At 38.4% G+C, this 134,956-nt stretch overlaps 2 protein-coding genes across 4 annotated transcripts in view; one reads left to right on the top strand and one right to left on the bottom strand.

Annotated features, from left to right (window-relative positions):
• The window catches only part of LOC311083169 (neuronal migration protein doublecortin-like), a 33,870-nt gene extending 21,152 nt beyond the window's left edge, over nt 1-12,718 (top strand). Inside the window, exons 4-7 of the mRNA XM_084114506.1 lie at nt 4,826-4,928; nt 5,992-6,081; nt 9,968-10,065; nt 12,072-12,718. Of these exons, the coding sequence (XP_083970632.1) occupies nt 4,826-4,928; nt 5,992-6,081; nt 9,968-10,065; nt 12,072-12,128 (348 nt within the window). The 3' untranslated portion in view covers nt 12,129-12,718. The remainder of the gene's footprint in view (nt 1-4,825; nt 4,929-5,991; nt 6,082-9,967; nt 10,066-12,071) is intronic.
• A 13,807-nt stretch (nt 12,719-26,525) lies between these two features.
• On the bottom strand, nt 26,526-78,029 carry LOC311082502 (serine/threonine-protein kinase PAK 3). 3 transcript variants are annotated; one of them, XM_084113364.1, is made up of 17 exons: nt 73,115-73,139; nt 72,409-72,474; nt 50,330-50,520; nt 49,284-49,384; nt 48,836-48,989; nt 47,194-47,231; nt 41,653-41,715; nt 38,933-39,085; nt 37,565-37,739; nt 36,349-36,412; nt 31,568-31,616; nt 31,369-31,481; nt 30,534-30,651; nt 30,337-30,436; nt 29,453-29,649; nt 28,449-28,586; nt 26,527-27,018 (listed from the first exon to the last, which is right to left on the bottom strand). In XM_084113364.1, the coding sequence occupies exons 3-17, from the start codon at nt 50,496-50,498 to the stop codon at nt 26,929-26,931; spliced, it is 1,722 nt and encodes a 573-aa protein (XP_083969490.1). In that variant the 5' UTR covers nt 50,499-50,520; nt 72,409-72,474; nt 73,115-73,139; the 3' UTR covers nt 26,527-26,928. The 3 variants fall into 3 exon arrangements, with proteins under 3 accessions (XP_083969489.1, XP_083969490.1, XP_083969491.1); XM_084113363.1 differs by lacking the exons at nt 72,409-72,474; nt 73,115-73,139 and adding an exon at nt 77,811-78,029 and having other exon boundaries at nt 26,526-27,018; XM_084113365.1 differs by lacking the exons at nt 41,653-41,715; nt 72,409-72,474; nt 73,115-73,139 and adding an exon at nt 77,811-78,027.
• Between the last annotated feature and the right edge of the window lie 56,927 nt (nt 78,030-134,956).

Below are 134,956 nucleotides of genomic sequence, written 5' to 3'. Positions count from 1 at the left end.
AAGGGGGTGCCATTCTATGTCTTTTATTTGTGTGCGAGAGCCATAAGATGTAGTGATTATCCTAGCTGTGAATATAATCAAACAGTCACATGTAAATCTGCATTTCAAGATGACTTTTTGAATAGCATTGTCACATGTCGCAGAGCCTGGCTTTCAACTAACCGCATGAAGTCTGGTCTGCTTTGAAGATTATTCTGGCCAAGTACAACCCATTTAGATAGGAAGAGGCCATCTGAATGACATGCAAAATGACCAACTACAGCTTGTTTTTATGTGAAATTTAGGCAGAAAACGAATATAACCCTAAGAAGCTACAGGTTTTTCTGTTTACTTGATGCTAAATATATCAAACAAAAAAGAAAAAAAAATCTGGCAAGAGAACAGAAACAAACAAAATATATTATGGTAAATGGACTGCATTTATATAGCGCTTTCACAGACCTATGGCCACCAAAGCGCTTTACATTGCCTCACATTCACCCATTCACTCACTCATTCATACACCGACGGCGGTGTCAGCCATGCAAGGCGCCATCCAGCTCGTCGGGAGCAGCTGGGGTTAGGTGTCTTGCTCATGGACACCTCGACACTTGGTCAAGTGGAACCGGGGATTGAACCACCAACCTTTCGGTTTGTAGACAACCTACATGAACCACTGAGCCACTGCCGCCCCGAATTACGAATATTACATTTCATAAACTCACTTTGGCAGGAATGAGTGTCTTACACACACACACACACACACACACACACACACACACACACACACACACACACACACACACACACACACACACACACACACACATATGCCGACATGCACAACCTTTCAAAAGGCAGCAACAAAGCAGAGCTAATTGATTCATTAATATTAATAAACATTAAGCATTGTTTTTTTTATCAGATCACATGCATGATTTATTATGCATGACATTTATCTAAAACTTAAGTCTAAAAATCACTGTATATCTCTGTTTGAGTGACAGACTCATAATCAGCAGTCAGTCCCCGTTGACTCAGGGGTCCGCTGGGAGTCTGGCATTTACGACTTTGCTCTGTCTAATATTTGTTCCTGGATAGAGTATCATCTTCATGAAAATGTAATGTTGATGCCTCTAGAACACACAGGGACACATCAAGTGGGCGAATGTTCAAAAGGACAGTGTTCAACGGTCGCATGATCAAAGGGATGTGAACACAATGTACCTTTATCTTCATCAACCAGATATTCTTCTTAATTCATTTAATAAGGATAGTACAATAGAATGCCTTATTTGAATTAGTCTTTTATATTGTACCTTTTAAACCTTGTAAATAAATCAGTTTTAATGTGATGTATTGACATTAACATTTTTGTTTTGTACATGCCAAAGCATTTCTTGGTTGTTCTAATATTATGTTGTTCCCACATATAAATGATTAGTAAATTGAGTAAATGTATTAAAAGAAACTGTATTTTATATACAGTGGTCCCGGACAGACAGACAGACAGACAGACAGACAGACAGACAGATAGACAGATAGATAGATAGATAGATAGATAGATAGATAGATAGATAGATAGATAGATAGATAGATAGATAGATAGATAGATAGATAGATAGATAGATAGATAGATAGACAGACAGACAGACAAGGGCAAAATATACTGAAGTTAAGTTAGAATTAAAAGTAAATAAGAAAATATTACAAATAAAAATAATATTCACATCATTTCACTGTTAGTATGAAGGTCGCCTCTGTTTGTTTGAGGCACTCTGCCTTCACTTCTTATCATGTCACATGACAAAGCAACACCACACATCACCCGTCCCTTACACACACACATAAGTGATCATGATCACAGCTGCCTGTGAGCTATAAGCAAATAATTTTGTAATGTAGGTCCTTCATAGATGCTGACCTCAGGAAACCCGTCATTGTCATTTAAGGAGAACACTATGAATTCCAGCTTAATAATTGCGAAGCTAGATGGTTAGGGACTGAAAACGGGTCATTTGATTGGTTCATTGATCCAGGGAGGGCCACGCCCACCAGACCTACTTATTCTTCATAATTAATTCCCCTCACTTCTGGCAATGCAGGCACACACACACACACACACATTCAAATGTTTCATGTTTCTCTTGCTCACTGTGATCTGAACTCTGTTTGTTCAGTCTGTCACATTGGCTGGCTGGAACAAACTCTGTTAGTAGTGTCTGGATGAGAGGTGACGTGAGGTGACAGATGAGGGTCAGACACACACATACACACCCTGAATCTTAGCTTCCAGTTACAGTGCTGATACACTACACTTACACACTGAAATCACACACATGCATAAACAAAAAGCCCAGAAATCACGGCTCAGAGTATCTTGACTGAAGACCTCTTCCCTTCAGGACATTCTAACTCTGATCCATATTCAGTATTAGAACGACTACCAGACCAATCAGACCCACCTCTTTTTTAATATATAATAATTGATTGATGTGAATATTTTGAAAAGCTACAATATTCCTTTAGCAGTCTCACACTGAAAATGTTCTTAAAATATAATATTTTTTTTAATTAAATGTATTATTTATTATTTATTTTTTTATGTAGAGGTTATAACATTAATGGGTTACTTCAAGTAAATAATTTAGAAGAAAAAAAGGAGAGAAAAATGGGATCCCTAATTATGGAACTCCCTAAACATCTGGAGTGTAAAAGTGGACAGTTGATTAAAAAAATAATACTTGCAAATTTGCTTGTAATACAAAGGCAGTTTTATTCTGTTTATTTATATGTGCATGGATAATATGCCTAGAGAATGAAGGAGAAATTATACCCCAGCATTGTCCTTTGGGGACATCACTGTTGCCATGGTTTCATCACGCACCTCTTGACCTTTGGCCTCTTTGATCCTGAGGTCATTCTGTGCCATAGGGAAAAAAAATATTACTGAGATTAAGCGTAAAGTTTATCATACATTTGAATTTATATTTTGTGCTGGACTGGGTGTGTCTGGGAACAATTTGCAGATTATGTGTCCCATGAGGCCTTCTTTAATGTCCCGTTTTTATGAGCGGTTCTGACACACACACACACACACACACACACACACATAGGAAGGGGAGTGGGCAGCAGGTGCTGGGGGCTGGACTGACACATGATTGACAGGCGGATTGATTGCTTTTGAATGTCAGCTTGGATAATTATCAGAATCTGTCAGTAAGTGCCATAACGGCACTTACTGACAGCAAAGTGGTTTAACAAGGTATTGTAGTGTTTTTTTTTCTGCTTTCTTTGACACACAGACTCCAGACTCTTGACAGACACAGACTTGGATATTAGCCTGAATTTCATCAATAAGTCATTTATAACAAGATCATCATAGAGCTCACGGCTGATCATTACCGTAATCCTCAGACCTGGAATTGTGCGTTTCACGATTAACACCAAAATGAATCTGTAATTTCAGTGATCAATAGACAAAACCACAATACATCAAACAGCAGTCGTTATGCAAATTCCTTATTAACTTCCTTATTAAGCAGTGCTTTTGGAAAAAGTTGCCAGCCACCGCCAGCATTTTTTTTTTACACAAGTTTCATGGCCCCCAGAACATTTATGAATATCTGAACATATTTATCAAAAGATAGAACAGACCCTCTAGAAGCTAGAATAAAACCTGTTTAATTCTAGCTTCTTTTTTATCAACACTTGAATGTGGGTTTCATAATTAAAAAAAAACATTTTGAGCACAAAACTGATAAAATCGTATTTTTGTCAAAGACTATGTTTGCATTGGATTCAGAAAGATGATCAAAACACAGATGGAGTAGATCGAGTCCATCAACACCCCCAAAGCTTCACAGTCCTATAGCTTGTCCTGGGTCCACATTTCATTCAGTAACATCAGGCAGCTTTGATTTATTCGCACAGCAACATATTAAAAACACTCTAAACATGGTAACATTGCCCTAGAAACCATCCAGAACAAACCACATAGCAACACCCTTAGTAGAAACCCAGAACACCTTAACATTCTGCCAAGAAAACATTATTTTTTTATATATATATATATATTTCATTATTTCGTTTATTTAATACTGATTTGCAAATTAGGACATCCTCAAAAAGAGATTTTGGGAGGTTTTGTCAGATTTAGCTCACTTCTGGGTATAAATTTGTATGTAGGTGGGGTATGTATATTATACACATACACACACACACACACACACACACACACACGCTCACTCGCACACATCCATCCAAGTATGCAGGCACACACCCTGCTGGCCAGCTGTTCACGGCAAGGGCGGCATAGATTAGCTTTGTCATATATCACTGTCTCTCTCTCTCTCTCTCTTTGTGTGTGTGTGTGTGTGTGTGTGTGTGTGTGTTAAGTGATAGACTGGGGTGGGACTCTTTACTTGGCTGGTGGTGACCCAATTTTAGCACAGAATGTCAAATAGCTGTCTTCAACAACGTCCAAAACATTTAGTTCCCAGCTTATGAACAACTGGAGGAAACTGTGTACGAATGTATCTGTGGCAGAGACATTGCAGAGATACATGTCTAAAAATGCTGGGTTAAAAACAACCCAATTTGAGTAATTTTGGCAACCCAGGACTGGGTTAAACAAGCTCAGCGCTGGGACCCAGCTGGGTTGGGTTAAATGCTTGAAAGTCTGGAATAAACTGCATGACGTGCATGCCTTCTTTCACATTCATATTTCCAACCCAGCACCATTGGGTTACTGATTATGAACAATTATCAACTCAAACTGGATCACATCAACCCAGCTTCCTTATATATCTTTGTTTCAATATTTTGTTGCTTATCTTCTTTTTAGGTGACTTGCTTGCAGGATTTCTTTGGTGATGACGACGTTTTCATTGCATGTGGACCAGAAAAATTCCGCTATGCACAAGATGACTTCTCTCTGGATGAAAACGGTAGGTCACACCTTTTAATAAATAGGCCTAATATTGGTGATAAAATAAATTGGTTTTGTGTCTATTTTTACAGCTCAAAGTAAATCTGCCCATTTTTAATCTCTACATTTATAATTGTAACTGTTGTGTTCCTCTTGCATGTTCTTACAGCTAAGTCTGTTTTTTTTCTCAAAGATAAATGTTCAACTATGTAGAATGAGCTGTTAGGTATCCACCATGTAACATAATTGCCAACCCTAAACAAAACTAACTTCTTTAAATAAAAAATCTATTAGTAAGAACATAAAATTCCCATTTCAGACCAAACAGAGAAAGTTATATAATTCAAACAAATATCTACAGTAGTAAAATTAATCATTCTATTTTTAGCCCCCCTTGTTATCAGTAAAGCCTTCGATTCAGCTGATCACAATATTTTCAGCCAGACTGGCTTGTTAACTTTTTCAAGAGCGGTTTGTTTTTTTTACTTGAAGAATAGACTGGCATATTTAACCGAATAACATTTTGTACACCAATACCTTTACCATTTTTTACTATTGCCGCATAAGCAACTCAGTTTAGTCAAGTCAGTGTGACATCTGTATAATCTCAGTAACACTTTCAGTCTGTGTGTGTCTTAGAGACGGTAGTGAGAGCAGGAGGAAGCTTCATGCTATTGGATGTCATTCATTTAGCCTCTCAGAATCAGGCTTTCAAATGGCTTAATGCATTATTCAGATTCACATTTACATATGTAAATAGCCAATGTGCGACTCACATGGGTGTAATAAGGTTCAGAGACATAGATAAGGTGTCAGACAGAGAGAGAGAGAGAGAGAGAGAGAGAGAGACAGAAATAATATATTGATTTGTGTCTGCAGTAGGAACATCACCAAGAACGTTTACAAGCTACAAGATACACAGACATTTTAAGTAGCTATACAAAGTTTTTCAGGGTGTTTTACTTGCATTTCATGGAATTTGTGACAGTAAAGTCTCTGTTGGTGGCTTCTCTAATTTGTTCTATTCTTAAAGGCTGCTTTTACTTCATACTTATGCTTTGTCTCTGTTTCTCTTGCCGTAGAGTGTCGGGTAATGAAGGCCCCTAAAGGACAGAGGGGCTCCACCAAGAGTCCCGGCCCAATGCGACGCTGCAAGTCTCCGGCTGATTCCAGTGAGCCTATAATTATGTGATTCATGTCAGCTCAACACACCTTTAACTCCATACTGAAGCTTTACTAACTATAGTCAATTCCACATCGAGCTAAAGCACCACAATTTCTTGCATGGATGATTGGCAAGCTTTCTCCAATAATACACTTTTCTTCTAAACTGCTTTGTCCATTATATTATATTAACATGTTTATTTTTGCTTACACCGTTAAATTATGCATGATTATGAATCATCTGTTGTTTTGTTTTGATGAGATTTTTAACACCTTGTCACTTTAATTTGTTTTTTGTTAATCTATCATAATCTCGCAGTTGCTCATGTTTGTGTGTGTTCTTGCAATGGCCTGTGCAATTAACCTTCTGTGTGCATAAATGGTTAATACTGTCAGAATGATTTTAATATTAATGTCATACATGCATAGCTACTAAAGTAAATAAACAGATTATTGATGGTTAAACCTCAAAGACCCACTGCAACAAAACTGAAACAGCTGTTTAAATTAATGAATACCTTTTTTAATTAAATGTACAGTATGTTACAACTACTTACAAAAGCAAATCACACAGCAGTTTTGAATCAAATTCGATTTCTTTTCACAACATGTTCAGTTCAAAAATTCACATGTATATATATTTTAAATATTTGTCATCATAGTCTAATGAAACTTTAAAGAGTGCTCTGAAATGAACTTACTGAAGTTCTAGCTCACTGGGAAGGTCTTTATAAAAGTCAAAGCAACTCCTCTAAATGCTTTTTCAGCCATTATATCAGGGATCTGTATGCTATAGGAATATTCCAGCATCATAACACTTTAGAGAATATCTGAGGACTGCTCTGAGCATATCCGAATTTCAGACTGCATGCTGGGAAAGTTTCTCACAAAGACAAAAATTCACCCGCACAAACATCATGTTTCTTATTACCTTATTACCAAGGAAGGAAGGAAGGAAGGAAGGAAGGAAGGAAGGAAGGAAGGAAGGAAGGAAGGAAGGGTTTGTGTCTCGGAGGATTAAAGGATGAAGAGAGTTTGAGTTTGATGTAAGCAGATAGATTTGCACTGTTACATGTTTAATATTTTAGAGAGGAAGGATCACTCAATCTTCCAAGGGAGACTGAAGCCTGGGGACACACTTTGTAATCTGATGATGAGGGCAAAAAGGCCATGCTTGCTTACTAGAGGATCAAGACTAATAAACAAAAGAGTTTAAGTTAAGCAGATGTGTCATCTACAGAAAAAAACACAGGCAAACAAAGTGTCCCATCAACAGTACTGTCATATGAGGTCAAATGTAAGCGTTATTACTTTGGCAGGGTTACATGCAGAGGTGGTGGCTGGGAAAGAGATGAGATTTTAGTGATAGGGAAAAAAGGAACCATTAATATGTCCTTAGTTGACCTTTCCACAGTCAGCAGAATCATGATATGACTGCCATCTTGTGGTGGCAGAACCTCACAGAGCTCTAAATCATTTAGTTAAAGGGATAGTTCACACAAAAATTCTGTCATCATTTACTCTCCCTCAAGTTGTTCCAACCCCGTATGAATTTCTTTCTTCTGCTGAACACAAAAGAAGAATGTCGGTTGATAGGCCCCATTGATTTTTTTTTTCTTCTCCATACTATGGAAGTCAAGGGTGTCCATCAACTGTTTGGTTACCGACATTCTTCAAAATATATTCGTTTGTGTTCAGCAGAAGAAAGAAGTTTAGGACAAAAAAAAATGTGATTGCCCCTGCAGACAAAATGTGTCATTAAAATGTTGGTTCTGTTTTCTGGAAGAAGAAAAATGTATAGGTCTATTTGCTAACATTTTATTTTTATTTTATTTTTTATTTTTTGTGGTGTACACTATTATATGCTGAAGATAACCTCAGACCTAAAAGCCAGACATGGACTAAAAGCCATAAAACAATTTTTGATGTTCATGAGGTCTTTAATATGAAAAATATTTGTTTCACAAAAAAAGACTAGCTCATTTGTGCATGCTAACTTTTCTTGCATGGCCTGTGTGCTTTAAATTAGTGTATCTGTATGACTGTGCACACTCACTGGTGGCTGGACTAATGTTTATTTTTTTTTTTTATTATTATTATTTCTTTTCATGTTTCTTTATATCTCTCCCCCTTGTTTTAAAGCCCATATTGTAAGTTTTGTATTGAACTGCTCTCCTTTTGAAATAAATGAACAAGGACATTTCGAGCATTTTATATTTGTTTTTTTGTTTTTTTGTTTACCATCAGTTCTTGTTTTATACATCCATTTAGTTCCTCTATTTTTCAGATTCTCTTTCATTCCATATTTTACACTATTATTTGGGTTCAGAGTTTTTAGTTCAGCTTATTAATTACAGCAAGGAAACCCTCTCTTCTGATTTTAGCAGTATACTTTAAGCCCAAAAAAGTTGGCAAAACTGAAAAAAAAAAAAAAATGAGGCAATCAGTTACATAAAAATTTTAAGTTAAGAAATTCAAAGTTAAAGTAAGCAGAACTGGCAGATTTTTATTTTGTACAGTCCATTTTAATTTCTCTTAACTTGAAATATTTGAAATATTCTCTTAACTTGAATATGTAAGCTAACTCATACATTTCATTTAAAATTAACATGTAATCTTAACGTAAATATTTTTTAGAAATGGAAACTTGCTAATTCAGTAAATGCTAACCTGCTAATTGGTAACACAATGCGAGTAAGACACGAGTAAGACAATATAGAACATTTAACATACAGTATATCTGTTCTCAAACCAAGCTCATGCACTCATCATCCCCAAAAAACGTACATAGCAGAAACTATTCTAAATTAGCATGGCAAAACATTAAACACTACTAATCTTCCACTTAACATTAATCTTGCACACACACACACACACACAACAACAAAAAAAAAAATTAAATAACACTTAATTTTAGCATTTACTCTCACATTCGAGTGTCATGGCAAAGCATGCTGGGAAATAGAAATTCCCAGCCCAGCCCAAATTCGGTTAAATTTAAGTTTGTTTAAATTAACAGAAACAAGTCAATAAAACTCAAAACAATGAAGCGATTCAGATTACTTAAAATGTGTAAGTTTTGTGAACTCAAAAGATATAGAAAGTTCTACATACTCTTAAAAGTTAATTTGACTGAACTAATTTGTTAAATTTAAGTCTATCCTATACTCAAACCAATCAATTATTTTGAGCAGAAGGGTGAATTATATTGTAGGCTCTTCATATTCTTTAATCTTTAGCACCAGATATTTAAGTGATAATGAAACGAAAGCCTAGGGGCAAGCTATTGTACCGACATAGCGTAAAGTGTGACCAAAAATTTTTATGGACCTATTTGCTTTTTTAGGAGTGTAACCGATCATGAACACACAGCAAGACTAACTTAGAGAAAATCTGCATTTAATTAGCACATGAAAGGCTAAGATCAGCACTTTTAGAGAAGTTTTACATATCTCCTTATCCAGGTCTTCCAACAGCGCCTGGCTTTTCATCTGAGATTCTGTTCTCTTTGTTTTATTTATTCATTAGCTGGAGCGGTTTTAAGGCCTGGCATCTGGTCCTTAGGTTTTTGTACTGCTTAAAAGAAAGCTCTGTTTTTGAAACAGCCTTTAGTACATTAGTACACACACGATCACACCACTCTCTCATATAAACACAGCTCTGGTGTCTCATAGCAACCTGCTCTATTCGTAGAGAGATGTGTAAATGAGTTCCAGCAAACAGATACACACACTAGCAGCTGGCTAGACAACAGTTGACATCATGATTACACAGAAAGGAGGGAAGACACTGCCTAACCCCACAATTTGTCTTTTCTTTTCCCTTAATCTTTCTGTCTGTGGCTCTCCTTCTATCCCTCTCTTTCACATTTGCACTTTTTATTTCGCTCTCTAGCTAACGGGACAGGCTCCAGTAGTCAGCTCTCTACGCCCATCTCTAAGCAGTCGCCCATCTCGACCCCGACTAGCCCTGGCAGTACTCGCAAACAGAAGGTAATCAATTCCTGTATCTATAGGTTAACCACCTAAACTAACCATTCGTATCATTTTTCTGAATATGTTTAGAATGGCATGTTACCATACTATTGTTAATTTTCTTTCAGTATGCAGTATGTTAACTTTGAACAAAAATGAGCACACTGCATGTAATACTGTATTCCACAATGCAATGCATTCCACTTAACTTCCAATTCAGTATCATAAAGAAAAGGTTTGTGGTGCTTTTATAATACTTTTTGAGCTATTTTGAACCTTAACAATCATAATGCACAGCATCTGATTTGGATCGGTCCCATCTGACCAATATCCAATCTGACAAAAATGGTCAGTATTGGACAGTGTACAGTAGGCAGAAGTATGCTAGTATTCCAGTCACAGTGACTTTGCCAAGTAAGACATGTTCCTGGGTCAACATATTTTGTTGATCCTGGAACTACATTCCTGTCCAAAACTTTAGTCCTAACCATATTCCTATCCCTAAACCTAACCCTACCCATAAGTTATCCCTAAAATCAGAGGGATATGATACGAGATTAGGTGAATAACACTGATGTAGAAGCACCTAACCCTGGTTGTAAGCCTAAACTTGACATAAACTAAACTTGAATCTAATCTCAAATCTGATTGGTTGATTGAAAAGTTGTTCCAGGATCAACAAAGATGTTGATCCAGGAAAATGTTGTACTTCGTGAAATTACGTTCACCTTGCAACTACTGTACATGCCAACTAACTCTCATTAAAGTATTAGTAAGGCAAGGCAAGGCAAGGCAAGTTTATTTATATAGCACATTTCATACACAATGGTAATTCAAAGTGCTTTACATACTATTAAAAATAATCAGAAGAAATAAGAATATACAAAACAGTTTAAAATAAAGAAACAAGAAAGAACTAAAAATAATTAAAACAGTTTAGAATAAAGAACAGTTTAAAATAAAGAAACGAGAAAGAACTAAAAATAATTAAAACAGTTTAGAATAAAGACTAAAATAAGACACAGTATAAACAGTCGGACAAACAGTGACACAGTGCTCATTCATTAAATGCAAAGTTAAACAGATGTGTTTTGAGTCTGGATTTGAATGTGACTAATGTAGGAGCACATCTGATCTCCTCTGGAAGCTGGTTCCAGCTGCGGCTGGCATAATAGCTAAAAGCAGACTCTCCTTGCTTAGAGTAAACTCTTGGAACTTCTAGCTGATGTGATCCTAATGATCTGAGTAATCTGTTGGGTTTGTATTCCGTGAGCATATCTGCAATGTATTGAGCAGAGCAAATTAGCGTGAGACCACAATCTCATGAAAGCGCAAATTGGAGTCATTAGAGTCTTAGTAGACTGTTAGGTTAGGGTCACCTGTAGTAGAATAAGTTGACATGTAGTTGCAAAGTTACTTGTAGTCAGTAGAATGTCTGTAGGTGGAGCATCAAAATAACGTGTTAGCAGATATTATGCAGACAGTCTACTAAGACTCTAATGACTGGTAGACATGTTGTTGCAAAGTTACTTATAGTTAGTAGAATGTCTAAAGTGGACTATTGAAATAAAGCGTAACACAGTATTTAAATAAATACTGAAACGTGAGGATTTATTTACTGGTAATTGCATCATTATTTAACGTACAAAAAAGAATGAACCCATTTTGCGATCGACGGGAACTGCAGAGGACAGAGAGAGCGTGATGGAAGGGAGAGAATTTTCTCCACTCGTGTTCATTTATCTGGAATGCCAGAGGAAAATTTTATGCAAATGTAACTTTGCCAACTTTTGCCTGCGCCCGTGATATTAGATTACCCGTACCTGATTCTCATCGGCTCTGCTGGTTTGCGACCCTACGCTTGTGTTCTTTAATTTGTGCATTATCTGGGCAATTCCCACTCCAATTTGCGCTTTCATGAGATTGTGGTCTCACGCTAATTTGCTCTGTTTAGTAAATCTGGCTCTTAATTATGATGTAAACATAGTTCACCATGACTTACCCAACCCTCTTTTCACCTCTAGGATCTATACTTGCCTCTGTCTCTGGAAGATGATGATTCACAGGGGGAGTCCATGTAGACTCTTTCCGCTCCGTACGCCGATCAACATGCCAGTAACAGAGGCATCTCCGGTGCTATCTGTCTTGGAAACATCAACATCACCGCCCTAGTTGCCAGGGTGAATGCACGCATCACCTTTGCTGCCCCTTGGCCGTCAGGCTTTAGACCTCGATGCTTTGCAGCGATGGTCAGTGCACTATTTGCTGCTTGAGAATTTGTTGCATCCATTTTCTGTGTTTTGATAATAGATTTGTAGTGAGTGATGAAAATGTTAAGTATATGCGGGGCATATGCTGCATTTTTCACTTGTATTATAACAACAAACACCCAAATTTGTACATGTGGTCTGCTGTGGGAATTCATTTTATATATATGAGAAATTTGAGAAACTTAAGTGTTAACACACAGCAGGTCGGTTTAGCTCTTTAAACATCCAACCATCATTTTTTAAACCAATAGTTTTGACTTTTTCATACTGACTTTTTTAAAAGCTTGGTCTTATGAATTTCAAGCAGCAAATAGTCATTTTTACAAGGGTGTAATAGTCTGACTTGTACAAGACAAAAAAGAAAGAAAAAAAAGTAAAAGTAAAAAAAAAAAAAAACTGGATGCACCATTGATAATTTTTATTAATCTCTTTTTGTAACCCTCTCTCTCTCTCTCTCTCTGTGCAATGGTTTTGTGTGTTTTAAAGCCCATGAAGTTGAAATAGAGCCCACAGAAAAGACTCTATTCATATCACTGTAAATAATGTGTACAGCCTACTCTAAGACACCAACATCAATGTTTTTACATTGTTGCGATGACTTTAAAACATAGATATAATGTTAAATGTCAATAGCTCTGAAGGTACTCATTAAAAATTGAGAGGGGGGCCAAAAGCCATATAACAAGGTGTATTTGCTTTCAAAAACAATCACATTAAGTTTTAAAAAGGTAAAAGTTTAGGTAATAACAGCAGCAGATTTCTGTTCAAATGGATTGGATTAAAGGAATAGAAAATTAAAACCAGTAGGACTTAAGAAAAGATTGTCCATTCAAGTTTTCTAAAGCACTATGATTGCTCTATGTGAGGAACAAATTTAAGTCCTTATTCACTGAAACCTTGCTCTTTACTGCAGCTCTTAAATGTCATTCACAAGAAAATGCTGATGCAAGATTGCATGCCATTGTTTGTCATTTGTGTTATATCCAATTGTGGCACATCAAGTTTGAAAACGATGAATATGCGGGGAAGGTTTTCAGTGAATAATGATTTTTTTCTCACACAAAGCTATTGTAAGTCATATGAACCATTTTATAGAGCTTATTTGAAGCTCCAGATAGCCTTGTGGTATGAAAAAGAGAAGCATGAACATTCTTCCAAATTAATACTTTGTTCAAGATAAAATGTCATACAGGTTTAGAGCGACACGATGAGCATTTCCATTTTTGGATGACTATTCCTTTTGAAATTGAGTTTGAACGTGTCTTTTAAGGTACAGTGTCCTTTTTTAGAAAGCCAAAGTTATGTTGAAAAGAGGGAAGCTGAAAAATAATATTTTCTCTGAAGATGAACAGAATATCACACCTGAACATTTACATATTAGAAAACCAAATACATACGATATGATGATGGAATTAAGTGTATGATAGCAAACTGCATTCATTTCTCAAACACAACATCAAAGCGATCTCTGCAAGTGATATCTGTTGATTTACTCTTTGACAAAAAAAAAAAAAAAAAACTAGCACAACAAAACTGCACAAATCAGGCAAACCCTTTGATTATCCTTTTTAAAATATATCATTTCCATTCAAGTGTCTCAAGATGATTTTTCACCTTCCATGGTGCCTTTCATACACCATCCTCTATGGAAAAAAAAGCAAAACAAACACAAAAAACACTCATCTGTCAGTTGTTTACTGTAACTTTATGAAATGTTTGATATGAAGTGGGGCTCAAACACTAACTATAACTACATCCTCTGTAATCTGTTACTGTAGTAGTTTACCAGGGTAATTCTTCAGACATGGTGCAGATGCTCTCTTTTCTCCTATAGTGCTGTAAACACAGTTGCTTGTGTACTGATATTTTTGGGCTTGGGGACATTAAAAAAAACTCAGACTTCCTCTCTGATTATCATGTACTTCCTGCTGTATCATCGTGACTTGTTTTGGTGATGTCATTCTGTGTATTAAACTTCTCTCTTTACTATTAAAATGAGACGCTCTTCTGCTCCTGTTTTGACTGCAGTAATGCTCATGAATGTCTTCTTTGTTATTTTGTTATTGTGTGTTAGTATTTTTTTGTTCAGTGAATTCTAAGCACATGACCTACATTCATGGCCTCAATTTTACGCTTGTCCTTGCCTTATTAAAGGGGTCATGAACTGAGAAAACCGATTTTCCCTGATCATTTGACATTGGACTATAAAGTTTCAGAACTGAAAATTTCCTTGTCAGTCCATAAACTGCTCTTATTGAAACCAAGCTGCCAAAAGAGATAAATACAATGGCACAAGACAGCCTGCACAGTCAGACACGGATATAACACCTACTTCTTCAACATTGCCTCTTAGTAAAGTGATATGGACAGACTGAGAGACACTAGAATCACTTGACTAAAAATAAAATTACCTTGGCTTTTTATTTTCAAGTAGCCTATGTGAATATCTCAGTAGAGCATTCGACACAGGCTGTGCAAAAAGACTTTTATGTAAAGACTAAAGGCTCTAACAAGACAGTTCACTTGTATCAGCCACTATGAATAGAAAAAACAATAGAACAATATGGCAGAAACCGTCCTGCCTTCTAAATAAAGGAGCCATTTGCCAATTGGTGGCGTCATCGCGTCACTGCAGCCGTTAGAAGCTCCGGTTACCATAGAAACAGTCAGGTCATGTCCACAGTGGCTGGACCAACTTACCCATATTTCCTGCTTTTCAATGCATGAAATTCAAGAACTGACTCTTCACTTGTTGCCTAATATGTATATTACTTGTGTGATAATTTTAAGGCAACATGAACTGAACACTTTTTACAGTGCAACAATGGGTACATTTCAAACCAGAATTCACACAGAGAAATTGTAGGCATATTTGATATGTCTCAAGAGGAAGCCCACAAAACACTTTTTGTCAATTTGAGTTCATAAAACTGCATTTAAAATAAAAATAAGTGTGTCAGAATGAGTTGGTGTTCAACAGGGAATCCGTGTTTATATTTCAGAACTATATTAGCACTATTTCCTATGCTACTTTTCTGTATACTTTTGTATTACATTTTCTTAACATTTCCCATTAAGTTATGAAAATGTTATTTCTGAATGTTCTCTGGATCTTCATTACATTTTCTCTTGGTTATGTGACCGTTAAAGGTAGGGTCGGCAATTGTGAACAATATAAAGAGACTAGCAATAGCAAGCTAGCTTTGAAAACTTAAGATCCCACCTCCCTTCAGAAAGTCTCAAAAGCTACGCCTCCTTACCTAATGTCTCAAAGCACATAACATTGCAATAATAATGAACATAAACAACTTACAGAGCTCTGACTTGTACCACCTGCTGACTGCTGCAGATTCGTTTCGGAGTTGATTGTTGTTGACATAGAAACACATAAATCCAAGTCTGAGGTTGTGAACAGCTCCGGGTAGAACGTCACGGGTTGCCATCTCGTGATTACGGTTACAACATGGTGTGAACACAGAAGGAACAGTAAAAGGCGGCTGCTGTTTGTTTGTGGCGCTCGGTGACTGTCTGTCTACAACTCTGCATAGCCTCAAGGAACGCACTGATGACGTGTGAGGTCTGCGCGAGCAGGGTGCGTGCATGGAAATACATATGCTGACAGGCAGGTAGGACCATAGATATCATATAATAAAGGCTAGATGTCTCGTGCGCGCTGCTGGACAATGGAGGTCGACATCCGCACACGGCGGCCATCTTACCACAGGGTGCTCGCTCACTCATAACATGGTGCATGTACTTTTAAATAACCATAACTTGCTCAATTTTCTACCGATTTTCAAACGGTTTGGTTTGTTATAAACGTCAGAGATGTAGTTATGATACTGCAAACATATGAATAATTATAACAATGGACTTCCATATGAAAGAATTATAGCCACTTTAATAACGTTTGTAAGAAACCAAACCGTTTGTAAATCCGTTAAGATTTCAGCGAGATAAAAGGATTTGTGTGCGTGCTGATCACTCACCTTAATTCACAGCTTCCCTGTGGTAAGATGGCCACCGGTGATGCCGGAAGTGACTCCGCCGTAAAACATCTAGCCTTTATATGGATATCTATGGGTAGGACATCCTATGCATTCCACAGAAGATAGGTATATGTACATGTTTTAATATTTCGACCACTTCTATTGATTGCTATCAGGATGTGAAGAGAGTTTTAACCAGTATTATAAAAAGTGTTACCTATACCCTACCTTTAAGGGAACGTTCCATTTTACAAACATTATGGGAAAGTTACTTTTGAATGTTCTCTGAACATTCTGAAACTAACATTTAAAAATGTCATACGAACATCCAACTAAAATATAATCTTTTTTTTTAAAAGTTCTATAAACAATGTAGATAATGTTTCTGTAAAGTTTTGACATTATTAAAGACCAGGGCCCGTATTCATAAAGATTCTAAGAATCCTCTAAGAAAACTCTTAATTTAGCTCAAAAACTTTTACGTAGGAGTCTTAGCTTATAAGCGATTCGGGACCGATCTGAGAGCAACTCTGAGTAAGGAAAAGACAAAAACTTTCATCTTAGTGAGGAGGCGGGGTTGACCCCGTTGCTATGTATGACACAATCTTTTGAAGACTGTGATTGGTTGGTTGTCCAAGAAGGAAGAAAAAAGTGATTTTAACTATAGGGTCTATTCTAAGCCTTCACTTTGAAATTACATGCATAATTTTTCCTATTTGACCGTTCTCACACACACACACACACATTATATATGTGTATATAAATCCTTTTTTTTTTTTTTTTACCATGCTGTTAATTTCCTATAAGGTATTTGATTGGCTTAGAATGATAAAAAAAAATTCCACAATTACACTGATTGCTGGCGTGTCTATTTAAGTGGTGGTTTGAATGTTGGTTTTAATGCATCAAACATGGAATTTTCCCAGTTGCCAAATATCGTAATGTAGTGATTACTTTCATTTCTGGCGCTATGGCATTTCTGTGCTGTGTTGGAGATGTTAGCGTGTCTCTAATAAGATCAGTCTCAAACATGATCCCTGCACGATCTAATCTATAGCGTCTTATTAACTCACTGTCATCCATTGTCTGCAACACATTTCTTCTCCCTCTTCGTCTTTCTGACATTTTCTCCTCTGCTAAAGAAACTCTTAAGCCTCTTAAAAGTCCTCGTCCGTGCTCCTAACAATTTTGACCATAAGACCTCTTTTAAGGGTTAAGATGCTTTCTGAATTACTTTTTTCTTTACTAGGATTTTTTCTTTAATTTTAAGAGTAAACGCCCACATTTCTAAGAATTTTCTTCGAATTTTGTCACTAGGAGCTACTCTTTGCATTAAGATTCTTTATGAATACGGGCCCAGATAACTTTGAAAAAAACGTTCTATTAATGTTACTGGGAGAACGTTTGCTCATAACTTTAAGAGAACCTTGCCAAAACGTTTGGGAATATTCTGTGTTACGTAGCTGGATTCATAGGTAAAGAACTTTCAACAAGTCAGAAACAATAGGGTGGAAGGCATGGGCGCCTCTTGTTATGTGAGCTTCTGTGAAAAGGGCAGCATTACTTATTCAAATAGCTGTTCTAGCTGAATCTCCTCATGACATCTTTGTGTAGCTAATTTTGACAAAGCAATTAAGAAACCCACAGTGTCCAGTTGTAAATAACAAACGTAAACTGACTGTTCACTCATAGTAGAATTATTTATCACCTAACAACAAGAAACAAGAAAAAGAAAGAACATTTAAAGTACCTAGACTAACATAACTACAGCATTTACAGTAACAGTCTTGTGTTGTGCTGACATCTAGTGGCATAGATGCAACATGATGCAAATGTTACCATATAGGGCAAACACTATATAAGTACACCCCCTCTGAACATATTTATAATTTTAGTGATAACTATTACCATATTATTCATGGGAAAATGAATACAATTAAATGTATTAAACATATAGGCAACTTAATAAAACATACAATTATGTCATCGGTATCTGTAAAATATGTCAATTAGACCATTCAAATCAAATAAATCCTGGAGGATAACCTCCTTGAATGCTCTAATGTTTGATGAGGACTGTTGCTCAACATGTCTACAAAATCCCTCAATTTTGGTACATTTGGATGAAATACTTGTCTACCGCAGGAGTTTAACCTTGGGAGAGTATCATTGTCATGTTGAAAAATTGCCCAACAATGCAGATGTTTTGTTTACAAATTTTGTATTAAATGTGTGAATTCATGTCACCATTGATAAAGCACATCTCTCTATATCACATCTTTAGTACTCATATCCCCATGTAAGAACTTTACTACCACATCATTTTATTGTGGGGAACAGACACTTCTCACTGTACTTTGTGACACCATACATTTTGGATGCTTGTCCCAATTTGCATACTTATGCACTATTCTATGCTGTTTTGTAGTAAAAATACTGTGAGTGGTGTGTTCACACTGATAATTCCCCCAAAAATTTGCACTTTAAATACGCGGATGATGGACTTAAATAACCGAAAAAACAAAGTGTGGAATGTTGGACACTTCATGCAATAGCGGAGGGGAAGGGGCTTGCATAAATCTTTATTTTGATGGTATGGGCCTTGGAAAAGGAGTTTCTTGCACTTTGGCTACAGTTGGTACTTTCTGTGTGGAGAACAACCATGTACTTTACTGTGGCAGGTTGCATCTTACTGTATGAGATTAAACAGTCACTCTTTTCATAGCTTTTGGCAGCTCTGAGACATTTGTTTGCCATTTTCCTGGTCTTTTCTTAGGATAAATCACTCATCACAAAATAACTTTTTCCTTTCCAATTACAGATTATTGCCGGGATCTTGTCCACTGTAACATTACTTTTGCTACTATGTTCACCCTTAAAACATGGATTTGGTCATCCTCTTGTACCATTGTCCTATAGTGCAAAGAAATCTCCTTAACCAGTCTAGTCTAGTCTCCATGACCAGTGTTGGGGAATGCATCACAATATTGCGTTACTCCTTAAATAAAGTAACTATTTTTTATGGAAAGTAATGCGTTACATTACTTTTGAGTTACTTTTTCTCATCTGAGCTGGGCTAGCTTGTTTTATAATAACAAATGGCAAATGTAAAGGCCCTTTCACACCAGAATTGAAATGAATAAGCCTCAGTCTGAAGGAAATGCAAATTCACACCTGTACAGAAGAGGGCGCAGCTCAAACAAACCATTCTGGATTGCAGAAGAATAGGATGCAGGAGAACTGCATCTCCTGCATCATAACTTAAATATTTTGTTGTAAAGATATATGTAACGTGTTACTTTACTAGTTACTTGAAAAAAGTAATCTGATTAAAACTCGTGTTACACCCTAGCCAGCGACACTGATTACAATGGGCTCATTGTCTTTTGTCGCTCTTGTCCTGTGTAGACACGGTGTAATAAGGCATCTTTGTATATATGGTTACACTTTATTTTAAGGTGTTATTGTTGTAGTGTAATTATATATTTAAGTACTGAGTAATATTCATTAACATGTACTTACTATAGGGTTAAGGTTTGGTTGAGGGTTAGTTGCATGTAATTATGCATAATTTACTGTTATTACTATGGTAAGTACATGTAACATATGTATCAAGAACACTGTAAAATAAAGTGTTACCGTATATATCAATGGTTGTAATGTTAGCTATAGTAACAGGACTGTTTTGAGTGTCTGTTTGTCTGGAGCTGCTGGTAAATAACAACAGACTCTTGCTTGTATATACAGTACTCATGTACTGTAGGTCCATTTTTTGTTCTTCATTGTATTTGTTTGTCATCTTCGCTTTATATTGCTTCGCTTCAGCTATGATAATGAGACATCCACTCTTGCATTGTGTGTTTATGCATTTGAAGGCAGAGCAATGAAATGAGGGGTCTGTTTGTTTGGGTTGATTTCAATTATGAACAGTGTTTCTCAGAAATCGCTTACTGCACCTTTAATATTGTTTAAAAGCATCCCAGGTACATCTTGTGTTGTTGGTTAAGGAAGAGATTGTATAGAACTGTGATCTTGACAAAGGGAGACACATTTGAAGTTAAAATAAGACCATTTTGATTAAAGTTAAACTTTTTTTTCTTCTTTTTTTTCAATTCTTGAAGGCCTTTGTTTTCTCACACATTATGTTATTTTATAGTTGATGGCTTTAGGCTACTGTTCTTATAAAATGTAGAATATATAGAAGAATGAGTATATGTGTCCAGATTTTTAACTCTGTTTTTCTCAACTCCAGTCCTATGTTTTAGATGACACCACTATTGCCCACAAGGCTATGGTCATAACACATGGCTTTAACAGTGTAAGCCCATTTATCGGTCCAAATGGGGGTTTCCGCCAGAACGTGATGGTCTCTGCGTGTTACTGTCTTTCCGCATGGCAAAGTAATTTAATTCCATTTAAGCTATTATCTGACTCCATTTTATCACAACCTCATATTTAAGTTAGATTGCCAACTGGTTATTGGTCAATTAAATAATAGTTTAGCAATACATTTGATTGTTCTATTTAACTCTTTACTTAGCCTATATTTTACCCGTTCATATTAGGAAGCTATGTCGCTCAGAGGTCCTTACGCCTTGTTTAACGTGGGTCTCACGATCACAATCTCGCCAGCTTCAGTCACTAAACAGAGGTAATTGCTACATACTGTACCTGAGATCGGTCGCATTCACGCTTACACAATCAAAGATACTTTGGTATAGCCCTGTGATTGCATACACTTGATATTAAAATAACGTTTACTTCAGTAGAGGTAAGGACACTACTACAGATATAAGTCAACCAACTTTACTTGTCTTATAATAGCTTTGGATTGGCCATGCCGTGGTTTCCCACGTACACTTATCTAAAGTAACATTAAATTAAATCAGAGGTAAGACACACCCAGATTTCAAGCAGCACTTTTGCTGCCCTAAACGGAAATTCACTTCTTGTCTTTGCAAAACACATACACTTGAATTAGTGCCAAATATTAGTCGTCACTAATCTGATGCAAAACTTGCGGTAACATACGAATCCGTTTAATCTACTTGGGAAAACAATTTCAGAGTCAGTCGGAATAAAATCAAATGTAACAATTTATTATGTCAGGTAAATGTATCATGCCAATTTCATAATCAGTTCAAAGATAATAAATACAAAACACCAAATGCTCTGGAATAAAGAGAGAAGATGCGAACCTGACATTATAAAATACATGATGCAAAGTGTTTTGCATACACTCAGCATCATGGGCTAATTTGAGTTACAAATCGCCACAAGCCTTCCTCAGCATCACCCTAAATACTCAGACCAAGGCAGAAACCTCTTTTCAAATGTAAACATGAGTTCACAATGGGAATTTGAAGTAATCACGGTCCCAGACTTACTGGGGACAGAGGTTGATTTACATGGGGGCACACCCACAGCAGTTAACAAGATATCTCTAAACTCTCCACACCTTATTACCTTTTTGGTTCGTGGGAATGAGAACTTTGTACCAGTCGCACTGAGACATTTCAAATGATGCCAAACATGTCTGTATGATAATTGTTCATATCAAACCATATAGATTTTTAGGTGAATTCAGGTAGGGATGGGTGAAGGGTATGATGTGTAAATTGGGAGGTGATCAACTCAAGTGTGATCGTGTCTCGAATGGGGATGTTAATATAGCAAGAGAGTTCAAATGTTAATTTCCTTTGTTTTCTCAGAGAGTAGCCCTCTCTTCCAGTTCTTCCTGTTTCTCCAGTCTTACAACAGTATATTTAGTAATGTACAAAATCAATAAAATTCCTTGTAGTTCTAGTAGTTCACCTATGGAAAAAGACAAAAAAAAAAAAAAGACAAAAAAACAACAACAACTACTTATCTTTAATTGAATAAAACATTTAGGTAAAACAAGAAAAACTAGGGTAGCTCAGAAGGTTAGAATTTAAATTTGAAAAGTTGCATTGTAACTTTTGAACCATTAGTATTTGGCTAAAAAGTGCAAAAGAAAGGGGCTATTTTAGAGAACCACTGCAAGTTACAACTCTGTTTCAAGTTAAATGACTGGCAGACATTCATGAATGAAGTAACAGAGCAGCAGCCGAATGATAGGCTACACTGGAACTGTAGAAGGTATTGTGCTTTGGATTGGTGTATATTTGACTAAAAACCAGCATTCTGTTCAAGATTTTTCCTTTTTTTATTATTATATATATATTTTTTTTATATTTCAGTCCAGTTCCGAAACTGTAGCTTTTTTTGTTTTACACTCAAGACACAGCCATGCACAATTTAGAATTCAAAAAGTATATTGCTTCAACCACAATTTAAAATAGCTTATCCAAAACAATAGTTCCCCCCTCTCTCATACGCCTCACATCCAGCCTCGTTTCAAAGAGCAGGGGAGGGGCTTGCTGAGATGAGTCCAGCAGTTCTCAAATGTCATAATTAGAATAATAATTTAAAAAGAAAACATTTGTGTTTGTAAGCACGTACAGTCTCGTTTCTTTCTCATATTAGACACCAATAGAGGGATTTTGTCACAGCACGTGTACAGGGTTCACACATTCAGAAGAAAAGGGGAATTTACAAGAGACAAGAGGAATCCTGGAGTGAGTCGCTTTCCACATTCGTGGTGCTTTTCATCCTTTTACATTTTCATGTGCTCCTAGTTCACATCAGGTCCGAGCCCTGATTAAATATGAAGGGTCTTTTAATAGCGAAGTCCACAATCTAGAAATAAATTTGCATTGTGTTTGAGAGTGTTTCTCCTTGTACATCTGCCGCAGTACATAGGTGAAGGCTGCAGTATAGGTCGCTCGGTGAGTGTTTATGATGGTCGTATTAGCCTGGTTAATGGGGCTGTAGTCTCCGTGACAGGCACAAGATGCTGCTATCTGTGGGATTTGCACAACCATGTCCATCATCGATTTGATCTGTTGAATTTCTTGGAACCAGGGTGCACAATATTTACAAATACATATCAAAGAGCAGCCTATCGTAAGGTTTTCATTTTAAAAAAGAATAAAACACAACAATGTACATTAAATATCATCCTCAAAATACCTTTTGTAATGCTAACTTATTCAAAGGTTATCGGAGCTGAAGGAAAGTAATTCAGTAATGTCATGCATGAAACTGGTTCCTACGATAAAACGACACTCCCATTTACCTGCTTTGATACTCACTGTAGGTGGGGTTGTGACATCCATTGCGACATACACTGAAGCAGTAGCACTATAGATATTGCTACCCATGCCTTAAGATGTCTATGGTTGTCGCTAACTACTGTTCTATGTCTACTCTAGTACCCTTCTGCCTATGGTAGGGTAGCCTAGGTGTAGTATCCTGAATTTTCACAGTGATTTGAAAGACAGACTAAAAGCAGGCTGAGGTTATCCTATCTACGCACAAACATAGCACAACTCTCACACAAACACTCATTTGTAAAGAAAGATACCAAGTTGACATGATCTATCAGACACCTACATCCTCTACAAGGGCGTACACTTAAGACTTCTACTCATGTACTGTATTGAATCCATATTCTTAAACCAAGGGAGAATTAAGATAACCTCAGCAAAAATCAAACATTTTTGATTTGTGACCGTAGTTGAAAAAGGCATCAGAAATAGCACCCCTATTGATGTTTGTTGCAAACCAGAAAGTCTTAAAAACTAAAGAGCGCCAACAGTTGGGAAGGGGGTTGGATTTACAGACTGTTCTCTTATGCCCCGTTTAGGGCATTAAGATGCGTTTTGGTTGATCGGATCACAAGTAGAAGAGGGAAACATTCCTGTTTACATCTGGTGTTTTAATCCGTGTCTTTTGTCCACTTTCAACCACTTCTGTCCTGATTTCTTCGAGGGGGGGGGGGGGGGGGGGGGGTCTATGGGCTGGTAAATGTATGTTTTTTTTTCAGATCTTGCGATCTAATAGCCAAAATAAGTTAGCTCAATTTACATATGAAAGCACCGAAGTCGATGGAAAAACGTTTACGGTAGTTTCTGCTCTGATAGCTACAAGACCAGCCGAACGCTGTGAGTGTGTGTTAGAAATCAGGAATGTTGAGAGAACATTGTGCTTGGTACATTTTAGTCTTCAAACCAAACTTGGGTCTCCAGCCAACAAAGCTTAGATCCCATCTGTCTAGCGTGCTTCCCATAATGTTTACACATTAGATCAGTAGGCATCTTTTGTGGCTGTTGAAATGCATTCGACCACATGAGCGTTTACACTACGAAAGCAATTCGATCAAATGTGTTTTCGACTACCACTGGAAGTGGTCGAAAGTGGACAAGCTCAAAACGTTTTAGACCCTATTTACACCTGTACTTGCCGTCATCCACATGTGATCCGATCAACCAAAACGCATCTTATACCAGGTGTAAACAGGGCCTTAGGGACCATTCACACAAGATGTGATCTAGTGTTCACAATGGAATGGAGTAGAACTGTTTGCAACCCACTGTCTTGGGCAGAACATTCTCTACGCAAGTATGCAAACACTGATGCAAATGCTTGGCCAACACATTGTGAATGTACGCTCCCTGTGCATACATACCACGTGTATGCTGAATGTTGAATACATACAATACATCATTGTGTTACTGTTGCTTTTATAAACCTCAGTTTTCTAGGCAGTAAAGTTATCTTTAAATATCCTTCATCAAACTGAATGTTATTATTCTAAGTACCTGGCTACATAAGATGCAATTTGCCCAGCAAGATTCTCTTCAAATTGCACTCCTTGTGGCAATGAGAATGCAATGTGTACTCGCTTTATATTATGAATTGCATTCTGACACTGGAATTGGGCTTGCGTAGCTTGAAGTGTCCGCGTAATTGCGTAGAGCTTTGAGCCTTAAAAACGTGGAACTCATGTTGCAAGACAAAAGAGCAAAGCCAAAGACTGACGCCAATGTGTGCCGCATGGCCGACAATGAAAAAACAATAACGAGTCTTATGTGAATGGCCCTTCATCATGCAAATATTTTCAGCCAATCACTGCTCTCTGAAAGATTGTACAGAATGTTTTCGAATAATGTGTGATGAGCAGATGTCAAAACACCAGCATGGATTTCATACTCCATAATGCCCAAGTAGCAGCTCATTAGCCTGCTCTACATTTGGCTCCTCATGGCTTGGTTTTCAGCATTTTTAATTTTCTCTTAAAATGCATAGTATAGACCTATATGTTGTGGTATTCATGCCTAAATGCTGGGTTCTATGGCAGAAATATTGCACAAGAAAATGCAGTCTGTGAATCCATTCTGAGAGAGTGACAAAAAGAGAGAGAGAGAGAGAGAGAGAGAGAGAGAGAGAGAGAGAGAGAGAGAGAGAGAGGGAGAGGTGCTTTCTAGCAAAGTCAGGATGCACTTTGCCTTCAAATGATTTTTATCGGTGTTTAATCCAGTAGCAAAGTGGTTTACAAGAACATGTCCAGGTTACATTTAACCCCAAAATCACAAGAAATATGAAATTATATTTTGCTTAAAGAAAATGAAGCCTGTTTTATGAACCATTAAGATTCATGGAATTGTTAAATTATTTTCATAACAATCAATCAAAGATGAAGTGCACATTGAAGTGCAAGTGCACATCTCTTAGTATTCAGAATTCTTATTACTATAATGAAAAAATATCCTCATTAATTTGAAGAAAAAAAAGAATACATTTTTTAAGTAAATATCATGCTTTTAATTTATGATTTAAATGAATAAAAAAAAATAGAGTTTCTACTGTTATGCAGTAATAAAACATTTTATTACACTAATAAAAAAAAACATTAGGGAAAAAACAATTACTTTTTTTAGTTTGACTTTGTTCAAATGTCTTAATACAAAAATCTTAGTATTAATAGTCCTGAAAATAGGTATAATTTCATTTATGCAGAATAGATCTTCATTTTTCCCCCCTTTTTATTTTGGGATGAAATGTGTCCTGGACATGTTTTTTGTGAGATTAATCTTTGTTCTTATATATCTCTTGCTCTCAAGCTCTCTCTCTCTCTCTCTCTCTCTCTCTCTCTCTCGCATACTGTTGTATGCTCTCTTGTTTTGCGCACACACAGTGTAGAAAGGAAATGATTGCTGTGGAAAGCTGTGGTAGACAGTCATGCAGATGTCTTGAGGAGATCCCGAGATTTGGAGGTACACTTCTTCAGGCACAGGAAAAACTCTGTAAAACCCAAAGAAGGTTGCTTGTAATCCAAGACAGTACAGAATAGATTAAATAAGAGATTGGATGATTTTAAAGGTCTACTGTAATCCATATCATCTTTCATTTCAGAGAGAAGGAACACAGGAGTTGTTTTTCAGTTTGTCTCCTTTCCAGATGTGTAGAGGTGAACACACACTGATGGACTGGTGCAGCAGTTCCATACATCACAACGTGTGTGTGTGTGTGTGTGTGTGTGAGGGCAGGCAGCAGGGGACAATCCCATCCCAAAGGCCTTGAATTGCTGTCAATCACCCTTATAAGGGTAAGTGCATGTGCAAGCATGTGCTTGTGTTATTGTTTGTGTCCAGATTCAGATATTGTGTAATTGTGCTATGACACATAAACACACTGTACCTGCACTCTGTGCGTATGAATGTGTATGTATGTGTGTGTGTGTGGGTAGGGGGAAGATCCTAGCGGCTGCTATTCTTGATGGCTTCCTTGGCAGCTACAATCAGCGGACTCAAACTGGAGAGTGGTTTGGCAAGCTTCAGGAATGAGTGCTGTAAAGAGAAAGAATATATTTAGGAAACTTCACTTTTTATATCCATTTTGGTCTATATGTATTCCTTTAAAACCTTGGAATTACAGTAGTCAACATTTGAAGTGGATCAAAAAAGTTCATCAAAGTTGTCCTAAGACAAAAACAGTTATTGTTCAAAATTCATGTATAACTTTGATGAAAGGTTTTGAACCACTTCAAATGTTGACTATTGTAGTTACATTTCTAAGAGAGTATTGTATTAAGTACATTTGTAAGTGTCTACTGCCTAAGCAGCAGCATACTCTTCTGAGGTTTTAGCTTTAGCCCAAGACTCTGTAAATGGTTTAAAACCAAATTCCGATGCAATGACAAATTGCTAACTCCCATGACTACACCAAAATGAGCTAATCATTGAGGAAGTTCAAAACCCGCACACACTGGAGCCTCAACGGGGCCAGAGTGGCATCCATGCACTTCACGGAGCCAAGGCCAGTCCGAACGGAAGAACCAAAAATGGATAAGCTTTGCCCCCAAAGCAAACCCAAGGAACTGCCTGTGTCTCTGGATGATCTAAATATGAAAATATGCAACCTTCAGATTGATCGTAGCAAACAAATCTTGGGTTCAAACTTGAGACATCCCAATTGTTAGCTAGCAGCGCCAAGTCAGTAGCTCACCTGAGCTCTTTAACTACCTCATCAGGTAAACCAGAACCCTCATCTATCTCCTTCAAAATGTAAGCTTGATAAGCCACCATAGTATGCAAAGCCACACATGCCTGACTGGATGCCATACAGGATTTGCTGATCAGAGCAGATGTGACTCTACACGGCTTTTCTAGCAGCAAAGGCCAGGATATCCGAGTGGGAGCTGAGGTTTGCCAGAGATCAGTCACTTCTCTTCAAACACCAGCATCTCCACATGCCACTGTTTCGCCAGTCTAAAGCAGCTAGATTAGTAGCCAAAACACTGCAAACACTCATCCAGCTTAGATTGAGCCTGAGGCTGGGCTGATTCCTCCCAATCCAGCTATTTATCTATTGCATCTTTTAAGGATCTCTGAGAGTTGCATTAAAAAAAGACCACATCTGTATATGTGCTTTGTTATTGTATACTTATTATATGTGTTCCCAAATTATTCATTTAATAGTGACTTTTCATTTAATAGTGCATTTGTTGGAATCAGTGGTAAGCAACACTAAACAACCACTGCTAACAGTCAAACCTGCTAAAATTCACCAGTCTTGTATAAGGACTTTGGCTGACGATGTTGGTGTTTTCTGCATGTCAGTTGAAATTTTAGTGTAAACAATGGGGTTATAGGAACAACTATTTCTATATACCTATTAAGGTGCTAATATAGAGCAGTATGAGGTAATGTATAATGTGTACAAATGTAGTTAAAAAACTATATTACTTAATACAGATGTCTGAAGCATAGTTTGTTACCTGCAGCAATTCTTTTGCTGACCCTCTCCGGTCTACATCCATCTCCAGACAGCGGTTCAGGAAGTCTCGAAACACTGAGGATAGCCGTTCAGGATTTTGTAGCTCTGGAGTTCCATTGGTTGCAATTAAATACAGGGCCTACCACAAGGGAAAAACATTAATGTAGTGGAACAATAATAGAAAAGTCTGCATATCCAATCCAAGTTACAATACAGCAAAAGAGGAAATGTTCAGACATTAACGTTATTTCTTCCAATTTTCTATTATGCTTTTTCGAATATTACCATTCATACCGTGTGTAATAAATATACTGTACATAATGCCAGCCTATGGCCTTAATTGGCTGCCCGTGAACAACGTCTACTTATTACTTTGACCCACCTTAAAACACTGTAGTTTTAGCTAAGAAGAAACATTTTGTAGTAACATGTCATGTTGTGGACATGTTGAAAAGATGCTGTTTTCTGCAATGTAAATCCGCACTGGATATTGATACGGTGAAAGTGACACCATTGTTTCTGTTCTCATCACTGTGTATACAAGTGCTGAGGAAGCTAAAATTCAGATATGGTAATGGACATTTAGTTTCCGACACGTACACTAAGCGGTAGACCAATCATCTGACCAATCACAGCAGAGGAAGCTCTCAGAAAGGAGAGGTTTAGAGAGTCTGAATCCTTGATCGAAGCGTTTCAGACACTGTGAGAAAAGAGGTGATGTTGTAATGTATATTATGAGAAAATGTAAGTGTTTTTTGACATTGGATGCATGTAAACCTTTAAAACAAAATTAGGAACTTTTAAAATAGCATAATTGGGGCGCTTTAAATGTTTTACTCATTTGTGTTACCAGCTCAGATGCTTTACACTTAGACCAACCTCAACACAGTTAACTACTGTACTTCAGATTGTTTTAGGAAATTCCTGCGTTTAGGATTAGTTGCCTTTTTTTTTTTTAAAGAACATTTATAATGGTGTCTTTTATAAAGTTCTGTAAGGTCTTACCCTGAGTGGGTTCTCATTCAGGTATGGCGGTTCTCCCTCCACCATTTCAATAGCCATGATGCCCAGGGACCAGATGTCCACTTTAGGGCCATAGGCCTTCCGGGTTACGACCTCTGGGGCCATCCAGTAGGGTGTACCCACCATAGTGCTACGCTTGTTCTGCTCAGGTGTGATCTGAGCACAAAACCCGAAATCCGCTTTAGAAAGAAAGAGAGAGGGGGTTAAGATGTTGGTCTTGGTGCATAACAGGAAATTACATTAACATTTCTGAAGAATTTGTGTGTTCACACTTGGCATGTTTGGTTAGATTAAAACGAAACCCTAGTGCGATTGCTCTGTTAGTGCGGTTCATTTGAATAAGTATGAACATTGCCATCCGAACCCTGGTGTGCACCAAACAAGTGGACCAAGACCGCTGAAAGATAGGTCTTGGTTCGCTTCCAAATGAACTCTGGTGTGGTTTGAATGAAATATGAACGCAACACGAATTATAAAAAGGACAGAATGCTTAAGCATACCTGTTTTTTCTCGTCACAGTCGCGATGTTGCCCATTACCATCCAGAACCGCGTCTCCTCACAGCAGATCTTCATTTTAGTGTGTGACGGAGGGATTCCTGACGCTGTTTTGACTCCATAACACATTTTATAATCTCTTCACAAGTTCTCAGCTGGTCAAAATACCATCATATGTAGGCTATGCACATACAATGAGCGCATTTAGCACATATCGCTGTGTCTTTAGGTTCGGTGTTAAAACGCCAATGTGAATGCTAAGCGAACCGGGACTTAATGTTTTTTTTGGTCCGGACCAAGCGAACTGCACTATAAGTGTGAACACACCTAAAAAAAGTTATAAAATCTTTTTTTTTTTTGCGTAACTTACTGAGTTTCACAGAACCATCCATGCCCAGCAGAATGTTGTCACTCTTGATATCTCTATGAATCACCTGATTAGAATGGAGGAAGTCCAGAGCCTGTAGACACTGTAAAGATAAATACAGAGTAAGATCAGATCTTCATAGTAATTCAGAGACTGTAGGCGGTAAATAAGCAGTGTAATTTGAGTGTATTGAGTGTTACCTCTCTGCACACTGCAGCAATCTGTCCCTCATCCATGCAGGTCTCGGTTACCACATCAGTTAGAGAACCACCTGCCAAATACTCCATCACCACCCACAACTCATCTCCTACAAGATAACTGAGACAGAAAGATGAAAACTATTTATATTACAGGCACCAACCTGACCACTGAATGAGAAGTAAGATGATAGTAACACGGTACCTGCATTTAAGGTTTAGTACATCTTTATAGGTAGTTTTCAGTATTTCAGGTTGGACAAAAAGTTACAAGTTTTTAATGGCATTTACAATTATTCATATAGCTGATGCTTTTATCCGAAATTACAAAAATGTGAATACTATAAGCAGAAACATTAAATCCAAGGGAGAAAACTATTCATAACAAATATTTAGAAAAAAATTGTTAAAAATGACATTAACATTATGGCTATCGATAGAATTAAATATCCAATATTAATCAAGTTTTGGCCATTGTCATGATTCATTTCATATTTTGCCTCTAAATATATATTTTTGTCATTTGTAGTCCATTTTCTTATATTCATTCATTTTCTCTTTTCAGGAAAGAAAAGAAAACAATATGTAAATAATATGTAAAGAATTCACATAAATAATAGCAAATTGCTAATAATTTCATAGTAATAAACACAACTATTTTACCCAAACTGTCACAATGTATTTAAGAATGCTTCCATAAACATTTTACACAGACATGTTCTGTTAGTGAATAAAGGCAAAGTCTTTAAAATAGTTTTTGTAAATAATTGCATTAATTGAACTCCGTTAAATGTTAACACATTAATCAGTTAATATATACTACTGTTGAAGGTTGTACCTGTCCAGGTAGTTGACTATATTGGGGTTTTTGTTTTCCCTCATCACGAGAATCTCGTTAATAATGAGCTCTTTCTTTGGCTGCTGTTGTAGATTCATCTGTTTAATGGCCACCTGAACAAAGTAAAAGGGAGAGAGGTCAGCAAAGAGCAGAAGGCAATGTGGAGGCTTTCTTCAGATCGAAACGTAATCTGGTTTACCTCTTGTCCTGTGGCAATGTCAATAGCTGTGTATACTGTCCCAGAAGCCCTTAAAACACACAGTGGAGAAGCAGGTTAAAACTTTTCTATACTGTAGTGACTTAGCATGGACTCATCCATTACTCATTGCCCAATAGAGGGCCGCTCTGGATTTCTTAATGCCCTTAGAGATCACCTCTCAAGAAATATGTACATGGTTATGGGTTGGTAGTTGACATGTCCTGCTGTGTGATATGCTAAACAACATTTTTCTAATTTAGCTTTAATGACTTCACATGGCTTGGAAGACTACATTTGTGTTTTTACAAATGCATGTCACACTCACAACAGAGGACAATTTAAAATCAACTAATGAAGGCAATAAATAAAGAAAAATTGGTGATGATGTTTGAGCAGTCTTAACCTAAAATATACATTTTCCCTTATACATTCATATACATTTGACATTAATGGACATGTTATATGTAAATCATATCCATAAAAAAACTTAAACAGTTAAATAAAATTAATGAATATATATATATATATATATATATATATATATATATATATATATATATATATATATATATATATATGTGTGTGTGTATATATATATATATATATATGTGTGTGTGTATATATATATATATATATATGTGTGTGTATATATATATATATATATATATATATATATATATGTGTATATATATATATATATATATATACAGTGAGGAAAATAAGTATTTGAACACCCTGCTATTTTGCAAGTTCTCCCACTTGGAAATCATGGAGGGGTCTGAAATTGTCATCGTAGGTGCATGTCCACTGTGAGAGACATAATCTAAAAAAAAAAATCCAGAAATCACAATATATGATTTTTTAACTATTTATTTGTATGATACAGCTGCAAATAAGTATTTGAACACCTGTCTATCAGCTAGAATTCTGACCCTCAAAGACCTGTTAGTCTGGCTTTAAAATGTCCACCTCCACTCCATTTATTATCCTAAATTAGATGCACCTGTTTGAGGTCGTTAGCTGCATAAAGACACCTGTCCACCCCATACAATCAGTAAGAATCCAACTACTAACATGGCCAAGACCAAAGAGCTGTCCAAAGACACTAGAGACAAAATTGTACACCTCCACAAGGCTGGAAAGGGCTACGGGGAAATTGCCAAGCAGCTTGGTGAAAAAAGGTCCACTGTTGGAGCAATCATTAGAAAATGGAAGAAGCTAAACATGACTGTCAATCTCCCTCGGACTGGGGCTCCATGCAAGATCTCACCTCGTGGGGTCTCAATGATCCTAAGAAAGGTGAGAAATCAGCCCAGAACTACACGGGAGGAGCTGGTCAATGACCTGAAAAGAGCTGGGACCACCGTTTCCAAGGTTACTGTTGGTAATACACTAAGACGTCATGGTTTGAAATCATGCATGGCACGGAAGGTTCCCCTGCTTAAACCAGCACATGTCAAGGCCCGTCTTAAGTTTGCCAATGACCATTTGGATGATCCAGAGGAGTCATGGGAGAAAGTCATGTGGTCAGATGAGACCAAAATAGAACTTTTTGGTCATAATTCCACTAAACGTGTTTGGAGGAAGAAGAATGATGAGTACCATCCCAAGAACACCATCCCTACTGTGAAGCATGGGGTGGTAGCATCATGCTTTGGGGGTGTTTTTCTGCACATGGGACAGGGCGACTGCACTGTATTAAAGAGAGGATGACCGGGGCCATGTATTGCGAGATTTTGGGGAACAACCTCCTTCCCTCAGTTAGAGCATTGAAGATGGGTCGAGGCTGGGTCTTCCAACATGACAATAGCTTGTTTGCATATGACGTCACGTCACTGCGTTGCCATGGCGCGAAATGCAGATGGAGGGCAGGAAGTGTTGTGCTATATTTAGGAAGCACTATAACAAACTAAAAATGCCTATGTTTTGCGTCGTTTATGGTTGCTCAAATCGATCAAACTTTTCAATTTTGCTTATAGTTTCTATAATTAGCAAAGAGCATTTGTGTTAAATAGGAATACATTGTAATAATGTTAATCAAGCTGACTAAATCACACGACTGTGCAGCAGTTCACATGCACTCACAATAAAAATACAATATAATTTAAAACAAAGACAAGCTCATTATACAAAGGAAATAATATTACATATCTAGACAAATTGGGTTGCTTATAGTTAAAAGAATGTCATGAACGATTTAGGCTAGATGTATTGATTGCATTAGTGCGTGATATTGAAGAGTGCGCGCCTCGAGCGCACGGCTGACATGACAGGAAAGTTCGTGTTTCAGAGTTTTATATTCGGACATATACCGTGACAACATCTCATCTGACAGAGGACTGTGAGGCGCTGCTGACTGCGTTATTTATAAAACAAATTTAATTGCTGTGAGATTGTTTGCTGTTGCGCGCAAATCCTGGAGAAATCTAGGATAGGCTGAAATCGCTCACGTGGTGCGTCTCTGTGTGAGACAGATTTCATCACCAGTCAAAGACAGCAGCAAAGCCATAGCACAATGAAATAAGGCAACTTATGATTTCGGAGGTTTACAATAGGCTATTGTCCGGTTTCATATTTGTCGTCAAAATTTCAAAATACATTCGGGACTGAAGCCCCGGCAAAATCGGCTGGCCGCCTACTCTGCTTGCAAACCTACGTCTGCGGTCGGGAGGAGCCGAATCGGGAAATGCCCGTGTGTGTAGTGATCACCTCGTCAAAGGTGAATTAATACAACTTATGTGGCTAGTATGTTTGTGTAACGTACCAGTTTCCGAACTTTGTAAAGTCAGAGTAATTGTTTCTTCTTTTCTTTGGGTTTGTAAGTTACCCCTGTAACTGAAGACAAACGTAACGTTAAAGGCAAATCTTTCAATTCAGTTAGAAAATCGCTCCTCTTCATAACGTAAAGATCACGTCCAACATATGTTTCGATTTTTTTGTTATATCTTTCTTTTGTAATAGCGTCTAAAGTAGTACAGTACGGACTTTCGTCCATCTCGTCCATTCCGCTCTTCACTTCCTGCCCTCCATTTGAATTTCGCGCGTCATCACAATCACGTGACTGCAAACCACCTATGACCCGAAGCACACAGCCAGGATAACCAAGGAGTGGCTCTGTAAGAAGCATATCAAGGTTCTGGCGTGGCCTAGCCAGTCTCCAGACCTAAACCCAATAGAGAATCTTTGGAGGGAGCTCAAACTCCGTGTTTCTCAGCGACAGCCCAGAAACCTGACTGATCTCGAGAAGATCTGTGTGGAGGAGTGGGCCAAAATCCCTCCTGCAGTGTGTGCAAACCTGGTGAAAAACTACAGGAAACGTTTGACCTCTGTAATTGCAAACAATTACAGAGGTCTGTAAAGGCTACTGTACCAAATATTAACATTGATTTTCTCAGGTGTTCAAATACTTATTTGCAGCTGTATCATACAAATAAATAGTTAAATCATACATTGTGATTTCTGGATTTTTTTTTTTAGATTATGTCTCTCACAGTGGACATGCACCTACGATGACAATTTCAGACCCCTCCATGATTTCTAAGTGGGAGAACTTGCAAAATAGCAGGGTGTTCAAATACTTATTTTCCTCACTGTATATATATATATATATATATATATATATATATATTTTTTTTTTTTTTTTTTTTTTTATAATAGAATATAATATAATATTTGAGGCTTATTTGATTATTAACTCATTGGCAGTGAAATAAAACATAAGATACTGGTAATATTATTGTGAGTGATGGTTTTAGCAGTTGCTGTGTGGAGATTAAAACAAATCCAACACAAATTTACAGGGATAAAAAATATCTAACCTTTGACCTCTACACCCACAAGCATAGTAGTATACTGGGGTATTTACACAAGGCTGAAAAAAATGTGATGCATGAAGATTAACATAATCTTACCAGTGTCATCAGTGTGTAACTTCCCACTATCTAATACACACATATAAGAGTAATACATACATGTGTAAGCTTGAAGAAGCTGCTGCTCTACTTGATATATGAGGCTGTTTATCTCCTTTGTCAATCCATGAACACACATCTTTTCTCTCTTTCTAGGGCACCAGGCCACAGATTATTATCAGGGTGCATAAATAATAGAGCAAGGGTGCAACTGGATCAGGTGCATTCAGGGTAAAGCCACATTGAAACACCCTTGGACTGATCCTGGAGCAGTATTTGCTGCTCAGAATACAGGGACTGCCAGCAACTGACAAGAATATGTACAGGTCTGACATCATTTATGCACGAGCACAAGGTTAAAATAGAAATATTAACCAATGTATGTGTTTAATTGAATTAATGTACTATGCAATAACTTAGAAAATAGAAGAAAAAAAAAGTTTAAAAAGAGAAAATAAATGTTTAAAAAACATTTAAAAAACTGCCCACCCAAATTAACTCACCCTCATGCAAAGATGAATGATTTTAGAACATCTGGAAAACAGTATAAGAGTCATATGGGCTACTTTTTTGGTAATTTTATGGCACTTTTTTGAAAACATTTGAAAACAGCCTTGCTTTGAGAGGAGGTCAGCTGATAACCTCAAAACACACTCCCTCTCTTTGGCCTGTAGTCATGTCTGAATTAAATTTTCATTTGCTCACTTTATTCTTGACTTCTTAAACCTGATATCCAACCCCTCCTATCCTTTCTTCTCTGTTGAACCAGTCTTGCTCTCATATCCATGTCTTTGCAATATGAAATGAGAGGTGTGGTGTGTGACTTTGGGTGGGTATGTGTACATAGATGATGACTGTGTATAAACATACCCTTGGCCTATTTTCTCAAAACGTGTATATTTCTTCTTGGGATCACCAACACTAACAATGCTTCCTGGAAGAAAGAAGAGAACCTTGTAAGACTATATGCACACAGAAGCAAATGCATACAAACAAAGCTTTTGGACAGGAAACTGCTGAAGAGAGATGCATGATGAGTTTGGTTAACAATATAAGTAATTGTTAATGATGCTCAGTGACATAGGCATAGATCTGTTTGAGTGTGTCTGTTGGGAGTACTGTTGGCAGAGTAAGAACAGTAATCTCTGTCTGTTATAAAAACTATAATCTCTGTTTTAGTGCTTAGTGCTGTCAGTAATCTGGATCACATGTGTAGAGTCAAATGGGAAAAAGACAATGATTCACAAAGTGCACATAAAAGAGACCAGATCTGCATTCCTAATCAAAAATTCTAAAGAAATGTGCATAAGATACGTATAGGAATTTTTACCGAATTTGGAACCGACTCCAAAGGATCCTAATGGTTTCAAATAAGATTTATCTAAAAATCAAAAATGATCATCTTGGGAATACAGACATTCCTATTAGGATCCAGTAAGGTTTCAAATTATAAATGAAATTCCTAAAGGATCCTGTACACATTCCTTTATGATTCTCAATAGGGTGTTATTCAAAAATTTCTTATTTGCCATTGGAGAAGAAGCTTTAAAAATGGGAACCTTTAACGCAAATTGACAATGTATTAAGTATAGTGGCTGAACAATATTACAACACAGTTCTGTCATTCATGAATTATGTCTCCATTCCATATCATACCACATCAATGAACTGACAATGAAGATAATGTGACAATGTTCATAGAAATATTATTACTAATACTTCTTGGATTTCTGAGTAGATGTATAACTTTTTAAAGGCTAAAGTTACGGTTACACTTTATTTCGATGGTCCACTTTAGAGATTCTACTAACTATGAGTAACTTTGCAACTACATGTCAACTAACACTCATTCAAGTATAAGTAGACTATAGCAGACTGTTAGGGTTAGGTGTTAGGGTTCGGGTTAGAATAAGTTGACATGTAGTTGTAAAGTTACTTATAGCTAGTAAAATGCCTAAAGTGGACCATTGAAATAAAGTTACTGGTGCTCTTAAACCAAATATTGCAATAGTGTCTTATTACAGTAAAAATAAATAATATTCTACCACCACATGCACAGCTAAAATCAACAGTCTTGACCACATACTGAGTTTTTCCAGTATTTCCTCATCTGTCATCTTGGATTTCTTCCTTTGTCGGTCAGTGTGACGGTACAGCGTACTAGACGTGTTCTCCGGCTGGACTTGTGACTCTGGAGGGGTCGTGACCTCTTTGACAGAAGCAGGAGGTGCAACTGGCTCAATAACAGAGCGTGTGAAGATCTACAAAAAATACAGTGATAGAGTAAATGCATAGAAATACATAGGAGAGAGAAACAGACAGGGATGAAAGCAGATATAATACATTTCTTTATTGTTTCTCATAGACACAAAGATTAAATAGAGATCAAATAGAGACTTTAAGGGTGTGTTCACACTTGTAGTTAGTTTCTCTTGGTTCTTTTGGACCCAGACCAAAAAAAGAAAAATGACACAATTAGTTCTGGTTTGCTGAGTGTTCACACTGTTATTTTTAAAGTCACCGTGAACCGGAAGTTGCGACCGAATTTACTTCAGTATTGTGACGTATTTTCCAAGTGAAGCGTAATTGGATCTAGAAAAGAAAATTGATTGGATCTAGAAAAGTGTGCGTTCCATTCAGCTCGCTGTCAAAGCTCACAGTAGAAAGACTAGAGGGGATGTTCTACCCAAGCGTCAAACTGATGTCGTCAGAGAAGGAAGGCCATTCAAGAAAATATTAACTTGAATTAACTTGCATTAATTGTTCACCAAAAGGCTAATAATATGCACAAACAAAAAAATGTCGACGTATATTTTGCGACGGAACTTACCGAACATGCAAAATATTGCTGTGTGCTAAATGCACTCATTGTAATTGTGTCATACAGGGGTATTTTGACCAGCTGAAAACTCGTGATGACCTCATAAAATGTGTTAAGGATTCAAAATGGCACCAGGAATTCCTTAACACACTTAAGTGAAGATCAGCTGCAAGGAGACGCTGTTCTGACGGTTACACTGAACTGTAAAGGGCAAAGTAGCTCCTATAATGAGAAGAACCAGGTATCCTTGAGCATTCTGTCCTTTTAAGGGTCACATCTTGTGTCACATCATGTTATTGGTTGGTTTAGATGTCTTTAGTGCAGTTTAAATATGAATGTAACACAGACCAAAGTTTGTTTAGAAGCGGTGGGTCTCGGTCCGTTTGTTTGGCGCACACCAGGGTTCGGATGGCAGTGTTCACACTTATTCAATTGAACTGCACTAACAGAGCAATACCACCAGAGTTCGTCTTAATTGAACCAAACCTGCCAAATGTGAACACAGCCTAAGTCTCCCGCTTCTCAGGTTCTTCTCCTGAGAAAGTACCCTAGAAGTATGACATCTCACTCTAGAATGTTTTTGTTCATAATGTGTTATATATCTAATCTACAAAATAAACATCCTGTACTAACAGATTTGGTGTGCTCAGGCCGTGGAGCGATGATGGGTGGAACCTCATCCTCATCCTCCTCTTCTTCTTCTTCCTCTTCATCCTCCTCTTCCTCGTCTTCTTCTTCAGACACCGGAGGTGCAATAGGAGGTTCAGAAGTTGTCTTAGCCCCTTGCTGCGCTCCCACACAGACACACACATGAGCAGAGTGCAAACAGTGTTGAGCACTTGATCCACAGTCAATAAATATCACAAATTCATCCATGTACTGCTCATTTGTAGCCTTCATAACTAGCACATTTAAACAGGACCGCAATGTTCTACATATATAATTCAAGCTGTCATGGCTAGGCCTGTAATGCTTTGTTTCAGTCATTTCAACCTCTAGAGGGCGACATCATAAACACAGTAGACCTGAGTAAACTGAGGCTATTCCAGTTCATGGCTATGTCTGGAATGGGATACTAGTTTATACTAGTAAATACTGTCCATTTTAAAAATAGAAAATGAAACATTAGAGATTACTACACACTAACTGTTTCAAACAATAGTATTCTACATTGTTGCAACATTTCAATTTGTCCAGATATACAGTAGTTATATTTTTTAATACATTTTAGGTTCATTTGTTTGTCTGATCAAATAATGAGTCAAAACTGCTGCAACTACTTCTGGTTCATTCATCACACATTAAAACAAAGCAAAATACATTGTGCATACTCCACATTTTGCAAACGTAGCAGGCCATCTGTATTTTTAAAATGTGTATATTATGAACAGTATACATACGTTGCAGCACAAGAAAGAATGCATGCATGCTAAGCATACTAATCCTTATGCTAGTTTGCTAATTCTTTTTATGTCCATTCATGCGTGTTTTAATTTTCTTGACAAGACTTGGCTAAAGGACTATCATTATACTGTCATTGCTGTGCTGTGTCCGATTGGTATGTGTATCTGGATTAGGGTGCTACAGTTAAAGTAGTTCATAAATACGCCATAGACACTTTACAATGTCAGTTGAGACAAAGAGCACTGAAATTATTAAAGGCATTATCATAATGAAATGGATACTCGCAGGACCAGTGAAAACCCAAATATTTACTATTATTTACTATCAAACTTAGCAAAATCTAACCCATTTAGTACAAACATACATAGACAACACAAGTGAGGTTTGGGATCAATGTCTTTAAAAGCCAGCTGCAATGTTGTGATGATTAAATTATGAAAGGATTTTTAAAAGAAACTTTGGCTTGAGAAAATAACTACACTCTTAAAAATAAAGGTTCCCAAAGGGGGTCTTCATAGCAATAGAAGAACCATTTTGGGTTCCCTAAAGAACTTTTCAGTGAACAGTTCTTAAAAGAACCCTTTTTTCTTAGCGGGAAGAACATTTGAAAAATCTAAAGAATGTTTTTCACTAAAAAATAACCCTTTGTGCAATGGAAAAGTACAATGGATGTCCAATGCCAATTAAGAACCTTTATTTTTAAGTGTACAATCTGAACTTTCAATTCAGAGCACTTGTTATGTCAAAATGCACGGTAATTAAAACAGCTGAAACTGAAAACATAGCATACTCTACTTCCTAAAGAGTAAGCATTAAACAAACCCATATGCTCTACAATGTGAATCTGAATTAAAACAGCAGCCTTATTAGTGTAAAGGTCACACTTACAGGATTAAGCATCACATGCATTTTCATATTTGTCTCTGCCAATTAGAAACTGGAATTTGGGCCATAAAAATAAATCTAAACCTGAAATACAAGGAAGAGATTCCAGCGTCCAGCACCTGTTGGTATGAGATGGATGGCGAAAGATAAAAGACACACATACACACACTTGCATGCATGTGACGCTGTTGTTGTATGTTTTCATGGTTAACTGCACTTTAGGGAGTATTTAATAAGGCAAGCAGCAATTGTTTTATAGCTAGCAAGCAAATCTACAAGGAGCACTAGAGTATAAATCAGAGAAATTAAATATCAGAGGGAAAAAATAAGAAGTTAAGAACAATATCAAATTTACCTAAATTGACATTAAGGTCCCTAAATTTATTTCTCTTTAAAACCCCAAGAAATAAAAAAGGAGAATTCCTAAAAAGTTGACAAATATATTTAAAAAATGTACTTCATATGAAATCAATAAACTCCTGCTTGCCAAGCAATAGCAAGTAGCAGTCATGCCTTGATAGCAACCCTCTGGCCTAGATAGAAACATAAATTTCACTTAATACATTATTACATAGAATTTCAATTAATACAGGAAATAAATGATTTCCTGAATACAGGAAAGACAAATTCATTCATCAAACAATTTCATGGGGTCTTTGTTAATATGTTGGTGTATTATGGACTAGCTTTTTTGTGCATCCAACCTAAGTTTCATTCTCGTTTTAGATGAGAAATAAAACATTGTGTTAGAGATATGACTGAGATTAGCTCAGGCAAGCCTTGAGTTTCCAGTGACATCTAGAAATTTGTTTGCAGTGTGCAGCATTGCAAACATTTTTTTTTCATTTTTTCACTGCAGTGAGTAAAGTACAGACTACAAAAACTAGCTTGTGGAAAACCACAATTTGGGCTGTTGGGTCACTGCTAGCTTGTGTACAGTAATGTGTTTAGGTATCAAATGCCCAAATATTGTGTCTCTGACTCATGGCTGCACAGTAGAGGCATTAGCTTTGCCTAATGATGCAGCTTCCTTAGTGCCGTACAGTATAAAGGTGAAGTGTTACCTTGTCAAAAAACGCGCTGCAGGTTCTAAGGCTGACAGGTGGCCCGGAAGACAGGAGGCGGTTCTGAATGATGATAAGGTTGAGAACGGGAGGATATTTTACTTGACACAAAAAAAACCCACAAAGTATTCAAACACTACAAATGGATTCCAGGCAACAGAGGATAGGAGGGAAAGTGTGACAGGAGGGAGGAAGGCAAAGGAGAAAGGTGGCTTGGAGGTGAGATTCTTGTGAAAATAATGGGCGAGGAGGAAAATACAACTAAGAAAAGGAGTGAGCATCTTCATTATTGCGGTCTAAACATGGACATTCATTTGCCACCACTTTACAGTTCATAGTCACCAAAGTTTTTATACAAAGATCAGATAAATTGTCCCAGCAAAACCGGATTTTCTGCCAGATAAAATGTCTGACATTCGTGTTCTTTTGGACATCTTAAGGGTCCCTGACACTTAAATAATCAATGCTTTGATGAATCGTGTATCACAACACACACTTCTGTATGTAGTCTATAATTACTAAGAAAATATTCTGATGAAAAGCTGTAACCACTTTTTACTGTATTTTCTGGAATATCAGTTGCATTTTTTAACATCTGAAATTGACTTGTATAACATCAAGCAACCAAAGTGCACATAAATATTCACACGAACAAAACCTATCAGTTCTAGCATTGCTAAAATGCAGTCAACAAAACATAAAAAAGTTACACTGCTTACTTTAAATTGTCTGTTGTCATTAGCTGGGGGAAATTTAAAGGACGTACGTTTTTTTCTTATCCGAAGATTTCAAACAAAGTGTATTTCTATGGGTAAGAATTTCACTTCACCCTCTCTCTTTGAAATGAAATCGCTTCTTGTCCTTTCATGAACTGAACTTTGATGTTCCTGATTACTCGCGTACTGACTGAGTGAGTCATTTGTTGTTTTTACGGTTGTACGATTTCTGCAATTTAAAACTATTCCTAATTTGAATGCTTAATCTTAATTGTTTGAGTTCTTCAACTCTTTGATGTTCTTCTATTAAACAGAAATTACAAATTGTATACAATGAAGAAGAGAAAAAAAATGAAGAGATGAAATCAAATTATTTTTGTAGAATGGTATCAAAGGCATTTTAAGATTTGAAATTAGTTTGTGAACTAACTGTGAAAAATATGAAGTATTTATAGGTATCATTGATCATAATTTCTTTAGTAGACAAATAAAAGAGTTTGCTTGTAATAAATATTTTTATGTGTTTGTAATGACTAGTTTTTCTGTGGTAATGTAAACAGCAAAAAGTGTTATAAATGTAATCGGTCTACCCTAATTTGGATTCAGCTACATGATGGATATATATTCTGTTCTGCGAGCTGCTCACGTGATGTCCCATACTCTTAATGGAGTAAAAAACATTTATTTTCCTCCTTTTGTTAACTTTGAATACATATATTCACATTTTAATGTGGTAAAGTAGAAAAACACTGTAGATCATATATTTTTACATCAAAATAATAGTAATAAGTATTTTGACTGTTTTTTGTTTTTAAAATGAAGTAAAATATGTATATTAGAAATGAGTGGTCTGTGTGTTTGTACAGAAATGTTTTATCTTGTGGGTTTCAGCTTTCATCACTCCTCAGATTCAACTTTAACAGTTTGTGCTTGTTAGGCGAGGTAAGGTATGTCAATTTTATTCATGTAATGCTTTGCCCACGTGCTAGTAATTTTGGGCTTGGTGTTTTTAATAAATGTTGTTTGTAATGAATGACACTAATTTGTTTATATAATGTTTATATAATGTATATAATGTTTCTCCATTCTTGTTCTGTATACCATTCAATTTGAAGGATTTATTTTTGTATTTTTTTTGTGGCAAGAGTGGAATTAAAATACATGTTAAAATTGTAAACATTTCATTTTATTTACCAGTATTTTACATTATTTCTGAATGTAATAAAATGCAACTTATACACAATTCAACTTATCAGTGTTTTTTTAATCTTAATGCAGTTTTGACCTGGTGTGACTTGTTTTTCTGGAAAGTACTGTACTTTCTTTTGGAATATGTTTTATGCAGGATATCCTTCCTGACTTGGAGCATCAAACCACTCAAATGCATTAAAATATAATATCATAATACTGCATTCAGCTTCAATGCTGTAACAACACTAAGATTCCTATTAAGTTTCTTTGTTATAAATTCCTGTAAATATTTACATAAATGTATGTTTTAAAAATATTTAATGAATAATGGAGTGGTATTGTCTGTTGGACTTAACGTTTGTGGAAACTATGCCCTTAAGCCTATTTAATGCTCTTTAAGAAAGTTATTCATGTAGTAAAATCCACCCACGCTCAGGAAAAATGTGTGCCTGTGGCAACATTTTTGCAAAAATTTAATTATGTTGTTTCTTGCACGTTTATGACAGTTTTGAAGTCAAATATCGAATGAGTGACGCTAAAAATCTTGTTTAATTGTACCAACTTTGTATTATGTTGGTTTATATACGTTGAGTGATGCTAAAAGATTAATGCTCAAAAAAAAAAAAGTACCCCCTACATTAAACCCAACCCTAAGCCCAACACATCATGAGATAAAGACGCATTTGCTGAAGCAACAATGCCATTTTACCTTGTTTTTACACAGTTTTGAGCTCTTTTTCTGAAGAGCTTAACCTTGCACCCCCAACCAATTAGTTTACAAACAATGCACTATGGTAAAGGTGTTTTAAGGTGATAAAATATTATTGTACAAGGAACCATGCGAAAATCACGGGCCGTTTGCATGACACAATTTTCAACTAAAAACGGAAACAATTTATGCGTTTTGGCCGTTAATTTACAGGACAGCAGTGTCAAATAAAAATTGAAAACTGGTTTCAGTGTGCAAGATTTTGAAACCGATACCATTATCGTCTCCCTGTAAACAGCAAAAAAAGCAAACTTGTAAAAAACGGCGACGTCATGCGCATGCGTATTACAGTCTATAGACATGTAGCGTTTCTTTACAAAGTGACATCGCCAACTACTGGCCTGGCAGCAATATACAGCGTATATTTTCACTTATATTTTTGATCATTCATATTTTTAATCAGCGTATAATCAGCGTTTAATCAGCATATATTTTTAATCATTTTCACGGATCCGTGTGAACGGGGATCATTTGACAATGTCTGACACGTCTGTACGTGAAAAACACAAAAGAAAAACTTTTCCGGTTTTAGTACGTATTGTTGTATTGTTAGTATTGTTGTTGTTTAAATGTACCCTTAGTCTTCATTCATTGATAATCTGCCCTTGTGTAATCATAATTTATGTAAAAAAAATAAGAGATGTTTTACTGCCCCTAGTGTTCATTTGTTACTCTTTTTTTTTTTTCTTATCTTTTTTCAAAAATGTAGGTAGAGGCACATTTTTTCAAATAAGCCGAGTTGCACAAAACTGTTCTTCTCAACCAAATTCAACTAAATTTTAAGCCTTAAATATGTTGAATTGGATTTATATTACCAAGTGGTAAAATCGGTTTTGTGCGTGAATCTATAAAAGATAATGTGAACACACAAACACACAGGGCCAAATTAAAGCATCACCTCATCACAGGAAAATTGAAAAATTAAGCACTTGTGAAGCTGAATCTTTCCACTGCTTTCAGCATCAGTCAAGTATGTGATTGATGATAACCTGAATTTCACACAGTCCAAGTTCATTTTGGAAATTTCACAATAGGGAAAAATAACATGTCCAGATTTACACAGATACGACATGGAATCTGATTCAGGTGCAGTATGCCATCTACTGTTAACACAACATTAGTTACGGTATCATTAAGAAAGAGACTATATTAGTCTTGACCATTACTACTGTAACAGAAAATTCAGGAAAACCCCCCGGAAAATTCAGCTTTAACCAGTTTAAGCTGGCTTGCAAGGTGTCTAGCTGGTCTAGATGGTTCACTAGTTGTATACTTAACTGGTAGAGTCTATTAGAACCTCTTGGTCAAGATGTTTATACCTTGTAGCCCACCAAACACAGCTTAAGCACCTTAACACGCAATGAGACACATGTATAATATATACATGTTTAGTGGTAACTTTTAATACTTTTCAGTGGGTGGCAAATCAAATCAAAACCAGCAACAGTTATATAGATAATGGTCGCAGAGGAATAAGCATTTTGAAGATATGTGACCCTGGACGACAAAACCAGTCACATGGGTAAATTTTTTGAAATGTATCAAATTTTGAGATTTATACATAACCCGAAAGCTGAATAAATAAACTTTCCATTGATGTATGGTTTGTTAAGATGGGACAATATTTGGCCGAGATACAACTATTTGAAAATCTGGAATCTGAGGGTGCAAAAAAATCTAAACATTGAGAAAATCGCCTTTAAAGTTGTTCATTTATGTTTGCAATTGTGCTACATTCACTCACAAAAATACGCGTTTTATATATTTGCGTTTGGAAATTTACAAAATATCCTAATGGAACATGATCTTTACTTAATATCCTAATGATTTTTGGTATAAAAGAAAAATCGATAATTTTGACCCATACAATGTATTGTTGGCTATTGCCACAAATATACCCGTGCGACTTATGACTGGTTTTGTGATCCAGGGTCACATGTGTTTGCTTAATTCTGTGGTTTAAAATCACCTTTGAATCTAGGTCAAACACAACAGTTTTGTCACAGTAATCTGGCAATGATGACACCATCAATAACATCAATGTTAGAAATATATGCAGGTGATGGGGAAGATATTGAAACGAAGCTAACTAGATGCACAAGATCTTTATTATCACAATATTAGAGTAAAAGTGATCTTTATTTTTATTTGACAGAATCTTTGAGTCAAAATTACATTAAGGGCCAGATTTACTAAATAGGGCTAAATTATCGCGAGCGCAATCCCATAAAAGCGCTGATGGGAGCGAAACGTTCTGAGTGTGATCTATTGACAACGCGCAAATTAAAGAACACAGACGCAGCTGGATCATTTCCATAATGACCAACGCAAACTACCAAGAGCAGCACAAATTAGCATCTGGTTTAAGACATGATTTTTTGGGTGTTCAAAAATGGCGCAAACACCAGTAAATTGACGAGCGCAAACCTTAATAAATCACCTTGCATGATTCATTTAAAAACTCTCCTCCCATAAATTTTGCCTCTGAAAGGGAAACTCCTACAAATGCATATATACATACACCTTTTCAGTGCTAACTTTTCACTGCGCGTCTTTAGTAAATCCTGACAGTAGATTTTTTACACCAAAAGAGGGTTTGCGCTGGAGCAAGCTGTTAGTAAATCTGGACCTTCATCTGTTACTAAGGAATGGCTCAAAAAATACATAATGGTTACATAACTACAAAGACAATGTGCCCTTATGCTAGTCCATGTTATTAACAGTTATGTTTGTGAGGGGCAGACATGGCATTACTGGATGCTTGAATCATGAATCCTTTAATTCATGAATATGAATTGGTAAATTGAAATAAAATGTCAAACTGGGAAACAAAATAAGAAAAAGACCAACAAAAAAAACACTCACCAGTGTATTGGCTGCAATGTAACCATGAGCAGATTTATCTGGAAGCAAAAAAAATTCCATTAGTCAGAGTTTTACTCAAGCAACCCAATTTAAAATATAATTATATAAATGTATTATGTATCAAATCCCAATTGCAGTCTGTGTAATACTAATTCTAACGTTACTCGTTTTAGGATTGTCCGGCCACTCTCAAGAAACTGAGCCATTTGTGCTATTTATACTAATATGTCATAGTAAGTTTGGTATTCATATAATTCAAATATTCATACTTTGTTACCTTCAAGAAGTTTTAGGGTTAGTGCACCACACCATTTTATTTCCATTTTAATGGTGTTTGTTGTACAAAGAATAATTAATATATATTAAATTGATCACTATGATTTGAACTACTGAATTTCATATAATAATATCTATGAAAAGAAATGTGTGTCCAAAAAAAAAAAAAAAACTTAATCCTGCCAATTACATGCAAATTAGTTATAGAGACATACTATACACAACAAAACAGTCATCAAAATAACCCATTTATGCAGGGGCTTTACAATACATTTTTCAAGGTAAGGCCCAGAGATTTCATTGGGGTGGCAAAAGAAGAAGAAGAAATCCCAGCCTACTTAAAATCTACAGAAAATGACTAACCATGACCATGTATAGCCTTTATGTATATACTTTAAAACAAAGTATTGTAAGACACACACATTTACTAGTGCTACACTTCTATACCACACCGACTTAGACCCTATAAGCATATAATATTTTTCCCTATAATTTCCCTATACCCTATAATTTTTCCAATAAAGTGGCTAATTTTAAGCACTAAAAAATGTATTGACATCTAAAAAGGAAAAGTCAGTTGTTATAGTGATCAGAAAGCTTTGTGCAACAGGGGTAGCCAGAGGGTAGGGATGCACCGATACCGATACCAGTACTCAGGTGTCGGTCCGATACTGTGCTCATGTACTCGTACTCGTAAAACTACCCCCGATGCAACCGCACCCGATACCACTTTAAGGGGCCGTTCACATATCACGTCTAAAAACGCGTGGAGAGCGCAGCCACACCGTTTCCGTAAAATGTTTCTCCTTCTTTCCACAAGCGCTTGCGCTACCGTGGCACCTGGAAAAACGAGCGTGCCGCACCGCATTTGAAATAACAAATTTGCACGGGCAAAACACGCAATATGTGAACGGCAACGGCCCCTTTAGCCTAACCTCTCGTCAGTTGAGCAGGTAGTCAGAGGAGGAGTAATGTCAGCCGTTTGGAGATATTTTAAGATAAGCGATGATGATAAAAGTAGAGCAGACTGCAAACTATGCTCTGCTAATTTGTCAAGAGGAGGGGTGAGAAATAACTCCTTTAACAAAAGCAATTTGATTATACAAGTTGTATAGGCCTATTTACTTTGTTACAGTCAAAGTGAAAAATATCTGATGAAAATAAAACATTGTTAGAAGAACTGTAATGGTATTATTAAGTACTCATATTGGTATTTGGTATGGGCAAGTACCCAAATGTAAGAACTTGTAGTTGTACTTGGTCTGAAAAAAAGTGGTATCGGTGCATCCCTTCCAGAGGGGTTGTCAAGCTTCACTACAGGGCCACCACATTTGCATGTTTATTTGAGTGGGTGTGCGTGCCTCACCTCCTGACGTGAAGCTCATGTATTTCTGGTTGTTGACAGTCTCTTTGGAGTCGTAGAACTTGAGAACATCTATAACAGCCTGAGGGTTTTTCTTCTGTTCCAGCTTAGTAATATTAGAGGTTTGCAATAACCGAGCCCATTGCTCTGGTATACCCTGTTTATGTGTACATTGGAAATAGAAAAAAAAAATGGACATACAAGTAAATCATACATCTTTTGCATGTTCCAAACACAAATGAAAAAAGTAAGAACCCTGAACCAGACTTTGTGACACTATTAGCAATTTCTATACCAGGGGTCCTCAAATAGCGTATCGTTACCATATCCATACATACTGTACACACATGCCAAATGTCATAAAAGGATACCATTCGCATGAACCATACATCACAGAAAACAATGACTCTCAAATGAAAAACCTAAAACCCCAGAGACTGGGTGAACTCACAGTGAACTCCCCCGTTACTGCGTCAAAGCCTACATGGATAGTGTGCTCGAAATCAGAGGGCAGGGATATCTCTGGACGCTCTTTCTCTTTCTTCTTGTTGGCTGTTGAATAGAAAAACAAACACACTTTTAAACCTTTCGGATCAGCTCATCAAAACAGTACCATTGGGTTTGAATGGTACAGTATAGCCATTCAGAGTCTCTGCTGGTTTGCTTAAACCAGTGTGGATTATACTGGTAATTGCTGGTTTGGAGGAGCTGGTGAAGCTGACTAGCCAAGGAAGTCTTGGTGAAGCTAGTTAGCCTGTTAACTGTCAGCGTCCTGGCAGTGGGACGTTTGGCACACTTTTATTATTGTCCTTTTTTCCATATCACATATTTTCGTAATCAAGATAAATGAGGTATCATTCGAAAGTTAAACACTCAAAATTCATCCTGTGAAAAACATTTTGAAATTGGACATTGTGTTACCATGGAAACGGTGCTTTAAAACCTTTTAGCGGGCTAAAAATTTTATGATCTTAACTTCAGATTTGGAAGGCAACTTGGTTAAACATATTGCTTTGATCCAAGTTGTATTGTAAAATATATATTTTGTATAAACAAATATATTTTAGTTCAGTACATTTGAATTACAGTAAACTGAAACTTCTATAACTTTTTACACTTTCATTGAAGTGTACATCTGCTATAAAATTGAGAAGTGTCTTCTTTAAAAGAGCATCCAAAGCGTTCATGAATTACAACCATTTAAGTTCAGATTTAGGCTCAAGGGGTCCTTTAACTGTAAACAGGTTAAAGGAACAGTTCAGCCAAAATTTGTAAATTATTAGGTCAGCACAGAATCTGCGCCCACAGTACACTGCAAGAAACTGTAGATTTTTGCAGAACTTAATGGTATGTCATTTGCAAAGTTATACCCATCCCTTATATGTTTTTATTAAATATTTGGCTAATTTAATTACGCTTTAAGCATTTTCCAATATTTAAATACATTCCACATATTTTCCCCCACAAAAAGCACAAACAAATGTGAAAACTACATACTTTTGTCTCCCCCGGGAAAGATGGACCTGAGACGGGCTTTCTTGTTCTTCTCTTCTGGAGCCATTGGAAGTGGTTTGGAACTGTGTACTGAGGAAGGGTCACGGGAACTACTGTTCATTCTCAAGGGGGGGGCAGGTGGTTTTTCTTCAATATCGACACTATCGGACATCTTTAGTTGCACTCCCTATGGCCTGCAAAGACAGAAAGAAAGTTTTTGTAAAGTCCATTTTTCAGATATATGATCATTGAAAAAATGGTACACTTCACAAGGTTCTAAACATTAAAGTGCCCCTTGTAGTCACTAATTTAAACTCATCTTTGATCATTAAAATTACATATTTAAACGTTTTTCCTGTGAAAAAAATTCTTCATGCCTTAAAATAGCTTGAATGTAACTCTACACCCTTGCTTCATTTAGTATGTATACGCAGATCCATATGCAAATTAGCCCCACCTCCACTCACTCATACAGGGTCATCTACAAGTTGATGTATCAGAATGGTAATCTCTACAACATCTGACACATAATGGTGATTAATTTGACTAGCCTTTTGCTTGACTGGGTTATCAAATAGCTAATAATGTGTTGCTAAAGTTACAAAAACCATGTTCTTGTTCGCCATCTCAGAGTCAGACAGATGCCTTCTAAAAATCAGTATCTTTAGAAAAGCTTTGAACAACTCAGAACGTCAATGGAGAAAGGCATGTAGTTCATCATAACATCGTAATATACATCATATAGATAATTAACCGGGATAACCTGGCTTCTCTTGAGACTCCCCTGTTTCAGAGCATAGTTAATGATAAGTTAAAGTCCGCCTGCAAATTGACAGTATTGGTTACAACATATTCGATTTGGCGATTTCAAACAGTGTTTTTGAGCTTGTCTTTGGTTCACTGCAGTTGTAAGGAGAAAATACTCAGCAATGGTGTTGACTCATGAATTTGCACATGGTTTTTCTTAAAGCATATTAAAAACACCACTTAGACATATAAACAACATTAAAAACTTGATTTTCACCACAAGGGATCTTTAACAGTTATTGTATTAAAGGTATAGCGGAGGATTTTCTTTTTCCGGGTGGATCATCAAGACTATTGGTCCTCCTAATTGTCAATAATTCTGGTGATATGTTTACGTAAGGCCGTTGTACGTGCTCGTCCTTTCTGCGCATGCGCACTTTCAGGTGTATTATGTGTGGTGAGCTGTCTATGGGTGAGCTACGGTTTCAGCCATTCATTGAAGCTCGCCGTTCTCGCCGGGTTTTTTCAAAATGTCTGAGGGTCGTAAGAGGAAAAAGTGTCTACGAATTGTATGAAAAGAAGAGAAAGGCCTCTGAAGAAAGAAACAAGACCAGAGTGTTTTTGGGAGAATATTTCACATGCTGGCGTGCGCTAAAAGCACAGGTTGGGCTTCCCACTGATGCCTCAGTCGCGAAGTTTCTACTCGACAGGTAAAGTTTGGCATGCTATTTGGAGAAATCCATTTAAAATCACTGCTAGTAAAAGTTAATGTAAGCTATGATTAGCGATTTTGCAACTTGTAAACAGAGCGTGCACGAGGAGAACTAGGCTCGTCATGCTCTCTCGTGTCGTGCACACGTTTAATAGGCGTTCCCTCTCGGGAGCAGGTAGAGTGTTGCACATGTGTATTTTTTCAAAAAGTGGAGAGGGCGGTTCTTTTCTAAAATTCGGGAAAATCCTCCGCTATACCTTTAATATCAGATATATGTATGTATATGTAGCCCATGTATTAAATTATAGATATATGTATTAAATTATTATTTTATATTATGTATGTTTGTATACTGCATTTTGTAATGTATAATGTTGTATGCATGCCTTATAATCAAACCATTAATTAATAAAACCCAATATATAGCATGTCTCTTATATTTTTTAGTGTTGATTTATATCATATCCTCATAACTTAAATTATACTCAGTTTGCCAGCCCACTCCGATTATGCAAATAAGCTTTACTTCAGGATTTTAAATATATTTTTTTTTTCCAACACAAAATGGCACTTTAGGATTGTCTGGTCCACCTTCAAGTGGTGTGACCTCTGTAAAAGATCCTTCCAACACAGAGTGAGACTACCAGAAAACAAATCCATCATCAAGTCTGAATAATATTTACAGTGCTTGTCTTTCTTCTCCTCACCTTTGGAAGAATCAAAGGCAAATTTCACTACTACCTCCCTCACTCGAGAATCCACAGGGCTCCAAAGCAAACTACTACCTGACAGCCTATGCAGCATTAGGTCACCAAAGAGTGAAATCAGATGAGGAACACACTAGGGCGGCATTTGGGACAGGGCCAGAAGATGCTGCCCTAAATCCATTCTTTCGGTTTAGAGCAATTTTGAAAAAGCCAGTGTTTATACTCTTCAGTAAATAACTAATGGCTTATTTATTTAAGAATTGTCTCTGCATTAAAACTAGTCAAGCAGAACATACTATAGAAAAAGAAAATCACCTTTGAAGAAGAACCTTTGAAAATCTCTGTGCATCTCTACTCCAACACTCCCAGAAAAAAAGAAAAAAAAACGATACAAAAGATGTCACTGGGGTGGAACCCTTTTAAAAAGGTACCATTTAGGTTAAAAAAAAAGGACAGGTACCGCCAAAGTGACAGGCTTTTTTCCCCCTGAAAGTGATTAAATTAAGAATTAGCTAATGTTAATCAAACACTGAACAGTCATAACATTCCCAACATTCACTGGAAGGAAAACACTCACACACCCACACAATCAAACACAAATGTGGTTTCATCTTTTCAAAGTAATCAATTGTAATTAGCCTGTGACCCTGTGGATGTCATAGATTTTTGCCATTGTGAAAGCATACATCAGAAATGACGTCCATAAGCCTGTCAGTGCAGTGTATGTACAGTATGCATTCTAGTAACAAACTTTGTTGGTTTGTTTTTCCAATTTCCCTATTTCCAATTTCCCCATTCCACATACAAATGTACAAACCCTGGGCAAAACCTACAACCTTGTGCCACAATATCGGCATTTGGGGAAAAAAAAATAGAGATATAAACAATTTCTTTCATCATATAGCAAAATTTATGGCGGCTCACATAGTGAGACAAGCCGATAAGCAAAAATTAGTCAAAGATCGCAACTGTTCTGTTTATCTGCAAATGTGTATCTGCCACAGCCAACTGCAAAATCAAACAAAACAAAGAGTTTGCCACAATTGGTCATCTTTTGTCTGGGACAGCCCAAAATCGTACAACGCAAGGGCATTAAAGGGTGATTGCAGTTCTTCCCATTTCATGCTGCCAATAGGGGCTTTCGCACTGGATAGTTCTATGAACTTAGTTCCAGGAACTAGCCATCAGGATGGTTCCCCTAGGAACGTTTTCCTGCATTCACACTGCCAGTAAGAACTCTGAAGTGATGTAAGCCGCGCTTGTTGTTGTGACTTATTTTGATGGCACGGCGGACCTTTATTTTGACAGCGCTGAGAACACCAGAGCCTTAAAACAAAATGCCTGCATTCTCTGTGTTCATTAGTTTACGATCTGTCTAACAGTCCTGTCTAATACGTTATTGGATAGAACTGCTATACATAGAAAGACAGTATATGCAAATGTATTAGCGTATGCCGTGTGGTTGATGTCCGGTGTTGCTAGCTGAGCAGAATAATCATGTTTGTCTTGGTCCCCTCAAAAGTTGCATTGGATTTTCTCCTCAGCATAAAGGTTAAGAGGCCCATCTATCACTGTTTTCCATGTTTGTAGAGTTAGTTTGTGGAGTAAATATATAGGTTATAATCTGTTTGCTTACACAGCCTTTTTAAAAATGGCGGGTGCTGGTGTTTCAGCGTACACTAACGTCACAGATAGTTCCTATAGTGCTGGTTTAGGCCCTACTCTGAAGTAGGAGCTAAATTAGTTCCTCCAAAATGAGTTCCTAGAACTAAAATCGTTCCCAGTTCCTGCGGTGCAAACATGCCGACATCCAGGTACTTTCGCCAATAGTTCTAGGAACTATGAAAAGGTTCCTCCGGTCCGAAAGCCCCTAAAGCCATGTTAACATCTTTTCAGACTGAAAGATCCCTAGTTGATAGCTCTTCAAGATTACGGGTAGTGCTCTTCACCAAGGTGCATGGTATATCAAACCACCATGTATTTCATTTGATAGCACTGAAGCATGGTACCGTCAACGTACTTGTATTTGTTTTATAAGGGTAGTGATGTTTTGAACTCATAGCAGCTGCTTTACAGCCAGTAGCATACATGGTGTTAACTTGATATACAAAAATTGACCACAAGCATAAACATAATACAACATGTGTGAGAAGTTATTCTGCTGAAGTCATTATGCTGCTCCATTATAAAGCAGAAAACAGAAGCATAAAATGAATGCAGAATGAAACTTGCTAGCAAAATGTGTTGTATTACTATATAGATTGCTCACCAAATCAAGTGACATATTGACATGCCTGTTTTTTCATACAGTCACAGACCATCAGAATCCAATATATCCAATTTTATGTACTAGTAGTAATTAATAATAATAATAATATAATAATAATAATAGTACTGTGTAATGGAAGTCATTTTAAAATTTCAATCTGTGGTCAATTCACCTGAGAGAAATGTTCAATTTTGTAATATTTAGGAAGACTGGATAATAAAATGACAAACTGGATTTAAATTCCACAATAATGTCAAAAAGAAATTCATAAGAGCACATGCATCGTTCCATCAGGCCACATCACTGACTTTTATTTTGTTGAAAAAGTAGTAAGGGGTTCAATGCAATACACAGATAGATCCTATCCATTCGTACCTACTGACCTGTAATAGTTATTGATTAATTTGACAGTGTATTGACGGATTTTAATTTAACAAATGACAAAAGAGTATAGAGCATGAGAAACTCCTAAACAGCAATGAGTTCATTCATGCATGGAGTCAGTTAGTGTGTATTTTCCTCTGCTGTGCAGAAAGGTGTGGTGCTGACTCTTTAACTGTCGTTTTTCTGGCCAAACCGGAGGTCTCACACACAGAATGAGAATTCCCCGTGAGAGCCATAAAATCACACCCAGCACACACAAATATAAACCCAAACGTACATTAAACAGTTTCTCATTTTTTAACAACTCTTTTTACCTGCTGTCATCATCATCTGTCATTTCACAAGACAAAGATTGTATTTAAGTGTTAAATGTAAATTGCATTATGCCATCTCAAACTATGCTGATTTAACTCAGCCTTCAGGAATTGTCCACTTGTGGCAAACAAAACCAAACCAAAGATAAAGTGATTAAAAAAAAGAAACATCCCCCACCTCTCACTATCTCTCTCGCTCTCCTGGTTTCTGTTTTAAGGTGTTTTACATGGCATGATAAATATTTTTACATTCTAATGCCAAAGCATTGCTGCATTCAAGTAAAACAGTGCCACATTGATAATATAGCGCAAAAGCAACATAAAAGAAATTCAGAACAAAAGAACACTGTGTAAATGACAAACAAATATAAAATATATGACATTAGGGAAAATTCAAGTAAATAAAAAGTAATAATAATAATAATAAATAATAATATCACGAGAAAGAGCAATAATATTGTTCAGAAGTCTGATCACTGTCTTCCGTCTCTCATTTTATTCAATACGGCCAGAAAGTAGAGTGTTTGCAAGCAACCCCTTCAACCATGACTATATTCACAACAGGGCACTGCTCAGAGAACCTTATTGTTTTTAGATATGTTTACCACACAATACAAATAAAGCAGAAAATATGTATTAATGTTACTTTTTTTAAGTAAAATCATTAAATGCAATCCTCCCACTGGAAAAAAAAAAACAAAAAAAAAAAACTCCCTGGAACAGAAATAAACATTCATCTGATGGAGCTCAGATTTCACTTTATTTTACAGTACATGTACTTACCTAAGAAAGTACAGGGTAATATAAGGTAACTACATTGGTTAAGGTTGGGTTTAGGGTGGGTTCAGGGTTATTACCTAGCTATTGCAATTACTATATTAAGTACATAGATTCCACACCACAACGGCACAGAGAAACGATATCGCTGGAATCAATTTCAGAATGTTTTTTTTTCCAGATGATGAAGGATTAATACAAACAAAAAAGTTTTTGAGTTGTGAAAATTATGTGATCTCTTTGCTTTAAACCATACTTGCCATGGTAAAAACTGTAAATCACAGCCTTGTTTTCATCCACGTGAAAATCAATATGGTGCTTAACTTGGTATATGGTATATGGTATCATCCTTAGCTGAGCTGAACACATTATTATTATTACATTACATAATTGTTGATGATTATACATTTCTCAACAACAACATTCACTTTTTCAGTCTTATCAAAAAAACAAAATTTAACTTAGACAAACCTCTTCCACTGGGCAATGACGGGCATCTCTCAAACTATTCATGACAGCCAGTTAAACAAAAACTGAATATGACAGCATTATATTTCAGGGTTCTGTGGTCAGTTACTTTGGAAAACATGCCTAGGGAAGGTGTAGGAGCTTATGATTACATGGCAGCAGGATACATATGAAAGAATAAGACTGAGGGAGACATTAGACAGTCGCTGCAGAAGTAGTCATTCAAATTAAACTGGACACTGAGGAAACCATTCATCTTTGATCAGATAGAGTGGGAGGTTGCATACTATAGCAGTATTTCTGCAGTATGTGTATTATCCACATTTGGTATATACCTTGAGCAAACATCTAGATTTTCCACAATGTGCCATAGACAAGCAGAACACACTGTGTGTGTGATATACTGAATCCCACAATTCAATGCCTATTGAACATCACATTGTTAGCTTAGCAATATGCTAACTCCAGACTAAATTAGAATCAAGTCTTCTATTTGATGTGTAGATTTGCTGACTATGTACAGCATTTTAAAATCACTTCTGAGGTTCCGTTTCAGTTAAGCATCTGTATGTAGGCAATGGGCAGCAGTGCAGCTCATAGATTTTTAAACCGCTAATGTGCATATAATTTAAGTTTTTTTTATGATTTATTGCTTTCTTTTCAGACCACTGTGGTCTCCGTATTGCTCATTTTCCTCAAAAGGATATTACAGAGAGGAAAGACTAATGCATCAAGGGAGAGATGCACAGAATCTCTCTCATATTCTCTCTTTGCTGGTCTGTGCTCAGCTTTAAATAGGTCAGAGTTTTAATGCTACAGTTGGGGATAAGAAAACACTACAGCGGCCATATTTAACCCTCCCAACAGAAAAGACTGTCGCTGCTACATATGAACTACACACAGATTTAGGCCACTAGCTCAGAGAGAGAGAGAGAGAGAGAGAGAGAGAGAGAGAGAGAGAGAGAGAGAGAGAGAGAGAGAGAGAGAGAGAGAGAGAGAGAGAGAGAGAGAGAGAGAGAGAGAGAGAGAGAGAGAGAGAGAGAGAGAGAGAGAGAGAGAGAGAGAGAGAGAGAGAGAGAGAGAGATTTGACGTGGCTTGAAAACGCCCCACCGATTGGGGAACACCCACTAGCATTCTACCAAAAAACATACTTGCATGATCTTGTGGTCATCAACAATAAATCAATGTTAGTTCAATGCCACCATCACCACCTATGGCCCTGTGTACACCTGGTATTAAGATGCGTTTTGGTCGATCAGATCACAAGTAGATGAGGTAGACACATACAGTGAGGAAAATAAGTATTTGAACACCCTGCTATTTTGCAAGTTCTCCCACTTGGAAATCATGGAGGGGTCTGAAATTGTCATCGTAGGTGCATGTCCACTGTGAGAGACATAATCTAAAAAAAAAAATCCAGAAATCACAATGTATGATTTTTTAACTATTTATTTGTATGATACAGCTGCAAATAAGTATTTGAACACCTGTCTATCAGCTAGAATTCTGACCCTCAAAGACCTGTTAGTCTGCCTTTAAAATGTCCACCTCCACTCCATTTATTATCCTAAATTAGATGCACCTGTTTGAGGTCGTTAGCTGCATAAAGAGACAAACTGATCCACCCCATACAATCAGTAAGAATCCAACTACTAACATGGCCAAGACCAAAGAGCTGTCCAAAGACACTAGAGACAAAATTGTACACCTCCACAAGGCTGGAAAGGGCTACGGGGAAATTGCCAAGCAGCTTGGTGAAAAAAGGTCCACTGTTGGAGCAATCATTAGAAAAGAAGTTAAACAAGACTGTCAGTCTCCCTCGGACTGGGGCTCCATGCAAGATCTCACCTCGTGGGGTCTCAATGATCCTAAGAAAGGTGAGAAATCAGCCCAGAACTACACGGGAGGAGCTGGTCAATGACCTGAAAAGAGCTGGGACCACCGTTTCCAAGGTTACTGTTGGTAATACACTAAGACGTCATGGTTTGAAATCATGCATGGCACGGAAGGTTCCCCTGCTTAAACCAGCACATGTCAAGGCCCGTCTTAAGTTTGCCAATGACCATTTGGATGATCCAGAGGAGTCATGGGAGAAAGTCATGTGGTCAGATGAGACCAAAATATAACTTTTTGGTCATAATTCCACTAAACGTGTTTGGAGGAAGAAGAATGATGAGTACCATTCCAAGAACACCATCCCTACTGTGAAGCATGGGGGTGGTAGCATCATGCTTTGGGGGTGTTTTTCTGCACATGGGACAGGGCGACTGCACTGTATTAAGGAGAGGATGACCGGGGCCATGTATTGCGAGATTTTGGGGAACAACCTCCTTCCCTCAGTTAGAGCATTGAAGATGGGTCGAGGCTGGGTCTTCCAACATGACAATGACCCGAAGCACACAGCCAGGATAACCAAGGAGTGGCTCTGTAAGAAGCATATCAAGGTTCTGGTGTGGCCTAGCCAGTCTCCAGACCTAAACCCAATAGAGAATCTTTGGAGGGAGCTCAAACTCTTCTCAGCGACAGCCCAGAAACCTGACTGATCTAGAGAAGATCTGTGTGGAGGAGTGGGCCAAAATCCCTCCTGCAGTGTGTGCAAACCTGGTGAAAAACTACAGGAAACGTTTGACCTCTGTAATTGCAAACAAAGGCTACTGTACCAAATATTAACATTGATTTTCTCAGGTGTTCAAATACTTATTTGCAGCTGTATCATACAAATAAATAGGTAAAAAATCATACATTGTGATTTCTGGATTTTTTTTTTTAGATTATCTCTCTCACAGTGGACATGCACCTACGATGACAATTTCAGACCCCTCCATGATTTCCAAGTGGGAGAACTTGCAAAATAGCAGGGTGTTCAAATACTTATTTTCCTCACTGTAAGTGTTTGCACCTGGTGTTTTAATCCTTCACAACAAAACGAAACAAATAAACACCTCCATTGACTGGAGTGGGCTCAGGCTCTTTATCTGTGGTGGACGACATCAACATGGGGTATGAGGACTCCAGACACTGGAGAATGGCTTCTCTCCATGTTCCTTCTTTCATGTCAGGTATGTCAGGTATAATAATTTGCTCCAAACCAGTATAAAGATTTCAAGTCTCATCGTTCAAAAACTGTCCACTGTCTGCCCGAGCATACAAGTATATTTAATATACAAATATACCAGATGACACTGAACATAAAGCCTGCAGCATCCCACCAAATAGATGACAGCCCTTTATGACGCCTCAAAAGTCATTACCCTTTCTCTGAAGGTCAGTGGGAAAATGAGGAACCACCTATGGTTCTCTCTTTTCCTCTCACTCATATTTGAGAATAAGGAACGAATTTATCTTCTCCTCTTTCCCCTCACTTTAAATATAAAGAGAGCAACAAGGGTATCCTTTGTAATGCATTGCTCATAAGACATGCCACAGATTTGGAAAAGATATAAACACATAAAGACTCACTTGGCGAATTCCAATCCATTTTATAACCACTATGTCTACAACTAACAGCATTGCTTCACACAGTTTGTTAACATCATCAACTGATAATGACTTTAAAACCATATTTTAGATCAAACTAGATTTGAAGGTTTCTGTCTTGAAACCTTCCCATACCAGAATGAAAACCTATAGGTGAAACCTAAAGCAATGCTGACAAATTAGTAACATCCTGTAAATGTCAGACAGAGAAAATTATTTTTAGTTAGGGATGGCCCGATACCGATACTGGCATCGGGTATCGGGTCGATACTGTCCTCATATACTCGTACTCGTAAAAATTCGCCGATACCACGCACCGATACCACGTACATTTTGCGAAACGAAACTGGCCGCCGCGAGTGCTTTGTCGAGGTGAACTGAGTCAAAGACGCACGAGCTGGCAGTGGCGGAGCTAGGGGGTGGCCAGGGGTGGCCATGGCCACCCTTGGTCTAAGCTTGGCCACCCCTTTGGCCACCCCTCTCACAACTGCTGTTTCTGTCTCTTTTTTTATTGACAAAAATCGCGTTTTTTAAAACGCTGAACCGTCTCTTTAAGACCACAAAAAACGTGTGACTTTTCAGACGCACACTCCAACTTCACCTCAGCGCCAGGCGCAAGTCAAACGAGTGCGGAAATGTGCAAGTGCTGAATGAGCTTCAGCAGAACATCAGACAGTGATATGCACATAGTAAATATAGAGTCAATCTCAACTGGTGGGTTGCAAGACCGTTTTGAGGAAGTCGAATAGTGTGCAGTCAACAACAAACGTAATTCTCTTTTTTTCTGATGCTACTTTTATTTTAGAAAATGTGTGTGAAAGCTTGTGACACTTCTGTCAGATGCTGAGAAAAGCGCGTTGTCCTTATTCAGTTGGCTATCTTCGGGAAGATGAGATGTTGTCAGGCCAAATGTCAGTAAAACTAACTAACTTTCCTGTCATACGGCTGACAGCCATTGTACTGTGCTTGCGGTACGCGCAAATGCGGCGCGCTGTAGCCGTAGTTCTGTCGTCAATTAACTCATGAATCAAAAAGGCGATTAAAGCTGTCAAAACTGCATGCATGTATTTGTTATACATGTGTCTGGATTAAAATATTCTGCTATGTGAGATCACAATATAAGGCACAAATGGATATGTAATGTTTTAATGTCCAAATAAATGTGAGCACTGTGCATTTGTACTAGAAGATAGGCATTCATTTTGCGTTAATTTGTAAAGGACAAACAAAAATGGATAATTTTTAAATCCATAAAATAACTTAATTTTACATTCTGGAAACATTACATTATGAAAAACATAACATTTCACATTATGTGCTGTTGACTTCCGCCTTGTTCACATTCTTGCACATTCAAAAGAGAACTTTTGTTTTCCTTTTTAATTTCGGTATGATAGAACTGTTGCAATTATTTATTTTGACAACTAATATAGAAAGTTAAACATTTTTTTTGACAAACTCAGAATTGGTTGAAGAGTTCATTGATTATATAAAACGCATTGAAGGTTCAATAATCTTTGGACTACATATTATCTGCATGTTATCTCATCCATGAAGATGCAACAATGTAGAACAAGCTATTAGAGATTTTGAGAACCAGAATCAAGCTAACAGAGCAAGTTGAACTTTAGCTATAGTGTGTGCCCTTTTATTACTATTTAATTAATTTTAATATGAGGTGGTGGGTAATAATAAAAAATATATAAAATTCACTCAGTATTCCATGATTCCTAATTTACTACTATCTCAATTACAATTAAGTACAAATTAACTTTATTCAGTTGTGTAGGCACTAAAACAGTCCAATACATTATAGTCAAATTATTTTTTATGATAAAATGATTAAGATTTCTGTGCCACCCCAGACTGGTTGCTGGCCCTTGCCTGGCCACCCCTATGAAAAAATCCTGGCTCCGCCACTGCGAGCTGGTCGAGCACATCCCTTAGTTTAAACAGACATTAGTGGAAAGTTTGTTCAGTCGGATGTCAATGGCAACGAAATTAAACGAGGCATGTAGCTTTAGCTTATTATTGACGTTAACTGACGAGAGAGAGAGACAGAGAGAGAGAGAGAGCGAGAAGCGCACTTCTGTTGAATGCTCTTTGCTGATCGACTCAGCACATGTTATTTGGATGAAAACTAAATCGTATATGTAAGTAAAGTAAAACATGAACTGTTACCTGACTGAAGTATAACGAGTGGTTCCCTACATAATTACAGGACGTGTGCAGGTTAAGAAGTTTCATGAACGCAAACATCCGAAGCGCGCGCCTCACAAACCAGCGTCTCAGCGCGCGAATGCTGAATTAAATTGTCTTTCACGTCTTGCGCTTGTACGGACGAATTCACACACGACTATGTAATAACGCCCGTCTTGGTGAGTATCCTATAGTAAACAAAGTCGGTTATATCTCAAATGAACGTAGCATGTTCAAATGAGCTCTGGTGCGCTCGGTCTTAAAGGGGCAGCAGTTTGATAAACCTGCTTCTGTGTTTTAATGTTAATCAAACAAAGGACAAAGAAATACTGACTGCTCTTGACTAAATAGGCTACCCTTTTCAACTTTACAAAAATATCCATCTATATATAATTTATACAGTAATGAATATGCTTTTTTCACATTTGATTACTTTATTCAAATGTCTGTACCTGTTAGATCTACCTGAAAAAACTCAAAAAACACTGTTTATTTCATTTGTAGCCTTTCTTTGTTGTATTGTATATATTTATCCTATTTGTAATTCGATTGATTGTTTTTATTTTGTTACTGACTGCTTACTTGTTTTAAATTCACATTAATTAGGCTGCTAGTTTTTGTTGTAGTCTCAAAATTGGATTAAATAATTGATATTTCACTGGTTTTGACAAACATTTGAACCGCTGACCCAGTCCTCAGCACTGAGCCCTGCTGAAGCAGCTCTAAATATGTGCTGTGCTATTAAATGAAAGATAAAATATGATAGAGCAATAGAATGAACAATGACAGTACAGAAGTACAGTACAGAAGCTCATACAATGCATTTTAGCAGGCTTAATTAAGCATGAAAATAACTGAAAGAAATATATATATTTGATGAACAAATTAAGCCAACTAATATGATTTATAATCTTTTGGTTTATCTACTAATACATTTAAAAATTACAAATGCAGTGAAAATTCAGGTATCGGTTACGGTATCGGTATCGGCGAGTACCAAAAATTACAGTATCGGTATCGGACTCGTTCTGCAAAAAGTGGTATCGGGACATCCCTATTTTTAGTCATTTGAAATTTCTTTGTGAATTCAAGTAGTGAAGCTGAAAATGTAAAATCACTTGTGTCTAGATCTATTGACTAGCAACATAAATTATGAGCAACACCAATTATGAGCTACAGACAAAACAAGTGAAAAATGTCAATTTGAGGTTCACACAAAAATGACTTCATTAAGCCCTCGTCTAGCGATCCCAATGCTCCAAATAGTATTTGAACATCTAAAAGGATCTTTATTTGTATGTTTTCTGCTCGCTTCTCAACGACTGGCACTTTCCCTCAGCAAAAGTTTGGTATCGTTTTAAAGTGCAGCATTCCAACTCTCGATGCTACGAGACTGAACCAATGAAATGTGATTTTCAAACTCATGCTGATGTAAACAAAATTATCTTACACGTGCTGACTGACAGAACTGAAGAGTGCGCACAAATACGCCTCTCAGACACAGACACGATCCTGATATACACATACACAGAATTAAAATATCTGTCTTGGTGAGTATTAAAGCAAACATTATCTGTTATGTCTTGAATGTTTGGTTAACTGTTGGGGAAAAACATCTGATGGGTATATAGTTAATATAATATAGGCTAGACTGTCCGTTTCAATAGTGTTAATCAAACAACTGTGGTATCATGGGAAAAGAAAGTTGAATATATATATATATATATATATATATATATATATATATATATATATATTTATTTTTTTTATTTTTTTTTTTCCTATACATATTTGGTTTTGACTTGGTTTGCGCCAAATTTGGTGGTATTACCAGAGATTTTAAGGTATGGTTGCTAGGTGATTTTGTTTTGGAACCTTCAGAAAACTTGATTTTTCTCAAAATTTACTTTGCTAACTGAAGGTTTCTTAAAACAGAGAATGTGAACATAACAATTCATTTTTGAAAATTTGCTCATTGCGAATAATTTTGCCAGCACGGGTCACATATCTAGAAAGTGCTTTGACTAAAAAAGATGAAGTTGATCTTTATCAAAACAAGGAACAATTCTTAGAAAACTTTTCCAGGATGATATGACAAATAACATTGTTAGCAATAAAAAGCACTTAACAGTCAATAAATAATATTGCAGAGATCCCACTATAGAAATAGTTAAATTACAATGAAGTAACAAACACTACATTCTGTGCCCAATTAAACCTCATGTTTATACTTCACTTTGGAACCCCTTGAAATGGGTTCCACCAATTATACACACATACACACACACACACACACACACATATATATATGTGTATATGTATGTGTATATGTATATGTATATGTATGTGTATATGTATATGTATGTGTATATGTATATGTATATGTATGTGTATATGTATATATGTATATGTATATGTGTATATGTGTATATGTATGTGTATATGTGTATATGTGTATATGTGTGTATACACACACACACACACACACACACACACTTCCTTAAATCCATAGACATAAACTACTGTGCATCTCACCCAGAATTAAGATTAAACAAATACTGAGGTTGATGTTAGGATAAGGCTTGTCAAGTGCAACCATTGGCTACTAGGTTGAGATAAGCTGCTTTTATCACCACATCTTTACCAAAATCTCCTCTTTGGTAAATCTGACATGTGGTAACTTGGCATTAGCCACAGCCTCAAAAAGAATTTATCTAATAGTAAATTATTATATAAATTACATTTATTATTATTATGGTTTCACAGTATTAAAAACAACTGTAGTCACTATGTTGGTAAATTTTCTTCATATATTTTAAGGAACCAGTAAGTTCCCTCCTCTGTAATTTTGGTTATAATGTGACAGATTTCTGAAGTAAAACATAAACTATGATAAAAAGGAACATGCAGAATATAGTAGAATTTTTTTTCTATGCAAAACATATATCAAACAGGATACATATACAAGGCAAAATATTAGCAGAAAAATCTAAGTTGGCCAAATGGGTTTTGGCAGACAGTATTGATGGCTGAAAGTCAGTGTGTGTCTGTGGCTCCCTGCTGAGATGGCTGTAATACTGACAAACACTATGGTAGTAAATGGGACTGCTAAAGCTAAATCAGCCTTAGGCTAATGAAAACCTTCCTCAATAGGTTTCATCTACTGCACACATTCTCTCACCCTGATGAACAAAAATGAATATGCATATGAAAACAAAAATTGGCACACATATGAACTCGCATGCACATTCATAGTAACAGATGGAACCTGCTCTTTCATTAACCCCATACTAACACTGGCTAGGCAAATATTACTAGAAACTAACCAACATACTTCACATTACTTCAGACTCACATAACTCTCATCATTTTCAGTTACAGGATTTATTTAAGCATTTGCAAGACAAATGTTCCAGTTGTCAAAATATAATATTAAAAGCTATATGATGTTTTGAAATTGGCAAGATGTTCTGAAAGGGCTAAATGTAATTAAACAGATTTCCTTTTTGTCATATGAAGTAAATAATTTTTTACCATGCATTCTTTTTTTTTTTACATACATACATACATACATACATACATACATACATACATACACACACACACATACATCATCTTCCGCTTATCCGGGGCCAGGTCGCGGGGGCAGCAGTCTAAGCAGAGATGCCCAGACTTCCCTCTCAAGACACTTCCTTCAGCTCTTCCGGGGGGACACTGAGGCGTTCCGAGGCCAGCCGGGAGACATAATCCCTCCAGCGTGTCCTAAGTCTTCCCCAGGGTCTCCTCCCGGTGAGACGCGCCCGGAACACCTCCCCGGGAAGGCGTCCAGGAAGCATCCGGAACAGATGCCTGAGCCACCTCAGCTGGCCCCTCTCGATGTGGAGGAGCAGCGGCTCAACTCTGAGCTCCTCCTGAGTGAGCGAGCTTCTCACCCTATCTCTAAGGGAGCGCCCAGCCACCTTGCGGAGTAAGCTCATTTCGGCCGCCTGTATCCGGGATCTTGTCCTTTCGTTCATGACCCACAGCTCATGACCATAGGTGAGAGTAGGAATGACCGGTAAATCGAGAGCTTCGCCTTGCAGCTCAGCTCCTTCTTCACCACGACAGACCGGTACATCGACCGCATTACTGCAGAAGCTGCACCGATCCATCTGTCAATCTCCCGTTCCATCCTTCCCTCACTCGTGTACAAGACCCCAAGATACTTGAACTCCTCCACTTGAGGCAGGAACTCTCCACCAACCTGAAGTGGGCAAGCCACCCTTTTCCGACTGAGAACCATGGTCTTGGATTTGGAGGTGCTGATTCTCATCCCAGCCGCTTCACACTCAGCTGCAAACCGTCCCAGTGCATGCTGAAGCTGCTGGTCTGATGGGGCCAACACAACAACATCATCCGCAAAAAGCAGAGAAGAAATTGTGTGGTCCCCAAACCTGACACCCTCCGGCCCCTGGCATAATAAAAATTATGAACAGAACCGTTGACAAAGGGCAGCCCTGCCGGAGTCCAACATGCACCAGGAAACAGTCTGACTTATTGCCGGCAGTGCGAACCAAGCTCCTGCTCCGGTAGTACAGGGACCGGACAGCCCTTAACCAAGGGCCCCGGACCCCATACTCCCAGAGCACCCTCCACAGGACACCGCGAGGGACACGGTTGAATGCCTTCTCCAAATCCACAAAGCACATGTGGACTGGTTGGGCAAACTCCCATGAATCCTCCAGCACCCTGGAGAGGGTATAGAGCTGATCCAGTGTTCCACGACCGGGACGAACACCGCACTGTTCCTCCTGAATCCGGGGTTCTACTATCGGCCTCCAGTACCCTGGCATAGACTTTCCTGGGGAGGCTGAGAAGTGTGACACCCCTGTAGTTGGAACACACCCTCCAGTCCCCCTTCTTAAAAAGAGGGACCGCCACCCAGGTCTGCCAGCCCAAAGGTACTGTTCCCGACCGCCACGCGATGTTGCAGAGACGTGTCAGCCAAGACAGCCCCACAACATCCAGAGACTTGAGGTACTCAGGGCGGATCTCATCCACCCCCGGTGCCTTGCCACCGAGGAGCTTCTTAACTACCTCTGTGACTTCAGCTTGGGTGATGGACGAGTCCACCTCCGAGCCCTCGGACTCTGCTTCCTCAATGGAAGACGTGTCGGTGGGATTGAGGAGATCCTCGAAGTATTCCTCCCACCGTCCAACGATATCCCCAGTTGAGGTCAACCGCTGCCCACCTCCACTGTAAACTGTGTTGGTAGGGCACTGCTTCCCTCTCCTGAGGCGCCGGACAGTTTGCCAGAATCTCTTCGATGCCAACCGGTAGTCCTAGATAACATTTTTTTATTACTTTTCAAATGCTGGTTACATTTAGATTTATTTGTTTGTTTCATCTTTGTTACAGAACCAGACTTTCAATATAAAATATAAAAACACATCATAGAAATTAATTACTACATGCTTAAAACTAGGATTATCTAAACATGAGAGAAAAATACACATAAATCATTTCAGTAAGTATTTTGTGAAAATTATTTTTTATCAATTTCTCACAAATAATAACCAACAATTTTGCCCCTAATAAAGGTGTCAAAAGTGTACTTGTGTCAGTGAAGAGTGAGTGTTGTGTGAGTGAAGTGAAGAGCATGCTTGATATGACATGTGACATCTCTCATGTGTCTTCCATACACACTGTGTGAAGACAACAAACAGCACACACTGAAACTGAGAGAGAGGCTTCACTCATATAACCTACTTAATTTGCTTTCTCAGTGCCTCTCTCTCCCACACACACACAGTTAGGGTTAGAAATTGACTACAGGATGAATAAATCAATAGAAGAGAAAGCCCTAGTACACAGACAGGTAGAGAATGCAAGTCTGTAAGTGCCTGTCTCTCCCTCAGTTTCTCTCTGCAGGCGGTTACCAGATGGCACTCAATCCTCTATGCTAATCCAGTATAGCAACTGGGGCCCTACTAGCACCTCACAAAGGCACACAGACAGACACGCGCGTAAAATGCGACAATTTGACCAGTGAAATGAGGGGGGAGGATTTCTTTGTGTTTGCATGCACGTGTGTGTGCGGTTGTGTGCATCATATTTTCTCAGGCTCTGACACCAGTGTTAAGTCTATTCAGTAAATTGCGTGTGTTTTAAGTGATTGGTAACACTTGGTTTAGGAGATTGTATGACTTTTAACAATGTTTAACAATATCATTATCAACTTCCTAATAAGAACGTTCTGTTTCCTTCATCCTTTCAGTGAGGACAGGATAAAGGCCCATTCACACCAAGAACGATAATATCTGATCATTATAAAGATATAGTTCTAAAAATTATTCTAAATTTAAAAGAGTAGCAGAGTCCACACCACGACTAGCTATAATGATAACGACACAGAGAAATATGGCATTGGAATCACTTTCAGAATTTATTTTTATTTTTTTCAGCAAATGAACAAAAACATTGAAAGCCAATCAGAATCCATTGAGGTCCACTTATAATGTTAAAAAGATTTTTACATAAAAAAAACCCCAGTAATTTAGAAGTAATAGGCTATTTTTTATTCTGTTTTTGACCCTCTTTGAAACACTCTGATAGTAGTGCCACATATAAGACTTGAAAGTAAACACTCACTATGATTGGGTAACAGTTTTGCATATTAACGTCCTCACTACACGTGTGGAATTGCTTTGAAAACTTCTGATGTTTGAGCCAGAGTTGTACCATTGTTTGTCACACTGTCATTCATAATTTTCTCTAAAGTGAAAGTAAAGGGAGTACATATCACACGATCTGTAACAGACTAAGCAACAGCAAAACTAATCTGCAGTCAAATTAAATCGAGTTGTGGACTGTGAAAACAAAAGTATTCAAAAACGATGACGCATTTTTTGTCATGTGACTCATATTGTACCAATAGATATCCAGGTTTATACCGGCTTTGTGCTATTCACCTTCACACTGTTGCTAAAGATAAGTTTATTTGTACACTCTTCATACAACAGTCCTGCAAAGATGACAGAAAATGAACTCGCAATTGCTGTCCTGTGGCAAAACATGAGGGCATTTATGTTTTACTCAAACATAAAAAGGTGGCTGGGTGCAAGCTGGAAATAAAACAATAAATAATCATATAAAATGATCCTGCTAGAAGAATAGCATGAGAACTTAATTATGTCGGTTCCGTCTGTATTATCCAAGTAAGCGTTATTAGGTTTTTCGCATGCACAATAAGGTTCAATTTTACGATGTTTCATTGTGGATGTGAAACTTTTGGAAAATGCTAGTGTGGACTAGCCTAGAAATCTAGACGCACCCTAGCGGCAGCAAAATGTATTTTGCAGCCAGGGTAGTCTAGCAACTCTCCATTGACTTTCGTGCTGGAAAAACCTAAATTGGGTCAGGCCAATCACGTCGTGTATAGAGTAGGTGGGGCAGGCTTAACATAATGACGACAGAGTTGCAAGTGCGACGGTTCCCTGCTACTTGAAAACAAAGAATGGCGGAGCTGCTGGAGAACAGTCTTTCGAATCGGCTTTGGCGCGACTCTGGAGGACTTGGAGTTAAGTTTTTCTTTGAGAAAAGAGCAAAGAATGGCACTTAAGTCATTCTTAAAAAAGGAAGATGTGTTCGTAGTTTTGTTTGAATCTATCAACTAACGTTAGCTCCGCTGTTGGGAAAACGCTCTGGTTGGTTGAAGCGCTGTCCTATTGCGTGCAGAGGGATTTTGAAAGACAGCCGTTTATCCCGCCCCTCGGATTGAACCGTGTCTATGGTGAGTTGCCAGACCTAGCATCTTGATGTGGGTCTGGCTTGCCAGGCTAAGTGTGGACAGTAAGTGTTTTGAAACACAAATGTATCTGGATTAATGTAGACGTAGCCTGAAACAAGTCATTTTGAGAGCTTGGTTTCAATAAAAGCTGTTTTTGGACTAACGCGGAAATGGAGTTCTAAAACTTACAGGATATTTTTATTGTACAATGACCTCTTATTTGACAAAAGATCAAGGGAAAAAAAATGTTTGTGCATTTAAAGAGGCAGACAACAAAACTGCAGCTTGAGCAATATTATCCACTAGTGTAAGAAAAGATTATAAATCCACAGAATCCATTTACAAATGCTATGAATAATGAATAGCATATAATCTTTAAAAAAATATGTTGGGGAAACTACTTTAAAACTGTACCTGATACAAGTTAATCAAGCTACTCTTATTCAGATTTGTGTTCTAGCACAGATGTCTGAGTTTTTTTACCGTATTTTGCTCGCAATAACAAACTAACCAAACCGATTGACCACAATGTCTCTGGTAACCCATTGTTTCATATAAGACAGAGCCAGTGTACACTTAGGCAGGCATATTTAATTTGCATCTCAAATCGCTCAGCTATAAAGCTGCAAGCATTACACAGCAGTAACAAAAATAGCAATGTAGTGTTATGTCATGCAACACCACTAAACTACTTGCTGTAAACGCTACTTTATTATAAAAGAAAACTGCAAGGTAAGTTAGTTGCAACTTGGTAAGCCAATCCTCAGACACTCAGCACAAAGTTAAGGCAAACCATTAAGACTGCTTTACATTACACACTTTCACAAAATTACAAAATTACAATGCTTCTTAAATACTATTAGGAGAACCGGTATATTTAAACAAATACAAATGACTGAAAGCAAACACTGTTTAAAAGGAAGTACCAAAGCCTGAGGCCAAGTCCAAAGATAGTGTTGCCTTTATCTGGCTACAAATTCAAATTTGAATCAGGGGTTTTTTTTTTTCTTCACGACATATTGCACTTGAGCTTTCAAATAATTGTCAAAATGCTCTTCTTAGAGAATATTCAACACAGTCGGTTATGTCTTAAGTGAAAGTAAAAAGTGTCAATATATTAGATCAGTGCATTTGGTCTTAAAGTGGCAGCAGCCTAATATATGCCATAGTAGTCTCACATAGCCAGACTGACAGCAGAAGGTCTGGACTCCACCGCAGCTTTCATTGGCCAAGGACCGCCCGTCTGTCTGATATGTTAAGCAACCAATCACAGTTCGTTTTGTTCAGTATCATGTTTAGGGGTGTGAAAATGTAAAGTCGATGTGCCTACGCTAACAGACTAGCATGCATCTAATAAGTTATTCATTCAAGAGTGTTACTGCAACAATGGAGCTGCAAACTTTTGAAAATCCAGTGTTAAGTTTATTCCGATAAGCGCTCATTGTAACAGATAAACATGACTGCTTTCTTTTTCCATTAGGGGGTTTGGGGCTTATTATACACAGAGGAGATAACAAGGAAACAAGACACACCTGGTGATACAATAAAGGAAAACCAATGAACTACAAAGGTACTACAACCAGTCACAGAAAACTAAGGCATGAAACAATAAAAGTCATTAAACACAAAACGGGGAAAATGAGCCAAGTTGGAGCTAAACTCTGCAGGACAGTGGTCCTCAAGGACCGAGTTTAGACACCGGCCTGGACTAGTGTCTGTGAATATGAAACCACAAAAAGAATGCAATTTCAACATGTAGTCTGAATATGAGCGATGCAGTTTCGTCTACTAGTCCACACATATTCAAGTATGCATGACGCTTGTGATGTTTTCAGCATCTGCAGTCTCACATGAGGACACTCCACATGAACTTCACAAGCATTCACCATTTCATTTGATAAAGCATTTGTCAGTTACACATACTTGAAGGTCTTCACTACAACCCACCAAAGTAAAAGTTTGGTTTAATTTGAAGAAATGATAATATACAGTAATAATAACAGTTTATTAAAACTTTTTTAGGAATATCACCATTTTTTGTAAATGTTTTCATTTAAACTCTAAACCGCTGCTGTGTTGTGTGCCAACAAATAAAATGAATTGTTTAAATTTAATTTGATGACATTTTAAAAGATTAATTAAATAATTTAATTTGTATGTATTGCTGCAGCGTCTGTGATCTGGAGACGCTATGATCCAGATCAAATGGTCTGTGTGTGTGTGTGTGTGTGTGTGTGTGTGCCCTGTGATGGACTGACCATCTGTCCAGGGTGTCCCCCTTCTGTGGCCCAAGAGCTGGGAAAGACTCCAGCATCCCCGCGACCCTGTAGAGGATAAGCGGTTTGGAAAATGGATGGATGGTTGTTCATTTAACCCAGTGTAATGGGTTGATTTACGCTAGTTTACATGAATACTGTTTTTTTTTTGTTTTTTTTTGCTCATACATGGGTTAATATTTCCAGATTAACTTAAATCCTTTAAAATGTTGTATGTATTACACTGCACAACCTTTGCTTTGGATTAATACAGTTCTAACTGGCATATTTTATACATTTAGGCCTATACAAAATAGACTACATTTAAAAAATAAATTATAAATAAGCAATCAACAGTTAAAAGTAACATTTTATTTCAAGTGTAATCAATGATTTGCTGTTTTTCTTTTTCCACTAAAATGGTGCTAGTTCCCGTGCTAGTGATTTGCCGAAATCGGAGCCTGACTCCTCATAACCTGCCCATAAGCAAACATGCAGTACAGAGTTCCGAGAACATATTTTAACATCCAAAGTAATTAGATTCAGTATTATAACAAATAAAATTAGTTTATTTTATGCAAGGCAAAAGGCGTTTACATCATGACTGACATGTTCAGCTTACTGATATCTCGTCCCTATATGTTGTGTTGCGTAAAATAAAATTTACAACACTGTAAAGGCTTTTAGATTAAATAAAAAGCATACAAACCTTATTGTCACGTGCGGCTGTAGGCCTACAAAGTGTGCGAAGACAAAGGAGAATTCAGAATAACAATTTTTAATAAATCCACGCAGGGCAAACACAGGAGAAAAGGGAAAATACAACCACTTACATTAATGAGACAGGAAAAAGAACTGAACCAAACAGGGAGTATATCTACACAAGAACAAACAAGGAACTAATGATCTAATAAATGAACAACAGGTGAACTGAATGAAACTGACACAGAATAGTAACTAGGTCAAGACACGAACAAAACACAATGAAAACAAAGCATAGTCCAGAGTCCAGACACTTATATTTCACAGATGAATTGTACCAATTTTTGGCAGCGCTGAGAACTGCTCTCTCCTGCTCTTTCCCAAAAAGCCTGCGCTCTGTAGGCTAACTCAACAGCTGAGTTGTAGTAACGCTGCTGCTGGGTTGTTAAGTCGGGGGTGGGGAGGGGTGTGTTGTTTCTGTCAAGCCCCTTTCACACAGCGCGTTGATCCCGGAAAAATGCCGTAAAATTGCTTTCTGTGCCTTCTGTGTGAAAGCAAACACGTCCCGGGATTGATGCCGGGATCGATGCCGGGATGGGGACATAGGAACATTGCCGGAATCAGTCCCGGAACTCGCCCTTTGTGAACAAAAGCCAGGACCAATGCCGTAAGGGGTGTGTCGTAGTGACGACACACGTGCCATCGCAATGACGTAGTTATCGTGCGACTCTGTTGCTCTTAGAAGAAAGTGTCTGCAAACTAGAATGAAGCAGAGACCAGGAGCTCCTTACTATCCGCTCTGAAGCTGAGATCATTCGCCAGCTTTGTGGAACGGTACGCGATGCGTTAGTGTACGACCGAATCCGAAAAAAAAAAAAAAAAAAATGCCACAACATTTGTACCACAGCTTGTTTTCGACGCGTACGTTACGTCACATCCTAGCATCACATGTCTTTACTGGATGTGTGTGAACGCACTCACGGATTCCGGAAAATCACTGGCAGTGTGAATGAACCAAAATCAATCTGTGTATTTTCCTGAATCTCTGTGTGAAAGGGGCTTCAGTGAGATAGACCCAGCCGTTAACACAACAGCTGGGTAACACAAAAACTACCTAATACTGGGGGAAAGAATTACCCCAAAAATTGACCCAAAAGGCTCAACCCAGCGTTTAGGTAGAAAAAAAATAAGATAGTGTATATTGTATTTGTCCTATCGTTTGTTTTTTGCATCTTTGTTATTTATGATAAGACAGATTTAAAAAAAAAAGCATATTAATAATAATAAATATATAAGTGATATATTTTGTTATCATGAAATAAAATTAGGCCTTTATATATAATTAAATATATCGCCCACCCCTAAGCTTCTTTAATGGAGCCAAGCAGAAGTGAGACTCTTTACATACACATGTACAGATGCATATACTGTATGACAAGACAAACAACATCCTTTTTATTCACAATTCCAATTCTCACAGACGGCAGATTTATATATGCTAACGCACACATTCACAAGCTGCTGAAACACTTAGCCTGTAGTACTCCAAAAAAAACCTCCTATTCGGAAAATCCCCCAACACACATATTCACATTTGACACACACACATACTTTAGCCCCATCACTCACTCTGCACATTCCAAATACTTGCCTCCGGTATCCACCGGCCAATCTATCCACAAAATCCCCAGTCCAATAAACCTTGACCTTTGCTACATTACTAGAGACACATACACACTCCATGGGGTTACATAGAAATATAAAGAGCTCCACTAAAGTTTAAACCTTAAATCACAGAAGAAGACAAATTTACTTTAAAACATACAGCATCACAAATAAACACTATGCACAATAAAAAGCAAAAGCCATATAGTTCAGTATATGATGGTTGAAAATACTAATTCAAAAAGCATTTCAAAAAATTTCATAGCACCTAAGATTGTGGTTTGCATCATGTTTATATTTCATTGTAAAAGGCTGTAGTATGAATTGGTGGTGCATGTGAGCTAGTTGGTTAGTGTGTATGTCTGTGTGTGTTAGTCATGTGTCCATGGGTGTTTTCCTGCCCTCGGCCTAGGTTAGGCTCCAGCAACACCGCGTCCTGATGTCTGACAAATGTTTAAACATTTTAAAATCTATGCTATGAAAACAACGGCCATCTATTCAGGACCCTGCTGTGGATTTTTAATCAGTTGAGGGGCCTGAATGAGTGATGCAGTGCTCTGACAGTCAAGGAGAGCTTATGGCTTGGGCTAACAGGGCCAGATCGCCAGCGCCTCTGACTGCCAGGCTTACAATATTGGAAAAAATAAAAGGGATATCAACAGTAAAAACTGCTTAAATGTGTGCCAGTAATTGTCAGCAAAAAGTGAAATATTTATATTTATATATTATTATTTTTTTTATGCATTTATATTTTAAAATGATTTTTATCAGCACCTTGACAAGATGCAGTTGAAAACAAAATAAGCAATTATGAGAAAAAAAAATTTTTTCAGGCATAATTTTGATTACAGTAAAAAAAAACAAAAAAACATGTAAATAAAAAAAAAAAATATTTATTTTATTTTTTTGGTCACAACTGAGAAATATAAATCCCACAATTAACAAATATGGATAAAAGATTATCCATATTTGCGCCTGGAAATAAAAACTGCAGATGCTATTCTCAATTTAGGAAGAGGATGTCAAATGACTGTATACAGCTGATGGTTTAGGTTCTAAACGTTAATGTCAACCTCATCTAAAGATACACACAGGGCTCCCAGATTCTTGTTATTGTGGTTGTGCTGACCTGGCTTCTTTTGCTCATTATATACTTTCTACTTCAGTTAAAAAAATTAAATAAAAACGGCACAATAGAAACGTAGACTTAGGTTGTAGTTCAACAGATCAATACATAACAGGAAACACATATGAACCAACAAACAAATGAAGTGTTATGAGAGGGAAACCCCCCGCACAATCCAAAGCATTACATTCTCTGTAGAGGAGCTCTTCCTCTTCCCTGAAGAGGTGTACTGTCTATTGTTGTGTGGTGTAAATTAGATATAGGGATGCACAATATATTAAATTATTAATTAGCAGTCAATAGAAATATGTATTTAATCAAGTTTGATTAAGTTGATGTTAGAAGCAGATAAAACTACATTTACAATTTAATCAGCAGTCATTTATGGCAGACCATCTATCTTTTCTATTAGGCCTATGCATGTTTGGATGCATAATCACTTTTAGCCCCACTTATTTGACGTTGCCCTAAAACTTAACTAACCTTTCTACAAAAAGAATTTTAACTTAATTTTAACCACTTTATGTTAAAATGTTAGTGTGAAATAGAAAAAAAAGATCATATGCCATCATATGGTTATCAACCATAACCTAATATAAATTTTTGGTTTATCAGTATTGGCCAAATTTCCTATGCAAGCGCATCCCTAATTACCGCATAATTAGTGTAGCTGTCAGGTCTTTGTGTACAAGCCCCAACACATGATCACACACTCCACCACTCACACACATAACACCCCTATCCCACAGGACACATATGTTAATGAATGAAATCCCCCACAATGCCATCCTCCACCCAGTAAAGATCTACACAGATCATTGGTCCTTGCTCTTTCTTTCTGATACTCTATATCTAAAAAAAAATACATCTATAAGGAGAGGGGCATAGGCTGTATACTGAGTCCTAAAATGTGTATCTGTTAGTGTGTGGCCTGGTAAACACCTGGTATTATGGGGGCAAAATTTCCCTACAAAAATGGCAAGATCTCAAATCCTTGTCCTTGTGGGGACATGTTTTGGTCCCCATGAGGAAAACAGCTTATACATCATACTGTGATGTTTTCTAAAAATGCAGAAAGTTTTGTAGGTTTAGGGTTAGGGTTAGTGTAAGGTGATAGTATACAGTTTGTACAGTATACAAATCATTATGTCTATGGAAAGTCACCATAAAACATGAAAACAACGTACGTGTGTGTGTGTGTGTGTGTGTGTGTGTGTGTGTGTGTGTGTGTGTGTGTGTGTGTGTGTGTGTGTGTGTGTTCTTGTGCGCTCTTGTGCATCTGCGCAGGCTTGGCAGAGGTAAAAAAAAAAAAAAAAAAAAAATCAATCATCCTGAAGCGTTCTATATAAAAGACCCAAATCCAGACATGTGCAGTCTAACAAAAGGTCATATACGACCACCAATGACATCAGTCTGTCTACTGAACCATCTATCCACCCTTTACTGCATCTATCCAGCTGTACCACCAATGGAACAAGGAACAAGATTCATCATTTGGAATGGATACATCCACATAGAAAACAAGTGCAGCTTTGAATTCCAGTGGCAAAAATAGCAGTGCTTTTTGTTTCCACATTTGCCGCTATTCTATGATTACACACACCCACAATGTTAATTTGTGGCATCAACAAAGATGCATCTGCCATTGGAATGGGGCAGGGGCAGGGGCAGCTGACAGCAGCAACAGACCCCAGGATACAACTGGATCTCCTCGACACAATGTATTAACACAGCTTCTCTCTCTTTCCTCCGTCATCTTCTTTTTCATCTCCTCCTTAGAAAGGCCGTATGCTAAGAGCCGAGCAAAAGCGCTCCCTCCCTCCTTCACTCCCTCCCTTTCTCTTTCTCTCTCTCCCTCTCCCTCATCCGTATTCGAGTCATCGCAGACAAGAGCCCTTGAGAAGCAACTCACCTGAAACATGTCTTGACATTCCCTGGCTGTATCCGTGGAAGCCTCCTTCTGTTTTCCATGTACATCCTCCACAGCATATTTTCCTGAAAGCTAGTATACGCACAGGCTCTCCATTCTGTGGTCAGACCGGTTCCTGACCCCCAAACCTGGACTCACTGGCTTTGGTCGGCAGCTGCCTGCTTCACTGCCTGCCTACTGTTCCCTAGCCCGTGATGTCACAAAGCCCTCGCAGCCTCATTGGCCAAGGGGCTGCATGTTAATAAAGGCAGCTGCTAGGAGAGAGGGGGAGGGGGGAGCCAGAAAGACTGGATCTGCTGTTTCACAGACGAGTGGAAGTAAGGTAGGGATTTAAAAAAAAAAAAAAAAACTGTTTTATTCAGAGTAAAACATCAGTATTGATAAAAAATAATAACATTAATAACATTTAAAAAAAAATCCACATTCAGTTTCATTCAGAGTAAAAACATCAGTAGCCTGCTGCCTAATGATACATTTTTTTTACAAAATCCACATTCAGTTTCATTCAGAGTAAAAACATCAGTAGCCTGCTGCCTAATGATACATTTTTTTTACAAAATCCACACTCAGTTTCATTCAGAGTAAAAACATTGGTATTAATAACATTAAAAAAAAACAAATCCACACTCAGTTTCATTCAGAGTAAAAACATCAGTAGTAATATATATATTTTTTTTTAATCCACACAGTTTCAAACAGAGTAAAAACATTGGTATCAATAACATTTAAAAAAAAAAAAAAAAAAAATCCACACTCAGTTTCATTCAGAGTAAAAATATCAGTATTAATCTTTTTTTCTTTTTTTTTATACACACTCAGTTTCATTCAGAGTAAAAAACATCGGTATTAATAACATTTAAAAAATCCACATTCAGTTTAATTCAGAGTAAAAACATCAGTAGCCTATTGATAAAAAAAATTACAAAATCCACACTCAGTTTCATTCAGAGTAAAAACATCAGTATTAATTTTATTTTTATTTTTAAATCCACACAGTTTCAAACAGAGTAAAAACATTGGTATTAATATCATAAAAAAAAAAAAATCCACACTCAGTTTCATTCAGAGTAAAAACATCAGTATTAATAAAAAAAATAAAAAAAATCCACACTCAGTTTCATTCAGAGCACCAAATACCACGGTATATTAATATAAGTATGTGGTACCATGCTATCAAAAAACAGGTATTACATCTAATAACAACACTGTACCAAAGTGTATGTTTTTGTCAATGAGTAAAATAATCAAAAATAACTTCTGACAGATTTCTAAAACATTTAGAGAAAATCGCAAGCTGGCTAAAGATACAACAAATATTAATAAAATAAATACCCAATGAAATTTTAACCTCCTTTTCAGGCTAATTAATAGATAATTGAAGAATTGTTCACTTAAATGCACACCAAGGCAAGTCACCTCTTTACCCCAGCCTACCCATGATTAATCTGCGGGCAGTTACACCAAACAAAGACCTGCTGCAACTTGCCCTAATTTGTCTATGATGTCATCTTTTTCCCTCTTGCTCACCTCTGATTGGCGGATGGCTGCAGCAGCTGCTGTCTTGAGGCGGAGTCTTATCTTAGCTGCTTGGAATCAGAATCACACTGGTTGTCCTGACAACCTCATGGTCCTGTGGGAAAACAGGGATGATATGTGATGCTGATGTGTGAAGTAGGGGATGAGAGATGACGGACACTGACGAGCATTTAAAAAAAAAAAAAAATCTATCTGTTGTTTTCTGTCTGAGGTGTGGTAAGATGGGGGAGGATGAGGATGCCCCCCCTTAAGAACAATATGCATGTGCAGAATGATGATGCATCAGCCAATGTGTTAAGGAAAATTTTGTTAGATAAAATTATTTAAAGATGCCATCTTACGATAATTTTACACTTTGTTTAGCCCTGCTGGCTACAATTTTACATAATGTATATAAATTACTTTTGATATCATTCCTATTATATTTGTATAATTTAAAAAGTGTTAATAATGTTAAATACCAAAAATCAACTATTTTATTTAAAATAGTTTTTGGCAGTATAGTTAAATAATTGAATAGCTGCATGGTGACAGACAAAGCAGAATCCTAGTAATATATATAGATATATATATATATATCTGAAAGTAAATTCATTCTATGTTAAATTAATTTAGCAAGATAGCACTGAGATTAACACTGAATTTAAATGGAATGTTTTCACTCAATTAGTCTTTATGTTTCAATGGAAAATCTGAAATGTACATCTCATTTGTGGAATTATTAATTAATAACCCCATTTAATTAAGTATTAAATTAAATAAAACAAATAATAACACTAGTAACAACATGCAACTTAACTTTAGTTTAAGAAAACTTTAAGAAAAGTGAAAGCTCTGCAGTAAATTTTCACCAGAGTGAGAAATATGTCTGTTTACATGTTGTAAATATCATATGAAAAATACATTCTTAGTTTTTTTTAATTAAGAATTGCACCTTGTGAATTTGCTTAAAGGGGACATATCATGCTAAATGCACTTTTTTAGCCCTTAAATGCATTTTGTTGTATATTTGGAGTGTTTAGAAGTACAGAAAAGATGAAATTATTCTCTTCAGGTGCTTCGTTGATATCTTTATATTCTGTTTTGGTCATATTTTTCAACCTGTTCCGATTTTTCTGTTATCTATGACGTTTTTTGAACTATTACGTCACAGTATTTGCAGCGGAACTGCCAAATAAGGACATTGACTTCCGGCCCAACACTTCGATCAATCCGCCATTTTTATTTCTCGCTGCAATTTTGTAGTCCAAGCTAAAGGATGCAGAAGTTACGAGAGGGTAAGTTAAAATGTTCGGTTGTTGGATGTAGTAACCCACACGCTTCATTACACCGTCTAATGTAGATGAACTGCCGCGCTTGTGGCGCATGTTTAACTGAAAGAACGAGCAGAGACCCGGTCGCGCGCGCGCACTCTCTCTCAGAGCCAGGCGAAAGTGTAAACAAGACTTCACCGTCTCCAAACTAGACGCTGTCTTGCTCTCTCTCCCTCGCACATATTAATCAAAATAAATCGACACGGTGGTAAAAGGTCGGAAGACCAAAGTTTCATGTGTAAATACAGTAACACACCATTGCGATACATCCATATGAAGACGTTGTTCTACAGGTTCGTCGTCTTCATTTTCATCTCGCTCCTGCTCCGACTCTGGCTCGAACATGTAAGGTTGGCTGGACAAGTCTTCCGTTGTTGACATTTTGTTAATAACGTGTGAATAAAAATTTCCTGTGCCGCTAGATAATCGTATCTCTGCTATCAGACTACAAAAATGGCCGAACAGGGTGGAGTTGAACCTCTGCAACCTGGAGAGGGGGCGGGGTATGAAGTGTCTCAATTGTATTTAAAGAGACCGCACCAAAACGAGTTGCTCTCAGACACGCATCAGAAAAGGGGTAGAAAAGGGGCCTGTGGAGCTATAATAATGAGGAATTCAGACCCAAGCATTGCAGTTCCGCTTTATATAGACTACAAATGTATGATTTATATGTAAAAAGGAACAATTTAAAAGCATGATATGTCTCCTTTAATAAAATTATGAATTGAAGAGTATTATTGTTATTATTAATATTTTTATAATTATTTCACATGTTTAAAATGGTCATACACTGCATTTTTAAATGTTATAATGTTCTCTGAGGTCCACTTATAATATTAGCAAATTTGTTTGTTTGTTTTTTTACACCAAAAAACATCCTAATTTAGAAGTAGGCCTGAAGTGCTGTTTTTGACCGTCTTTTTGAAACACTCAGTTTTCATAGGTGTGCCGCATTCAAGTAAACGGCCACTGCTATGATTGAGTAACAGTTTTGCATATTAAAATATTTTTCAGTGTCCCCGCCATTACACGTGTGAAATTGTTTTGAAAACTTCCAATGTTGAAAAATTGCAACCAGTGAAATTCAGTCATACATGTTTGAGCCAGAGTCTGATCCCAAATCAAACGAAAACAAAACTACACCCTTAAATACCTACCAAGTATACTCCAGTGTGTGACAGCATGGTAATTTATCATCTTTATTTATTTTTATTCATATGGCCAGTTTCACAGACAAGGCTTAAGCCTTTAAATGCATGTTTGAGCTGTTTTAACTGAAAGCAACTTTCAATATTAAAATATGTCAGTGCCATTGTTTTGTCTCAAGATGCACACCGGTAATGTTTTTCTCTAGTGACTAGTTTAAGGCATGTGTGTAAAAGCTACCTAAAATTCTTAATTGAACTAAGACCTAATCCTGGCTTAAACTAAGCCTTGTCTGTGAAACCAGGTCCTAATGTATTTGTGAGGTACTTATTACATTATATTAGTGTTTAAACAATGACACCACAGAACAGTGTTTATCTCTTTGCATAGGTGAAAAATTTGCCAACTGTGGAACATTAATGCATATTACCATAGGCGGAGGTTGAACCAACTCCAGGGTAAGGCTAAGGATATGCACCTCCCCTTTTAAAAAAAAACATACAGATTTCCATTAAATGAATTTGAAGTTACGTGTCGCAACAATCTACACATCCCTGAACGCTCCCAAAAAATAATTTGTTATTTGTCTGTTATTAAAACGGCTACATTCATGTGGCAAGCAGGGGGGGCTGAGAGCCATCGGGGGGGCTGAGAGCCATGGGAATGGAGCGAGTCCAAACCAGCCTCGAGTTTCTCATGGAGGAGCTCTGAGAGGATAAAAGGAGGAGCAACGACAGTGATGGACGAGAGAGGACAAGGCATGGTTTATGTTGTGTTTTATTACGAGCCGTTGCCAGCCATCAGGTGACGGGGGGAGAAGAGGGCTATCCACCTGGGGTATCCAGTGCCACCCCCAGGCATTACGAAGAAGTTATCCTGGCTGGTTGAGGACCGAGCGGCAGTGCATTTTGGGAACCAGAGAGTTTTTATTCTTTTCCTCTCTCCCCTCTCTGTCTCTACTCATCCTTCCTTCTCCTTTTCCAGCCGCCGTGACTGGGGGCCGGGCGAGTAGAGCGCAGTCGAGGGAACCCCCCGGCCTGCGTGGGGCGATGGGGGTATATAGCAAGATTGACGGGGGGCGAGAGCCATTGGAACGGAGTTTCTCACAGAAGAGCTCCAGGAGGATAAAAGAAGGAGACAGTGAAGGACGAGAGAGGATGGAGGACCAGGCCTTGGACATTTATGTAGTGTTTTTATTATTTTATATGTGACAGTCATCCGTGAGGGGCTGCAGCTTTCCTTTCATTTTGTGTTTTTTTATTTTGATATTAAAGTTTAGTTGAACGTTCGCCGGTTCCCGTCTCCTTCATCCCTGAGCTTTAAACATTGCTACACAGACCATCTAATTTTGGGGAATAGAGATTCCCTACCAATGCAAGCCATAGTCCATAGTGACAGCTTTCCTCCTGATAACTAGACCAATCATCACTCCTTGGCTGTACATTGTGTCGCTGAACCAAGGTTCGCCTGACGCAGAACATTTGAAGTGGGCACATATTGTTCTGTGGGAAACCATGACCTGGTCATAAAGTTTATGAGGGTGCAAGAAGTCTGAACCCCCCCTTGCAGCTCTACTATACCTATTTGGGATTTGACCTTAATATTCAGTGACATTAGCCCTGTCTTATACGTCACAGGGCAGGGAATGCCTGAGCAGGCTGTGAGCTCATTAGAGGCATGGCATCCTCTTGGGGATGAGTGAGCGGAAAGTCTATTTAAGACATTTGTCTGGCAGCTGGCTGGTCATCGACAAATATCTTCGCCAGATTTTATAACTATCCTTCGTTTGCGCCATTTGTATTGTGTGCAAATGCTTATAGGAGTTTAACTGAAATGGAAGCAAAGCTTTTAGTTATTACAACTTACTGGGATATAAAGTGGTATCAACTAGGTCGTATAGACCTGGGTGGCGGTGGTGGTGCTTGATGTCCGTGTGCAAGTGACGTGCATGTGCTTCAATAAAAGCAGTGCATTAATATAGAATGGTGATTAAACTGACTTGGAACTATCTATGCATTAAGCGGTTTTATTGCACACCTTCCAGCCAATCAGAATCAAGTATTTAGACAGACCATAAAATATATATTTTTTAAACTTGGAAGGTAAAGAATTAAATAATGTATTATAATTTGTAGTGTTAGTTGAAAGAGTGAACATCCATAAAAGTAACTATTTCCAGTAGTCATTGTTATGCGTCTTGATTTCTCAGAGTTAGCAGTTTAACACATTTTCATATGAAATGCCATATCACAGCTCAAATCTCAAATGCAATATACAACAAAATAATAACATATTACATGATTTTAATCCACGATGTGGAGACAAAGACAGTTTGAACGCACACATTCCAGCCCATCAGAATCGAGTATTCTGACAGATCATATAAATATCTATATATAGGCTATAATGTAACACTGGGTGAACTAAAAAAAACAAAAGAAGAGCTGGATCTAAATGCAGTTTTATAGTTTAATAACAAAATAAACATAACAAAGCCACGGCGACCAGAGAACAAATAACAGAATGAGCATCACCAAACATATGTCCAACAAAGGGGGAGATTGGCAAACAAGACACACCTGGGAACAATCAGGAACTAATCAACAAGAAAAACTACAAAGGACTACAAAACATGGCACAGAACAGGAATTAACATAAAAAGTCCACACAAGACAGGAATCATGACATATACAGGCATCTTCTGGTCTTACATAGGATTTTCTTTCTTTCTATTCACCAGACGGCACTAATCTGCCTTCATATTTTATATTCTACACACATTTGCTCTGTTTTAATTTAAAGTCACAATTAAATCTATTATAAATGATTTATCCTTGGAAATGTTTTTAATTCATGTGCCCTTGTAATCTTCAGTCAAAACAATGACATCTCTTCTCTGATGATGTGTGCACTGACACGAGTGCTGGCCAATAATCCTTCCCTCCCAATCTCAAACAAGCCTGTTGCTAGCTAGTTTGCCTTTCCAACAATCTAAGGGATTTACAGAATGGTAAATTAGAAATAATCAATAATGTTACCAAAAGAACAAGATTGTAACCAACATTACCGACTTTACCTTTCTTATTTTGAGTTGTTGTTGAGCATTTTCCCAAGAAGCCTCTGGTGCGAAGGTAGTACAGAAGATACACTGTTTAGTGGAAAGGTGGATGTTTACTGATGTAATTGTGAAAAGGGTAGCAAATGACACTGCTCAAGTGTCACTATGGGAAGCAGAAAGTATCCAACTTGACGGCTTCGTTATCAACTCCTCCCATGACTGCAAGTGGCAAAACTCACTGATCTGTAAGGCCAGTCGAAGACGCAATTAAGCACACCTAACGTTAGACTTGTGTCCCAAACGACATATTATACACTTATACTATGCACTCAAATGTCTTGTGTATACATTATATAAGGATATTTTGTCATTCAACATCTCTCGGGATACTCCCAGTATGCACCATCTTATTTTGATTTCCAACCCGACATCACCTACGGTATGTGATTGATCATGCAGATGGGTTAGTAATCACTGGCTGCACTTTGGAAGGTCAGTGGTAAAAGTGGTCGAAGTTAAAATGATTTGAACTATGACCATTGTGTTGATCTGTATGCAATGCACCGCCATAGGCAACACTGGTTAATTTCCTCACAGTTCCATGCATTGGGAAACATGAATACAAATCATGTGAAAGGACCTTTAAAGGACCAGTTATTATAAATAGACATTGATATGGACAAAATTGATCATTTACAGAGAACCACCCAGATAGAGTCCCCCACATTCCTCAAATGAATCTCTTACTTACTGACGCTCCATGATTTACAATAAAGAGCAGACAGCATTGACCTTTAGAATAATGACTGTAGTTTACACCAAAGCCCAAAGAACCATGATTGATCATATAACAGTCCTACAGTATATAACACTTTCATTTAAATCTTTCTAAGATTAGGCATTAAATATATTAGATTTTCTAAAAAGATAAACAAAAATTCCTAAACACACAAATACACACATACCGCATAATAACAAAGCAGAAACCAGATTTGTGATAATTTTGCAAATTTATAAAAAACAAACTATAAAAAAAAATATTGACATAAGTATTCAGACCCTTTGCGATTACATTTGAAAATTTTCAGGTGCATCCCGTTTATGTGGATCATCTTTGAGATGTTTCTACACATTGCTGAGTAAAAGTGGGGACAAATACAGACTTCAGGTGTACTATGAAGCCCTACCTATGGGATGCTCTCTCAAACTTTGAAAGGCAGCCAAGTGTGCAAAGTAGCAATACTACTCAAACATTATAGATAAATCCTTTGTCTACTATTGGCTCCTCTTTAAACATCTCTCCTATAGCTCACCCAGTGCCTTCCTTCATTAGTTGTGAGGACTAAATAAGAAAACATAATCAGAGACCACAGACCATGCAGCCTGCACCCTCTCCTTGCTTACCTGTCTGGCATTCATTTGAACCCATTGCTTTTTCTTCTTTACAGAAATCATTGCCCAACTAAATGTAGTCGGTGCTCTATGTCTGTTACATTAAGACTATGTATTGTTCATTTGATATTATCCTACCATGTATTATAATGCAACTTTTTGACATATTGGGGCCAAACCTCAGATTATTGTTTTGTTTGTTTATTTGTTTGTTTGTTTGTTATTTTGACTTGTGAAATAATAATTATTGTTTATGTTTATTGGACGGTTGGAAGCACAATATAAACTTAATTTGAACTTTTTTTTTCTTTTCTTTTTGAGTTTGTTCTTGTGGTGATTTTGTACCAAGTTTATTGCGTACAGAACTGGCTTTTGAGCTATCTAGGGAACATTTGTGGTTCCATGCTGGTTAAGATGCTGCACAAGTGTTCCGTCCTATTAATAAAATCTGCAATCAGAGATGATTAGCTGTGTATGTATGGACATGAGCACATATCATTCATATGTGGTTGTGTCCATACACACACAGTTACTGTAATAATATATACTGTAATACATGCACATTCATACATTCACATGATTAGGTTTATGAAGCAGAGACATTTAGTAAACCAAGAAATGGGGCATCCTGAACAACAAAAAACAAATTTTTTGATGAACATTTGATGTGCTAAGCGTTTTTGGGACGCAGGCCAGTGGGACCCACAAATCGGAGTACCACCAAGGATAACCCCTTTCCTCTCTATCTCTCTTCCTCTCCCTGTACCTTGTTCACTCATTCTCTTCCACGGCCCCTATAATGAATCAGAGTTAGTCGTCATGGCAACCCCACTGCTCCTGCTTTCGCCCACCTAGCAGCCATGTTAGCTAGAGATTTATGAGCTTGATCAGCAAAGATATAAAGAGAGAAAGAGTATGATAGAGATTCATTATTTAATTTGTAAAATGCCACTGTCACACTCTCACACCACATGGACCCGTTATGTTTTGTCATCCCTTGCCTTCCTCACTCATTTTTTGTCACAACACTAATTACGTTCAGCTGTGCACTCATCAGTCACCAACATTAACACCTGTATATATGGTCAGTTCTGTTTGAGTGTGTTGCTATCTGTTCGCCTGTCTGTTGGATCTCTAGTTAAATAAACCTTTGAATTGGATATTACATCTTCCTTATCTGTATGCCAGCAAACACCCGTGACAGCCATCTTTATGATCATCTATTTGGATTTATTTATGTATATGTATAAAGCCCTATTCAGACGGGATTAACTTTAAAAGGGTAAATGGAGTAATGCAATTTTACCACAGGACACATATATATATAATCTTACTGCATTGCGTCTGGTTAAGACACAGTGTAAGGTTAACCCTGCCTGGTTTAAATGTTTGAAAATGATTAACAGTTGAAAACATTCGTTAGAAATTTAGAAAACGAATAAAAAGTAAGCAAATGTTATCAGTTCCTTTAATTTTAATAAAGTAATTGAAATAGTTACAATACTTATTACATTTTAAATAGGGTTGCAATCTATAACCTATTTCCAAAGTAACCTTCCCAACACCAACACAAGGCCGATGCCTTATCCATTAGGCCACTGGGCCACAATTCCAAGATAGTTAAATTGGTAACTCTGCACAAGAATAATACAGTAATACGGTAACGATCATGTTCTTTTCTGTGTTGTTTAGTTTCAGTTTAAGATTTCGGTAACACTTTACAATAAGGTTCATTAGTTAACTACATTAGTTAACATTAACTAATAATGAACTGCACTTATACAGCATTTGTTCATCTTTGTTAATGTTAATTTCAACATTTACTAATACTTTATTAAAATCCTGTTAACATTAGGTAATGCACTGTGAACTAACATGAACAAACAATGAACAGCTTTATTTTCATTAACTAACATTAACAAAGATTAACAAAAACAGTAGTAAATGTATTGCTCATTGTTAGTTCATGTTAGTTAATACATTTACTAATGTTTAATAAAGGAACCTTATTGTAAAGTGTTACCAAGATTTCTTTATTATAGTCATTGCCTTAGTTCTAGTCATTTAGTAGTTACTATGGTTTCTGATTAGTCATCACCCATTTGTCTCTCATTTGTCAGTTTGGAAGGCTGAATGGGTACTTCTGAACAAGAATATTACAGTCATGGCATTAAATAATATTTTTAAAAAGTAAGTAGTACTTTCGAAAAGGGTTTTTGATTACCTAGATGTGAGTCAATTGCACAATGCTGAGCTCCAAAGTCTTATCCCACAATTGCAGTTTTATTAGAGTAGTGCTGCTATATTTGAGTAGTACTGTCATTCTAATAAACTGCATGTACATTGTAGACACCCTCCACCTTTTAAACCTTAAACAATACAAGTGTGAATCAAACCCACAATACTCTTTATTTTAGCAGAAAGATATTTCTTGAAAATAATTTCAAAGTTCAAACTGAAATGACAAATTTCTGTATCTTGAAATATGTCCAAGACTGCTTTCAGCAAGTGGCAATTAAAGACTGTGAAATGCTTGGCCACATGCTACTGATTTCCTTCATAGTCTGAAATGACCCAGATGGGACTCGAACCCACAATCCTCAGCTCCGAAGGCTGATGCCTTATCCATTAGGCCACTGGGCCACAGGGACACAACTCAAAGAACCTAAATGGGTACTTCTGCACAACAAGTTTTACTAGAGTAGTACTGGTTTTTGATTACCTAGATGTGAGTCAATTGCACAATGCTGGGCTCCAAAGTCTTATCCCACAATTGCAGTTTTCTTAGAGTAGTGCTGCTATATTTGAGTAGTACTGTCATTCTAATAAACTGCCTGTACATTGTAGGCAACCTCCACCACAAAAAAGCTTTTAAACAATGCAAGTGTGAATCAAACCCACAATACTCTTTTAGAAGAAAGGTTTTTCTTGGAAATCATTTCAAATTTCAAGCTGAAATGACAAATGTCTGTATCTTGTAATATGTCCAAGAATCCTTTCAGCAAGTGGCAATTAAAGTCTGTGACATGCTTGGCCACATGCTACTGACTTCCTTCATAGTCTGAAATGACCCAGATGGGACTCGAACCCACAATCCTCAGCTCCAAAGGCTGATGCCTTATCCATTAGGCCACTGGGCCACATCCAATAGGTCACATCCATTAGTCCACTGCGCCACAGGGCCACAATTCCAAGACAGCTAAATGGGTACTTCTGCACAACAAGTTTTACTGGAGTAGTACTGGTTTTTGATTACCTAGATGTGAGTCAATTGCACAATGCTGAGCTCCAAAGTCTTATCCCACAATTGCAGTTTTCTTAGAGTAGTGCTGCTATATTTGAGTAGTACTGTCATTCTAATAAACTGCCTGTACATTGTAGGCACCCTCCACCACGAAAAAGCTTTTAAACAATGCAAGTGTGAATCAAACCCACAATACTCTTTCAGAAGAAAGGTTTTTCTTGGAAATCATTTCAAATTTCAAGCTGAAATGACGAATGTCTGTATCTTGAAATATGTCCAAGAATGTTTTCAGCAAGTGGCAATTAAAGTCTGTGACATGCTTGGCCACATGCTACCATTTTCTTCATAGTCTCAAATGACCCAGATGGGACTCGAACCCACAATCCTCAGCTCTGAAGGCTGATGCCTTATCCATTAGTCTACTGGGCCACAGGGCCACAATTCCAAGACAGCTAAATGGGTACTTCTGCGCAACAAGTTTTACGAGAGTAGTACTGGTTTTTGATTACCTAGATGTGAGTCAATTGCACAATGCTGAGCTCCAAAGTCTTATCCCACAATTGCAGTTTTATTAGAGTAGTGCTGCTATATTTGAGTAGTACTGTCATTCTAATAAACTGCCTGTACATTGTAGGCACCCTCCACCACGAAAAAGCTTTTAAACAATGCAAGTGTGAATCAAACCCACAATACTCTTTTAGAAGAAAAAGTCTTATCCCACAATTGCAGTTTTCTTAGAGTAGTGCTGCTATATTTGAGTAGTACTGTCATTCTAATAAACTGCCTGTACATTGTAGGCACCCTCCACCACGAAAAAGCTTTTAAACAATGCAAGTGTGAATCAAACCCACAATACTCTTTTAGAAGAAAGGTTTTTTCTTGGAATTCATTTCAAATTTCAAGCTGAAATGACGAATGTCTGTATCATGAAATATGTCTACGAATCCTTTCAGCAAATGGCAATTAAAGACTGTGACATGCTTGGCCACATGCTACTGATTTCCTTCATAGTCTGAAATGACCCAGATGGGACTCGAACCCACAATCCTCAGCTCCGAAGGCTGATGCCTTATCCATTAGGCCACTGGGCCACATCCATTGGGTCACATCCATTAGTCGACTGGGCCACAGGGCCACAATTCCAAGACAGCTAAATGGGTACTTCTGCACAACAAGTTTTACTGGAGTAGTACTGGTGTTTGATTACCTAGATGTGAGTCAATTGCACAATGCTGAGCTCCAAAGTCTTATCCCACAATTGCAGTTTTCTTAGAGTAGTGCTGCTATATTTGAGTAGTACTGTCATTCTAATAAACTGCCTGTACATTGTAGGCACCCTCCACCACGAAAAAGCTTTTAAACAATACAAGTGTGAATCAAACCCACAATACTCTTTTAGCATAAAAAGTCTTATCCCACAATTGCAGTTTTCTTAGAGTAGTGCTGCTATATTTGAGTAGTACTGTCATTCTAATAAACTGCCTGTACATTGTAGGCACCCTCCACCACGAAAAAGCTTTTAAACAATGCAAGTGTGAATCAAACCCACAATACTCTTTTAGAAGAGAGGTTTTTCTTGGAAATCATTTCAAATTTCAAGCTGAAATGACGAATGTCTGTATCTTGAAATATGTCCAAGAATGTTTTCAGCAAGTGGCAATTAAAGTCTGTGACATGCTTGGCCACATGCTACTGATTTCCTTCATAGTCTGCTGCTATATTTGAGTAGTACTGTCATTCTAATAAACTGCCTGTACATTGTAGGCACCCTCCACCACGAAAAAGCTTTTAAACAATGCAAGTGTGAATCAAACCCACAATACTCTTTTAGAAGAAAGGTTTTTCTTGGAAATCATTTCAAATTTCAAGCTGAAATGACAAATGTCTGTATCTTGTAATATGTCCAAGAATCCTTTCAGCAAGTTGCAATTAAAGACTGTGACATGCTTGACCACATGCTACTGATTTCCTTCGTAGTCTGAAACAACCCAGATGGGACTCAAACCCACAATCCTCAGCTCCGAAGGCTGATGCCTTATCCATTAGGCCACTGGGCCACATCCATTGGGTCACATCCATTAGTCCACTGGGCCACAGGGCCACAATTCCAAGACAGCTAAATGGGTACTTCTGCACAACAAGTTTTACTGGAGTAGTACTGGTTTTTGATTACCTAGATGTGAGTCAACTGCACAGTGCTGAGCTCCAAAGTCTTATCCCACAATTGCAGTTTTCTTAGAGTAGTGCTGCTATATTTGAGTAGTACTGTCATTCTAATAAACTGCCTGTACATTGTAGGCACCCTCCACCACGAAAAAGCTTTTAAACAATGCAAGTGTGAATCAAACCCACAATACTCTTTTAGAAGAAAGGTTTTTTCTTGGAATTCATTTCAAATTTCAAGCTGAAATGACGAATGTCTGTATCATGAAATATGTCTAAGAATCCTTTCAGCAAATGGCAATTAAAGACTGTGACATGCTTGGCCTGAAATGACGAATGTCTGTATCTTGAAATCTGTCCAAGAATGTTTTCAGCAAGTGGCAATTAAAGTCTGTGACATGCTTGGCCACATGCTACCATTTTCTTCATAGTCTCAAATGACCCAGATGGGACTCGAACCCACAATCTTCAGCTCCGAAGGCTGATGCCTTATCCATTAGGCCACTGTGCCACATCCATTGGGCCACATCCATTAGTCCACTGGGCCACAGGGCCACAATTCCAAGACAGCTAAATGGGTACTTCTGCGCAACAAGTTTTACGAGAGTAGTACTGGTTTTTGATTACCTAGATGTGAGTCAATTGCACAATGCTGAGCTCCAAAGTCTTATCCCACAATTGCAGTTTTATTAGAGTAGTGCTGCTATATTAGAGTAGTACTGTCATTCTAATAAACTGCCTGTACATTGTAGGCACCCTCCACCACGAAAAAGCTTTTAAACAATGCAAGTGTGAATCAAACCCACAATACTCTTTTAGAAGAAAAAGTCTTATCCCACAATTGCAGTTTTCTTAGAGTAGTGCTGCTATATTTGAGTAGTACTGTCATTCTAATAAACTGCCTGTACATTGTAGGCACCCTCCACCACGAAAAAGCTTTTAAACAATGCAAGTGTGAATCAAACCCACAATACTCTTTTAGAAGAAAGGTTTTTTCTTGGAAATCATTTCAAATTTCAAGCTGAAATGACGAATGTCTGTATCATGAAATATGTCTAAGAATCCTTTCAGCAAATGGCAATGAAAGACTGTGACATGCTTGGCCACATGCTACTGTTTTCCTTCATAGTCTCAAATGACCCAGATGGGACTCGAACCCACAATCCTCAGCTCCGAAGGCTGATGCCTTATCCATTAGGCCACTGGTCCACTGGGCCACATCCATTAGTCCACTGAGACACAGGGCCACAGGGCCACAATAGCTCCAAGATAGCTAAATGGGTACTTCTGTGCAACAAGTTTTACGAGAGTAGTACTGGTTTTTGATTACCTAGATGTGAGTCAATTGCACAATGCTGAGCTCCAAAGTCTTATCCCACAATTGCAGTTTTATTAGAGTAGTGCTGCTATATTTGAGTAGTACTGTCATTCTGATAAACTGCCTGTACATTGTAGGCACCCTCCACCACGAAAAAGCTTTTAAACAATGCAAGTGTGAATCAAACCCACAATACTCTTTTAGAAGAAAGGTTTTTTCTTGGAAATCATTTCAAATTTCAAGCTGAAATGACAAATGTCTCTATCTTGTAATATGTCCAAGAATCCTTTCAGCAAATGGCAATTAAAGACTGTGACATGCTTGGCCACATGCTACTGATTTCCTTCATAGTCTGAAATGACCCAGATGGGACTCGAACCCACAATCCTCAGCTCCGAAGGCTGATGCCTTATCCATTAGGCCACTGGGCCACATCCATTGGGTCACATCCATTAGTCGACTGGGCCACAGGGCCACAATTCCAAGACAGCTAAATGGGTACTTCTGCACAACAAGTTTTACTGGAGTAGTACTGGTGTTTGATTACCTAGATGTGAGTCAATTGCACAATGCTGAGCTCCAAAGTCTTATCCCACAATTGCAGTTTTCTTAGAGTAGTGCTGCTATATTTGAGTAGTACTGTCATTCTAATAAACTGCCTGTACATTGTAGGCACCCTCCACCACGAAAAAGCTTTTAAACAATACAAGTGTGAATCAAACCCACAATACTCTTTTAGCATAAAAAGTCTTATCCCACAATTGCAGTTTTCTTAGAGTAGTGCTGCTATATTTGAGTAGTACTGTCATTCTAATAAACTGCCTGTACATTGTAGGCACCCTCCACCACGAAAAAGCTTTTAAACAATGCAAGTGTGAATCAAACCCACAATACTCTTTTAGAAGAAAGGTTTTTCTTGGAAATCATTTCAAATTTCAAGCTGAAATGACGAATGTCTGTATCTTGAAATATGTCCAAGAATGTTTTCAGCAAGTGGCAATTAAAGTCTGTGACATGCTTGGCCACATGCTACTGATTTCCTTCATAGTCTGCTGCTATATTTGAGTAGTACTGTCATTCTAATAAACTGCCTGTACATTGTAGGCACCCTCCACCACGAAAAAGCTTTTAAACAATGCAAGTGTGAATCAAACCCACAATACTCTTTTAGAAGAAAGGTTTTTCTTGGAAATCATTTCAAATTTCAAGCTGAAATGACAAATGTCTGTATCTTGTAATATGTCCAAGAATCCTTTCAGCAAGTTGCAATTAAAGACTGTGACATGCTTGACCACATGCTACTGATTTCCTTCGTAGTCTGAAACGACCCAGATGGGACTCGAACCCACAATCCTCAGCTCCGAAGGCTGATGCCTTATCCATTAGGCCACTGGGCCACATCCATTGGGTCACATCCATTAGTCCACTGGGCCACAGGGCCACAATTCCAAGACAGCTAAATGGGTACTTCTGCACAACAAGTTTTACTGGAGTAGTACTGGTTTTTGATTACCTAGATGTGAGTCAACTGCACAGTGCTGAGCTCCAAAGTCTTATCCCACAATTGCAGTTTTCTTAGAGTAGTGCTGCTATATTTGAGTAGTACTGTCATTCTAATAAACTGCCTGTACATTGTAGGCACCCTCCACCACGAAAAAGCTTTTAAACAATGCAAGTGTGAATCAAACCCACAATACTCTTTTAGAAGAAAGGTTTTTTCTTGGAAATCATTTCAAATTTCAAGCTGAAATGACGAATGTCTGTATCATGAAATATGTCCAAGAATCCTTTCAGCAAATGGCAATTAAAGACTGTGACATGCTTGGCCTGAAATGACAAATGTCTGTATCTTGTAATATGTCCAAGAATCCTTTCAGCAAGTTGCAATTAAAGACTGTGACATGCTTGACCACATGCTACTGATTTCCTTCGTAGTCTGAAATGACCCAGATGGGACTCGAACCCACAATCCTCAGCTCCGAAGGCTGATGCCTTATCCATTAGGCCACTGGGCCACATCCATTGGGTCACATCCATTAGTCGACTGGGCCACAGGGCCACAATTCCAAGACAGCTAAATGGGTACTTCTGCACAACAAGTTTTACTGGAGTAGTACTGGTGTTTGATTACCTAGATGTGAGTCAATTGCACAATGCTGAGCTCCAAAGTCTTATCCCACAATTGCAGTTTTCTTAGAGTAGTGCTGCTATATTTGAGTAGTACTGTCATTCTAATAAACTGCCTGTACATTGTAGGCACCCTCCACCACGAAAAAGCTTTTAAACAATGCAAGTGTGAATCAAACCCACAATACTCTTTCAGAAGAAAGGTTTTTCTTGGAAATCATTTCAAATTTCAAGCTGAAATGACGAATGTCTGTATCTTGAAATATGTCCAAGAATGTTTTCAGCAAGTGGCAATTAAAGTCTGTGACATGCTTGGCCACATGCTACCATTTTCTTCATAGTCTCAAATGACCCAGATGGGACTCGAACCCACAATCCTCAGCTCTGAAGGCTGATGCCTTATCCATTAGTCTACTGGGCCACAGGGCCACAATTCCAAGACAGCTAAATGGGTACTTCTGCGCAACAAGTTTTACGAGAGTAGTACTGGTTTTTGATTACCTAGATGTGAGTCAATTGCACAATGCTGAGCTCCAAAGTCTTATCCCACAATTGCAGTTTTATTAGAGTAGTGCTGCTATATTTGAGTAGTACTGTCATTCTAATAAACTGCCTGTACATTGTAGGCACCCTCCACCACGAAAAAGCTTTTAAACAATGCAAGTGTGAATCAAACCCACAATACTCTTTTAGAAGAAAAAGTCTTATCCCACAATTGCAGTTTTCTTAGAGTAGTGCTGCTATATTTGAGTAGTACTGTCATTCTAATAAACTGCCTGTACATTGTAGGCACCCTCCACCACGAAAAAGCTTTTAAACAATGCAAGTGTGAATCAAACCCACAATACTCTTTTAGAAGAAAGGTTTTTTCTTGGAATTCATTTCAAATTTCAAGCTGAAATGACGAATGTCTGTATCATGAAATATGTCTACGAATCCTTTCAGCAAATGGCAATTAAAGACTGTGACATGCTTGGCCACATGCTACTGATTTCCTTCATAGTCTGAAATGACCCAGATGGGACTCGAACCCACAATCCTCAGCTCCGAAGGCTGATGCCTTATCCATTAGGCCACTGGGCCACATCCATTGGGTCACATCCATTAGTCGACTGGGCCACAGGGCCACAATTCCAAGACAGCTAAATGGGTACTTCTGCACAACAAGTTTTACTGGAGTAGTACTGGTGTTTGATTACCTAGATGTGAGTCAATTGCACAATGCTGAGCTCCAAAGTCTTATCCCACAATTGCAGTTTTCTTAGAGTAGTGCTGCTATATTTGAGTAGTACTGTCATTCTAATAAACTGCCTGTACATTGTAGGCACCCTCCACCACGAAAAAGCTTTTAAACAATACAAGTGTGAATCAAACCCACAATACTCTTTTAGCATAAAAAGTCTTATCCCACAATTGCAGTTTTCTTAGAGTAGTGCTGCTATATTTGAGTAGTACTGTCATTCTAATAAACTGCCTGTACATTGTAGGCACCCTCCACCACGAAAAAGCTTTTAAACAATGCAAGTGTGAATCAAACCCACAATACTCTTTTAGAAGAGAGGTTTTTCTTGGAAATCATTTCAAATTTCAAGCTGAAATGACGAATGTCTGTATCTTGAAATATGTCCAAGAATGTTTTCAGCAAGTGGCAATTAAAGTCTGTGACATGCTTGGCCACATGCTACTGATTTCCTTCATAGTCTGCTGCTATATTTGAGTAGTACTGTCATTCTAATAAACTGCCTGTACATTGTAGGCACCCTCCACCACGAAAAAGCTTTTAAACAATGCAAGTGTGAATCAAACCCACAATACTCTTTTAGAAGAAAGGTTTTTCTTGGAAATCATTTCAAATTTCAAGCTGAAATGACAAATGTCTGTATCTTGTAATATGTCCAAGAATCCTTTCAGCAAGTTGCAATTAAAGACTGTGACATGCTTGACCACATGCTACTGATTTCCTTCGTAGTCTGAAACAACCCAGATGGGACTCAAACCCACAATCCTCAGCTCCGAAGGCTGATGCCTTATCCATTAGGCCACTGGGCCACATCCATTGGGTCACATCCATTAGTCCACTGGGCCACAGGGCCACAATTCCAAGACAGCTAAATGGGTACTTCTGCACAACAAGTTTTACTGGAGTAGTACTGGTTTTTGATTACCTAGATGTGAGTCAACTGCACAGTGCTGAGCTCCAAAGTCTTATCCCACAATTGCAGTTTTCTTAGAGTAGTGCTGCTATATTTGAGTAGTACTGTCATTCTAATAAACTGCCTGTACATTGTAGGCACCCTCCACCACGAAAAAGCTTTTAAACAATGCAAGTGTGAATCAAACCCACAATACTCTTTTAGAAGAAAGGTTTTTTCTTGGAATTCATTTCAAATTTCAAGCTGAAATGACGAATGTCTGTATCATGAAATATGTCTAAGAATCCTTTCAGCAAATGGCAATTAAAGACTGTGACATGCTTGGCCTGAAATGACGAATGTCTGTATCTTGAAATCTGTCCAAGAATGTTTTCAGCAAGTGGCAATTAAAGTCTGTGACATGCTTGGCCACATGCTACCATTTTCTTCATAGTCTCAAATGACCCAGATGGGACTCGAACCCACAATCTTCAGCTCCGAAGGCTGATGCCTTATCCATTAGGCCACTGTGCCACATCCATTGGGCCACATCCATTAGTCCACTGGGCCACAGGGCCACAATTCCAAGACAGCTAAATGGGTACTTCTGCGCAACAAGTTTTACGAGAGTAGTACTGGTTTTTGATTACCTAGATGTGAGTCAATTGCACAATGCTGAGCTCCAAAGTCTTATCCCACAATTGCAGTTTTATTAGAGTAGTGCTGCTATATTAGAGTAGTACTGTCATTCTAATAAACTGCCTGTACATTGTAGGCACCCTCCACCACGAAAAAGCTTTTAAACAATGCAAGTGTGAATCAAACCCACAATACTCTTTTAGAAGAAAAAGTCTTATCCCACAATTGCAGTTTTCTTAGAGTAGTGCTGCTATATTTGAGTAGTACTGTCATTCTAATAAACTGCCTGTACATTGTAGGCACCCTCCACCACGAAAAAGCTTTTAAACAATGCAAGTGTGAATCAAACCCACAATACTCTTTTAGAAGAAAGGTTTTTTCTTGGAAATCATTTCAAATTTCAAGCTGAAATGACGAATGTCTGTATCATGAAATATGTCTAAGAATCCTTTCAGCAAATGGCAATGAAAGACTGTGACATGCTTGGCCACATGCTACTGTTTTCCTTCATAGTCTCAAATGACCCAGATGGGACTCGAACCCACAATCCTCAGCTCCGAAGGCTGATGCCTTATCCATTAGGCCACTGGTCCACTGGGCCACATCCATTAGTCCACTGAGACACAGGGCCACAGGGCCACAATAGCTCCAAGATAGCTAAATGGGTACTTCTGTGCAACAAGTTTTACGAGAGTAGTACTGGTTTTTGATTACCTAGATGTGAGTCAATTGCACAATGCTGAGCTCCAAAGTCTTATCCCACAATTGCAGTTTTATTAGAGTAGTGCTGCTATATTTGAGTAGTACTGTCATTCTGATAAACTGCCTGTACATTGTAGGCACCCTCCACCACGAAAAAGCTTTTAAACAATGCAAGTGTGAATCAAACCCACAATACTCTTTTAGAAGAAAGGTTTTTTCTTGGAAATCATTTCAAATTTCAAGCTGAAATGACAAATGTCTCTATCTTGTAATATGTCCAAGAATCCTTTCAGCAAATGGCAATTAAAGACTGTGACATGCTTGGCCACATGCTACTGATTTCCTTCATAGTCTGAAATGACCCAGATGGGACTCGAACCCACAATCCTCAGCTCCGAAGGCTGATGCCTTATCCATTAGGCCACTGGGCCACATCCATTGGGTCACATCCATTAGTCGACTGGGCCACAGGGCCACAATTCCAAGACAGCTAAATGGGTACTTCTGCACAACAAGTTTTACTGGAGTAGTACTGGTGTTTGATTACCTAGATGTGAGTCAATTGCACAATGCTGAGCTCCAAAGTCTTATCCCACAATTGCAGTTTTCTTAGAGTAGTGCTGCTATATTTGAGTAGTACTGTCATTCTAATAAACTGCCTGTACATTGTAGGCACCCTCCACCACGAAAAAGCTTTTAAACAATACAAGTGTGAATCAAACCCACAATACTCTTTTAGCATAAAAAGTCTTATCCCACAATTGCAGTTTTCTTAGAGTAGTGCTGCTATATTTGAGTAGTACTGTCATTCTAATAAACTGCCTGTACATTGTAGGCACCCTCCACCACGAAAAAGCTTTTAAACAATGCAAGTGTGAATCAAACCCACAATACTCTTTTAGAAGAAAGGTTTTTCTTGGAAATCATTTCAAATTTCAAGCTGAAATGACGAATGTCTGTATCTTGAAATATGTCCAAGAATGTTTTCAGCAAGTGGCAATTAAAGTCTGTGACATGCTTGGCCACATGCTACTGATTTCCTTCATAGTCTGCTGCTATATTTGAGTAGTACTGTCATTCTAATAAACTGCCTGTACATTGTAGGCACCCTCCACCACGAAAAAGCTTTTAAACAATGCAAGTGTGAATCAAACCCACAATACTCTTTTAGAAGAAAGGTTTTTCTTGGAAATCATTTCAAATTTCAAGCTGAAATGACAAATGTCTGTATCTTGTAATATGTCCAAGAATCCTTTCAGCAAGTTGCAATTAAAGACTGTGACATGCTTGACCACATGCTACTGATTTCCTTCGTAGTCTGAAACGACCCAGATGGGACTCGAACCCACAATCCTCAGCTCCGAAGGCTGATGCCTTATCCATTAGGCCACTGGGCCACATCCATTGGGTCACATCCATTAGTCCACTGGGCCACAGGGCCACAATTCCAAGACAGCTAAATGGGTACTTCTGCACAACAAGTTTTACTGGAGTAGTACTGGTTTTTGATTACCTAGATGTGAGTCAACTGCACAGTGCTGAGCTCCAAAGTCTTATCCCACAATTGCAGTTTTCTTAGAGTAGTGCTGCTATATTTGAGTAGTACTGTCATTCTAATAAACTGCCTGTACATTGTAGGCACCCTCCACCACGAAAAAGCTTTTAAACAATGCAAGTGTGAATCAAACCCACAATACTCTTTTAGAAGAAAGGTTTTTTCTTGGAAATCATTTCAAATTTCAAGCTGAAATGACGAATGTCTGTATCATGAAATATGTCCAAGAATCCTTTCAGCAAATGGCAATTAAAGACTGTGACATGCTTGGCCTGAAATGACAAATGTCTGTATCTTGTAATATGTCCAAGAATCCTTTCAGCAAGTTGCAATTAAAGACTGTGACATGCTTGACCACATGCTACTGATTTCCTTCGTAGTCTGAAATGACCCAGATGGGACTCGAACCCACAATCCTCAGCTCCGAAGGCTGATGCCTTATCCATTAGGCCACTGGGCCACATCCATTGGGTCACATCCATTAGTCGACTGGGCCACAGGGCCACAATTCCAAGACAGCTAAATGGGTACTTCTGCACAACAAGTTTTACTGGAGTAGTACTGGTGTTTGATTACCTAGATGTGAGTCAATTGCACAATGCTGAGCTCCAAAGTCTTATCCCACAATTGCAGTTTTCTTAGAGTAGTGCTGCTATATTTGAGTAGTACTGTCATTCTAATAAACTGCCTGTACATTGTAGGCACCCTCCACCACGAAAAAGCTTTTAAACAATACAAGTGTGAATCAAACCCACAATACTCTTTTAGCATAAAAAGTCTTATCCCACAATTGCAGTTTTCTTAGAGTAGTGCTGCTATATTTGAGTAGTACTGTCATTCTAATAAACTGCCTGTACATTGTAGGCACCCTCCACCACGAAAAAGCTTTTAAACAATGCAAGTGTGAATCAAACCCACAATACTCTTTTAGAAGAAAGGTTTTTCTTGGAAATCATTTCAAATTTCAAGCTGAAATGACGAATGTCTGTATCTTGAAATATGTCCAAGAATGTTTTCAGCAAGTGGCAATTAAAGTCTGTGACATGCTTGGCCACATGCTACTGATTTCCTTCATAGTCTGCTGCTATATTTGAGTAGTACTGTCATTCTAATAAACTGCCTGTACATTGTAGGCACCCTCCACCACGAAAAAGCTTTTAAACAATGCAAGTGTGAATCAAACCCACAATACTCTTTTAGAAGAAAGGTTTTTCTTGGAAATCATTTCAAATTTCAAGCTGAAATGACGAATGTCTGTATCATGAAATATGTCTAAGAATCCTTTCAGCAAATGGCAATTAAAGACTGTGACATGCTTGGCCTGAAATGACAAATGTCTGTATCTTGTAATATGTCCAAGAATCCTTTCAGCAAGTTGCAATTAAAGACTGTGACATGCTTGACCACATGCTACTGATTTCCTTCGTAGTCTGAAACGACCCAGATGAGACTCGAACCCACAATCCTCAGCTCCGAAGGCTGATGCCTTATCCATTAGGCCACTGGGCCACATCCATTGGGCCACATCCATTAGTCCACTGGGCCACAAGGCCACAATTCCAAGACAGCTAAATGGGTACTTCTGCACAACAAGTTTTACTGGAGTAGTACTGGTTTTTGATTACCTAGATGTGAGTCAACTGCACAGTGCTGAGCTCCAAAGTCTTATCCCACATTTGCAGTTTTCTTAGAGTAGTGCTGCTATATTTGAGTAGTACTGTCATTCTAATAAACTGCCTGTACATTGTAGGCACCCTCCACCACGAAAAAGCTTTTAAACAATGCAAGTGTGAATCAAACCCACAATACTCTTTTAGAAGAAAGGTTTTTTCTTGGAAATCATTTCAAATTTCAAGCTGAAATGACGAATGTCTGTATCATGAAATATGTCCAAGAATCCTTTCAGCAAATGGCAATTAAAGACTGTGACATGCTTGGCCTGAAATGACAAATGTCTGTATCTTGTAATATGTCCAAGAATCCTTTCAGCAAGTTGCAATTAAAGACTGTGACATGCTTGACCACATGCTACTGATTTCCTTCGTAGTCTGAAATGACCCAGATGGGACTCGAACCCACAATCCTCAGCTCCGAAGGCTGATGCCTTATCCATTAGGCCACTGGGCCACATCCATTGGGTCACATCCATTAGTCCACTGGGCCACAGGGCCACAATTCCAAGACAGCTAAATGGGTACTTCTGCACAACAAGTTTTACTGGAGTAGTACTGGTGTTTGATTACCTAGATGTGAGTCAATTGCACAATGCTGAGCTCCAAAGTCTTATCCCACAATTGCAGTTTTCTTAGAGTAGTGCTGCTATATTTGAGTAGTACTGTCATTCTAATAAACTGCCTGTACATTGTAGGCACCCTCCACCACGAAAAAGCTTTTAAACAATGCAAGTGTGAATCAAACCCACAATACTCTTTTAGAAGAAAGGTTTTTTCTTGGAAATCATTTCAAATTTCAAGCTGAAATGACGAATGTCTGTATCATGAAATATGTCCAAGAATCCTTTCAGCAAATGGCAATTAAAGACTGTGACATGCTTGGCCTGAAATGACAAATGTCTGTATCTCGTAATATGTCCAAGAATCCTTTCAGCAAGTTGCAATTAAAGACTGTGACATGCTTGACCACATGCTACTGATTTCCTTCGTAGTCTGAAATGACCCAGATGGGACTCGAACTCACAATCCTCAGCTCCGAAGGCTGATGCCTTATCCATTAGGCCACTGGGCCACATCCATTGGGTCACATCCATTAGTCCACTGGGCCACAGGGCCACAATTCCAAGACAGCTAAATGGGTACTTCTGCACAACAAGTTTTACTGGAGTAGTACTGGTTTTTGATTACCTAGATGTGAGTCAACTGCACAGTGCTGAGCTCCAAAGTCTTATCCCACAATTGCAGTTTTCTTAGAGTAGTGCTGCTATATTTGAGTAGTACTGTCATTCTAATAAACTGCCTGTACATTGTAGGCACCCTCCACCACGAAAAAGCTTTTAAACAATGCAAGTGTGAATCAAACCCACAATACTCTTTTAGAAGAAAGGTTTTTTCTTGGAAATCATTTCAAATTTCAAGCTGAAATGACGAATGTCTGTATCATGAAATATGTCCAAGAATCCTTTCAGCAAATGGCAATTAAAGACTGTGACATGCTTGGCCTGAAATGACAAATGTCTGTATCTTGTAATATGTCCAAGAATCCTTTCAGCAAGTTGCAATTAAAGACTGTGACATGCTTGACCACATGCTACTGATTTCCTTCGTAGTCTGAAATGACCCAGATGGGACTCGAACTCACAATCCTCAGCTCCGAAGGCTGATGCCTTATCCATTAGGCCACTGGGCCACATCCATTGGGTCACATCCATTAGTCCACTGGGCCACAGGGCCACAATTCCAAGACAGCTAAATGGGTACTTCTGCACAACAAGTTTTACTGGAGTAGTACTGGTTTTTGATTACCTAGATGTGAGTCAACTGCACAGTGCTGAGCTCCAAAGTCTTATCCCACAATTGCAGTTTTCTTAGAGTAGTGCTGCTATATTTGAGTAGTACTGTCATTCCAATAAACTGCCTGTACATTGTAGGCACCCTCCACCACGAAAAAGCTTTTAAACAATGCAAGTGTGAATCAAACCCACAATACTCTTTTAGAAGAAAGGTTTTTTCTTGGAAATCATTTCAAATTTCAAGCTGAAATGACGAATGTCTGTATCATGAAATATGTCTAAGAATACTTTCAGCAAATGGCAATTAAAGACTGTGACATGCTTGGCCACATGCTACTGTTTTCCTTCATAGTCTCAAATGACCCAGATGGGACTCGACCCCACAATCCTCAGCTCCAAAGGCTGATGCCTTATCCATTAGGCCACTGGGCCACATCCATTAGGTCACGTCCATTAGTCCACTGGGCCACAGGGCCACAGTTCCAAGACAGCTAAATGGGTACTTCTGCACAACAAGTTTTACTGGAGTAGTACTGGTGTTTGATTACCTAGATGTGAGTCAATTGCACAATGCTGAGCTCCAAAGTCTTATCCCACAATTGCAGTTTTCTTAGAGTAGTGCTGCTATATTTGAGTAGTACTGTCATTCTAATAAACTGCCTGTACATTGTAGGCACCCTCCACCACGAAAAAGCTTTTAAACAATGCAAGTGTGAATCAAACCCACAATACTCTTTTAGAAGAAAGGTTTTTTCTTGGAAATCATTTCAAATTTCAAGCTGAAATGACGAATGTCTGTATCATGAAATATGTCCAAGAATCCTTTCAGCAAATGGCAATTAAAGACTGTGACATGCTTGGCCTGAAATGACAAATGTCTGTATCTTGTAATATGTCCAAGAATCCTTTCAGCAAGTTGCAATTAAAGACTGTGACATGCTTGACCACATGCTACTGATTTCCTTCGTAGTCTCAAATGACCCAGATGGGACTCGAACCCACAATCCTCAGCTCCAAAGGCTGATGCCTTATCCATTAGGCCACTGGGCCACATCCATTAGGTCACGTCCATTAGTCCACTGGGCCACAGGGCCACAATTCCAAGACAGCTAAATGGGTACTTCTGCACAACAAGTTTTACTGGAGTAGTACTGGTGTTTGATTACCTAGATGTGAGTCAATTGCACAATGCTGAGCTCCAAAGTCTTATCCCACAATTGCAGTTTTCTTAGAGTAGTGCTGCTATATTTGAGTAGTACTGTCATTCTAATAAACTGCCTGTACATTGTAGGCACCCTCCACCACGAAAAAGCTTTTAAACAATGCAAGTGTGAATCAAACCCACAATACTCTTTTAGAAGAAAGGTTTTTTCTTGGAATTCATTTCAAATTTCAAGCTGAAATGACGAATGTCTGTATCATGAAATATGTCTAAGAATCCTTTCAGCAAATGGCAATTAAAGACTGTGACATGCTTGGCCACATGCTACTGATTTCCTTCATAGTCTGAAATGACCCAGATGGGACTCGAACCCACAATCCTCAGCTCCGAAGGCTGATGCCTTATCCATTAGGCCACTGGGCCACATCCATTGGGTCACATCCATTAGTCGACTGGGCCACAGGGCCACAATTCCAAGACAGCTAAATGGGTACTTCTGCACAACAAGTTTTACTGGAGTAGTACTGGTGTTTGATTACCTAGATGTGAGTCAATTGCACAATGCTGAGCTCCAAAGTCTTATCCCACAGTTGCAGTTTTCTTAGAGTAGTGCTGCTATATTTGAGTAGTACTGTCATTCTAATAAACTGCCTGTACATTGTAGGCACCCTCCACCACGAAAAAGCTTTTAAACAATGCAAGTGTGAATCAAACCCACAATACTCTTTTAGAAGAAAGGTTTTTTCTTGGAATTCATTTCAAATTTCAAGCTGAAATGACGAATGTCTGTATCATGAAATATGTCTAAGAATCCTTTCAGCAAATGGCAATTAAAGACTGTGACATGCTTGGCCACATGCTACTGATTTCCTTCATAGTCTGAAATGACCCAGATGGGACTCGAACCCACAATCCTCAGCTCCGAAGGCTGATGCCTTATCCATTAGGCCACTGGGCCACATCCATTGGGTCACATCCATTAGTCGACTGGGCCACAGGGCCACAATTCCAAGACAGCTAAATGGGTACTTCTGCACAACAAGTTTTACTGGAGTAGTACTGGTGTTTGATTACCTAGATGTGAGTCAATTGCACAATGCTGAGCTCCAAAGTCTTATCCCACAATTGCAGTTTTCTTAGAGTAGTGCTGCTATATTTGAGTAGTACTGTCATTCTAATAAACTGCCTGTACATTGTAGGCACCCTCCACCACGAAAAAGCTTTTAAACAATGCAAGTGTGAATCAAACCCACAATACTCTTTTAGAAGAAAGGTTTTTCTTGGAAATCATTTCAAATTTCAAGCTGAAATGACGAATGTCTGTATCTTGAAATATGTCCAAGAATGTTTTCAGCAAGTGGCAATTAAAGTCTGTGACATGCTTGGCCACATGCTACTGATTTCCTTCATAGTCTGCTGCTATATTTGAGTAGTACTGTCATTCTAATAAACTGCCTGTACATTGTAGGCACCCTCCACCACGAAAAAGCTTTTAAACAATGCAAGTGTGAATCAAACCCACAATACTCTTTTAGAAGAAAGGTTTTTCTTGGAAATCATTTCAAATTTCAAGCTGAAATGACGAATGTCTGTATCATGAAATATGTCTAAGAATCCTTTCAGCAAATGGCAATTAAAGACTATGACATGCTTGGCCTGAAATGACAAATGTCTGTATCTTGTAATATGTCCAAGAATCCTTTCAGCAAGTTGCAATTAAAGACTGTGACATGCTTGACCACATGCTACTGATTTCCTTCGTAGTCTGAAACGACCCAGATGAGACTCGAACCCACAATCCTCAGCTCCGAAGGCTGATGCCTTATCCATTAGGCCACTGGGCCACATCCATTGGGCCACATCCATTAGTCCACTGGGCCACAAGGCCACAATTCCAAGACAGCTAAATGGGTACTTCTGCACAACAAGTTTTACTGGAGTAGTACTGGTTTTTGATTACCTAGATGTGAGTCAACTGCACAGTGCTGAGCTCCAAAGTCTTATCCCACAATTGCAGTTTTCTTAGAGTAGTGCTGCTATATTTGAGTAGTACTGTCATTCTAATAAACTGCCTGTACATTGTAGGCACCCTCCACCACGAAAAAGCTTTTAAACAATGCAAGTGTGAATCAAACCCACAATACTCTTTTAGAAGAAAGGTTTTTTCTTGGAAATCATTTCAAATTTCAAGCTGAAATGACGAATGTCTGTATCATGAAATATGTCCAAGAATCCTTTCAGCAAATGGCAATTAAAGACTGTGACATGCTTGGCCTGAAATGACAAATGTCTGTATCTTGTAATATGTCCAAGAATCCTTTCAGCAAGTTGCAATTAAAGACTGTGACATGCTTGACCACATGCTACTGATTTCCTTCGTAGTCTGAAATGACCCAGATGGGACTCGAACCCACAATCCTCAGCTCCGAAGGCTGATGCCTTATCCATTAGGCCACTGGGCCACATCCATTGGGTCACATCCATTAGTCCACTGGGCCACAGGGCCACAATTCCAAGACAGCTAAATGGGTACTTCTGCACAACAAGTTTTACTGGAGTAGTACTGGTGTTTGATTACCTAGATGTGAGTCAATTGCACAATGCTGAGCTCCAAAGTCTTATCCCACAATTGCAGTTTTCTTAGAGTAGTGCTGCTATATTTGAGTAGTACTGTCATTCTAATAAATTGCCTGTACATTGTAGGCACCCTCCACCACGAAAAAGCTTTTAAACAATGCAAGTGTGAATCAAACCCACAATACTCTTTTAGAAGAAAGGTTTTTTCTTGGAAATCGTTTCAAATTTCAAGCTGAAATGACGAATGTCTGTATCATGAAATATGTCTAAGAATCCTTTCAGCAAATGGCAATTAAAGACTGTGACATGCTTGGCCTGAAATGACAAATGTCTGTATCTTGTAATATGTCCAAGAATCCTTTCAGCAAGTTGCAATTAAAGACTGTGACATGCTTGACCACATGCTACTGATTTCCTTCGTAGTCTGAAACGACCCAGATGGGACTCGAACCCACAATCCTCAGCTCCGAAGGCTGATGCCTTATCCATTAGGCCACTGGGCCACATCCATTGGGTCACATCCATTAGTCCACTGGGCCACAAGGCCACAATTCCAAGACAGCTAAATGGGTACTTCTGCACAACAAGTTTTACTGGAGTAGTACTGGTTTTTGATTACCTAGATGTGAGTCAACTGCACAGTGCTGAGCTCCAAAGTCTTATCCCACAATTGCAGTTTTCTTAGAGTAGTGCTGCTATATTTGAGTAGTACTGTCATTCTAATAAACTGCCTGTACATTGTAGGCACCCTCCACCACGAAAAAGCTTTTAAACAATGCAAGTGTGAATCAAACCCACAATACTCTTTTAGAAGAAAGGTTTTTTCTTGGAAATCATTTCAAATTTCAAGCTGAAATGACGAATGTCTGTATCATGAAATATGTCTAAGAATCCTTTCAGCAAATGGCAATTAAAGACTGTGACATGCTTGGCCTGAAATGACGAATGTCTGTATCTTGAAATCTGTCCAAGAATGTTTTCAGCAAGTGGCAATTAAAGTCTGTGACATGCTTGGCCACATGCTACCATTTTCTTCATAGTCTCAAATGACCCAGATGGGACTCGAACCCACAATCCTCAGCTCCGAAGGCTGATGCCTTATCCATTAGGCCACTGGGCCACATCCATTGGGCCACATCCATTAGTCCACTGGGCCACAGGGCCACAATTCCAAGACAGCTAAATGGGTACTTCTGCGCAACAAGTTTTACGAGAGTAGTACTGGTTTTTGATTACCTAGATGTGAGTCAATTGCACAATGCTGAGCTCCAAAGTCTTATCCCACAATTGCAGTTTTATTAGAGTAGTGCTGCTATATTTGAGTAGTACTGTCATTCTAATAAACTGCCTGTACATTGTAGGCACCCTCCACCACGAAAAAGCTTTTAAACAATACAAGTGTGAATCAAACCCACAATACTCTTTTAGCATAAAAAGTCTTATCCCACAATTGCAGTTTTCTTAGAGTAGTGCTGCTATATTTGAGTAGTACTGTCATTCTAATAAACTGCCTGTACATTGTAGGCACCCTCCACCACGAAAAAGCTTTTAAACAATGCAAGTGTGAATCAAACCCACAATACTCTTTTAGAAGAAAGGTTTTTCTTGGAAATCATTTCAAATTTCAAGCTGAAATGACGAATGTCTGTATCTTGAAATATGTCCAAGAATGTTTTCAGCAAGTGGCAATTAAAGTCTGTGACATGCTTGGCCACATGCTACTGATTTCCTTCATAGTCTGCTGCTATATTTGAGTAGTACTGTCATTCTAATAAACTGCCTGTACATTGTAGGCACCCTCCACCACGAAAAAGCTTTTAAACAATGCAAGTGTGAATCAAACCCACAATACTCTTTTAGAAGAAAGGTTTTTCTTGGAAATCATTTCAAATTTCAAGCTGAAATGACAAATGTCTGTATCTTGTAATATGTCCAAGAATCCTTTCAGCAAGTTGCAATTAAAGACTGTGACATGCTTGACCACATGCTACTGATTTCCTTCGTAGTCTGAAACGACCCAGATGGGACTCGAACCCACAATCCTCAGCTCCGAAGGCTGATGCCTTATCCATTAGGCCACTGGGCCACATCCATTGGGTCACATCCATTAGTCCACTGGGCCACAGGGCCACAATTCCAAGACAGCTAAATGGGTACTTCTGCACAACAAGTTTTACTGGAGTAGTACTGGTTTTTGATTACCTAGATGTGAGTCAACTGCACAGTGCTGAGCTCCAAAGTCTTATCCCACAATTGCAGTTTTCTTAGAGTAGTGCTGCTATATTTGAGTAGTACTGTCATTCTAATAAACTGCCTGTACATTGTAGGCACCCTCCACCACGAAAAAGCTTTTAAACAATGCAAGTGTGAATCAAACCCACAATACTCTTTTAGAAGAAAGGTTTTTTATTGGAAATCATTTCAAATTTCAAGCTGAAATGACGAATGTCTGTATCATGAAATATGTCTAAGAATCCTTTCAGCAAATGGCAATTAAAGACTGTGACATGCTTGGCCTGAAATGACAAATGTCTGTATCTTGTAATATGTCCAAGAATCCTTTCAGCAAGTTGCAATTAAAGACTGTGACATGCTTGACCACATGCTACTGATTTCATTCGTAGTCTGAAACGACCCAGATGGGACTCGAACCCACAATCCTCAGCTCCGAAGGCTGATGCCTTATCCATTAGGCCACTGGGCCACATCCATTGGGTCACATCCATTAGTCCACTGGGCCACAGGGCCACAATTCCAAGACAGCTAAATGGGTACTTCTGCACAACAAGTTTTACTGGAGTAGTACTGGTTTTTGATTACCTAGATGTGAGTCAACTGCACAGTGCTGAGCTCCAAAGTCTTATCCCACAATTGCAGTTTTCTTAGAGTAGTGCTGCTATATTTGAGTAGTACTGTCATTCCAATAAACTGCCTGTACATTGTAGGCACCCTCCACCACGAAAAAGCTTTTAAACAATGCAAGTGTGAATCAAACCCACAATACTCTTTTAGAAGAAAGGTTTTTTATTGGAAATCATTTCAAATTTCAAGCTGAAATGACGAATGTCTGTATCATGAAATATGTCTAAGAATCCTTTCAGCAAATGGCAATTAAAGACTGTGACATGCTTGGCCACATGCTACTGATTTCCTTCATAGTCTGAAATGACCCAGATGGGACTCGAACCCACAATCCTCAGCTCCGAAGGCTGATGCCTTATCCATTAGGCCACTGGGCCACATCCATTGGGTCACATCCATTAGTCGACTGGGCCACAGGGCCACAATTCCAAGACAGCTAAATGGGTACTTCTGCACAACAAGTTTTACTGGAGTAGTACTGGTGTTTGATTACCTAGATGTGAGTCAATTGCACAATGCTGAGCTCCAAAGTCTTATCCCACAATTGCAGTTTTCTTAGAGTAGTGCTGCTATATTTGAGTAGTACTGTCATTCTAATAAACTGCCTGTACATTGTAGGCACCCTCCACCACGAAAAAGCTTTTAAACAATACAAGTGTGAATCAAACCCACAATACTCTTTTAGCATAAAAAGTCTTATCCCACAATTGCAGTTTTCTTAGAGTAGTGCTGCTATATTTGAGTAGTACTGTCATTCTAATAAACTGCCTGTACATTGTAGGCACCCTCCACCACGAAAAAGCTTTTAAACAATGCAAGTGTGAATCAAACCCACAATACTCTTTTAGAAGAAAGGTTTTTCTTGGAAATCATTTCAAATTTCAAGCTGAAATGACGAATGTCTGTATCTTGAAATATGTCCAAGAATGTTTTCAGCAAGTGGCAATTAAAGTCTGTGACATGCTTGGCCACATGCTACTGATTTCCTTCATAGTCTGCTGCTATATTTGAGTAGTACTGTCATTCTAATAAACTGCCTGTACATTGTAGGCACCCTCCACCACGAAAAAGCTTTTAAACAATGCAAGTGTGAATCAAACCCACAATACTCTTTTAGAAGAAAGGTTTTTCTTGGAATTCATTTCAAATTTCAAGCTGAAATGACAAATGTCTCTATCTTGTAATATGTCCAAGAATCCTTTCAGCAAGTTGCAATTAAAGACTGTGACATGCTTGGCCACATGCTACTGATTTCCTTCATAGTCTGAAATGACCCAGATGGGACTCGAACCCACAATCCTCAGCTCCGAAGGCTGATGCCTTATCCATTAGGCCACTGGGCCACATCCATTGGGTCACATCCATTAGTCCACTGGGCCACAGGGCCACAATTCCAAGACAGCTAAATGGGTACTTCTGCACAACAAGTTTTACTGGAGTAGTACTGGTTTTTGATTACCTAGATGTGAGTCAACTGCACAATGCTGAGCTCCAAAGTCTTATCCCACAATTGCAGTTTTCTTAGAGTAGTGCTGCTATATTTGAGTAGTACTGTCATTCTAATAAACTGCCTGTACATTGTAGGCACCCTCCACCACGAAAAAGCTTTTAAACAATGCAAGTGTGAATCAAACCCACAATACTCTTTTAGAAGAAAGGTTTTTTCTTGGAAATCATTTCAAATTTCAAGCTGAAATGACGAATGTCTGTATCATGAAATATGTCTAAGAATCCTTTCAGCAAATGGCAATTAAAGACTGTGACATGCTTGGCCACATGCTACTGATTTCCTTCATAGTCTGAAATGACCCAGATGGGACTCGAACCCACAATCCTCAGCTCCGAAGGCTGATGCCTTATCCATTAGGCCACTGGGCCACATCCATTGGGTCACATCCATTAGTCGACTGGGCCACAGGGCCACAATTCCAAGACAGCTAAATGGGTACTTCTGCACAACAAGTTTTACTGGAGTAGTACTGGTGTTTGATTACCTAGATGTGAGTCAATTGCACAATGCTGAGCTCCAAAGTCTTATCCCACAATTGCAGTTTTCTTAGAGTAGTGCTGCTATATTTGAGTAGTACTGTCATTCTAATAAACTGCCTGTACATTGTAGGCACCCTCCACCACGAAAAAGCTTTTAAACAATACAAGTGTGAATCAAACCCACAATACTCTTTTAGCATAAAAAGTCTTATCCCACAATTGCAGTTTTCTTAGAGTAGTGCTGCTATATTTGAGTAGTACTGTCATTCTAATAAACTGCCTGTACATTGTAGGCACCCTCCACCACGAAAAAGCTTTTAAACAATGCAAGTGTGAATCAAACCCACAATACTCTTTTAGAAGAAAGGTTTTTCTTGGAAATCATTTCAAATTTCAAGCTGAAATGACGAATGTCTGTATCTTGAAATATGTCCAAGAATGTTTTCAGCAAGTGGCAATTAAAGTCTGTGACATGCTTGGCCACATGCTACTGATTTCCTTCATAGTCTGCTGCTATATTTGAGTAGTACTGTCATTCTAATAAACTGCCTGTACATTGTAGGCACCCTCCACCACGAAAAAGCTTTTAAACAATGCAAGTGTGAATCAAACCCACAATACTCTTTTAGAAGAAAGGTTTTTCTTGGAAATCATTTCAAATTTCAAGCTGAAATGACAAATGTCTGTATCTTGTAATATGTCCAAGAATCCTTTCAGCAAGTTGCAATTAAAGACTGTGACATGCTTGACCACATGCTACTGATTTCCTTCGTAGTCTGAAACGACCCAGATGGGACTCGAACCCACAATCCTCAGCTCCGAAGGCTGATGCCTTATCCATTAGGCCACTGGGCCACATCCATTGGGTCACATCCATTAGTCCACTGGGCCACAGGGCCACAATTCCAAGACAGCTAAATGGGTACTTCTGCACAACAAGTTTTACTGGAGTAGTACTGGTTTTTGATTACCTAGATGTGAGTCAACTGCACAGTGCTGAGCTCCAAAGTCTTATCCCACAATTGCAGTTTTCTTAGAGTAGTGCTGCTATATTTGAGTAGTACTGTCATTCTAATAAACTGCCTGTACATTGTAGGCACCCTCCACCACGAAAAAGCTTTTAAACAATGCAAGTGTGAATCAAACCCACAATACTCTTTTAGAAGAAAGGTTTTTTCTTGGAAATCATTTCAAATTTCAAGCTGAAATGACGAATGTCTGTATCATGAAATATGTCCAAGAATCCTTTCAGCAAATGGCAATTAAAGACTGTGACATGCTTGGCCTGAAATGACAAATGTCTGTATCTTGTAATATGTCCAAGAATCCTTTCAGCAAGTTGCAATTAAAGACTGTGACATGCTTGACCACATGCTACTGATTTCCTTCGTAGTCTGAAATGACCCAGATGGGACTCGAACCCAAAATCCTCAGCTCCGAAGGCTGATGCCTTATCCATTAGGCCACTGGGCCAAATCCATTGGGTCACATCCATTAGTCCACTGGGCCACAGGGCCACAATTCCAAGACAGCTAAATGGGTACTTCTGCACAACAAGTTTTACTGGAGTAGTACTGGTTTTTGATTACCTAGATGTGAGTCAACTGCACAGTGCTGAGCTCCAAAGTCTTATCCCACAATTGCAGTTTTCTTAGAGTAGTGCTGCTATATTTGAGTAGTACTGTCATTCCAATAAACTGCCTGTACATTGTAGGCACCCTCCACCACGAAAAAGCTTTTAAACAATGCAAGTGTGAATCAAACCCACAATACTCTTTTAGAAGAAAGGTTTTTTATTGGAAATCATTTCAAATTTCAAGCTGAAATGACGAATGTCTGTATCATGAAATATGTCTAAGAATCCTTTCAGCAAATGGCAATTAAAGACTGTGACATGCTTGGCCACATGCTACTGATTTCCTTCATAGTCTGAAATGACCCAGATGGGACTCGAACCCACAATCCTCAGCTCCGAAGGCTGATGCCTTATCCATTAGGCCACTGGGCCACATCCATTGGGTCACATCCATTAGTCGACTGGGCCACAGGGCCACAATTCCAAGACAGCTAAATGGGTACTTCTGCACAACAAGTTTTACTGGAGTAGTACTGGTGTTTGATTACCTAGATGTGAGTCAATTGCACAATGCTGAGCTCCAAAGTCTTATCCCACAATTGCAGTTTTCTTAGAGTAGTGCTGCTATATTTGAGTAGTACTGTCATTCTAATAAACTGCCTGTACATTGTAGGCACCCTCCACCACGAAAAAGCTTTTAAACAATACAAGTGTGAATCAAACCCACAATACTCTTTTAGCATAAAAAGTCTTATCCCACAATTGCAGTTTTCTTAGAGTAGTGCTGCTATATTTGAGTAGTACTGTCATTCTAATAAACTGCCTGTACATTGTAGGCACCCTCCACCACGAAAAAGCTTTTAAACAATGCAAGTGTGAATCAAACCCACAATACTCTTTTAGAAGAAAGGTTTTTCTTGGAAATCATTTCAAATTTCAAGCTGAAATGACGAATGTCTGTATCTTGAAATATGTCCAAGAATGTTTTCAGCAAGTGGCAATTAAAGTCTGTGACATGCTTGGCCACATGCTACTGATTTCCTTCATAGTCTGCTGCTATATTTGAGTAGTACTGTCATTCTAATAAACTGCCTGTACATTGTAGGCACCCTCCACCACGAAAAAGCTTTTAAACAATGCAAGTGTGAATCAAACCCACAATACTCTTTTAGAAGAAAGGTTTTTCTTGGAAATCATTTCAAATTTCAAGCTGAAATGACGAATGTCTGTATCATGAAATATGTCTAAGAATCCTTTCAGCAAATGGCAATTAAAGACTGTGACATGCTTGGCCTGAAATGACAAATGTCTGTATCTTGTAATATGTCCAAGAATCCTTTCAGCAAGTTGCAATTAAAGACTGTGACATGCTTGACCACATGCTACTGATTTCCTTCGTAGTCTGAAACGACCCAGATGAGACTCGAACCCACAATCCTCAGCTCCGAAGGCTGATGCCTTATCCATTAGGCCACTGGGCCACATCCATTGGGCCACATCCATTAGTCCACTGGGCCACAAGGCCACAATTCCAAGACAGCTAAATGGGTACTTCTGCACAACAAGTTTTACTGGAGTAGTACTGGTTTTTGATTACCTAGATGTGAGTCAACTGCACAGTGCTGAGCTCCAAAGTCTTATCCCACAATTGCAGTTTTCTTAGAGTAGTGCTGCTATATTTGAGTAGTACTGTCATTCTAATAAACTGCCTGTACATTGTAGGCACCCTCCATCACGAAAAAGCTTTTAAACAATGCAAGTGTGAATCAAACCCACAATACTCTTTTAGAAGAAAGGTTTTTTCTTGGAAATCATTTCAAATTTCAAGCTGAAATGACGAATGTCTGTATCATGAAATATGTCCAAGAATCCTTTCAGCAAATGGCAATTAAAGACTGTGACATGCTTGGCCTGAAATGACAAATGTCTGTATCTTGTAATATGTCCAAGAATCCTTTCAGCAAGTTGCAATTAAAGACTGTGACATGCTTGACCACATGCTACTGATTTCCTTCGTAGTCTGAAATGACCCAGATGGGACTCGAACCCACAATCCTCAGCTCCGAAGGCTGATGCCTTATCCATTAGGCCACTGGGCCACATCCATTGGGTCACATCCATTAGTCCACTGGGCCACAGGGCCACAATTCCAAGACAGCTAAATGGGTACTTCTGCACAACAAGTTTTACTGGAGTAGTACTGGTGTTTGATTACCTAGATGTGAGTCAATTGCACAATGCTGAGCTCCAAAGTCTTATCCCACAATTGCAGTTTTCTTAGAGTAGTGCTGCTATATTTGAGTAGTACTGTCATTCTAATAAACTGCCTGTACATTGTAGGCACCCTCCACCACGAAAAAGCTTTTAAACAATGCAAGTGTGAATCAAACCCACAATACTCTTTTAGAAGAAAGGTTTTTTCTTGGAAATCATTTCAAATTTCAAGCTGAAATGACGAATGTCTGTATCATGAAATATGTCCAAGAATCCTTTCAGCAAATGGCAATTAAAGACTGTGACATGCTTGGCCTGAAATGACAAATGTCTGTATCTCGTAATATGTCCAAGAATCCTTTCAGCAAGTTGCAATTAAAGACTGTGACATGCTTGACCACATGCTACTGATTTCCTTCGTAGTCTGAAATGACCCAGATGGGACTCGAACTCACAATCCTCAGCTCCGAAGGCTGATGCCTTATCCATTAGGCCACTGGGCCACATCCATTGGGTCACATCCATTAGTCCACTGGGCCACAGGGCCACAATTCCAAGACAGCTAAATGGGTACTTCTGCACAACAAGTTTTACTGGAGTAGTACTGGTTTTTGATTACCTAGATGTGAGTCAACTGCACAGTGCTGAGCTCCAAAGTCTTATCCCACAATTGCAGTTTTCTTAGAGTAGTGCTGCTATATTTGAGTAGTACTGTCATTCTAATAAACTGCCTGTATATTGTAGGCACCCTCCACCACGAAAAAGCTTTTAAACAATGCAAGTGTGAATCAAACCCACAATACTCTTTTAGAAGAAAGGTTTTTTCTTGGAAATCATTTCAAATTTCAAGCTGAAATGACGAATGTCTGTATCATGAAATATGTCCAAGAATCCTTTCAGCAAATGGCAATTAAAGACTGTGACATGCTTGGCCTGAAATGACAAATGTCTGTATCTTGTAATATGTCCAAGAATCCTTTCAGCAAGTTGCAATTAAAGACTGTGACATGCTTGACCACATGCTACTGATTTCCTTCGTAGTCTGAAATGACCCAGATGGGACTCGAACTCACAATCCTCAGCTCCGAAGGCTGATGCCTTATCCATTAGGCCACTGGGCCACATCCATTGGGTCACATCCATTAGTCCACTGGGCCACAGGGCCACAATTCCAAGACAGCTAAATGGGTACTTCTGCACAACAAGTTTTACTGGAGTAGTACTGGTTTTTGATTACCTAGATGTGAGTCAACTGCACAGTGCTGAGCTCCAAAGTCTTATCCCACAATTGCAGTTTTCTTAGAGTAGTGCTGCTATATTTGAGTAGTACTGTCATTCCAATAAACTGCCTGTACATTGTAGGCACCCTCCACCACGAAAAAGCTTTTAAACAATGCAAGTGTGAATCAAACCCACAATACTCTTTTAGAAGAAAGGTTTTTTCTTGGAAATCATTTCAAATTTCAAGCTGAAATGACGAATGTCTGTATCATGAAATATGTCTAAGAATCCTTTCAGCAAATGGCAATTAAAGACTGTGACATGCTTGGCCACATGCTACTGTTTTCCTTCGTAGTCTGAAATGACCCAGATGGGACTCGAACCCACAATCCTCAGCTCCGAAGGCTGATGCCTTATCCATTAGGCCACTGGGCCACATCCATTGGGTCACATCCATTAGTCGACTGGGCCACAGGGCCACAATTCCAAGACAGCTAAATGGGTACTTCTGCACAACAAGTTTTACTGGAGTAGTACTGGTGTTTGATTACCTAGATGTGAGTCAATTGCACAATGCTGAGCTCCAAAGTCTTATCCCACAATTGCAGTTTTCTTAGAGTAGTGCTGCTATATTTGAGTAGTACTGTCATTCTAATAAACTGCCTGTACATTGTAGGCACCCTCCACCACGAAAAAGCTTTTAAACAATACAAGTGTGAATCAAACCCACAATACTCTTTTAGCATAAAAAGTCTTATCCCACAATTGCAGTTTTCTTAGAGTAGTGCTGCTATATTTGAGTAGTACTGTCATTCTAATAAACTGCCTGTACATTGTAGGCACCCTCCACCACGAAAAAGCTTTTAAACAATGCAAGTGTGAATCAAACCCACAATACTCTTTTAGAAGAAAGGTTTTTTCTTGGAAATCATTTCAAATTTCAAGCTGAAATGACGAATGTCTGTATCATGAAATATGTCTAAGAATCCTTTCAGCAAATGGCAATTAAAGACTGTGACATGCTTGGCCACATGCTACTGTTTTCCTTCGTAGTCTGAAATGACCCAGATGGGACTCGAACCCACAATCCTCAGCTCCGAAGGCTGATGCCTTATCCATTAGGCCACTGGGCCACATCCATTGGGTCACATCCATTAGTCGACTGGGCCACAGGGCCACAATTCCAAGACAGCTAAATGGGTACTTCTGCACAACAAGTTTTACTGGAGTAGTACTGGTGTTTGATTACCTAGATGTGAGTCAATTGCACAATGCTGAGCTCCAAAGTCTTATCCCACAATTGCAGTTTTCTTAGAGTAGTGCTGCTATATTTGAGTAGTACTGTCATTCTAATAAACTGCCTGTACATTGTAGGCACCCTCCACCACGAAAAAGCTTTTAAACAATACAAGTGTGAATCAAACCCACAATACTCTTTTAGCATAAAAAGTCTTATCCCACAATTGCAGTTTTCTTAGAGTAGTGCTGCTATATTTGAGTAGTACTGTCATTCTAATAAACTGCCTGTACATTGTAGGCACCCTCCACCACGAAAAAGCTTTTAAACAATGCAAGTGTGAATCAAACCCACAATACTCTTTTAGAAGAAAGGTTTTTCTTGGAAATCATTTCAAATTTCAAGCTGAAATGACGAATGTCTGTATCTTGAAATATGTCCAAGAATGTTTTCAGCAAGTGGCAATTAAAGTCTGTGACATGCTTGGCCACATGCTACCATTTTCTTCATAGTCTCAAATGACCCAGATGGGACTCGAACCCACAATCCTCAGCTCCGAAGGCTGATGCCTTATCCATTAGGCCACTGGGCCACATCCATTGGGTCACATCCATTAGTCCACTGGGCCACAGGGCCACAATTCCAAGACAGCTAAATGGGTACTTCTGCACAACAAGTTTTACTGGAGTAGTACTGGTGTTTGATTACCTAGATGTGAGTCAATTGCACAATGCTGAGCTCCAAAGTCTTATCCCACAATTGCAGTTTTATTAGAGTAGTGCTGCTATATTTGAGTAGTACTGTCATTCTAATAAACTGCCTGTACATTGTAGGCACCCTCCACCACGAAAAAGCTTTTAAACAATGCAAGTGTGAATCAAACCCACAATACTCTTTTAGAAGAAAGGTTTTTCTTGGAAATCATTTCAAATTTCAAGCTGAAATGATGAATGTCTGTATCTTGAAATATGTCCAAGAATGTTTTCAGCAAGTGGCAATTAAAGTCTGTGACATGCTTGGCCACATGCTACTGATTTCCTTCATAGTCTGCTGCTATATTTGAGTAGTACTGTCATTCTAATAAACTGCCTGTACATTGTAGGCACCCTCCACCACGAAAAAGCTTTTAAACAATGCAAGTGTGAATCAAACCCACAATACTCTTTTAGAAGAAAGGTTTTTCTTGGAAATCATTTCAAATTTCAAGCTGAAATGACGAATGTCTGTATCTTGAAATATGTCCAAGAATGTTTTCAGCAAGTGGCAATTAAAGTCTGTGACATGCTTGGCCACATGCTACCATTTTCTTCATAGTCTCAAATGACCCAGATGGGACTCGAACCCACAATCCTCAGCTCCGAAGGCTGATGCCTTATCCATTAGGCCACTGGGCCACATCCATTGGGTCACATCCATTAGTCCACTGGGCCACAGGGCCACAATTCCAAGACAGCTAAATGGGTACTTCTGCGCAACAAGTTTTACGAGAGTAGTACTGGTTTTTGATTACCTAGATGTGAGTCAATTGCACAATGCTGAGCTCCAAAGTCTTATCCCACAATTGCAGTTTTATTAGAGTAGTGCTGCTATATTTGAGTAGTACTGTCATTCTAATAAACTGCCTGTACATTGTAGGCACCCTCCACCACGAAAAAGCTTTTAAACAATGCAAGTGTGAATCAAACCCACAATACTCTTTTAGAAGAAAAAGTCTTATCCCACAATTGCAGTTTTCTTAGAGTAGTGCTGCTATATTTGAGTAGTACTGTCATTCTAATAAACTGCCTGTACATTGTAGGCACCCTCCACCACGAAAAGTGTGAATCAAACCCACAATACTCTTTTAGAAGAAAGGTTTTTTCTTGGAAATCATTTCAAATTTCAAGCTGAAATGACGAATGTCTGTATCATGAAATATGTCTAAGAATCCTTTCAGCAAATGGCAATTAAAGACTGTGACATGCTTGGCCACATGCTACTGTTTTCCTTCATAGTCTCAAATGACCCAGATGGGACTCGAACCCACAATCCTCAGCTCCGAAGGCTGATGCCTTATCCATTAGGCCACTGGTCCACTGGGCCACATCCATTAGTCCACTGAGACACAGGGCCACAGGGCCACAATAGCTCCAAGATAGCTAAATGGGTACTTCTGCGCAACAAGTTTTACGAGAGTAGTACTGGTTTTTGATTACCTAGATGTGAGTCAATTGCACAATGCTGAGCTCCAAAGTCTTATCCCACAATTGCAGTTTTCTTAGAGTAGTGCTGCTATATTTGAGTAGTACTGTCATTCTAATAAACTGCCTGTACATTGTAGGCACCCTCCACCACGAAAAAGCTTTTAAACAATGCAAGTGTGAATCAAACCCACAATACTCTTTTAGAAGAAAGGTTTTTTCTTGGAAATCATTTCAAATTTCAAGCTGAAATGACGAATGTCTGTATCATGATATATGTCCAAGAATCCTTTCAGCAAATGGCAATTAAAGACTGTGACATGCTTGGCCTGAAATGACAAATGTCTGTATCTTGTAATATGTCCAAGAATCCTTTCAGCAAGTTGCAATTAAAGACTGTGACATGCTTGACCACATGCTACTGATTTCCTTCGTAGTCTGAAATGACCCAGATGGGACTCGAACCCACAATCCTCAGCTCCGAAGGCTGATGCCTTATCCATTAGGCCACTGGGCCACATCCATTGGGTCACATCCATTAGTCCACTGGGCCACAGGGCCACAATTCCAAGACAGCTAAATGGGTACTTCTGCACAACAAGTTTTACTGGAGTAGTACTGGTTTTTGATTACCTAGATGTGAGTCAACTGCACAGTGCTGAGCTCCAAAGTCTTATCCCACAATTGCAGTTTTCTTAGAGTAGTGCTGCTATATTTGAGTAGTACTGTCATTCCAATAAACTGCCTGTACATTGTAGGCACCCTCCACCACGAAAAAGCTTTTAAACAATGCAAGTGTGAATCAAACCCACAATACTCTTTTAGAAGAAAGGTTTTTTATTGGAAATCATTTCAAATTTCAAGCTGAAATGACGAATGTCTGTATCATGAAATATGTCTAAGAATCCTTTCAGCAAATGGCAATTAAAGACTGTGACATGCTTGGCCACATGCTACTGATTTCCTTCATAGTCTGAAATGACCCAGATGGGACTCGAACCCACAATCCTCAGCTCCGAAGGCTGATGCCTTATCCATTAGGCCACTGGGCCACATCCATTGGGTCACATCCATTAGTCGACTGGGCCACAGGGCCACAATTCCAAGACAGCTAAATGGGTACTTCTGCACAACAAGTTTTACTGGAGTAGTACTGGTGTTTGATTACCTAGATGTGAGTCAATTGCACAATGCTGAGCTCCAAAGTCTTATCCCACAATTGCAGTTTTCTTAGAGTAGTGCTGCTATATTTGAGTAGTACTGTCATTCTAATAAACTGCCTGTACATTGTAGGCACCCTCCACCACGAAAAAGCTTTTAAACAATACAAGTGTGAATCAAACCCACAATACTCTTTTAGCATAAAAAGTCTTATCCCACAATTGCAGTTTTCTTAGAGTAGTGCTGCTATATTTGAGTAGTACTGTCATTCTAATAAACTGCCTGTACATTGTAGGCACCCTCCACCACGAAAAAGCTTTTAAACAATGCAAGTGTGAATCAAACCCACAATACTCTTTTAGAAGAAAGGTTTTTCTTGGAAATCATTTCAAATTTCAAGCTGAAATGACGAATGTCTGTATCTTGAAATATGTCCAAGAATGTTTTCAGCAAGTGGCAATTAAAGTCTGTGACATGCTTGGCCACATGCTACTGATTTCCTTCATAGTCTGCTGCTATATTTGAGTAGTACTGTCATTCTAATAAACTGCCTGTACATTGTAGGCACCCTCCACCACGAAAAAGCTTTTAAACAATGCAAGTGTGAATCAAACCCACAATACTCTTTTAGAAGAAAGGTTTTTCTTGGAAATCATTTCAAATTTCAAGCTGAAATGACGAATGTCTGTATCATGAAATATGTCTAAGAATCCTTTCAGCAAATGGCAATTAAAGACTGTGACATGCTTGGCCTGAAATGACAAATGTCTGTATCTTGTAATATGTCCAAGAATCCTTTCAGCAAGTTGCAATTAAAGACTGTGACATGCTTGACCACATGCTACTGATTTCCTTCGTAGTCTGAAACGACCCAGATGAGACTCGAACCCACAATCCTCAGCTCCGAAGGCTGATGCCTTATCCATTAGGCCACTGGGCCACATCCATTGGGCCACATCCATTAGTCCACTGGGCCACAAGGCCACAATTCCAAGACAGCTAAATGGGTACTTCTGCACAACAAGTTTTACTGGAGTAGTACTGGTTTTTGATTACCTAGATGTGAGTCAACTGCACAGTGCTGAGCTCCAAAGTCTTATCCCACAATTGCAGTTTTCTTAGAGTAGTGCTGCTATATTTGAGTAGTACTGTCATTCTAATAAACTGCCTGTACATTGTAGGCACCCTCCACCACGAAAAAGCTTTTAAACAATGCAAGTGTGAATCAAACCCACAATACTCTTTTAGAAGAAAGGTTTTTTCTTGGAAATCATTTCAAATTTCAAGCTGAAATGACGAATGTCTGTATCATGAAATATGTCCAAGAATCCTTTCAGCAAATGGCAATTAAAGACTGTGACATGCTTGGCCTGAAATGACAAATGTCTGTATCTTGTAATATGTCCAAGAATCCTTTCAGCAAGTTGCAATTAAAGACTGTGACATGCTTGACCACATGCTACTGATTTCCTTCGTAGTCTGAAATGACCCAGATGGGACTCGAACCCACAATCCTCAGCTCCGAAGGCTGATGCCTTATCCATTAGGCCACTGGGCCACATCCATTGGGTCACATCCATTAGTCCACTGGGCCACAGGGCCACAATTCCAAGACAGCTAAATGGGTACTTCTGCACAACAAGTTTTACTGGAGTAGTACTGGTGTTTGATTACCTAGATGTGAGTCAATTGCACAATGCTGAGCTCCAAAGTCTTATCCCACAATTGCAGTTTTCTTAGAGTAGTGCTGCTATATTTGAGTAGTACTGTCATTCTAATAAACTGCCTGTACATTGTAGGCACCCTCCACCACGAAAAAGCTTTTAAACAATGCAAGTGTGAATCAAACCCACAATACTCTTTTAGAAGAAAGGTTTTTTCTTGGAAATCATTTCAAATTTCAAGCTGAAATGACGAATGTCTGTATCATGAAATATGTCCAAGAATCCTTTCAGCAAATGGCAATTAAAGACTGTGACATGCTTGGCCTGAAATGACAAATGTCTGTATCTCGTAATATGTCCAAGAATCCTTTCAGCAAGTTGCAATTAAAGACTGTGACATGCTTGACCACATGCTACTGATTTCCTTCGTAGTCTGAAATGACCCAGATGGGACTCGAACTCACAATCCTCAGCTCCGAAGGCTGATGCCTTATCCATTAGGCCACTGGGCCACATCCATTGGGTCACATCCATTAGTCCACTGGGCCACAGGGCCACAATTCCAAGACAGCTAAATGGGTACTTCTGCACAACAAGTTTTACTGGAGTAGTACTGGTTTTTGATTACCTAGATGTGAGTCAACTGCACAGTGCTGAGCTCCAAAGTCTTATCCCACAATTGCAGTTTTCTTAGAGTAGTGCTGCTATATTTGAGTAGTACTGTCATTCTAATAAACTGCCTGTACATTGTAGGCACCCTCCACCACGAAAAAGCTTTTAAACAATGCAAGTGTGAATCAAACCCACAATACTCTTTTAGAAGAAAGGTTTTTTCTTGGAAATCATTTCAAATTTCAAGCTGAAATGACGAATGTCTGTATCATGAAATATGTCCAAGAATCCTTTCAGCAAATGGCAATTAAAGACTGTGACATGCTTGGCCTGAAATGACAAATGTCTGTATCTTGTAATATGTCCAAGAATCCTTTCAGCAAGTTGCAATTAAAGACTGTGACATGCTTGACCACATGCTACTGATTTCCTTCGTAGTCTGAAATGACCCAGATGGGACTCGAACTCACAATCCTCAGCTCCGAAGGCTGATGCCTTATCCATTAGGCCACTGGGCCACATCCATTGGGTCACATCCATTAGTCCACTGGGCCACAGGGCCACAATTCCAAGACAGCTAAATGGGTACTTCTGCACAACAAGTTTTACTGGAGTAGTACTGGTTTTTGATTACCTAGATGTGAGTCAACTGCACAGTGCTGAGCTCCAAAGTCTTATCCCACAATTGCAGTTTTCTTAGAGTAGTGCTGCTATATTTGAGTAGTACTGTCATTCCAATAAACTGCCTGTACATTGTAGGCACCCTCCACCACGAAAAAGCTTTTAAACAATGCAAGTGTGAATCAAACCCACAATACTCTTTTAGAAGAAAGGTTTTTTCTTGGAAATCATTTCAAATTTCAAGCTGAAATGACGAATGTCTGTATCATGAAATATGTCTAAGAATCCTTTCAGCAAATGGCAATTAAAGACTGTGACATGCTTGGCCACATGCTACTGTTTTCCTTCGTAGTCTGAAATGACCCAGATGGGACTCGAACCCACAATCCTCAGCTCCGAAGGCTGATGCCTTATCCATTAGGCCACTGGGCCACATCCATTGGGTCACATCCATTAGTCGACTGGGCCACAGGGCCACAATTCCAAGACAGCTAAATGGGTACTTCTGCACAACAAGTTTTACTGGAGTAGTACTGGTGTTTGATTACCTAGATGTGAGTCAATTGCACAATGCTGAGCTCCAAAGTCTTATCCCACAATTGCAGTTTTCTTAGAGTAGTGCTGCTATATTTGAGTAGTACTGTCATTCTAATAAACTGCCTGTACATTGTAGGCACCCTCCACCACGAAAAAGCTTTTAAACAATACAAGTGTGAATCAAACCCACAATACTCTTTTAGCATAAAAAGTCTTATCCCACAATTGCAGTTTTCTTAGAGTAGTGCTGCTATATTTGAGTAGTACTGTCATTCTAATAAACTGCCTGTACATTGTAGGCACCCTCCACCACGAAAAAGCTTTTAAACAATGCAAGTGTGAATCAAACCCACAATACTCTTTTAGAAGAAAGGTTTTTTCTTGGAAATCATTTCAAATTTCAAGCTGAAATGACGAATGTCTGTATCATGAAATATGTCTAAGAATCCTTTCAGCAAATGGCAATTAAAGACTGTGACATGCTTGGCCACATGCTACTGTTTTCCTTCGTAGTCTGAAATGACCCAGATGGGACTCGAACCCACAATCCTCAGCTCCGAAGGCTGATGCCTTATCCATTAGGCCACTGGGCCACATCCATTGGGTCACATCCATTAGTCGACTGGGCCACAGGGCCACAATTCCAAGACAGCTAAATGGGTACTTCTGCACAACAAGTTTTACTGGAGTAGTACTGGTGTTTGATTACCTAGATGTGAGTCAATTGCACAATGCTGAGCTCCAAAGTCTTATCCCACAATTGCAGTTTTCTTAGAGTAGTGCTGCTATATTTGAGTAGTACTGTCATTCTAATAAACTGCCTGTACATTGTAGGCACCCTCCACCACGAAAAAGCTTTTAAACAATACAAGTGTGAATCAAACCCACAATACTCTTTTAGCATAAAAAGTCTTATCCCACAATTGCAGTTTTCTTAGAGTAGTGCTGCTATATTTGAGTAGTACTGTCATTCTAATAAACTGCCTGTACATTGTAGGCACCCTCCACCACGAAAAAGCTTTTAAACAATGCAAGTGTGAATCAAACCCACAATACTCTTTTAGAAGAAAGGTTTTTCTTGGAAATCATTTCAAATTTCAAGCTGAAATGACGAATGTCTGTATCTTGAAATATGTCCAAGAATGTTTTCAGCAAGTGGCAATTAAAGTCTGTGACATGCTTGGCCACATGCTACCATTTTCTTCATAGTCTCAAATGACCCAGATGGGACTCGAACCCACAATCCTCAGCTCCGAAGGCTGATGCCTTATCCATTAGGCCACTGGGCCACATCCATTGGGTCACATCCATTAGTCCACTGGGCCACAGGGCCACAATTCCAAGACAGCTAAATGGGTACTTCTGCACAACAAGTTTTACTGGAGTAGTACTGGTGTTTGATTACCTAGATGTGAGTCAATTGCACAATGCTGAGCTCCAAAGTCTTATCCCACAATTGCAGTTTTATTAGAGTAGTGCTGCTATATTTGAGTAGTACTGTCATTCTAATAAACTGCCTGTACATTGTAGGCACCCTCCACCACGAAAAAGCTTTTAAACAATGCAAGTGTGAATCAAACCCACAATACTCTTTTAGAAGAAAGGTTTTTCTTGGAAATCATTTCAAATTTCAAGCTGAAATGATGAATGTCTGTATCTTGAAATATGTCCAAGAATGTTTTCAGCAAGTGGCAATTAAAGTCTGTGACATGCTTGGCCACATGCTACTGATTTCCTTCATAGTCTGCTGCTATATTTGAGTAGTACTGTCATTCTAATAAACTGCCTGTACATTGTAGGCACCCTCCACCACGAAAAAGCTTTTAAACAATGCAAGTGTGAATCAAACCCACAATACTCTTTTAGAAGAAAGGTTTTTCTTGGAAATCATTTCAAATTTCAAGCTGAAATGACGAATGTCTGTATCTTGAAATATGTCCAAGAATGTTTTCAGCAAGTGGCAATTAAAGTCTGTGACATGCTTGGCCACATGCTACCATTTTCTTCATAGTCTCAAATGACCCAGATGGGACTCGAACCCACAATCCTCAGCTCCGAAGGCTGATGCCTTATCCATTAGGCCACTGGGCCACATCCATTGGGTCACATCCATTAGTCCACTGGGCCACAGGGCCACAATTCCAAGACAGCTAAATGGGTACTTCTGCGCAACAAGTTTTACGAGAGTAGTACTGGTTTTTGATTACCTAGATGTGAGTCAATTGCACAATGCTGAGCTCCAAAGTCTTATCCCACAATTGCAGTTTTATTAGAGTAGTGCTGCTATATTTGAGTAGTACTGTCATTCTAATAAACTGCCTGTACATTGTAGGCACCCTCCACCACGAAAAAGCTTTTAAACAATGCAAGTGTGAATCAAACCCACAATACTCTTTTAGAAGAAAAAGTCTTATCCCACAATTGCAGTTTTCTTAGAGTAGTGCTGCTATATTTGAGTAGTACTGTCATTCTAATAAACTGCCTGTACATTGTAGGCACCCTCCACCACGAAAAGTGTGAATCAAACCCACAATACTCTTTTAGAAGAAAGGTTTTTTCTTGGAAATCATTTCAAATTTCAAGCTGAAATGACGAATGTCTGTATCATGAAATATGTCTAAGAATCCTTTCAGCAAATGGCAATTAAAGACTGTGACATGCTTGGCCACATGCTACTGTTTTCCTTCATAGTCTCAAATGACCCAGATGGGACTCGAACCCACAATCCTCAGCTCCGAAGGCTGATGCCTTATCCATTAGGCCACTGGTCCACTGGGCCACATCCATTAGTCCACTGAGACACAGGGCCACAGGGCCACAATAGCTCCAAGATAGCTAAATGGGTACTTCTGCGCAACAAGTTTTACGAGAGTAGTACTGGTTTTTGATTACCTAGATGTGAGTCAATTGCACAATGCTGAGCTCCAAAGTCTTATCCCACAATTGCAGTTTTCTTAGAGTAGTGCTGCTATATTTGAGTAGTACTGTCATTCTAATAAACTGCCTGTACATTGTAGGCACCCTCCACCACGAAAAAGCTTTTAAACAATGCAAGTGTGAATCAAACCCACAATACTCTTTTAGAAGAAAGGTTTTTTCTTGGAAATCATTTCAAATTTCAAGCTGAAATGACGAATGTCTGTATCATGATATATGTCCAAGAATCCTTTCAGCAAATGGCAATTAAAGACTGTGACATGCTTGGCCTGAAATGACAAATGTCTGTATCTTGTAATATGTCCAAGAATCCTTTCAGCAAGTTGCAATTAAAGACTGTGACATGCTTGACCACATGCTACTGATTTCCTTCGTAGTCTGAAATGACCCAGATGGGACTCGAACCCACAATCCTCAGCTCCGAAGGCTGATGCCTTATCCATTAGGCCACTGGGCCACATCCATTGGGTCACATCCATTAGTCCACTGGGCCACAGGGCCACAATTCCAAGACAGCTAAATGGGTACTTCTGCACAACAAGTTTTACTGGAGTAGTACTGGTTTTTGATTACCTAGATGTGAGTCAACTGCACAGTGCTGAGCTCCAAAGTCTTATCCCACAATTGCAGTTTTCTTAGAGTAGTGCTGCTATATTTGAGTAGTACTGTCATTCCAATAAACTGCCTGTACATTGTAGGCACCCTCCACCACGAAAAAGCTTTTAAACAATGCAAGTGTGAATCAAACCCACAATACTCTTTTAGAAGAAAGGTTTTTTATTGGAAATCATTTCAAATTTCAAGCTGAAATAACGAATGTCTGTATCATGAAATATGTCTAAGAATCCTTTCAGCAAATGGCAATTAAAGACTGTGACATGCTTGGCCTGAAATGACAAATGTCTGTATCTTGTAATATGTCCAAGAATCCTTTCAGCAAGTTGCAATTAAAGACTGTGACATGCTTGACCACATGCTACTGATTTCATTCGTAGTCTGAAATGACCCAGATGGGACTCGAACCCACAATCCTCAGCTCCGAAGGCTGATGCCTTATCCATTAGGCCACTGGGCCACATCCATTGGGTCACATCCATTAGTCGACTGGGCCACAGGGCCACAATTCCAAGACAGCTAAATGGGTACTTCTGCACAACAAGTTTTACTGGAGTAGTACTGGTGTTTGATTACCTAGATGTGAGTCAATTGCACAATGCTGAGCTCCAAAGTCTTATCCCACAATTGCAGTTTTCTTAGAGTAGTGCTGCTATATTTGAGTAGTACTGTCATTCTAATAAACTGCCTGTACATTGTAGGCACCCTCCACCACGAAAAAGCTTTTAAACAATACAAGTGTGAATCAAACCCACAATACTCTTTTAGCATAAAAAGTCTTATCCCACAATTGCAGTTTTCTTAGAGTAGTGCTGCTATATTTGAGTAGTACTGTCATTCTAATAAACTGCCTGTACATTGTAGGCACCCTCCACCACGAAAAAGCTTTTAAACAATGCAAGTGTGAATCAAACCCACAATACTCTTTTAGAAGAAAGGTTTTTCTTGGAAATCATTTCAAATTTCAAGCTGAAATGACGAATGTCTGTATCTTGAAATATGTCCAAGAATGTTTTCAGCAAGTGGCAATTAAAGTCTGTGACATGCTTGGCCACATGCTACTGATTTCTTTCATAGTCTGCTGCTATATTTGAGTAGTACTGTCATTCTAATAAACTGCCTGTACATTGTAGGCACCCTCCACCACGAAAAAGCTTTTAAACAATGCAAGTGTGAATCAAACCCACAATACTCTTTTAGAAGAAAGGTTTTTCTTGGAAATCATTTCAAATTTCAAGCTGAAATGACGAATGTCTGTATCTTGAAATATGTCCAAGAATGTTTTCAGCAAGTGGCAATTAAAGTCTGTGACATGCTTGGCCACATGCTACCATTTTCTTCATAGTCTCAAATGACCCAGATGGGACTCGAACCCACAATCCTCAGCTCCGAAGGCTGATGCCTTATCCATTAGGCCACTGGGCCACATCCATTGGGTCACATCCATTAGTCCACTGGGCCACAGGGCCACAATTCCAAGACAGCTAAATGGGTACTTCTGCACAACAAGTTTTACTGGAGTAGTACTGGTGTTTGATTACCTAGATGTGAGTCAATTGCACAATGCTGAGCTCCAAAGTCTTATCCCACAATTGCAGTTTTATTAGAGTAGTGCTGCTATATTTGAGTAGTACTGTCATTCTAATAAACTGCCTGTACATTGTAGGCACCCTCCACCACGAAAAAGCTTTTAAACAATGCAAGTGTGAATCAAACCCACAATACTCTTTTAGAAGAAAGGTTTTTCTTGGAAATCATTTCAAATTTCAAGCTGAAATGACGAATGTCTGTATCTTGAAATATGTCCAAGAATGTTTTCAGCAAGTGGCAATTAAAGTCTGTGACATGCTTGGCCACATGCTACTGATTTCCTTCATAGTCTGCTGCTATATTTGAGTAGTACTGTCATTCTAATAAACTGCCTGTACATTGTAGGCACCCTCCACCACGAAAAAGCTTTTAAACAATGCAAGTGTGAATCAAACCCACAATACTCTTTTAGAAGAAAGGTTTTTCTTGGAAATCATTTCAAATTTCAAGCTGAAATGACGAATGTCTGTATCTTGAAATATGTCCAAGAATGTTTTCAGCAAGTGGCAATTAAAGTCTGTGACATGCTTGGCCACATGCTACCATTTTCTTCATAGTCTCAAATGACCCAGATGGGACTCGAACCCACAATCCTCAGCTCCGAAGGCTGATGCCTTATCCATTAGGCCACTGGGCCACATCCATTGGGTCACATCCATTAGTCCACTGGGCCACAGGGCCACAATTCCAAGACAGCTAAATGGGTACTTCTGCGCAACAAGTTTTACGAGAGTAGTACTGGTTTTTGATTACCTAGATGTGAGTCAATTGCACAATGCTGAGCTCCAAAGTCTTATCACACAATTGCAGTTTTATTAGAGTAGTGCTGCTATATTTGAGTAGTACTGTCATTCTAATAAACTGCCTGTACATTGTAGGCACCCTCCACCACGAAAAAGCTTTTAAACAATGCAAGTGTGAATCAAACCCACAATACTCTTTTAGAAGAAAAAGTCTTATCCCACAATTGCAGTTTTCTTAGAGTAGTGCTGCTATATTTGAGTAGTACTGTCATTCTAATAAACTGCCTGTACATTGTAGGCACCCTCCACCACGAAAAAGCTTTTAAACAATGCAAGTGTGAATCAAACCCACAATACTCTTTTAGAAGAAAGGTTTTTTCTTGGAAATCATTTCAAATTTCAAGCTGAAATGACGAATGTCTGTATCATGAAATATGTCTAAGAATCCTTTCAGCAAATGGCAATTAAAGACTGTGACATGCTTGGCCACATGCTACTGTTTTCCTTCATAGTCTCAAATGACCCAGATGGGACTCGAACCCACAATCCTCAGCTCCGAAGGCTGATGCCTTATCCATTAGGCCACTGGTCCACTGGGCCACATCCATGAGTCCACTGAGACACAGGGCCACAGGGCCACAATAGCTCCAAGATAGCTAAATGGGTACTTCTGCGCAACAAGTTTTACGAGAGTAGTACTGGTTTTTGATTACCTAGATGTGAGTCAATTGCACAATGCTGAGCTCCAAAGTCTTATCCCACAATTGCAGTTTTCTTAGAGTAGTGCTGCTATATTTGAGTAGTACTGTCATTCTAATAAACTGCCTGTACATTGTAGGCACCCTCCACCACGAAAAAGCTTTTAAACAATGCAAGTGTGAATCAAACCCACAATACTCTTTTAGAAGAAAGGTTTTTTCTTGGAAATCATTTCAAATTTCAAGCTGAAATGACGAATGTCTGTATCATGAAATATGTCCAAGAATCCTTTCAGCAAATGGCAATTAAAGACTGTGACATGCTTGGCCTGAAATGACAAATGTCTGTATCTTGTAATATGTCCAAGAATCCTTTCAGCAAGTTGCAATTAAAGACTGTGACATGCTTGACCACATGCTACTGATTTCCTTCGTAGTCTGAAATGACCCAGATGGGACTCGAACCCACAATCCTCAGCTCCGAAGGCTGATGCCTTATCCATTAGGCCACTGGGCCACATCCATTGGGTCACATCCATTAGTCCACTGGGCCACAGGGCCACAATTCCAAGACAGCTAAATGGGTACTTCTGCACAACAAGTTTTACTGGAGTAGTACTGGTTTTTGATTACCTAGATGTGAGTCAACTGCACAGTGCTGAGCTCCAAAGTCTTATCCCACAATTGCAGTTTTCTTAGAGTAGTGCTGCTATATTTGAGTAGTACTGTCATTCTAATAAACTGCCTGTACATTGTAGGCACCCTCCACCACGAAAAAGCTTTTAAACAATGCAAGTGTGAATCAAACCCACAATACTCTTTTAGAAGAAAGGTTTTTTCTTGGAAATCATTTCAAATTTCAAGCTGAAATGACGAATGTCTGTATCATGAAATATGTCTAAGAATCCTTTCAGCAAATGGCAATTAAAGACTGTGACATGCTTGGCCACATGCTACTGTTTTCCTTCATAGTCTCAAATGACCCAGATGGGACTCGAACCCACAATCCTCAGCTCCGAAGGCTGATGCCTTATCCATTAGGCCACTGGTCCACTGGGCCACATCCATTAGTCCACTGAGACACAGGGCCACAGGGCCACAATAGCTCCAAGATAGCTAAATGGGTACTTCTGCGCAACAAGTTTTACGAGAGTAGTACTGGTTTTTGATTACCTAGATGTGAGTCAATTGCACAATGCTGAGCTCCAAAGTCTTATCCCACAATTGCAGTTTTATTAGAGTAGTGCTGCTATATTTGAGTAGTACTGTCATTCTAATAAACTGCCTGTACATTGTAGGCACCCTCCACCACGAAAAAGCTTTTAAACAATGCAAGTGTGAATCAAACCCACAATACTCTTTTAGAAGAAAGGTTTTTTCTTGGAAATCATTTCAAATTTCAAGCTGAAATGACAAATGTCTCTATCTTGTAATATGTCCAAGAATCCTTTCAGCAAGTTGCAATTAAAGACTGTGACATGCTTGGCCACATGCTACTGATTTCCTTCATAGTCTGAAATGACCCAGATGGGACTCGAACCCACAATCCTCAGCTCCGAAGGCTGATGCCTTATCCATTAGGCCACTGGGCCACATCCATTGGGTCACATCCATTAGTCCACTGGGCCACAGGGCCACAATTCCAAGACAGCTAAATGGGAACTTCTGCACAACAAGTTTTACTGGAGTAGTACTGGTTTTTGATTACCTAGATGTGAGTCAACTGCACAGTGCTGAGCTCCAAAGTCTTATCCCACAATTGCAGTTTTCTTAGAGTAGTGCTGCTATATTTGAGTAGTACTGTCATTCTAATAAACTGCCTGTACATTGTAGGCACCCTCCACCACGAAAAAGCTTTTAAACAATGCAAGTGTGAATCAAACCCACAATACTCTTTTAGAAGAAAGGTTTTTCTTGGAAATCATTTCAAATTTCAAGCTGAAATGACGAATGTCTGTATCATGAAATATGTCTAAGAATCCTTTCAGCAAATGGCAATTAAAGACTGTGACATGCTTGGCCACATGCTACTGATTTCCTTCATAGTCTGAAATGACCCAGATGGGACTCGAACCCACAATCCTCAGCTCCGAAGGCTGATGCCTTATCCATTAGGCCACTGGGCCACATCCATTGGGTCACATCCATTAGTCCACTGGGCCACAGGGCCACAATTCCAAGACAGCTAAATGGGTACTTCTGCACAACAAGTTTTACTGGAGTAGTACTGGTGTTTGATTACCTAGATGTGAGTCAATTGCACAATGCTGAGCTCCAAAGTCTTATCCCACAATTGCAGTTTTCTTAGAGTAGTGCTGCTATATTTGAGTAGTACTGTCATTCTAATAAACTGCCTGTACATTGTAGGCACCCTCCACGAAAAAGCTTTTAAACAATACAAATGTGAATCAAACCCACAATACTCTTTTAGCATAAAAAGTCTTATCCCACAATTGCAGTTTTCTTAGAGTAGTGCTGCTATATTTCAGTAGTACTGTCATTCTAATAAACTGCCTGTACATTGTAGGCACCCTCCACCACGAAAAAGCTTTTAAACAATGCAAGTGTGAATCAAACCCACAATACTCTTTTAGAAGAAAGGTTTTTCTTGGAAATCATTTCAAATTTCAAGCTGAAATGACGAATGTCTGTATCTTGAAATATGTCCAAGAATGTTTTCAGCAAGTGGCAATTAAAGTCTGTGACATGCTTGGCCACATGCTACTGATTTCCTTCATAGTCTGCTGCTATATTTGAGTAGTACTGTCATTCTAATAAACTGCCTGTACATTGTAGGCACCCTGCACCACGAAAAAGCTTTTAAACAATGCAAGTGTGAATCAAACCCACAATACTCTTTTAGAAGAAAGGTTTTTCTTGGAAATCATTTCAAATTTCAAGCTGAAATGACAAATGTCTGTATCTTGTAATATGTCCAAGAATCCTTTCAGCAAGTTGCAATTAAAGACTGTAACATGCTTGAACACATGCTACTGATTTCCTTCGTAGTCTGAAACGACCCAGATGGGACTCGAACCCACAATCCTCAGCTCCGAAGGCTGATGCCTTATCCATTAGGCCACTGGGCCACATCCATTGGGTCACATCCATTAGTCCACTGGGCCACAGGGCCACAATTCC

The sequence above is a fragment of the Abramis brama genome (assembly GCF_963993115.1).
Source record: "Abramis brama genome assembly, chromosome: 5".
Taxonomy (NCBI): domain Eukaryota; kingdom Metazoa; phylum Chordata; class Actinopteri; order Cypriniformes; family Leuciscidae; genus Abramis; species Abramis brama.
The sequence above is the reverse complement of the archived record's forward strand: the minus strand, read 5'-3'. Positions and strand labels throughout refer to the sequence as shown.

Excerpts from the sequence above, each read along its gene's own strand:
- LOC311082502 (XM_084113363.1), bottom strand. The coding sequence starts at position 50,498 with ATGTCCGATAGTGTCGATATTGAAGAAAAACCACCTGCCCCCCCCTTG. Across the intron at positions 31,617-36,348 it reads TTTGAGAAAATAGGCCAAGG|GGCTTCTGGGACAGTATACA; the intron begins GTATGTTTATAC and ends GTGTGTTTTAAG. Across the intron at positions 27,019-28,448 it reads CAGCAAAAGAATTGCTGCAG|CACTCATTCCTGAAGCTTGC; the intron begins GTAACAAACTAT and ends TTCTCTTTACAG.